The 144,179-nt window shown below is 28.9% G+C and overlaps 5 protein-coding genes across 6 annotated transcripts; 2 read left to right on the forward strand and 3 right to left on the reverse strand.

Annotated features, from left to right (window-relative positions):
• Positions 1–23,137: 23,137 nt before the first annotated feature.
• On the forward strand, positions 23,138–38,572 carry LOC129968975 (LIM/homeobox protein Lhx4-like). Its single transcript, XM_056083359.1, has 5 exons — positions 23,138–23,222; positions 24,544–24,721; positions 26,231–26,448; positions 29,602–29,747; positions 38,277–38,572. The coding sequence occupies exons 1-5, from the start codon at positions 23,165–23,167 to the stop codon at positions 38,526–38,528; spliced, it is 852 nt and encodes a 283-aa protein (XP_055939334.1). The 5' UTR covers positions 23,138–23,164; the 3' UTR covers positions 38,529–38,572.
• Positions 38,573–39,328: 756 nt separating this feature from the next.
• On the reverse strand, positions 39,329–67,247 carry LOC129969146 (membrane-associated tyrosine- and threonine-specific cdc2-inhibitory kinase-like). The gene is made up of 16 exons (XM_056083573.1): positions 66,753–67,247; positions 62,412–62,568; positions 61,082–61,176; positions 60,095–60,177; positions 58,578–58,703; positions 52,299–52,374; positions 52,088–52,210; positions 48,986–49,074; positions 48,764–48,870; positions 47,495–47,598; positions 47,365–47,406; positions 46,645–46,714; positions 45,419–45,533; positions 43,781–43,876; positions 43,301–43,421; positions 39,329–39,758 (listed from the first exon to the last, which is right to left on the reverse strand). Exons 1-16 carry the CDS (start codon positions 66,822–66,824, stop codon positions 39,732–39,734), a joined length of 1,503 nt encoding a protein of 500 aa, XP_055939548.1. The 5' UTR covers positions 66,825–67,247; the 3' UTR covers positions 39,329–39,731.
• A 286-nt stretch (positions 67,248–67,533) lies between these two features.
• On the forward strand, positions 67,534–70,051 carry LOC129968887 (translation initiation factor eIF-2B subunit gamma-like). The gene is made up of 2 exons (XM_056083218.1): positions 67,534–67,690; positions 68,676–70,051. Exon 2 carries the CDS (start codon positions 68,676–68,678, stop codon positions 69,990–69,992), a length of 1,317 nt encoding a protein of 438 aa, XP_055939193.1. The 5' UTR covers positions 67,534–67,690; the 3' UTR covers positions 69,993–70,051.
• A 2,485-nt stretch (positions 70,052–72,536) lies between these two features.
• LOC129968805 (transcription initiation factor TFIID subunit 3-like) lies at positions 72,537–100,276 on the reverse strand. Of its 2 annotated transcripts, none has more exons than XM_056083067.1 (9): positions 100,002–100,276; positions 96,915–97,157; positions 93,848–93,989; positions 91,023–92,715; positions 87,677–87,889; positions 86,833–86,900; positions 83,725–84,034; positions 80,116–80,216; positions 72,537–76,052 (listed from the first exon to the last, which is right to left on the reverse strand). In XM_056083067.1, exons 1-9 carry the CDS (start codon positions 100,168–100,170, stop codon positions 75,929–75,931), a joined length of 3,063 nt encoding a protein of 1,020 aa, XP_055939042.1. In that variant the 5' UTR covers positions 100,171–100,276; the 3' UTR covers positions 72,537–75,928. The 2 variants fall into 2 exon arrangements, with proteins under 2 accessions (XP_055939042.1, XP_055939041.1); XM_056083066.1 differs by having other exon boundaries at positions 83,725–84,076.
• A 12,289-nt stretch (positions 100,277–112,565) lies between these two features.
• On the reverse strand, positions 112,566–117,401 carry LOC129968157 (uncharacterized). Its single transcript, XM_056081977.1, has 3 exons — positions 116,186–117,401; positions 115,877–116,071; positions 112,566–115,698 (listed from the first exon to the last, which is right to left on the reverse strand). The coding sequence occupies exons 2-3, from the start codon at positions 115,903–115,905 to the stop codon at positions 114,372–114,374; spliced, it is 1,356 nt and encodes a 451-aa protein (XP_055937952.1). The 5' UTR covers positions 115,906–116,071; positions 116,186–117,401; the 3' UTR covers positions 112,566–114,371.
• Between the last annotated feature and the right edge of the window lie 26,778 nt (positions 117,402–144,179).

Below are 144,179 nucleotides of genomic sequence, written 5' to 3' on the forward strand. Positions count from 1 at the left end.
CACTCAGGAGATTCACGTGAAAAAAAATAGTAAACCAATGCATATCACGTGTCAGTCACCTTATTACAAAGACATAATACAGATTTACTTCTGTATTAAATTATTTCTGCAAAAATACATTTTACATTTGTTAAAAAAAGTTTTAAGTACCTATGCATAAATCAATGAGAAACAAATTAGCATGATATCTAGATTTTATGAGGTATAAATAACTCATTTTAGGAAAAAAATTCATTTATGACATAACTTTATGATATCCGCCTCCAAAAATCCGCCCTCAGACCTATTTTCTACCGTCGTATAAAACGTCTTCAAGCTGATAGACATTTGAGATCTGGAGCCACAAATGAAGAAACACGCCACCTTTTAAACAGAAAGACAACATAATGAATAAATATATTCAGAAGTGTACCTAAAAATAATTTCAGAGCAAATATCAAAATAGTGCCCCTTCCATTTTTAATATACATATATATTCACCTTGAAATTTTATATCATGTAGTTTTAAGAAAGAAATTGCAAATTAAGTTAAATAATAATTTATAAAATATTGGTGAACAAGAATGATCTTGACGTTTTCAGTAAGAAGCTAGTTCACCTGTAAAATTAAAATCATAATGTCAAAATCTTAATTTAGTTGCTGAACTTATTTAATTTTGGTATGCTGGAAGCATTTATTCCTACATATAAAAAATAGAATAAAATAAATATAAATAATAAATAAAATAAAAAAATAAATTTAGAAATAAGAAAAATTCATTGAACAAAAAAATTTCACTGTTTGAATTGAATTAAAGTTCTTAGACAAATTTCAAATATAACAAACTTTTGTAGCAACTGAATTTATAGATGTAACTTTATATATTTGACTATTAAATATCGTTAGGTTGAATGGCTTTCTAAAAATTACGAAGCTCATCGAAAATTATTTATCATTTTGATCAATTAGGAAATTTGTTAAAATTAAAATAATTTTGTATTATTTAACTAATAAAAAGATATGAGTTTTAACAAAGTATAACACATTACTGAATAACAAATGAATTGTTGTTTTGACACTAAGCAAGCAAAACTTCCCCTTGTGAAAAAATATTAAATATATCTAAAAAAAATGTTTAAAAAAATCCCCGTAGTCATATTATAATACAGTTAAATGAGAAAAAAAATCACCTGATGTATATAATTCCGAAACATAAATTGTCATATGCTTTTAACAAGACGCACAAAAAATAATTATGACATCCAACGGCAGATTAAGCTTTTTGAGGCCTTTGGTGTTGCGTTCTTGGAGATCCTTTGAAATCATTTTAAATTATATATATATATATATATATATATATATATATATATAGAGAGAGAGAGAGAGAGAGAGAGAGAGAGAGAGATGCCGATTTGTCAAGCATTCTGTTTTAAAATATAATTTCTAACATTTTCACACATTTTAATTAAATTTCTCTAATAATATCTGTGTTTAACGATTGCTCTATTTTTTATTTTTCATAATTAGTTTAATTCATCTGCTTGGATGATTATGATTTATTGAACTCAAAATGTTAAATAAGTGCATGTAATAAAGATTTTGAAATGTTTATATCAGTATTGCAAAATGTATTAACACACAATAATCACAATGCAGTTTACTTATAGTAAAAGAACGTGTTCGTGGCTTTTTGTTTTGTCATCTGTCTGTTAATATATATATATATATATATATATATATATATATATATATATATATATCTTTTTAATGCCTTATATGGAATGATGGGAAGATAATTACGAAACAATACTACATATAAGTTTTATAAAAGAATGTAAAAGTAATGCCGCCAAACAATTTTTAAGGAATTTTTCAAATAGAACTGCATTAGTCAAATAAAAGATATTGAAATTTAACTAAAGAGAAATTTCTTATAAATCAAATTTTAGAAAATATTTTCAATAAAACATAAAAATAATATGTTGATCTTAATTTTAAAAATGGAAATATGCGGAATTGCAGAATAAAAAAAAATCTATTTCAAGAGAATATTTCTTAAATGATGAACATTGATTTTTTAAAATCAAATTAAAGACTGTAATATTGTTAACATAAAATTTTAAATTAATTACTGATTTTGAGTTATTTCAATTTTAAAACTGTCTTTAAGATATTGAATGATGTACGTCTTCACAGAAACTGAAATGCCATCTTATTAAAGAAAATGTACTTCAAGAATTCATTACCCTTTTTCACTGAATTAAATCTACGAAAATAATTCGATATTCGATATCACAATCATTACGAAATTAAAAATTTAGAATTGAGCAGTAATATTGAATAGCAAATTAATTGAATATTTATATTAATAATAATGAAATTGAACTTAAAATATTTTTTTTAAAAATCACAAATAATATTTTGAAATTAGATTAGAATGTTTTATTCTTTTTTTTAAAAAAATAAGCTAAGAATTAGACATTAAACTTGTTTGAATATATATATATATATATATTTTTGAAGTCAGTTTTTTTTTTTCATAAACTCATAAGACATATTATTATCACATCTCAATTCATTAACAATTCAATAATATATCAGAAGAATTTAGCATTTTAGGTTAAAAAAACATTCTTAGATCGAATCAGTACTTAAAATAGAGCTATATTCTCAGGAAACCTGTATTTATAAACGAAAGAAAAAATATATAATTGTTAATTATTATATTCATAACATCAATCATCAAGATGCTATTTTATTGTTCGAATTGCTATATGCTATTACTATTTTAAGTTAAGATAGAAAATTTATCCAAGAAATTTATTCGAGGCTAGTCTTATTCAGTTTACGTTATAGCAAAAATCTTCCAAAAATAGCCTTCTGATAACATTGCCTTTTAGCTGAATTTTCAATAAAAAAAAATAATAATACTTTTTGAATGTTATATCAAGTTTGATGTCACATTGTATTCTATCCATCACAGACAAATATATAATATGGCGATATATATGAGTATATAATATGGCGATATATATGAGTATATAATGTGGCGATATATAGGAGTATATAATGTGGCGATATATATGAGTATATAATATGGCGATATATATGAGTATATAATATGGCGATATATATGAGTATATAATATGGCGATATATATGAGTATATAATATGGCGATATATAGGAGTTTTCTCATCAAACAAGAATATTGGCTAATGTTTACAAACAAATTTCCAATGTATCATAAACAAAGTTTGCTTGTAGAATCCAAATAGAGGCTAGTTTTATAATATAATCTGTATTGAGCTAACTGATTATATTATGATAATAAAAGGAGAGGAACAAGACTATTCTTTTTGGTTTATGGCGTGTACTTAATCTTTAATCCGCTCTTGTTAGTGCCCTAAAGCTATAAAATTTCTCTAAAAGTTAAATTCTTGCCGAAAAAATATATTTAATAAATAAATCATTATTTTTTAGTCATAAAATCACGTAATTCTGATAATTATTATAACAAGCACATTCATTAGCAATTAGAAATTTTATAATTAATATAACTGATACATGTATGTCACATAAATGTTGTTGTTACTTAATGGCACTTTACGAGCCAGGTGACAGATCTGTCAGCGATTTAAACCGAATGAGAGTCTCTTGTTTTTTCAATAGCGCCAATTAGGGTCAAAAGCGCTTAGCTACTTCATGCGTCACATTCGCTTGCACAATCCCTTTCTACAGGGGGGTACATTCACACACCTCACAGATAGGACACAGAAGAACAACCATGCCCAAAGCGGAACGCCCAGACCATGGGGGAGATAAGCTACCCCTATGCCAGGACGCCGGCATATCACATAAATGAATAATATAAATTAATAGTTAGAGAAACGATAACTCTTAAAATAGGAATTGTAATGAAATGTAATATCTATAGTTTTCGAAGTTCGAAAGAATTCTATGTATTGCAAGTACACTCAATTAATATTACATAACCAGTTTAATTCAAGATCATAAAGAGAAAGAAAATTTGATATTCGTCAGATGTAAAATCATTTATTATCCTTTCTTAACTCTAGAATAAAATAGAACTCTATTTTTAAAAAGCTACATGAGATTTAATGATTTTATACAACTAGTAAAAAAAATGATTTAAAGATTTGATGGAACAATGAAATAAATTTGATTTAAATTTCAATTATGAAAATTATTACTAAAAATCATATTTAAAATTATTTTTTGAAATTATTGTAAAACGGCATAATAATTAAATTTGAATCATTGAAAAGATAATTTTTGGAATTTTAAGTGGATGTAAATTGTTTTTTCTCATGAATGATTTCTCATTTCTAAATTTATTACAAAAAAAGAATTCAGAAATTTTGCTTATTATACAATTAATTAAAATTCTAATCAAACTTCCTGAAATTTGATTCAGGATGGGCAGATTACCGTACTTCAAAGTGTATCTGAATTTTATATGGCAGCTTTGAAGTCAGAAAGTCAGAACTGTTATATACTATACAACAGACATAGACATTTGCTTTATTAATATTAGTAATGATGACTTCTCAATATAAGATATATATGTTTCCTTCTTCTATAAAGCTTCATTAGGACATACAAAAATGTTTTAAAAGTAGTGTTTGTAATCGTTTTGAATTTTGTAATGAAATATTCTAAATTTTTTCAAAAAAAATTGATATACAAATAACTTAATTAACTAGATTGAAATGAAAAAAGTCACGAAAATGTACTCGAGAAAATTGCATGAAATATGTTATAGTGAGCAAAGCATGATTTTGAACAAAATAGATTTTAAAAAAAATCTTTACCACAATACAAATATTATGGTTTGAAGCTGTCAAAAAAAAAAAAAAAAATTAGGCCACACTAACAAGTACACATGAAAAATATTTAAAAAATTATGAAAAGAATCTCTCTCTATATAAAACAATCAGGAAAACAAAAGAACCAATCCCCTAGCCCCAACCACTAGTTTGATTTCACCAATTTTGTATCATGTGGAAACTCATGGCTCCTAAACACATCATCAATGAGGATCATTATTTCCACTTTCGAGATAAATTTCAGAACATTACCTTCTGTTGATTCTCAATAGGGAAAAATTAGGATAAAGTTTCCCAGCCACAATCACTATAACGATTTCGATAATTTTTATTTCATTTGAAGGTTCATGATTCCCAAATTGTCACGACTCCCTCTTTCTCGCTATACCGCCTTTAAGTTTTAGACATATAGCAAAATAAAACTTTGGCAAAGCCTCCAGCCCTCATCAATTAGATCGATTTCACTGATTTGCAGGCATTGGTATCAGTTGACTTTCATGTTCTATATGCTACCACAAAAAAATATTATTTTAAATTAAATTTGAACAATAAACATTTAACATTCTGGCTGGATACCAATGCCTGCAAATCAGTGAAATCGATCTAATTGATGAGGGCTGGAGGCTTTGCCAAAGTTTTATTTTGCTATATGTCTAAAACTTAATCCAGCCAGAATGTTAAATGTTTATTGTTCAAATTTAATTTAAAATAATATTTTTTTTGTGGTAGCATATAGAACATGAAAGTCAACTGATATAAATAAACTATTAAGTAATACCATTAATAATATTATTAATATGGTTAGAGACAGCCGGTCGCCGAAGGAGGCTAGTAATGTTTTTAACTGTAATTGATGCTTTAATTTGCTTTGATTCGGGTGTATGGCCCTTGTAAACGAAATGAAAGTGCAAAGTTAGATTGCTTGGAAATATCGCAAAAGAGAATTGCAAGGTCATAGGGGCCTTAAAAAGTTGTGGGACATCTAGATAGTTGTAATGATCGATTATTTGATAATCTGGCCCTAGAGACCAGATCACAAGCATGACCTTTGAGCTGGTGTTCCAATCTGCAAACTTTAATCCAGTGATAGGAAACTTGACTCGTGATATCAGATTTAGTCAGCAGTAAATGGGCAGATTAGGCATCTGTCTAGAGCACATTTCCGCTGAGTGGAGAGGGGGGGAGGGCGATAGCAATTCGATTTTAAAATATCACAAGCCAAATTATTAAATACATTAAAAAAAATTCAAATTCTTTGAATTATAAAATATTAGGATAATATAAATATCTTATTATATGAAGTCAATCGAGCTCTTACCTGTTTCATTAAGTTCACTTAATTATAACAGTATTTAAAAACAAAAAGATTTTGCTTGGATATGATTGCGAGCTAATATATGCACTGCACATCAGCGAATCATAATAAAATAGAATAAATAAATAAAAACATACATTATCACAAAGAAAAAAATGACTAACATAATATAAATCATTAATATACTGATTAAATTAAAAATGTCTTGATGTGGGGAATCAAATCGATAAATTTATTAAAAGAGGTACATTTCAATATATATTGTCTAGGGTCATTTAGGACCTAAATTCACCACTGCCTGTGCAAGTCTTATAGATTCGGCGAATATTTTCCACGACTGGATCTGATACCAAAAATCCATTCTCCCACTTCGAACCTGAGATTCAATTACTAGAATCTCATTATTAGTTCAGGATTATGAAACATGGACATTTGTTAGAAAGGAGTTAAGCTGAATTTTCTCAAATTAAATCGATTTGCCTTTAATTTAAATTATATATTTTCGGTATTATTCTTATTTAGATGCCAACAATAATTCTCTCTCATTTTTTATTTGTTATCATTCTTGCCTCAAAACCACCTCTCCTCTTCTTTCGTCCATTATTTTGAAATTAGATAAGATAAAGAGTATTATCGGACTAATTATCTCTTTCCAGATTAGTTTTTCTTTTTTAAAGCCCTGGATTAATGAGGTAAAAATGATAAAAAGATGATAACTACGAAACAATACATTCGAAACCGAAAACGATGCATTTTGAAAGTATGATGCTTACAGGTGTTTAGTTTTTGCAGGTAAATTTATTCAATTAAAAAAAAAAGTATACCTAAAAAGTTTATGTAGAAATTTCAAAGGTAAGTTCAACAGGTTGAAACTAAGAAATTTTGAAATAAAATGTTAGGTTGAAAATCTAAAAGGGATAGAGGAATAACAGAGACAATTTGTCAGTGTAATAAGTAAAACTTTCTCACATATCCTCTAATAAAGATGTTATCAGCCCTCCTCCCAAGTGAAATAACGCTATTGTAACGTCATTGCCAATTGCTCTAAATAGTAAAATTGTTTCTCAGCCAACTGGTCATGAACGTGAAACTTCTAATGTCTCATCCAGTGAAATGACACAGGACCTTCTTAAATTTAAAACCGTTACATATAAGAAAAAATATAAAAAAGACCATAAGCAAAATTCTGAAAATGCATCAAATTCTAAATTCTGGAAGACTTCACCTCGACAAGTCTCCCAATCTATGCCAGTAGCTAATATTAGCTCTTCGACCATTAATTCAAAATTATCAGATAAAATGGATGAAGCCAACTCTAAGCTTGAAACCATGTCCACAGATAAACCCAACCAAAACACTGATAGCGAAATAGAATCGGATAATGCAATAGAATATAATCCCCATGAAACAATTGATGAAACACCACCTGCTCCGGAACATTCTACCGATTCCACCACGATAAAACTGCTTTTAGACAAAGTCTCCAAAAATGTAGGGTTCAATGGGTTGACCCAAAAAAAATTTATAGGGAACCTTCAAGTAAACCTATTCATAAGAAATACTTGAAAAAACATCGAATAAAAAGGTTACAATGATTTTTTTCACTTGTTTCCGTAATTTATTGTACCTGTTTTTTTATTATGAGAGTTTCATTTTCACCTTTTTAAATTTCATTGATATTTTAATCTTTTGATATTTTTAGAAAAATTTCCTTTCTGGGATGTAATTTGCACTTTTAAGAACCCTGCTACCATTCATTTTTATGATAATATGGAAGACAAATAATTTTTAATTTTAAATTGTATGACTGAATTGTACTTGACATATTTTTACCATTTGTTTGGCGCAGTATAGCCATATTTGGCTCTTGCGCCACTAAATCTCAAAATACATACCTACCTACCTACCCAAGTGGAATAAAAGGGAAAGCGTTATAATGAAGAAAGATCCAAAACTGAAGCATGATACTATTAATAAAGTAGCAGCTAAATTTGAAGCAGGACAGCAAATACAGAGTATTTTTTGGAGATGGCTAGATCCTACTTGAATTAATATATAATATATTTTTTTTAATTTTATGAATATATATTGTCAATGAATTTAATCTTCTTAACTGAAATTGCAATTTCTTCTGGTACTCGGAGAAAAACAAATTTACAATGTATACCATATTTTCGGGCGGTGGAGATAATATTTTACTACATCAATTATTGAGCTAACATTGTCAAATATAGAAATAATATTTTGTAGATGATATCAAGCAATATCTCGAAGCGTATATTTTGAAATTCAGCATGTCTTTTTACCGGAAAGATGCAAATTTACTTGCCTTTCTTAAAAAAACAAATTTTAAAAAACACCTTGTGGTTTTATGCATAAGAATTATTAACATGCATAACTAAATAAAAACAAATCGAATATGAAAAAAGGAAAAAGATTCTCCAAAATTTTCTTTGATTCCTGTTTCAGCAATCAATAATAATTTATTAACAATTAGCAATACATTTACAGTTAAAGGCCTGGTCCGGTTATATATGACAATTTACAACCGGACATTCATGATCAATCAGTCCACACAAAGACTATGGTATAATGGCACTTCAGAATCTAACGTCAATACGAAAAACAAGTCGGAATTGGAAGTTAGACATCCAACTCATGCTCGCATCTTGTCGCCATTTAAATTGGGTATCAGTCAGAGAAACACGTCAGTTGGACGTTAGTCGAAAAGGCAACGATTTGGTGTGGAGACAGGTACTTTCAGTGCACTCTGGCAAGGCTTTTAGCAGATTTCAGTGAATTGTGTGGAGTGATCGTGAATGAACGGTCCACATGGATGAGCGAAAAAAAAATGTCATTGCGAAAAATGCCGTCACTCCATTGGCAGGGCTTGGAATGATCCCAAAAACTGGCCCGAAAAAAAAATGGAGTGGAGTACGACCACTTCATTTAACATAGTGTGGAGTGATCGTGGAGGACCGGCCTACATCAATGGAAAAAAAAATAGGATTGCGTGAAATATCACTACTCCAGTGGCCAGGCATAAAATGATCGTGGATGACCAATCTATAATGATGGGTGAAAAAATGGAGTTGCGTGAAATGCCATCACTTCATTGGCGTTGCTTGGAGTTATCAGAACTACTGGCGGAAAATTGAAATAGCATATGGTGTCAGAATTTCATTTGTATAGTCGGAAATGAATAACCGTCTTAATATTTATTAAGAGAAGCTGTTTAAGGATTTTACGGATGTTTGAATGAATGTCTGCTCAGGATTCAATAAAATGTTGCGTTCAAGAGATATGATTCAGGCAAGTACGTCTTAGTTAGCGATTTTCCAAAATCTTTTAGTTTCATTTGGAAAAATAATCGACCATTATCGCGGTATCCCTAATTTTAAAATCGGACTTGTCATTTCGTTTATTTTTGCTATGTTCTAATTAAGAAACATGTGCAATTCATTATTCCAATAAGGGGGAAGAACATTTGTCTTCCGAATGGAAAAAGTTTCTTTTTATTGAAGAATAGAAACACGTCGTGAAATTACGAATATTAATTATCGCAAGAATTATTGTAAGGATAGTTATAAAACATATGAAATGAAAAAAATAATTCATTATGGCATTAATATCACCATTTTTCAAAATTTTTATGTCTAGAAAACTTGGAAAATATTTTAAAAGCAGCTCTGGGGCAATTTCTAAATACTTCACTACTTCTATTAATTAAATTTAATCTATTGCTATATTTGTATTTGAACTCTTATTTTTTTTTAATACCCAAACGAATTTCATCTTCAAAAACTTTACTTAATGATATAATTTTCATTAAAATTAGATTATCTTCCAACAATCAAAAGAAAAGATTTTGCCTTTATGGATGTAGAACTTCGAAGCTCGATCAATGTAATTTCGAAGATTTAACCATCTGAAATTCTGTATATGAAACATGGTAATTCAATGGTAAAAATGTTCATCTTTTAATTAAATGCCATCGCAGTATCAAAAAAAAAAAGTAAAACTATATACAGTCACTCAAAAAAGTATTGGGACGCTTGACATAAATAACTACAAAGCTATTTATCACGTTCAAATAAAAACAAAATGAATCAAGAAATATTTTAACATTTGGTGTAGAATTTGTATAGAAAGTTTTATTGGTATTTTACAATTATAATTTGATCTAGCTGTTCAAATATAATTCAAAGACAAATAAGAGTAAAAAAAGTATTGGAACACTTTTGAAATGAGAAATTCAACAAACATGTAGTATATCATTAGAACTGAATTTTCTGCCACTTATTTAGACGATAATTTTAAACTTAAAAATTTCATCAGATAAAATTTCTTATAGAAGAAATGACGAAAACAAAGGTATATAGGTTGATGTGTGAAATCTTGTAACAAATCATTGGAAAAACGAAAAATCAGTTCACTATACAGGACATATCTTGAAATTGAGTAAGTCTACTGCTTTATACATTATTCACAGGTTCAAGAAAACAAATAGTATTGAAAACAAGCAAAGATCGGGGCGTCCAAGGACATTTAATGAGCGTGAAGAGAGGTGGATTGTGAAACAAGTATACGTTAATCCAAAAACTAGTTCAGTAAAATTAACTCTGCAATGTACAATTAAGTTCGGTAAGTCTGTAAATCCTGAAACTGTTATAAATGTTTTAAGAAAATATAAATATTATGGCAGAGTGCCTCAAAGAAAGCCTTACATCAGCGAAGCAAATCGACAAGCGAGGCTGGCATTTGGTAAAATGTAAGTAAAGCAACCAAAAGAATTTAGAGAAATGCAATTTTTGTTGATGGAAGCAAATACAACATTTTCGGATCGGACAGCAAGCAAAACGTTTGGAGGAAAGCAAATACAGCAAGGCATGTCAAAAATGTACGGCATACTATTAAATATGGAGGTAGCAATTAAATAGTCTGGGGATGTATGGTAAGCACTGGTGTCGGGATCTTGCATTTTATTAATGATACAATGAATAAATATGTCTATCTTGACATTCTCAAGCAAAATTTAAAGCAAAATGCGAGCAAGCTAGGGATCTCAAGACATTTTAAACTGTAACAAGATAATGACTCGAAACATGCTGCTGATATTTGCAAGTCATGGGTCCTCTACTACTGTCCTAGTGTAATTAAGACTCCTGCACCAAGTCCAGACTTTTATCCCATTGAGCATATGTTGGAATTTTTGCAACAGAAATTGTATAAATATCAAATTTTGAACAAGCAGGATTTAAGAAAGTATTTGGTAAAGAGTGGGCCAAAATCGATGGATCATTTTGCAAAAAATTGGTACAATCCATGCCAAATAGACTATGAGAAATCCTAATAACTAGATATTAACTTTTAAGCTTGCTTTGTTTTTCTAGTTTTATTGGGAAGTGTCCCAATACATTTTTGAGCACGTTTTTTCCACTTGATTTCTTTTATTTTTAATTATAACCATAATTACATTAATACTATGAGAGTTTTGTTTGAATTATTATGATTAATATATATCAAAATAATACTCAGTTCTTTCCTTTGGTTTCATTTGTACAATATTACGATAAAAATCTGTGAACTTGTGAGGTGTCCCAATACTTTTTTGACAGACTGTACATTGTACGAAAGATTATAAGTGAAGAATTATGATTTGCCTTGGTTCAATTGGTTGTGATTGGGTTCAAACTTTGAAAAAAAAAATCTAAAATTGTGATAAATTATGCTTTTTTTATTTATTTATTTATTGAGCTATCGAATCTATATAACTCTGCTATCTAGTTAAATGTGCAAATGCATATCCACTTGTATGCTGCCGCTCTACAGACTAGGTCATTCAACTTAGAGATTCCAAAATTGGAATAAATATATTTTGGAGTATAGAAATGTCCCCCGGAGTGATTTTTTTTATAGAAATTTTAAAGAGAATTTTAATTTATTAAATAATGCGAAAACGTTACAACGTTAAAATACGTAAATGAAAATATTACAACATTTAATTATATTAAATCCAAAAATATTACAACAAGAACTTGCGTGAAACCAGAAAATCATGTTATGCATAATAAATTTAATTGAAAGAAAACACAACGAATATTTCCATTGAATTGCTGTTGACAAATGTGGCTAGTATAACAACAGACAGACAAAATCAGTGGGGGAGAACAAATTGAAATGTTCTCGCACATTTTCTCAAAAAGATGTTATTTCCTTTCTACTTGGAAAAGAAATAATATCAGCAACAGATTGACATTCAAGATCTATAAAACTGGACTTTCAGCAAGGCCGTAAACACCCCAAATGTTCAAATTTTTATTCTTCCGTTTCAATACTTTCGGGCGGACATTTGATTCAACCGATCGAAATACAGAACCACAATTATAATGACAAGATGAGTAACTGAAATCACCGAGTTATCGTGTGTACATACATGCGAAAGTACTTACCGACAGAGGGCCAAATGCTGAAACTATGTTCCTAATTTTATTCATCAACATATTTACAATTTATTTATTGTATTCACGTATACTGGGATAGCTGGACAGACACACTTCTGAATGAATTTGGTTCGATATTTGATAGAAATCTACAAATTTGGTTTAGTTTAGTTTAGTTATATTAACGTCCCGTTGTGAAGCAACACTAGGGCTATTATGGGACGGACCTCGTAATTTTGAACCGCGGTCAGATGACGAGGACAACACCTGAGCTGGCACCCCCCTCTCCACACCAGCGGGAGGACATTTGGTCTGACGGATTTTACGTGCCCGTACACGACGGTTATTCGGTGGAATCAGGTCACGAACTTGAAACCCTATGGCTCACAAGCCGAGACCTTACCACAAGGCCACCGCCGCCCCCTACAAATTTGGTGTAAAGATCACATGCTAAATTTCATCCTTCTTGCTCAAAACTTGTTTGAGTTATCATTTTCACAAACAGGCGTCATTTTCCAAAAATATTTTTATCGAACTAAGGGAGCCCTGAAATGTGGAAATTCCCCAAATCTCAAATTCCAATTCTTTAATGATTGCAGTACTTTCTGTTTGTATGTTTCGTATATGAGAAAATAAAATCTGTCTATCCTTTGATGACTTTTGCCCCAAAACTTGTCATGTCTTACAGTTTAATGATAATATCATGTACCAAATTTAAAAGCCCGATGAGGTTTTGAATTATTATGTTCACGTGTATATGAACTAATAGGTAGGCATACTTATCCTTAAGCATTTTTTAAAATTTGAAAAGGAGAGATAATTTGTGTCCAAACTCCATCTGTCTAGCTTGTTTCGTTACTTTCAGTGAGATAAATAATCTCAAATATGATTTATTCGAATTAAAGTTCCTATCAGTTCCAAAAGATAGAGACTCATTACAATCCTGAAGTAGAGTTCTCTGACAATTTTAATGCTTTATTTTATTTGTCTTTGTTTCTGTTTCTCATAGCTAAAAGATGAAGCAAAAATCTTTGATGCAGTACGATGCATGAGTCCCGAGGTTTTAAAACACGAGTCGACAAACGCCCGGGAAACTTAAAACTCCTTCGAACTTGTTTAAAGAAAATCATCTTGTTTAATCTAATGGAACGACAGGAGCTGTCAGAGCTGGTCAAACAAGTCACCTTTGTCACATCCCAGACATTCGAAAAGGTGCCGATGTTGACTCAGCAGCTTAGCAACCGGCAATTGAATTATCCCTTCAGCTTTACTGTAGAACCAAGAAAAAGCATACTGAATAGAGGATAAAATTTTTCTCCTTCTTTTGTATCGATTTGACTTACAAAAGGGGTGTTGGGCAGGGCTGTCAGGAGGAAGTTTCTAAACAGAATCGAAAGATTATGTCTTTTCATCAGTCCTAAATCATAGTGATCAGCTATTATGGTACTGATGGAGTTTTCAAATGATAAATACATTGAATTAAATATCATACTCGAATTAGTGGCGTTTAATTAATTGGGAACGAATATTAGAAATGTTTTTATTTTCTCCGATTTAATATGATCATGTGAAATAAGAAATAGATTTATTGTTTATAAGAATGCATAATTATGTTTTGGAGAGCATCTAGCAGTGCATTGTTTTCTAAATTAATTTATTAATTAACCAGCTTCAGTGACAACAATGTTTCATAATTTCTCCAATATGTTTCGAATTACCACAGAAACAATGAGGTAATTGTGACAACAAGTTTTGCTCCTCATCACAGCAACGAGCTGATTTAAAAAGATAATATATTTGAAACGATAGGAAACTGTTGCTTTAGATTTTATTCTATCTTTCATTCTCAACCGTCCAAAAGTACTGTTTTTATATGTATTTTTTTAACAATAAAAATATTTTTATTTCATAGTATACTACATACAGACTACCATAACTATTGAATACTTTCAAATGGAAGTAATTTATAATAATTCTATTCATAGATTTCTCGGTTTAGTTTGGTTTGTATTATGTTTATTGGCGCAAAGGCCATATATGGCCATGCTGCGCCAAGCAAATTATAGGATTATTAGAAAATATGATTTAAAAAATAAATAAATAAATACATAAATAAATAAAAACAAGCAGCACTAGATAAAAACGCATAAAATATGATAATGCCAAAAGGGGAGAAAAAAAGTTTTGAAATTTCAGTTCATGAAAAATAAAATAATTCAAAAACAGGAGGATGAGAGAACAATGATGAAATATATTAAAAATTAACAAACATAAAATAATCTATATTTGAATATAGAGCTGAATAGCTTTTAAAAAGTTAAAAATATTCGGGTAGTAATTCTCACCCACCAAGTCTGCTAAAGCTAAAGACAGTGAATGGATGAAACGAATACGATGAGAATTAAAAGCAGGGCACTGGAGCAAACTGTGATATACTGTAAAATCTAGTTGACAAGTAGGACACGTTGCTGCTTTTTCGCCTAGAATTAGATGTCTGTGAATGAGACGAGTGCGTCCTATACAGAGACGAGTCACACAATTTTGTCGGGGAAAAGCGGAAATAAAACTTCTTTAAACACAGAAATGACTAAATATTATTAGAAAATACTAGGAAATATCTAAGACTTAGAAATTCATTTTAAAATGAATAAGGTCAAGTAGGTCAATTTAGCAGTAGAAGCAGAGCTTCCTCTTCAAACAGAGCGTTAGATCTCTTATTGAACTCACTTTCTCTGCCGTTTACATTCGCTGCAAAAGTCTAGGATGTGGTAGTATAGCTTTTATCTGACTCTTGGAAATCGCAAACTATGAATAACCACAAAAAATAATCGTATTGTCAATTTCAGAACATGCAATAGAATTTATTGATGAACGTGAAAATTTGTGGCAATCCATGTATTATATATCCAATATTTATAGCCTCATTCAAGTGGAAATGAACCGCATCACTCCACCGTACATCCAAGGTCATTCATCATCGACTGCCATCTGAGCAAAGTATATCGAAGTATTCTCATTATTCCAGAAAGCAATTTTTGGATGTGGGATATTTAAAACAAATAAAACTTCAGAACATTTCTTATATTCCTCACATTGCCGTATATGGCATGTCAAATTCTTGTGCACACATGCACAACTGCTGCTATGTCCTCCTGCTGCTACCTGTTCCACTACTACAGTTGTAACTTCGGCTTCCTGCTGTCAAGTGCATCCACTACTGCAGTTATAATTTATTCTGCTTCCTGCTGTTAAAATGGTTTCCGATCTCGGTGAATGTTTCGGTCTATCATGTTCGCTTGCTGCTTCCTGCTCCACTACTACAGCAGTAATTCCTTCAGCTTCCTGCTGTCAAGTTGGTACCCGTCCTCAATGAATGTTTCGGGTTACCATGCTCGTCTGTTCCTTCCTGTTCAACTACTACAGCTGTAACTTCTTTAACTTCCTGCTATCAAGTTCATTTCCGGTTTTACTGAATGTTTCGGTCTACCATGATCGTCTGCTTCTTCTTGCTCCACTACAACAGCTGTAACTTCTTCAGCTTCCTGTTATTAAGTTGGTTTCCAGTCTCAGTGACTATGTTCCAGACTCAGTGGCATACTATGTTCGTTTACTTCTTCCTGCTCCACCACTACTTCCCGTTATTAAGTTGGTTTCCAGTCTGAGTGACTATGTTTCAGACCGTGACTATGTTCCAGACTCAGTGGTATACTATGTTCGTTTACATCTTCCTGATCCACTACTATAGTTTGTAACTTCTTCAGCTTCATGCTGTTAAGTTGGTTTACGGCCTCGATGAATGTTCCAGTCTACCATGTCAGCTTGCTCTACTACAACAACTGTAACTTCAGTTTCCTGCAGTAGATTTGATTTCTGGCCACGTCTAAATTTAACTATGAATGTTCCGATCTTTTTAAAATGTAATATCCTTCTTCACAAATTTCTAGCTGCAGCAGAAGTATTGTTAACGCTTAACAATTAACGCAAGATTTAGTAAAGCCAGTTTCATGACTGGGTTTTTGGCAGCTTAAAAAAAAAAAAAAAATGCTCCGCAGCTTTATTTCCTCTCTTAGCGATCGAAATATTTTTTTTCTCTTCCTTTTAGAAATCGGAACTACATACTCAAGAGAGCATGCGTAGGAAGTTTGGGTAAAATTGACCAATTTACACTACAAAGAGGTCTGAAAAATTCTCTATGTATAACTTCTATATACAGATTTATTTATTTTATGTTTGGTTTTCCTACTTCCTTATGTAAACTCGTAAGCATAAAAGGAATATCAGTTTGGCTATGGACTCGAAGTAGAAAAGATAAGCCAAATCTAGAAATATTCGCTCGGAAATATTTCTTATTCTCATCGACGAAATATTATTTCTATATTTGGAATATATGGATATATTTTGCTTGGTTATACAAGTTAATAAGCCAACTCGTATGCATAAAGGAAAATAATATTCAAGCTATGGGCTCGAAGTATATCCTAGCACAGGGATGGCGAACCAGTGGCACGCGGTAGAATATTTTGGGCACGTCACCAATCAAAACGGTTTGCCTTTCAGTTCAAAATAACAAAGTTAACAATGAAGTATTACGAACAAACAGGAGTGATCGGTCGCGGTGCGCATGTTCCCATTCCCTGCAAGTGCAATAAAACACAAGTAAACAATTGATGTCTATGATTAAATATGTTAGCAAATATTGCCATATGAGCGAGGCCAATTACTCAGCTGCAAATGTAATTGATCGGCATAGTAAGCCTTTTCAAGAGGTCGAGTTCTTGAAGAAAGCCCGGTTAGCATACGCGTAATCACTTTTCGAGAATTTTGATAATAAAGGTGAGATAATTCAGGGCATCAAAGATATTCCTCTATCCAGAAACACAATAAAAGAAAGAATCTTAAAACTGCCCTGAAATGTAACAGATGACATTAACTGTACTCTTTTAATATCGCTGTGCCGTGACGAAAGTACTGACATCACTAAATCTGCACGTTTAGCTATTTTTGCTCGATATTTTGTAGGAAAAGTCACTAAGGAAGAATTAATTGCAATAACATCGTTACTAACAACTACAAAGGGCACAGATAATTGTAAAGCTGTTAAAAATTCGCCTGCTGAGGAAGAAATTGATTTGAAAATAATTGTTTCAGTAACAATTGATGGTGCTTCAAATATGGTGGGCCAAAAATAAAAATAAATAAATAAAAACGATTTCATTAGTTTATTTCAGACGCAGGACATTCAATTCTGGAATTCCACTGCGTTATTCACTAACAAGTCTTGTATGCTAAGAGTGGTTTAACATCTTTTGATAATGTAATGGCATTAGTCACAAAAATACTCAACTTCATATCGTCGCAGGTTTTAAATAAGCGAAAGTTTGATGCTTTGTTGGATGAAGTCAACTCGGTGTATAATGGCTTACTAATGTATAATAATGTTCGTTGATTGAGCCGTGAGAACGTACTTCAAAGGTTTGTTGACTGCTTGGAAGAAATCAGACTCTGCAAAATGAGGGAGAAATTGAACAATACCCACAGTTGTTGGATATGTGGCTTTCAAAATTGATGTTTTTTACAGACATATGACAACATTTCAATGAATTGAACGTAAAGCTTCAACGCACAAAGGAAACAATTGTCGTCATGATGGATTTCATTCACGCTTTTGTCGCTAAACGGCGTGTTTTCAGAAACGATATTAGTTACGATATTGATACAAGAAACTACAAACTTGAAAAAAAATATCACTTTCCAAACTTGAAAAAGAATATCAATATTATATATCAGATTTAAATGTACATGAGAAACCAGACAAAGAAAAAGTTATTGAAGAATTTATTTCGGTAATTGATTCTTTAATCAAGGAATTTTCAGCGAGATTTTCTCAGTTCAAAGAATTATCGGAAGTTTATTATGTACTCCGATGTGACTACATTTGATAAACTAAATTTGCCCCAGTTCGATTGGCTGGAAATTGAAGAATTTGAGATGCAACTGATTGATTTCCAGTCTAGTTCAATATGAATTTAAAGATTTATTGAAATAACAGAAAAGTTGTAATAGATTGAAACAGAAAGATTAACAAGCAATATAAGAAAAAATGCCAATAACAAAATTTTGGTAACATGGAATTCGATTCCAGACACATTTAACTGTTTGAAGAAGCTGGCTCATGCTGTTTTAACCATATTTTCATCTATCTATGCCTGCGAGTCATTATTTTCAGAGATGAATAACATTAAAGACTCGCTTAGAAACCGTTTGGCAGATGACTGCCAATTCAGCAGGCATTCTGCTAAAAGCAATACCTTACAATCCTAATATAAAATATTTGTCATCTAATCTGCAACAACAAAAGCCACGCTAATGTTACTTTATTTTGAATTACACTTATAACTAAAACATTTACTATTATACAGAGCAAAATGTATTTTTTCATAGTAAATAAAGAATTTTGAGTTGTTAGTATTAGTTTTATTATTTTCCTAAGTCAAAATTATTTAACTGCACATCTATACCTCATTGAACATTTCTTTAGAAAAAATGGCATGTTGATCCTTAAAGGTTGGCCACTCCTGTCCTAGCACCATTCCTGTAAAAATATAAGCCGAATTCAGATATATCCACTACAATATATTTCTTAATCTGATCGAAGAAATGTTATTTACATACTTCTCTGATTTGGAGTCTGTGTATAAATTTTGAATTTTATCATATTGTATAAATCCTTTCTGTTCAACCGTATTTTCGGGAATTCGAAGAAATCCATACCTTGTTATTTTTAATTAATTAAAATTATTTTTTTAAATCTCTATTATATTTACTCTCTAAATTATATTCTTGAGAAATTTAGTAGCTCTAACTCAAATGATCTGGCATGTAAAATGATAGCAGGAATACACACACACACACACACTTTTTTTTTTATTATTAACCAGTCAATTTTGTTGACTAGCTGGTGCGCCGGAATTAATGATTGCCAAAATGTTGAATTAAATATTTTATATAATTTGCTTTTGAGGGTTTTCTCTTTCGTAGCACAGTGCTTTTAAATTGAACACGCACCGTTTTAAAAGCCTTTCATCACTTCGCTCATTATTCACCGCATCTCCCTAATTTTCTGTCATCTCATTTAAAATGTGAACTTCAATTGGAAAAATGGAAATGTTTAAAATTGAGCTGACACAAAAACTTTCTAGATGAAACTATTCATTTATTTTCATTTAAAATAAAAGAACGGATAGAGAATTGCAGTTGTATATGTACAGTCCCTAACTTTCTGTCATCTCATTTAAAATGTGAACTTCAATTGGAAAAATGGAAATGTTTAAAATTGAGCTGACACAAAAACTTTCAAGATGAAACTATTCATTTATTTTCATTTAAAATAAAAGAACGGATAGAGAATTGCTCAGAATTGAAGTTGTATGTGTACAGAATGTTTTTCATAATTTGTATAATATTTTAGTGGATTATTCAATAAAATTCCTTTAATTCAACAACAACAAAAAAAATGTGTGCATTTAAAAAAAAAACTTAATTTTCAAGTAATAATAATAAGAATATATTATTACATCCAATTATATTACATTAAATCGTAACACTGTTTGAAAATGTGAGCACTTTAAAAAAAATCACCTTTGTTTACTTATGAAATTAAATCTTAATTATGTATGCAATAATTTTCAAAAAATATATTAAATGCATACTTCAAATAGAAACCTATTCGTTACAGTAAAATAAGCCGTAAATTCATACCAAAATCATCAACAAAGGAACCAGTGGGAATGGTCTCAAACCTTTCGTGCACATTCTCTAATAAAAGTGTTAAAGAACGCCCTGCATAGAATTGGCGTATAATAGCTACAAAATATTAACCTTTCTCGCGAATTTAGCATTTTTGCTAAATCTATTCTGTGATCCTCGGCTAATTTTTTTTTTTTTTTTTTTTTTTGGAAAAAGATCCTTGCCATGCGGTTAATACTACCCGAAAATCGCATTTCTGTTTTACATCTTTTGTCCTAAATGATTGCAAAAACAAACACACACAAAAAGACACAAAACTACATTTGTAGTCACAAAATCACATACTATAATTGATATTTTTAAGTCATCGCGTCTTTAAGTTATCGCTTATACATGTGTGGTGAATAGCATATAAGTCAGTTAACAAATACGCTATACGAGCATATGCTTTTGTATCTTGGTCATGTTACTGGACTGCTAACCACAAAGTCCCAGGTTCTATCCTCACTCATATCAATCCGCCACATTGGTGACCTCGGATGATGAACCTTCAACCTTTGTACAGCTGTTGTGAAGCCATCTACCCGCAACCAAAGTCGTCAGACTCACTTGACGCAGCAACCAAAGTCACCAGACTCACTTGGCGCAACAGCATCAGCAACCACTCACCCACACACGCTCGTCATAACGCTTGGCGCTTCTCAAATGGGTACAGGCGCATTAGAATCAAACAGCTAAAATATCACCACTCAACAGCCATATCGTTCGTCTCACCTCCGACTCGCTGGAGGGAGAGACTGTGGTGAATAGCATATAAGCCAGATAACAACTACGCTACCCAAGCAATTGTTTTTGTATCTTGGTCATGTTACTGGACTGTGAAACACAAGGTCTCAGGTTCTATCCTCACGCATCTCAATTCCCTAAACATGTTTCAGAAAGTAGATGGACAATCCCTTGTTGCATTTGGCTCGAAATTTGACAGGTGTCTAGACTATAGATGTTAAATCTCTGTGCTGAATTTTATATATCTAGTTATCTTGGTTATTTACTTATCATATTCTAACAGCCGCACAGACTTCTGAGCGGATTTTGTTCAAAATTTGAAAGAAATCTACAAATTTGATATAAAAACCATATACCAAATTTCACCCGTCTAGCTCAAAGCGTTTTTGAGTTATCTTCATCACAGACAGAAGAACAAAATTTTCCAAAAATGGGTTTTTCCAACTAAAACGCGGAGATTTGTCAAAATATCGAGTTTGATTTTTTTTTTTAAATTTTTTTTAATGATTACTATAGTTTCTCTATATTATGTATACAAGAAAGTAAAAAAAAAACGAGATGAAAATTAGTAACAACAATGGAAACCGTTTGAAATTCCTTTCAATAATGTAATAAATTGTCGTATAATATACTTGAAATATTTTTTTTAAAAAAACTGATTATAAATAGGAAAAAATTATTATAATGAAAAAGTAATTTGCTTTAATTTTAAGATGATGTAAAAATAATTTTTGTGCTGTAATATTTTCAGAAGTTATAACAGAAAGACACAGTTTAATTTTTAATTAATTAAAGTTATAATTAATTTTTTTAATTGATCCAAGATGCACATTCTTAGTCCTCAATACATATATATGCTTAATTCGGAGGCTCTAAATCAAATAATTTGACTTGCGGAACACCAACACACATTTATTATTAGTAGTAGTAGTAGTACTAGAGAGAGATATAGCATCAGTTCATGTTGACCTGATATATGGCAAGTGAATAGTGTATCTGGCTGAAAGAATATCATATGTGAACAACAGTAAAAAATGACATGTGCATTTATATTTGTTATGTGTTTTGATATCACATGGATTGAGTTTATTAATACTCATGATAGTCAGGTGATATACATTAAACAAGTTGGCGCAATTTAACTTTGGACCCAATTCGATTCTCTGAAGTGCTAGTCATGCATTAGTCCCAATTGGATTAAATGAATTTTTAGTCACATTCTGTCCCGGTATAGTGAACTAAAGTCACAGTCATACTTTGATTTCAGTTTGATTAATTAAAATTCTAGTCACACTTAGTTCCGGTTTGTTTATTTAAAGTTTGAGCTACACATCCGAATTAAATGTGATTAGTTATATGATCGTAACGACTACATAACACAATTGTAATTATATATCATAATTGTAATTTTCTGTAAAATGAGTCGATTGTTTGCTTTTTTTACTGAAATTTAAATTAGTTAATAAACTATAAACAAATTTATGAAGTTTGCTGTATATAAATTGATACTCTTTATTCATTCTTTAACGGTTGCACTAATTTTTGATTTATATCGCAGAACTTCTAGAAATGTTCAGAAAGCGAAATTTAAAATCACAGTTGACAATTCACTAATTTTATAAAATTAAAAATCTAAACAAACAAACAAAAAAAAACAGCGTTGATTTATTCGAAAATGCAAAACATCATCGGCAGCATCAAAAAGAATATCTTTAAAAAATTCCATATAGAATAATGTCTATAACCTAAAATTCTTGACAGAAATTTTAAAAGCTAACTCCATCTTAACTAAACAAAAACCTGAAAATTTGGTATTCATCGTCCCTCGGAAACATAAAAATCTATCATCAGAACAAAAATAAAAAAGAAAGAAAGAAATTAAAAGGAAAATAATCTCATGTGTTTGGATTTATGATTAAAATCGTTTGGGAACGGACAGAAGCCTGATTGGACAGGAGTTTTAGTGGGAGGAGCAAGAAATCGATTAAAGAAGAAAATAAGTATGAAGTTCTTTCGAGCTGAACATTTAACAAATTTTAGGACCCGATGGATGCTGCCGAGGATTTTCTTGATCTCCTAACTGAAAACCATATGCTTCATAAAGGTTGAGTAACTAATTTTGCTTCTAATATTTTAATTTTAGAATTTGTTTTAACTCACTGTGATGATTCTGATTTGAAGAATTGAATGCCTTCTCAACCTTAATGTCCGATTCTTTGGCTCTTACATAGGAAATTGCATTAAAAAAATTCAATAAACCCACTTAGTATGGAAAAAAAAAATAACTAGGAGAAATGTTAGTAGCATTAAAAGAATTTGAATTTTACTTCAAGAAATGAAATATTTTATTATAAAATATGCATTAAATATTTTTTTAATTAATTAAAAATTGAAATTAAAATATTATTGCAAAAAAATTGGTGTAATGGAAAAGATAACTTTTCGAATTTTAAGATTACGCAAAAATTATTTTTGCGCTGTCACATTTTCGAAAGTTACAGCGAAAATACGCCAAATTCTCTCTAAATTTTAATAAATAAAATGTGAAATAAACCTCTCTGAAGTGCACATTCCCTCTCTCCAAAATATATGTGTGCCAAGTTTGGTAGCTTTAAATTAAACGGTCTGAACTGTAGAGCATTAACATCCCATTAGATATCCCACTTAAACTACCTTATTATTTCGTTCTTAACCACAAGGCAATGGTCTCCCCAAAACTTTCTCGCATACTGTCTAACAAATTTGTCATACCAGAGAACGCCTTACACGGCATTGGCGTACAATAGTTCAGAAATATTAACTTTTATCCTGAATTTATCATTTTTACTAAATCTATCATGTTAATTTTGGAGGTTTTTGGCGATGAATTCCTGGCATGCCGTTTATAGTATCCGAAAATCGAATTTGTGTTTCAGATGCGTTTTTCTAACCCAATTGAAATAAAAATTTGGCACAAAACTACACTTGTAGTCACAAAATCCCACGCCAAATTTGATAAGTTTTTATTTTTGAGTTATCGCGTTTAAATTTTTCTGAAAATACAGACCAAAAGACAATCAGCCCATAGTTGGATTTACCTCAGAATTCAATAGGCGTCTGCACTACAGATGTTAAATCTATATGCCGAAACTTGTCAATCTAGCTTTCTTCGTTTTGTAGTTATCGTATGCAGTTATATATTCGAACAGCCAGGCAAACAGACTTCCTCTCAACAGATTTTACTCAAAATTCGATAGAAAGCTACGTATTTGGTGCAAAGACCATATACCAAATTTCAATCGTCTAGCTCAAATCGTTTTAGAGTTATCGTTATCATAAACGGATAGACAGACATTTTCCAAAAATGTGAACGATCTATACTACATATAAAAGAAAATAAAAAAATGAATGCAATTTCTTACTCTAAACACAATTTTTTTTTACAGGTGAATTAGTTGTACGTTGTGCGGGGTGCCAGAATCCTTTATTAGATCGGATCATGATGAAGCTCAAGGACCAACTTTGGCACGCCAACTGTTTACGTTGTTCAGTATGCGAAACGCCTCTCACAGAAAAATGCTACAGCAGGGATTCACTCAATTTCTGCCATGAACATTTTTACAGGTAAGCCATGGAATACTTCTTTTATCATAATTGATAAAAGAAAATCTTATTAATTTGAAACAAGCATTTTTTCCATATGAAATCACATCCTGTTTTCAATCACTATTCACATGCAACACTAGTGGATAAACACAAGTAATTTCAAGATAGTTGATAGATAAAAACAAAGTGAATTGTTGTTTTGATATAAAGTCATAAAAAGTAGTCTTCCAAAGTTTTGTTGTAGTTGAGATACATTTTTAGCATTGTCAAAGACAATCAGCGAGAGTAGCTGTCGTTGAAATATATAACTTGTTGGACTTTTTTTACCATATACCCATCGAACGATTTCCATAAAAATATTAAAAAACATCTAATTGTCCTTGATTAACCATAAAACAAAAAATCGAATGTTCATCCTGTAAGCATAGCAGAATTCTAGCCAATTCATTCAAAAATTAGCGGGAGTGGTTTCTTGGAAACCTTCTGGCTTCGTTTCGTTATATTAATGTCCCGTTTTAAAGCAACACCAATGCTATTTTGGGACAGAACTCGTAATTTGAACCGTGGTCAGATGATGAGAGCGACATCTGAACTGGCACCTCCCTCTCAAAATTTCCACACCACACCAGCAGAAGAACGTTTGGCTCCGGTAGATTTAACGTGCACCAGACCCGCTTACACGACGGTTCTTCGGTAGAATAGGGTCTCGAATCTGAAGCCGAGACCTTACCACAAGGCCACCACGGCCCAGAAACTTTCTCGAATATTCTTCAATAAATAAACTAGTGCGTTATTAACCGTATGCTATTATCGAAAAAAAGAAAGAGCCTATTAGACTGTGATATTTCGAGATTAATTGCTGAAATGCGGTTAATGCAGAAATACCAGAAAACTGAATGTGTATTTTGAATACCTTATTTCCAAGCGATTGAAATAAATATTCGATTGTGTCCACTAGATCACATACTGAAATTCAATTATCCAAATTGTTGCAGTTTTGAGTTATTGCTTTTACATGTATATGTAAATATAGACTGACAGACTGTCAACTCATAGATGGATTTAGTTCCAAACTTGATACGGATCTACATTTTAGATGCTGAAATTGCATTTAAAGAGAGCTAGACAAATAGAATTTGGTAACAATTCTATCTATCTAGCTCTCATTAATTTGTAGTAATCTTGTTGCCTTATATTTAAACAGTCAGACTTCTTTTGTATGGATTTCGTTCAAAATTTGATAGAAAAGTATAAATTTGGAATAGAAACCATATATACAAGTTCATTCATATAATTCAAAGTGTTTTGAGATCTCGTATTTACATATACACAGATATAATTCTAAAATGTGTTTTTTTAGATTCAGAGATATCTGAAACGTTCAGGAGATAGTCAATATTTCGACTCTAAATTTTTTGTCGATTACAATACTTTTTTTTGATATACTTCCTTTACAAGGAAGTAAAAATTAAAATAAATTATGCAAAAATGAATGATACTATCAGTCTAAATTGTTTCGCCTATTAGAAAGTACGGCACTCAGTGCAGCGGATGCAATAAAGGAATCATACCACTGGAAACAGTCCGCCGAGTCCGAAACCTCGTCTTCCACCTGCATTGCTTCACGTGTTACTTGTGCAGCAGGGAACTGGCCACGGGAGACCATTTCTTTCTCATGGAGGACAAGAAATTAATTTGTCAAGGGGACTATTACAGTGCGTCTACAACGGCTATCGTGGACAACGGTAAGTTTCTATAGTTTCGAATATCTTAACCATGATATAGGGCATACCAAAAGGGTGTGCATATATTTTAGATGTTAGTTCGTCAGTCTACGACGATCGATCTTTTACGTTTGTTGTTGTGTCTGGAAACGCAGATGTAAAATGCGGTGGAATATTTTCGAATCGACAGCTGCATAGAGTCGCTGGGCTGGGAGAAAAGTCAGCAGGTTTGTTTTAAAAATTGTAATTAATAATTACAAATTTTAAACGAAAAACGTGTTAATAAATTTATTAATAAATTCAAATAAATAATTTATGAATTATAAAATATTAGGATAAAATTAACACTTTGTAAAGTATGTTGATGTATTCTCATGATGATTAGGTGTGTGCCAAAAGTGGCATTACACTAGTTAAAATCTAATATTTAAAATTTAACAAAATAGAATTTAAATAGCTGTCAGAGAACTTGCCATTCGAAAAAAAAAATTATGCTCATGTGTGTTTGATGCAAAAGTAGCTACCAACCCAAAGAAAATAAAAAAATAAATAAATAAAGGGGCAGGAATTTACAAAAAAAAAAAAAAAAAAAAAGCCCCTATGGAGAAGGTATGAATGGTTCAAGCAGAGCTTATGTAATCTTATGTAAGCAAGAGCTTACATACGATTCTCAACAGGCTCATTTAAACATAATTAGTAAATAATAAAATACATATACCAAAAGTAGGCAATTAGCAAACAGAAAAATAAATAGAAAAAAACAAGAAGAAAATAAAAAAAAAAATTAAGGAAAAGATATATATATATACTTATATAAATAAAAAAAAAAGAAGAAAAATGAACAAAAAATAAATACATTGTCCTAGTCTAAGATATAGTCCATAGTCAGGATCAAAAGGCTCGAAAAAGGCTTACTTTTTACATTTTTTTTTGTCTAACACTCACAAGATAATATCCACTTTGAATAGAATTTGTCTTTCTCTATTCATCCTTAATAGAGAAGACTCAGGCAATGGTAGAGTCCAATTTAAAGTTTGCTTTACTGTTAAAAAAAAAAAAAAAAAACTTTCAATCTTGAAGTGCTAAGAGGAATGCAAAATTGGCATACAACATGGTATAACCAACCAAAAGTCGTTCTATCTTTGTAGTAAAATAACATATAATTCCGACAAGGGCAGAATCTAAAATAGGGGAAATTATTCCATATAGGACAAAAAGATCGATTATCATTTCTACATGGTAAGAAATCTTCAAACGAATGCCTGAAAAATTAACTTACAGCTTCAATATTTCTAATGTGAAATCGCTGTAATAAGGAAAAATTCATCGACGCAGAAATCAATTGCAAAGCTTTTAAATACATCTATAGCAAAAATAATAAACTAAGATTTGCAATTTAAAAAAAGCTAATGTTCCACCAGCTTTTGCAAGGATGTTATCAACGCAAATAAGTCTGTAGAATTCTGTATGAAGACGACTTAACAGAAAATAAATGGAAATACATCATAAGGCTTGATGAAGCAAGTATTCACCTAAATGACGCAACAAAAATAAGTTTATTTTCTATCGAAAACAAAGAGAAAAAAAATTGACAAACTTGGTTCTGTCAATGCAAAGAAAGTTCCAAAAAAGAATTTATAATAATTCCAGGGTTCTCGGACAATGCAAATAAGTTTGAAAATGGGAAATTAAAAATAAGAATGTTAAAAATCGACACAACGTTTTATTAAGAGAAATTTTACTCCAATCGAGTTTAACTACAATAAGGATCAATATAATAATAATACGCAATAATATGATAGTATAGAACTACATCACAACAAAGCCCTAAGTCATACTTCGAAACATATCACACTGTCTCTTGGGAAAAAAAATGGAAATTAATATTGGTATTGTGTATGTATATATATGCGTGTGTCTTCCTTATACATAATCTGCCTCCCGCGATGAAATAAATCATTAAGATTTCAAGCGTTTCTTCTTTTCGACAATGCATCTGCTAATATATATATATATATTTTCCCGAAGTATATTTCAACTACGGACTATTGTGCCATCGGTCTGTTGAAAATAACTCCCTTCTATTGGCAAACTCACCATGACTTATGTCAACTGAAAAGGAATGGAATCAATACTCTTGAAAATTTTACGAAATACTCTTCTTACAGATTTACAGTTCAGAAAAAAGGCTAAAACATCGAATGTTTAAAAAAGATCAACATTCAGTCAAAAATGCCATAGTAATTAGATTAGCATTGTTAGAAAGACAGGTTTTTCTTTTTTAATAGCTTAAAAATTTTATTTATGTTGTAAAATTTTCATAAGTAATGACTAAGAAACGTAAACATTTCGCTTAGCTTTTAATTAAAACTTTTAAAAAATCATTTTGAGATGCTGCCTTTAACATTTTTCTTTCACTGCTATTCAATAAGCTTTCAGAATGTCACTTTTCACACGCATTTAGGACAGCAAAATGTCATATTATTTTTTTTATTTTAATCATTTATATATATATATTCAAACTATTACCAATATTGTTTTCGCTTATTCACAGGTATACACATATCACATGTCAGGAACCCTGCACAAGGAGATTGTCTTGAACTACGGGGTGTGACCGCAAATTGGATTCTATAGAATTTAAGGACAAATGTTAAGTCTTGATTGGTCCAGCCAGACTGTATCGGCCGTTTCATACTGTGTACAACGTTTACAGAAAAAATGTCATCCTAAAAATACTGTCATATTAATAAAATCGAAAATGAAAATATTGCTTTGGAATTAAAGTCCAAAGAAAACACTTTTTTAAAATCATAACACTGGCAAAAGCACGCGTGAGCAAGATTTGCTGAAACATTAAAATTAGTTTGAATTTAATTCTAAGAATAAAAACATCGTCACACAAGTGTTTAAAATTAATTCATTAAAGAAAAAAATACTATTCGAAGATAAAACTAGTATCACTTAAAGGCTAATTCTTAAAGTCCGCAAATGTTTTTTGTACTGTCTCAATTCTTTTTTCTAAAATCAAGCGGCAAAAATGAGCGATTCCGTTTTACATTACATTTCTGCGGCTTTCATATACATTTAGTATTTCACAGTAGTGTAAATAATGAAAATAATTTCATCGCAGTTTCGTACATTATTAACGTGATGAACGTTCTTCCAGAGCAGGTTCCGGTAATAAACGTCCACGAACTACAATCTCGACAGTCCAACTAGAAGCCCTGAAATTGGCCTACCAGAGGAGTTCCAAACCCAGTCGGCATGTCCGCGAACAGCTGTCAGCTGAGACGGGTCTCGACATGAGAGTGGTGCAGGTAAGGAGTGAATAAAAGTTCTTACTTTTTTTTTTTTTTTTTTCCCTGGAAAAGCTGCGACCCTCCAGTGAACACGCAGTCAATTTGACTCCCACTTCAAAAAGGCACTCTCTGAAATTAGTTTTTAAAATTGTATTTTGGAATTTTATCTAATTTATTAACTCTTCCACTCAGAGATTTTTGACTTTACCATTCAAAGAATCCAATGATTAATATGATATGAAAAATAAATAAATTAAAACGTGAAAACAAATAAATAAACAAGCAAGAGAAACGCAGATCGGGGCTAGTCGTCCGATAACTCATGAAAGAACATTGCGTAGTCAGTTGATTGATTGTGAAGATTAAAGACAACCCGTTTCTCTCAATGAATTATCAGAGCTGCAATTCCACCAGACCCATCTTGAAAAGCGGGCAAGTGATTTGTTTTTTCTCTTTAAACCTTTTCTCCGTTACAAATTTGCTTCCGTTCTGCCATTGACTGCTTACAAATTTCAGTTTCACTTCTTGTTGCCTCGATAGAAGCATATTAGTTTATTGAATATATATATATATATTAGAGGTCTCTCTTCGTAACAAAAGGTATACAAATAATTTTCAAAAATGTTATTCAGATGAAAAAAATTTATAAACAGGGATCTATTATGAATTATTACTCGTTAAAAAAAATAAATGTCGTTTCTTCAAAATCTTCAAAGAAATCGGGTTTTCACAATTTCCCATTAAGCGAAAAATTGAGTATAAGAAATATAACTGATAAATTTATTTTGACGAAGTTTTACTCGTGAAAGTTATTGAGATAAAGAAATAAAACTTCTTTAAATATCAGACGTAAAACATTCCTTTGATAATGCGTTGAGATGATTTTAGCATTTTCTCCCACTCCCTTGTTTTTAATTTTTCCCAGGTTTGTACATTTTTTTTCAAATAACAAAGATTCTACACGAAAACATAGACAACAAAACACGTTCGAAGCGAATACAAGAAAATCACCTGAACAAGTGTACAACACTTACATAATTTATTGTTTAATCAAACGCAGGCAGCAAAGCAGTAGTAAACAGCTGTTACAGTTCAAAGCGCTCTCTAGATTCGGCTACTCCTGACTAATCAAGTAATTTAATACAGAATGACTGCTCAGCCCACCACCAAATGTTACCTGAATATTCTGTTGTTGCCAGTTCTGTTATACCGGCTTCTTATAGCTTCCGTTCGTACGCTTGGCAGATTAAGTCAGCCTCTGACAAACGTGTGTGCATTTTCCAACCGTGGCTATAAATTCCTCATGTGTTCATTCATTCGGCGAGGGAGGCGTATCATTCGACTGTCCAAAGAGGATATCATAGGGAAATCGCAATGTTCGCCCAAAAGAGCATCTCCAATGGTGTTCACCCAGTCACTTCACGGGCCTGCTCCAATATGCTAGGAGAAACAGTGACAGATGTGCATCCCAATCAGTCTGATTCCTTGAAACAAACAGTGAAAGATTTAAAATCGATCGATTTAATTTTTTGACTATATCATCGAACTTGAGATGTAATGTTGCCAGTCCAGATTTTAGTATGTGTATCCAAAAGTTCGCAGACCTTAAAAAGGAGCGAGGAATTATTTATTTATTATTATTATTTTTTTTTTTTGCCTTAATCTGAATATAATATCACGAGCAAAACACAACACAAAATACAGCTTCGAACAAGTACCTCAGCTAGAAGCGAGGCGCCAGATCGGGAATTAAAACTGCTTCTGGCGATTCGGTGAAATAGTCCATCAATACTAAAATATACCGATTATCATTTGAAATTAGCAAGAAAAGTCGTAAAAATATCCAAAGCCATTCTTTCAAATGGTGCACTGAAAGCGATCTTTAGTTCTTGTTTTGGATTCTTTTCGAATTTCGCAAGCATGGCATTCTCTGCACCATTTCTCAAAGTCGGCACGAAGTAGTTCTCAGTAAAATCGCTCTCGAATTTTATTTAACGTTTTCATGACTCAAAATGTCCCCCATTTGCGCTTTTATGAGTCTGTAGCAGAACTCTTCTGGAAAATCAGTTGCCACCGACAAGCGCTTCCATCTTTATTCTTCCACTGATGATATGAAACTCCATCCTTAAAATGTAAGGAGTCTCAAAGATCCTAATATCATTTTGTGACCAAGACTATCAGGGAAGATTTGCCAAGAAGGCCGATTTTAGTTTCTTCTCCAGAATTCTAATATTTGGATCTTCCATTAGCGCTTTTCGGAAGACCAGAGACCAACAACTGTCCTTATTAAAGCTTTCAGAGACATATCTTCTATTCCGGACTATTCTCGCCGCATTTGAGATATGTTTAATTTCTTAATATGAGGTCACTTAGAGAAAATATCAACATTTCTGACAAAGGTTCCTTTGCGACGCTGTACATAATCTGAAAGCAAAGGAATATCGTCTCCCATTCTTCTTTAGGTTTACAGCGAATATCCTTCCGAAATTTATTTCGGAAGAAAATTTAAGTCAGGAATACAGGAATTGATGATTTCGTCATTTAGATTCTATATCCAATTGAAGCATCCGTCTTTTCGGGAATTCTTGCTTTTTCACCAGTAGCAAAGGCGCTGCAGCTTCTGTCAAATTGAATACAGTCACTTTACTACAGGAATACGTTACTTCTCTGGCTATACAAGGCGCCTCCTTTAATTTAAGATTTATATTATAAAGGTAGGTTCATTTTAGTTAGATTAACATATGTTGAAGTTACATAATGGGCAAGAATTTCCGAATTTGTAAAAGATTCAATTTGAAGAGTAGGAAAGAACATTATAGGGCGATTTCTGTCATTTTTAATTAAATAAAAATTAAGCAAATTTTGGCATTTTTTCCCACTATAACTGCTAAAAATATTATATAAATTTTATACCATATGAGAATACAAAAAAATTATTTTTTTCAATGATACCAGTATATTTGCATAATTTTTATTTGTTCTTTAAAAACATATTTTAAATTTACTTTATCCCAATCTGCTATAAATGAAAATAATTAAATCGTTTTTCATTGTTGCTATAAATATTTCCAATTTTCCTTACATTGCGATAATGTAGATCTGGTTTTTTCAAGATGAATAAGAGGCTTTTAATAAAATTTTTGAAATTTCGTTGTACTTACATTTATGATTTGAATTCACAAAATAATTAATTATGACTATTCTTAAATCTCCCTGCTCTTTTCTCTTATATAGTCGGATGTATAAAACTGCAGCTCTTTCTGCCTGAATCGCTTTCTTACACATTTTTTTTTTTTTTTTTTTTGTTCAATCAGTGAATTTTTCATTGAATAACTTTTTGAAATACTAGAGTACTTAACAATACACACACTTTAAAACACAGTCTTTAAATAAGGTGAAGAACAGCAATTTTTATCTTTATTTACTACTAGTTGCTTCAAGCGGGAAGATAGTTCGGCGGGAATATTGGTTATATTTGATATTAGATAAATCGCTTCGATATAATTTCATGCAAAACAAACTATCTGACATTAAAGTCATTTTAATTCTCTTAATTTCTAATTATTGTGCACATGAAACTTTCTAACGGAGACTAATTCCATGACATCATGGTGCTATTAAAAATGTGCAATCCATCTATCTTATAAATTTCAAGGTAATGTAACTTCGCCTTTATATCTGTCTCGTAAACTACAGAAATATCAAACAGAATAATTATTCTTTGACTTTCAATAATGGGGAAAAAAAAAAAAAAATCATGTGAGCAGACAGTAGGTGAAACAATGAAAACGGTTTGAAATTCAGGGTAATAATGGATTGGGAACTAGACAAATACAAAAATAAAATAAAAAAATTGTGAAATTTAGCAAAGTTCGCACGATTATTAAACGGCATCATTAAAAAAATCGAATTTTTAAAATGATATAAAATTCATTTTTGTGCGATAGTTATTGCGAAATAATGCCAAAACGAGTTTAATTTTTAAATAATAAAAATTTTTAAAAATCACTCAGAAGTGCACATTTTCATCTTCCAAGTTTTATATGTGGCAAAGCCTATAGAGAGTCAACACACAATATTTATTGTATTATTATTAGCCTTTGGCAGCCAACTGATTCGCCAGATATAGTAGTTATATTTAGTTTCAGTGAGATCGTTTGGTTAGAACGTCACATTTATGATTCCATCAAATTACCTGAATTGTGTTATTTTAATAGCTTTGCATACTTTCTATTCCTTGTACATATAAAATTTTCCAATGGAGACCAGTTCTATGACATTCTAGCTCTATTATATTCGGTTTATCTTTAAATCTATTTAGTTGTATCGTGATTTCACCTTTTTTATTCGTCCTGGAAACTACATGATATTATACAGTATTCTTCTTTAGCTTTCAACAATGAAAAAGAATCATGCGGTCAAATATTTAATGGAATAATGAAAACGATTCCGCTTTCGTTCATAACAATAAAAAATGCTGTTGTGAAATATATTTAAAAATATGTCTAATAGTTAATTAAATCTAGACTAATGAATTTTACAGCAACTAAATTGCCATCACTGAAAAGATATATCTATTTTTTAAATTAGCATAAAAGTCATTTTTGAGAAGAAATATTTTCGGAAGCTATAGCCAATATATATATATATATGTATATATATATATAGTTTATTTTTTTAATTAAAAACTCAGTAGAAATTTTTGAAAAAGCAAGATGCACATTCTCGCCCTCCAAAATTTATCTGAACCAAATTTGGAAAACCTAAATTAAAAAGCTTGGCCTGTAGAGCACCAACATACACACACATTCATTTTTATTATAAGAGAAGATTAGTAGAGATGCGCATGTTTCGATTCAACCAGAAAATTATTGCATTACTTTAATCACTTCTTATTTCAAATTAAAGTTCAAATTTTAGGTGAAATGACCAAAAAAATTAGAAATGTGCACATCACAATGAACATAATTGATAAGGTTTCTAATACTGTACAAGATACATGTCTATAAAATTTTGAAGTTTAAAAATACTTTGAAGTCGATTATTAAAACCCAAATACAAGATTTAATTGAAATTGATTGGCAAATAATGAAATTACCCACTATTGATGAAACCGATAATTGATAATGTCAGCTAGTTATCAATTTATTATTAAAAAAAATAATAACAGTTCACAGTAATCAAAACTGCAGACTATTACATTTTAACAATTTTAAAAACAATTATTTGCAAAAATCAGTTATGAAAAACAATTTTAGTTATAACCTTTGAAAGATTATAATAAACTTAGATGTACATATTTGTTTTTGATGTTGATCTAATAACAGCATATATTTCTAAATGTCACATTGAACAAGTCCACTTTGTGCCCAGCCTTCTATATTTTTTTTATCTCTTTCTTCTATTTTATTTTTTATTAACAATAAAAAGTTTTACTGAACAATTTGTTTGAGATATTGTATAAATTATAAAAACAAAATTCTATAGAGCATATAAAATTTCAATACTGAACGATTTTATTTTTTGTACTAATATTGAAACGTGTTTGGCTACAGTAAAAATGTTTTTGTATTCATTGAACTTAATCAATTATGACTGAATTTACAGCTCAAATTTTAGGGGAGCTAACAGAAAATAAGAGAAATGCATAATAAAATGAACAAAACAGCATAGGGCTTTTAAAAATAGTATGAATTATATGTCTATCAAAATTTGAAGCTTAAAAATATTTTGACTTAACAAAGTATTTCATTCAAAGCTTTAATGATCATTAATTCTTGCAAATCAGCTGGTGCCAAAGACAATTAAAGATAAATAAATTCAGAAAACAAATATAAAATATTTTATTCAACAGATGTAAAATTGACAAATATAATTAATAAGCCAGACATTTTAAGTAAGAATACATTTAGAGAATATAACACTATTTTCTTTTGATTTTAAGCACATTGTGATATAAAAAAAAGCATAATATTTTAAATTTAAAAGAATGAAAGTGAGAAGGTTATATTCATAAATTATATCAAATACACTCACCATATTGGTAAAAAACTCCAATAAGTTTATCACGAGCTTTGATGATAATCTCACTTTTAAAATTATCTTTTACAAATGCATTTTGTTTCAGGGTTCCATCTTTTTGGGGTACTTTGACTGAAATTTGTTAAGCTTTCTTATTAAATAATTAGCAAGATTTTTTCAAAAATTATTTGCTAAGTTGTTCTTTAAAAAGGATTGCTTTGTACAGCAAACTAAGATTCGTCACTATTACAGAATTTTTCTCTGTAATTGATCTTAAATATTTCACCAAATATTCCATTTCAAAACAACAAATTATGGCACATTTTGAAACTTGAATATAAATTGCAATTTATATTCAGAGAATAAAGTTCAACTTATCTATAATTTATACAAATTTGAAATGTGGAATTTTCAAATTCATTGCTAAAATCATACATTAAAAAAAAAGTACTCAGGCTGCAACATCTAAATAAATTATTTCTTGGTGAAACATGCTTGTAAGACAGCATTTTTTTTTGTTGTTGTTGTTAATTTTTTTCCATGGATAAATTATCAAATAAAAAACACATAATTAACTCCTATTTGAAGCCCAGTAATAGAATTTAATTCTTTCTTTACACAGAAAGCTTAGTAGGGAACAGATATTATCTATTATAAATTTTTTAGAAATATCATATAGATCTTGCAACCACTGCAATGGGTATTAAATTTTAAAAAAAATTTAAAAAATCAAATCTATCTATGATATTTTCTTTGGCTTACTAAAGTTCATTATTCAAGGTTTTGTAGCTGTGAGTGTCATTCATCACTAAGAAAAGGAGTAACTTTAAGTTCTAAAAGAGTAACTGTGACTCCAAAAATTCTGGAAAACTTGCATGAGTAAAAATTTGACTTAATAATCAAGATAATACTGTGATGCATAAATATAAATGTGTATACATATTTTTAAACAATTTCATTAGCAAAGTAAAAAATATATTTAAAAAATAATGAAGATTAATCACTGTTTGATTATACAGAATTGCTTACCTTTTTAATTACTTAACCTTTAAGAAAATTTTTAAGGTTAAGTAACTAAAAAGGTACCCAACTATCTATTTTTGAAAAAAAAACTGTTTAAGTTCTGAAATCTTGTTAATATTTAGCTAATATTTTAAAGTTCTGTATCATTACTAATACATTTTTATGTAGGCAGTGGTTTTCAATTTTAAGTATTTGTTTCAAGAATGAATATTTATAATGTAGAACTACCAAAAGTAAGAGAATGGTTTATAGAATGTAAAAAATTTAGTGAGCTAGCAATTAACTCAATAAACTATCTTTCATATCTTAATCAATAAGATTTTAAGAGACACTTCATATGCCGAAAGTTTCACATACAATTTTATATAATGAGATTAAATAACATTTGAAAACATGCACAACAGTCAGTCCATTAATTATTAAAGATATGCTATTTTTTTTTTTTGATATCACATAATCAATTTTTAAATAATATATTTAAGTAAAAAAAAAAAAAAAAAAAAAAAAAAATCAACGTTTTTAGAAATTTGGAAATTTTAGATTTGAGAACATACACACTCAAAATTATGGATTTCCAGATGGCAATCCGTTGAATTTACTTTCTAAATTGCCATTATAGAAACTAAAAAACATCAATTTATAAGGACATAACTAATATAATTTCTTTAATTATGTTGTCGTTATAGACTTATTTTGATACTACCATAATTTTTTTTTAAAAAAAGATATAGTGCATACAAATTTACTCATTATTGTGCAATATTTTAATTACCAGGATATTAAATACCAGTTTATATATGTGTCACTCTTTTACCATAATTATTATCCATTTTGGTAAGTAGTTGACACTACACATTAAAAATGTATGGTAGATTCTCTATAGGAACATTATTTACTGCAATGTTTATTATGATAAACTTCAAGAAAATCATTATTTTTACTAATCAAAGTTCTTAGTATGACAAATCATTTCTCTTTTAAAAGTTTATTTATATTTGTATGATACTTATTGTACAAATACAAATTGTGTAAAATACTTTCACCATGAAGATCTATTAGTTTAAATCAGATTTGGACAAGCGAGAAAAATGTTGCAAGATGTGAAAGATTCACTCACGTTCGTAAATGTTCCAATAATCTCAAAGTAGACAAGTTTATCAGTAATTTCTTTATAACTGATAATAATAATTTGTGCCCCAACTGAATTAACAAATTTAATAGTGAATATGTGATACCTTACAAGCCAGAGGTTAAAAAGTAATTTCCATCTTCTATCTCTCACTGCTTTAAAATCTAAATTGGTGACATCTTATTGGTTAGCTCATATGAGTATTCATATTGTTAAGCTCATTCTCTTCTATCCTATTATATGAAATTTTACGAAATGGTAGGGGAGGATCATTATACATCTACGCAAAATAAATCTTAATTTCAATAAGAATTCTTTTTTTAAATTAGAACGAAGACAATTAGAATAATGAAACGATTGAAATTATTTTTTAGGTTTGGTTTCAAAACCGAAGAGCCAAAGAAAAACGCCTGAAGAAAGAAGCTAAAAAGTCATATTGGGAAAATAAATGCTATACAGATAAAGTACAACAAATAAAGTCTAGTAATCTTCAGGAAAGTCCAGAAGAAACAGAACATAAGAATGGACCTTATGATAGAAACTTAGCTGACTGGCTGTTTCAAGCTTCTGATTTTAGACTGACAGTATTTCAACAGATATTTTGCTACACAAATGGAAAAAAATAATTTCAGAATTCTTTACATTTTCAACTTAGTTCTAAAATTCAGCAAAGGGCTGTACAGAATTCCAAATCATGCAAAATAAAATTTAAAACTAAAGAAAAAGAATGTCAAACATTTACATATGATTTTGATGTATAATTTTTACATTTCAGATTAAATCGATACAGAACATTTTTGTAATTCTTTTAACATGATACAAAGGACTAAAATAACTATGACAATTTAAAAAAAAAAATTGAAAGGAAATAATTTTATATTTATCATATATTGGAATTTGCAGTCTATTCAAGGTAAATAAGTATATATATATATAAAAAATGAATTACATACCTGTTTCAAATTGAGCTTTAAAAAAGTTCTTTCAGCTGTCAAGAATATATTTTTTAAAGATATTTGTTTTTAATTGACATAGAATTCGACATCATATTTATATTGACAGCAAGTTCATGAACGTTTCTGCAAGTTTTTCACACGAAATCATACAACTGATCAAGTTGATCAGAAACAATTTCCACGTACTTGAATATAAAATGCATTAAATTTTTTTAAATAAAAATTTTCAAAAATTAAATCATTTTTACTAATCCATTTTTGACTCTTTTACAAATAGTGTTTGGAGATATAATGAGTCATTAAAAAAATTAACTATTAAATAACTAGATTTTAATTCACACTGCCTTTTCATTGTATTTATAGGTAAGAGAGATTAATACTGAGAGATAATGAATTTAATATTAATTATTAATACTAAATAATAGCTTTTTCAAATAAAAATTACCTTCTAAGTCAGAAATGAAATAGTTAAGTACCAAGATTGTATATAGCGACTAGATTTATAAAAGCTGTACAACATTAATAATACTTAGAAGTTTGTGTAAGATCTTATAAGACTTTTTTCACTACCAAACAATCATTTATGCTATAAAAATAACAAAAAATTACTTTTAATCAAGTAAAATTTATAATTTCTTTACAAGAAATAGTCATTTAAAATGCATTACATCAAGTAATGTTTTTTAATGTATGAAAAACTATACAAAGAGTTAACTTCTAATATTCAGAAAAACATTAAAAATTACACAAAAACCACAGAACTTTTTCAAACTATTAAAGACAGATTCTCACATACATTAAAATGTACAATATTTACATCTGTAATGTTCATGGAGGAAAGAAATGATGAAATTTTACAAAAACATAACGCATTTAACTCGGAGATAATGCATCAAAAACCTAAAAAGGAGAAAAATGAATAAGGTGAGTAAGAATATGATTTCATTCCATTAGTAATCATTATGTTAATGATAAATTAAAACACATACCTAAATTTTTATTTCTTCATTTGAAAGTTATTAATCAATACAACTTACATTAATATGAAAAATAAAAAATTGTTGTCTTTTATAAAATACTATAAAACAAGAATCCATACTTACTTTGGAGATATCAGAAATGGAATTTATGACAAAATGTCAAAATAGAGAATTATCAAAATATTATTGTGATATTTGTTTCCAAATTTGATATTTCTTAAAACTCAATCACATTTTTCACAAATTTTAGTTAAGACTTAAAGTATTGATAACAAAGTTTCATAAAGTTCTCATATCAGGAGCTCAGATTGCCAAAGGGATAAACAAAACTTCTTGGTTTTTACTTCTACTGTTTAGGCAATCCAGATTAGAAAGTCCCAGTTTCAAATAATCGTAATAAACATGAACAATCATTTTGATAGTAGGCAACAGGTGTGAAAATGGAAGGTTATTTTATGCTTTTTTTTTAATTCTAAAGGATAAAAAATGGCAATTAATGTTGCAAGAAGTCATGCTAAGGTCAAGGTCAAGGTCAATTTGAATATTTTTGAGTTATTATTCTCAATTGTCATTGAAATCTTCAAATCACAAATACTATTTCTAACCTTATGGGGAAAACAGCATTTACTATACATATTCAGCATCACTCATGAAATACATGACTTTAGAATTATGTGCATTCATTATTGTATAAATATTGGAAACATACTGCATGCATAGAGATAGTTACAACTAAAGACTGTCAGATTGAATAAGCTGCTTACTCCCAGAAAAGCACATAATAACAGATTTAAGGTATATAAGATGTAAATATTAAGAAAAAATTTAATTAATATATATAATGGGGAAAGTAATATTCATTGCTTTAAACACCATTGCCAAAAAAATGGTTATAGATACTTGCAGAAGACTGCTGAAGGTAGGACATTCATTATATGTAGATTACTTAAATATAATCCAGAATGAATTGGCTCTACATGATTCATTCCAGGCAGTCTCCAAAACATGAATCAGAAACTGAAATGAGGAGAGATGATGGCAAACAAAACAACTCAACTCTAATTTCCAAGGAGGTCAGATACTTCCAGCACTTTCACCTTACTTAAATCATTGACAGATAATGATTATGATGATATAGTGAACATCAAGTATATCTATTCCCATCTTTTTCATAACTGAATGAGAATTTAATGAATGTGATTTAAATTGTTAAGATTGCTTATTTTGAATTATTCTCTATCTCTATTTCAATAAATTTCCAAATTTATTCTAACTGATTGGTCATAAATAAGTTCTGATCTTGATGTATGAAGAGACTTCTTTGCTGGAGCTTTTTGTCTACTTTTGATGTTGAAATGATGCCAAAATCAATTGTTTCCACATCCAACAGGAACACCAACCAAAAGTTCCAACATTTTTTAAAGAAGAATTATCAATTGCCAAACTATTACAGAATAAAATCAATGCTTGGAAAAATCATTTTCAGTCGAAGTCAGCAGTGCTTGAACAGATTACAAAAATATAATAAATATAGGATATGATACTAAGTAAATACAACAACCATTCCAGCACTCAGCTTTCAAGCCCCAAATGCAGCTAAAATGTGACTTTGATTCAGAAGAGGTGTGAAAAAGTTCCAAAATGTAACAAAAAGTAAAAGAAAGCAAAAGGAAGTAATTTAACGAGAAAAGTTTTATATAAAACAATAATGTGAAAAATGCTTCTAGTCAGCTTGTCAAATTGTGCAATTCAATGAAGAACAGAAATTAAAGCATGACATTTTGATAGGTTCCATGGTAAGATGTTAAAAGTTCTTGCAGGGATGTTTGCTTTCATTTATGATAATGACTAGAAATTTTAAAAGAACTTTCTCTGGGGAATATAAATTCAACACAATTTATACAACTTAGACATGAACAATGAGACAAAATTATTGCACTATCCCTGAGTCAATACTTAACCCCTCCCCCCCCAAAAAAAAGGCTATATATAATGTCACAAGTACTGAATATCTCAAAATATCAATGGGCTGCAAAGAAAATGCAGTTCTCCCATTTAGTGTTACAGTTGTCAAAACAGTAGTATAGTTCCTGTTTCTGCATAAGGGAACAGGTGTATGAATGTGTGAAGCACACATGTACTCATAGATACATGCTCAGAAAATAGAAAAAAAACTAAGATATAAAAACTCCTATAAATAGCAATATTTTGTTATAATTGTGTGAATGATCGAAAGATAATTTTTTAGAATGCTTTCAAAACTAACAAAATAAGAAAAGAATTAAGGCGTAATAATTGCATTTTTCTCGATGAATGGATTGATTGCTCTCAACATAGAATCCAATCTTTCCATCACAGACAGCAAACATCCTTCATTTCTCTCCATTCATTTTTTAGTCGCTTCACTGGTATCAAACACATATAACTGACCATAACCTGGTTTGTTATGACCACTGTATAAAGGAGAAACTCTGTGGTATATCTGACCATAAATCTTATAGTAATACGGACCTGTTCTAAGAGGAGGTTTAATTTAAGCTCCCATGCAAGCAAAAGCTAAGGCAGAATTATATTCTCTTATATGCTTCTGGTAGGTAGTTTCTTCCTTCTATTGAATCGCTGATCAGCAACTCTTTCAATATTTCCGGTGGATTCAAAAAATGTTCCAAAACAATTTTTTTATCATGACAACATTTTGTGTATTTGTCACTTGAATTTACTTCTTTTTCCCAGTAACATGCATAGCAAAAAGAACAGTGTCTTGACATAGTCCCACAACTATGCTCCTGTAGTTCAGAAACTTTGCTCTATACACATAAACATTTAACCCTATTTCGTTCATTACGACTGGATCTTCTTTTGAACAATTCTTGAGCATTTTCATTCGACTTGTCATCTCTTTTTCGATGATTTCGTTTTAAGATCGATACGGCAAGACTTAAACTCATCGTAAAAAAAATTTTGTCACTTAATTTCTAGTTAAACAATTTTTTCAAACAGATGCAAGAATAGCGTTTGCTTGAAATCTTATCAAACCGCATGTTGATGTTTCTGGGCAAGATTGAAGTGTGTGTGTGGGGGGGGGGGGATTGACCAATTCGCCCTAATTTTGGGTCCACGTAAGAGTTATACATATAAAGATAGATATGTTGGATGCTGGTTTCATGCAAAAAAAAAGTAATAAAACAAAAGGAATAAAACAATTTAAATATAATTGCAACATAAACAATCAAAATATTGGAGCACAGAGTACCAAGTGTCTTAATCTATAAATATTTTGTCATATGTCAGTAACAATAGTAATATTCATAAAAAGTAAGAAAAATTTTTGATGTCAAATCAAGAATTAGACATAAGTTAGTATGCATATATTTTCTTTCACTGAAGTAATAATAATAGCTTCAACAAGCTAAAAACATTTATGATAATGATTTATGATAGAATAAAAAAACAAAAACTTACACTTAATAAATTTTTTGCTGGTTGATTTGAAGCAGGATCTTCATCATCTGAGGTGCCATTAAAAAGTTGTAAACGAGGACTTTTTGTAAACACCGGACTACTGTCACCTCTAGGAGACATCCTACCATAATATTGAACTTTTAATATAAAATGCACCAAAAGTAATTTCCAATTATTTATTCTTATTTAATTATAGACAGGGAAGTTTTTAAATATTAAATTCCTTCACCAAACAGCCAAAGTTTATGTAATTAAGCAATTTTTAAGAATTATTTAAATTACTGATTCAAAAGTTAAGTTAAAGATATATTTGTTAAAGTATGATAAATTTAATTGCTTACTCCATCTTTTACATAATCTTTATTTACTCATACTTTCATTACTTTTTAATTTAAAAAATTAATAGTTTAAAGATTATTTACTTATTACATTGCAAATAAAATTTTAAACACTATTTTTCAACAAAATTGTCAAACATACTGTTTTCTTCTGGGTCCAGATAAGCATGGTGAACCTGAGGTATGATAATCAGCCCAAAAACGATAACTGCTTGGTGTTGACATACCATAACGCGGTCTGAAATAAAAATATAATGTTTCAGGTTGATAATTTATGTAGAATGGCAACATAAACTACTTGAAGGTTTGATTAATTATATTAAATAGCACTGATATAAGGTATAATATAAATTGTTCTTATACTTCTGAATATTTTCTGTAATAAAATGAAAAATTTCTGTAATAAATTGAAAAGTTTCCGATAGGAGATATAATATAATTAGAAAACTCCATTTTTTCTTTCTCTTCAGAATTCATTGTCTTTAATTAAATAAGGAAAAAATTCATGTTTTTAAATTTGACATTAAAAAAAAATATATGGCATATTATTTAGGGTACTAAAACTTTTAGATATTTCATGATTCCGCACAAATATTTACATAAAGATAAAGAAGCAAAATAAAATATTTTAAATGAATTAAATATATTCATATTTTCACAGAAACTAACCACTCAATACTTTTATTTACTTAATTTCTTTTAAACTCTAAAAATATTGGTTATCCACTCAATCACTTCTCAGAACTAATTTCTAAACTGCTAAGGATAAGCAGATATTTCCAGCTGGAAACATGCTCTAAATAATATTTTATGTGAACTGCATTTTATTAAAAAAAAATCTCCTGTTTAAGGGAATAAATAAACTGCTTAACAAAATTAGAAATCTTTATATAGTTCCCCATATCAATCAGATTTACAAAAATATTCTTCACACATTAAAATTGAAAACAAAAAAATTTCCAGATGTCTCTATGATTAAAACTCCCTGGGTTATGAAGCTTTGCATTTCATTATTTCATGTCAAGAATCAAACTGCTGTTTCAAAGAAGAATTGGTCTATGGTTGGTGGATCTTCCTTAAGAAAGCCACAGAAATGGTTGAAGATCAATTAAATTCAATATTTACAGGTTTTAAAATTTGATCAGTTTTTTCCCTCCCCCTACACATGCTCCCACTCTTTTTAATGCCAATGTCTCAAAGTATTGTTATAAATATATTTAACGGGACTGGATGACTGCACAAAAATTTAGGTTTTGTAATATTTTCAGAAATACATTTATTCAAATCAAGCAAAATGAGATGTCATTTAAAGCACTTGAGGAATTTGTAGTAATATATTTCTTTAAGCAGTTTAGAAATTAGTATACAGTATAAGAACATCTTTAAAAGCTCTTAAAAAATAACATCTTCTATTGCACCAATTCTATATTTCATTTTATATGTTTTGTATAATGAGTTTTTTTAAAAAAATAATAACTTTGTTATTAAGGATTATCTTTACACATATTTCTTTGCATCCAAATGATTTTGTTTTAAAATGCAAATACTTTTCTATCATTTAAGGAGGAAATGAAGTTATATAAAGAATTTTCAATAATGTTAAAGCCAATTAAAAAGTTGTTTTTGTAAATTGCTATAAGATCAAACATTCTTAAGAGCATTTAAATAAAAGTTAGATAAACATTTTTTTAGATAAATTTTTGCCTTAAATTTCTTGAAATACATAAAATGAGCAAGAAATAATCTCTACGTAAAATGAGCGAGAAATAATCTCTTTTACCTTGAATTTTCGAAACTGTTGCTAAGATTTACTTGTTCATCAACTGAAAGACTTTTTTCATTGCAAAGTTTTGTTGCTGAAGCATCCATTAGTATAGGTACACTTTCAAAAACATCTAAAGAAGCATTTAAAAAAAATTTATAGCTGATATATAATATTGAGAATAAAATACAACACCTCAGATATATTAATATCCAGGCTATTAAAAAAAGTCATAAGAAGTGATATAATTATATTATTTCATAATAAAATAGAAAACAAGTACTTTGAGTATAAATAAAGGCCATAATTTCTAAAACAAATTATAAAGTTAAATAATAATTAAAATATGATTAGATAACATTAGGCAAATAATATTTCAGAATATGTAAGCTCTTAGCACGAGTAACAATATAAAATTTGGATATCTTTGCAATGGCCATACCATATGAAAAGGACAGGAATTTTTAAATAACAATATTTGTTTCATTAGAGTCACAGTACATAATCTTGTAGCTAGACAGAAAGATCATTTTGTTGAACTAGAGAAGAACATTCTTTTCTTTGGGTTCATTTCTTAAAAGAAGTTTGAAATTTTGAATACATTGAAATTATATGAATAATCGTTTTGATTACATTACAAAAACTATTTCAATTCTGCATTTAAGCCTTATGAAAACACAATGGATAGAGTAATTGCAATATCCCCAGCTGCTGGGTCTGTTTAAGATTTATAGGCAGTCATGATGATCCATCTTATTTCTTCCCCTTCCTATAAATTACATAAAAAGAAAAGATAGGTGATGGACAGCATTCTCATATTACCTTTCTATTGGTAAAATTTTCAAAGTAAACCAAACCTCCCCCCCCCCCCCAAATGCAGATTTCTACAATTTTCCAAACACCAAAACAAGAATTCAGCATTTATCCAAAATAAAATTTAAGGAATTTTCTATGATTTTTAAGGACTTTGAAATCTCTGTCATAAGACTAGGGAAGTATAAAACTTAGATTTCATAATATTTTCACTAATACATTTATTGATTAAAATATAATTTTAAAAAACTTTCTTTAAAGCATATTTTCAACTGGAAGTATATGTTTTGTCTAATTATTTAGAAATTAGATATCAGGCACAAATTAAGAGTTTGACATTTTGCCCACATTTGTATTATTTATGATATGATACAACTCGTTGATATATGAACCTACAACCTAGACAATACAAATGAAAGTAATTTAATTACCATCAGATATACTCGAGCTCCAGTCAGAAAAGAAAGATCGATCACTTCCAGATGTTTCTGTTTTCTTTTTCTATAAAGATAATTCATATTAAAATTTCTGCTCATACCAATATAAATTGATAGAATCTTATAAATTAATTTTTAAAAAAAGCAATATCAATAGCTAGTGTTTTCAATATTCAAAACACTAGCTTAATATATTCTTTAAACATAACTTCTAAACACACACATGCATGCATGCCACAACTGCAAATATATAAAATTGTACAAATGCACATTTACAAAATAAAAAATAAAATACTTAACAAATGTGAATCAAATTTATTACATTTAACTATGTGTAATAGATAGCGTCTTATTAAAATAGCCAATAATATATACTTTCACTTTTAAAAACATAATAAAAGAATTTCATGAAAGATTTATGTAAAGTAACAAGATTGTGTAACAATTTCTGCTAAATTGCAATGGATAATATAGCAGAAATGTACCATACATTTGAAAGATAAGTATTTAAATTAACTCCTAGATTCTATATTTTCACAGTAAGGCTTTTCAAACCAGCATTAATATGCTACAACAGTCAGAACAGTGCTCTAATAACCCAATTTAAAGAAATCAATGAAAAATATTAAATTAAAGGTAATGCATTAATGAACCTTTCATTTTTTATAATCAATTATTTAAACAAATATAATACTTTATGTTAATAATGCTTACTAATTCCAAAGACTGGATCATCTTTCGTCTTTTTTTAAGCATCTGGAAAATCATTAAAATATTATTTATATTGTAATTATACATTTTTAGATATTTGATTCAATTACGGATACAAACTATGTATACTCACATTTTGTATGATATCTAATTTTAGAATTTCATCAACGGAGAGTCTCTTTTCATAATTCGGTTCCATCATAATAGTAATAACCTGATTTAGTTGAAAACTTAAGCCTAGAAAAGTAATATTCATTTTTATACAAATAATTTCAATAATAAATGTTACATAGCATTATATATAAGAATATAAACAACATAATGTCATCAAAATTTCAAGTGATTGATTAAATTAGTTAATTCTATTTTAAAATTACTCCAATAACATGAGACACAGCTATCTTTAACTATCATGTATTCTCCATAATAAAGATATATAGGCAATATAACAACTGGTATACTCACTCCTTACATTTCAACAACAAATCATTGAGTTTGAGTCTTAATAGATTTGCTGAGCAATGATTACATAAGTAGTAATTAAAATCTAATAATTTCTCCAACTGGCACTGACTCCAGATCGCTGATATCTCAATTAAATGAACTAATTATAATGTTAGATCAAGATAAGCTAAACCCGAAGGAAGCAAAGGATTACAAAATCAAAGGACATGTGGGTTCTTCCATCTCTACAAATATTGTAGGAAATTTTGATTGAAATGGTCAAAATGCAGTTTGATTAAATGATTTACCCAGTACCAACTCAGTAGCTATGTTAATTTACAAAACTTGAGATACTGCTTGTTTAAAATCCTCAACAAATATTCAAATTACTGCTACAAGATGCTAAGATAGGAGTGCAGTGTGCTGTGTAAATCAATGGATCCATTTATTTCAGGTACATAGTGAAGTCAGTCTGTTATATTGCTAACATCTTCCAATCTTTTGTAGAACTTCAGACAGTTGACAATTTGTTTATTACTAACAGAATGGCACAGCAGCATATACTTAAATGGAAGCAGTGCGCTCAGTTTTTATACCTGACAATACTGTTTTGTAAAATCTATGGCCTGCACGATCACTTTATCTATATCCAAACATCAAGATTCAAAGAAAAGAATTGTAAGTTATACTGGATGTAATTTACTAGGCAATTTGCATCTTAAACATTGGGGACAAAATTTCCTGCAATACCCATTGAGATTGAGGATCTCACCGCAGAATGTTTTCTTTTCATTTAATTGTATAATACATTTCATGAGTTCTTCATTATCTTTGATTGTATTTTTAGCTCAGACATTTTCATATTAATAAGTAGAGATAAAATACACTAAACGAAAAAATTCCATCACATGAACAAAATATTTTGTCTTATATAGTCACTTAAAACTTTTTTTTTTACCTCTTAAAAAACTCAAAGGAATCTGTAAATTCCGTAATTTATGCCAAGTTTCGTCACCATTAGGAAGATCAAGATCCACAGCTACTTCTAGGATAGTGATGCCCAAGCTATTCAACATACAAAAGAATCCATTGTACATTCATAAAATAGTCAACTGAATTTCATTTCTATGAACAAAACAGATATATTGCAAATATATACAATTTTTATTAAAGATATTACCTAAAAATATCAGCTGCTTTAGTAAATTTCCCTTCCATCACTTCTGGAGCTATGTATTTTGGATCACCTTCGCAAGCATCAGAAATAGGCTAACAAATCATAAAGCACAAGATATTTATAAGAGAATGAAACATTATAATTTCACATCTTTATTTTAAATAATACAAATACCCTTTGAATAATAATAAAAAAATGTCACCAATAAAATATATTTAAAAACGTATATCAGCTGGACAAGTAATAAAAATATAAAACCATACAAAAAAAATATGGCTAGAGATTAACTGCTTTACTCATTTCAGCTAGATCCAGTATGACTATAAAAGTATTGCCTCTAAAAAAGATTATTTTATTAATCTTTAAATATATAAATATTTCGTCATCCTTCAAGGTTATTTTTTTTAAATACTCTCCCGTACTGGTTCTAGTAATGAGGATTCAAATACCTTTTAATTATATCCTTTTTATAAAAAAATTAAACAACATTCCAAACTATTTCAGTGTTGTTATGAGTTTATTTCAATAATTGCATTTACAGATCAGTAAAAATTAGATTTAATTTATTTATTCTTAAAATTTTGAGAGAGCGAATTTGAATTGAGTCAATAGAAGATTATCTTCTTTTTTTAATTAATGCAACTAAATTTCATTATTTGAATTTGGAATTAATTGTTTTATCTATAAAGCATTTTTCAAAAATTTTAATTGATTTATCATAGTCATTCATTTGAATTTTGCTGAATTTACATTCATTTGAATTACCCTGCCCCTTGCTCAAAAATAATAATTTATTAAGTTCAGAAATTTCAAAAGAAAATTACATTGTCAGTTACTTTTAGTTTCAAATTATTAATATAATGTAAGAAATAATATTAAACATTTTAAACATTTTTTTTTTTTTTTTTTTTTTACTAAATGGTTAAACAAATCAGCCTTTGCAGAGTCAAAGAGGAATAGCCCCCCCCCCCAGAATAAATATCTTTCAAAGGATTTTTTTTTTTTAATGAAGAAAGATCTATTTGTAAAAAATTAACAGAACAGGCTTAATGTGATGATTGTTTAAAAGAACATTGAAGTAAATTGTTCATATCAAGAGTCTATCAAGCAACAGCCAGTTTCAGACTCTACATAAAGTGCTATTCATTACAATAAACTTATTATCTTGATTACTTGCATCAAGACATGTCTAATTTTCCAAAATTGTAATATCACAAATTTATACTGAAACTAAATAATAATAATAATAAAAACAGACATAAATTACAGTTGAAAACAGTGATTCCTTAGAGGAATGCCCTCTTACAAAAAAATAGTTCTTCAAAGTTATACACAGCATCCAATTTTCATAATTTCTAAAATTAGAAAATACAAACAAACTCTCCTTTGCAGCTGCTTTTAACAGAGCTGATGAGAAACTCACTAAAAATTCATTGCAAACATATGAATTTATCTTTCGAATGCTGTTCTGCATGTAGATAACAGTTTCGCTAATATTTCAACAAAATAATGTTCTCATTCAATATTATTTGATCCAGAATCTATATTGTTACAACTGCAATGCTGCTTCCCAGCACGGTTAGTTCAATCACTGGAAAGACCATTTTAGAATCAGCTCTTTTGGGTACTGATCGGATGCCGCGTCAGTGGACTCAGAGCTCATCTAATGGGAACCGAGATACGCCAAACTGATCCAGAACCTCCTCTGCCTGCCTCCAAGGAACTATAAAAGGCAAGCTGAGGTGAGTTGGAGTTATAGTTGTAATCAAGTATCAAGTTGTCAAGGGGATAACGAATAAACAAAGAGCCAGCGTTGTGCGGAATCCAAGAGATTGCTGAACTGAGATGTGTGCCGAGTTCAGGTGTTTATTGTGGAAGCAGCATCGAGTCCTGTGTGGAGTAGCCAGTCATGTAGTAGTGTATCGTAGTTGGATACAACTAAAGCGAGGAAGCGGTGGAGAATTACAGCCGCATGGAGAGACCATAGAGTGAAGCTACGAAGATTCCTTCTCTTGCTGAATTCTGTCTAGCCGCTTTGTGTGCTGTAGTTGTTATTGCTACCGATTACTACTTGTGGGCTACTTTTTGTTATTGTGTGCTGTCTTGTGCTCGTCTCAGCTGTATATTTGTCGTCTCTTCGAGTGTAATAAAAGTTACACTTGTTACCATTCGTTATTGTGGCCTGCTGATTGTTTTCACACCATACACGAACTACAAATGAACCCGGTGACTTTACGGACTTGGTGGAATTGAAGTTCCATAATAATATCGAAATCACTGATGAACTTGCAAAAACATGACTGAGCATTAAAAAAATTATTTTACAATTTGAAACTAGCAAGATGCCTTATTATCAACTATATTGCTTCATAAATGTTTCCACAAGTTAGGATTTCAGTACTTTTCCAATCAAACTCATACAATAAGTAGTGATTGAAATGCTTATCAGCATTCATTTAAAATTTCTGATACATATTTTTTATACTTATGGGTGTATTTTCTTTATATGCTGTCTATGTTCAATTGGCAAAAAATTTCAATCAAACCATTTCATGTCAAAACCACTCATACTTTGAGACTCTAAAAATCAGCATAATTTTTACACTAATAACAACCTTATAATAGAAATATTATTTACTGTATAATATTACTGGATTTTAAAATTTGCAGGAAGTTAGCTACAGGTAATGATCATGAGTTTGATTTGGTTTTCATTATTACAAATTTTACTGTTATATTTTCAAAAGATAATAAAGACCCCATACATATAGTAACAATTTATGTTCCAAAACTTTCTGAAAAATAAGAGCATAATAATACTGCATATATGAGCATATAAATAAAAGCAATAATAATACTGTTCTTATAATATTTTCACTTAATTTATAAAACTATAACTTTGCAGTTAATTTTTGCATTTAAGTGATGACTCTTGGTAACCAGTTACTTTGTTAAAACAATTTGAGTGTAAACACTTTTAAGTGCAAAGGGTTAGATCGTGTTGATTTTATTTCTTTTAATGGTCAGCATATACAAACTTACTTTCACAGTCTTGATTATACAAACTGTTAGCTTTCTAGAATGTTAGAGTATTTATGAACTTACTTTTGTTATATCATGGACAAGACCAAAATCTCCTAGTTTACAGATACCATCTTCAGTTATAAAAATATTTTCTGGCTTAATGTCTAAATGGACTAGATTATGATCATGCAAATGCTTGACAGCCTGAAAATAAAATTATGGAGGTACTTAATACAGTTTAACAATAATGCAATTTATGAACAATAAAAAAACAATTCTAAAAGCTACTCACCTGCAACAAATCACATAAGAAATACCACACAACATTTTCAGTTATATTATGGTTTTCCTCAGCATACTGACTTAAACTAGAGGAAAAGAAACATCATTAAACTGTGCATATTAATTAAACTGTGCAATTTGAAGCATATTAAAACATTTTCTCCTCAGGAAATCAGTAATGTCTTCTTTTAAAAACTAATTTTTAAAATATTTGTATTATAATATTAAAATATAAGAATTTTTAGAACAGTCATTTCTATGGTTCTTTTTTTTTAAAGCTCTATTTTTAGAAAGTCCAAATTCTATTTGACACAACTAAAGCTGGCTGATAAATACAAGAAAAAAAATGAAGAATCAAAATTTGATATGGGATAGTTATAAAATAATACTGCTATTTTGAAAGGCAAGATTAGCAATCCTACACCTAACCAGGAAAAAAGATACCAATTCTTTCACTTCAAAAATAGCAACATTACAGAAATTATAAATACCATAAATCTTTATGTTCCAAGAGAAGGGGGGGGGGAGAGAAAAAAAAGAAATTATATATCTTCTCTATATATGGAAGGCAAATTAACAGGAAGCTAGATCAGAAGAGTTTTTTTTTGCTGGAGGAGAGGGGGGGGGGGCGTATTGAAAAGCCTGTTCTGACTTGCAGGCAATCCATCATTGTAATAATTTTTCACTCATGTACATTTGAACAAATAAGATTCCTCAAAAAGAAAATTATTCAAATAAAGTAGAAAATTTGATTTTACGATTCACACAGAAATCTTTAATTAAACAAATTTAATTTACATAAAATGTACCATTAAAATCATCTTTTTTTCTTATGTATGATATAAAAACATGTTTCTCTGATATTCTGATGAAAATATGAAACACACAGGTATGCTATCATTTACACTTGTGTAAAAATTAAGAGAATTTTCATGTTTGATTTACGATCTCCAGAACTACTGGACAGATTTTAATAAAATTTGGTATGAACATAGGTTGATACAATGGAAACATAATAAACATTCAACAGTTATAATAGACACACATGTTTGTGCGTAACACTCATGAAAGTCTGAAGGTCTGAAACAGCGGTTGCAGAATACACAAAAGAAATGGGTTAATAGGAGGTATGGTCCCCTCTTACAGCTATACACGCCTTGCAATGTGATGTCATACTGGAAATAAGGCAGTTTATCAGTGCATGTGGCAATTGGTCCCACTCATTCAACAACGCTGTTTTCAGTTTTTGGATCGTTCTCGGAGGGTGGTTGCGAGTTGCAATTGCCCTCCCCAGACATGCTCTAAAGGGTTAAGGTCTGGAGACCTCGAAAAATTCGTCGACCAGAAGAGCTCTATGTGGCCTCGCGTTATCGTTTATTAAGATGAACTCGGGGCCCACTGCACCCCAGAAAAGGCGAACATAGGGCTCCAAGACCTTATCCCTATACTTCACACCAGTCACAGAGCCTCTGTCAAAGACGTGGAGAGGTGTGCGGCCATCTAACATGATGCCTGCCCAGACCATTACACCACCACCGCCCTAAATGTCGATTTCGCGGACATTGGATGTTAGGTAGAAGGTCCCTGGCTTTCTCCATATGAAAGTACGGCGAGAATCGGTGTTTAGGCTAAAACGAGACTCGTCGGTGAACAGAACGATTGCCCATTGCTCCATACTCCAATCACTATGTTGCCTGCACCATGTTAATCGGACTCTCCTGTTCTTAGACGTGAGTGGGACGCAAACAGCCGGTCTTCTGGCAAACAATCCTCTCTCATTCAGTCTCTTGGAACAAGTCACCCTTGATACATGGGTTCCTGTGGCTGCATACAGGTCCAGAGAGAGCTGAGAAGCTGTGACCCCTCCATTACGCCTCGCTTAAATGTACAAATGGCGATCTTCTCTGACCGTCGTGGCTCTTTGACGACCTTGCCTAGGGTTTCTCCCGATGGTTCCAGTATCCTGGAGCTGTTTCCATAGGTTACACACGACGCTGGACGCTAAATGAAACTCTCTGCATATCTGGACCTGCGATTGGCCTGCCTCTAACCTGCCCACAATTCGCCACCTCATTTCATCATCTAAACGTTGGTGGTTACTCATTTTTACTGTTCCGATGCGAATTTCACCGATTGCTGTAAGATAACCCCAAGAAATTCGCCGATGTGTGAAAGCGAACGAAATTCGTATTACCCTCCACGCGCTTATAAAGCCTGTTTTTCTGCTGGCTCCACTTACACACACGTGTACGCTTATGTATTAGCCGTACAACATTTGCATTTTTATCTAGAAGCAGTGGTTTTTCCTTCAGTTCAGTTCTTTTCAAGCAATTCGATAAAATATGCAAATTCTCTTAATTTCTTACACCAGTGTATTACAGAAAACACAAACACAGAAAAAAAGAAAACTGCATTTTATTTTGAACAGAACTGTCAAAAAATTACTTATAGTAGTCAAAAATTAAGCATTTTTTAAAACAGTTAATATATATAAGTTGCTCTTGTAGTCATAGGCCAAACTTTAATGATAAGTGAAATAAATATAAAGTAGTATTTTTTGCACAGCAATATGGAGTAGGAAATGAAAAGTGCAGAACAAAATAACAAGAAATCTCGAGGATCGAGTATCCCACATCCAGTTTCTTAACATGAAATAAACCGTTCTCACAAAGGTGTAAATGGGAGGAAGGCATTGGGGAAGCATTCATGGAACAAGCTTAATGCTAACCTTCCATTATGAATGTCTGCTTTCTCACAGAATGTAAATTGCTCCATCACACAGAAATGCAAACTAAATAATCCTGCTCAATACTTTTCTTCCAAAAAATGCGTCTTTATTTATGTTACATCACTAAATTTGTATATTGTCTGCTCTAAAAATATGTAAATAATTAATCACAAATCCCCCCCCCCCTATTTCCTCAATATTTCTTGTTCTTTCCATCTACCTTTTTCATTTCTGATACCATATTATTATTTGGGGGGAGGGAATGCCTTTTTTATATGCATTTTACTTATCCTTAAAGTTTGTCCCACAAATTCAGGGGCACCTTTTATATATACAATACCAGTCAAATTCATATTTTCTGGCTCTAACTCACCCAAAAATGAAATCTTTCTTTCTGAAATTGTTAGACAATGTGGATATTTAGGTATTTGTTTAGAGAGGAAAAAATGAATTAGTTAATTATTTAAATGAATATATGCAAAATTTAATCCTTTGAAATCTTCTGTTTGTTGAAATCTAGTTCTTCAAAAATATAAAATAATCGAAAATAAAGACATGAAGATAAACATTTCCCTCCCCTATTTACCATTTTCATATGTATCTTGGAATGTTCTTGTATAGCCATGCTTTTTAATACCCAAATCTTTGTTGATTGTAAAAAGCTTGTATACAAATATGATAACACCTTATAATTCCCATAGAAATTTCATTTTGCACCGTAGTGTTATGTTAATAATTTGCAATTTACTAAAAGACAAATTTCATGTAGAACCATGATTTTAAATTTTAATCAGATGGGGATGCCATTTTAAAATCATTGCTCAGTCTTAAAAATGCAATTATTCAAAAATTCTTTTTGTTTTAAAAGTTTTTTTAATCTAGATAACTTACTCTAAATACTGTATTATGCTTGCTAAAATTTAAGGGTATTTTATTTATGTAAATATAAAGAAATTCAATTCCAGAGCAGTTGCTCAGATTAATTTATTAGTATCAAAAATAGAATAAAGTTCTAGCACAGAAGATTAAAATATATATGAGTAGAAAAAAAATGTTATTTCTATAATAAATTCCAAAATTACCAAAAACTTCAGAATTCAAAATGATAAAATAAGAAGCAACACATGACAAATAATATTTATTTGGGGGACAAAGAATTCTTGCTAGTTTGCTATGCTTAAATATTGTAGATATACTGCTATGGAGACCTTTAATTTCCTTTCAAATGCCTTTTACAAGCCTAAAATTGTCATCAAATATGAAATATAAATGTTAAAAATAAGAAATATAGAATTTTAATGAATATAGCAACTAAACCACGTATTTTCTAATCAATGGGAATTTTTAATAGCATTTTTTAAAAAATAATGTTGTCTGAATTAAACAGTACATTGAAGACAAACTTCAAATGATCTGTAAGATTGATTTCAATATTCATGTTTAAAAAATTCTATATATAATTAAAGACTAATTCAAGTACAGATAGATAAAAGATTGAATCCTAAAAGATAGTCTATATTGAAAAAAATATATTTTGAAAAAACAAAACACATTTTTTATTGATCCATAAAACTTAATCGAGTATAAATATTTAAGTCATTTTATTCATAATTAAGACTGTTTTAAATACTGGTAGGTAAAAGAAAGAGTTTCAAAAAATATTTTATATTGTTACACATTCAGCTCCACCCCACCCTCCAAAGTTCATTATATACTTTTTTACATAATTCCTGATATTTTGTCTTGCATTACCATAATTTCTAACATAGTAGATAACAACCTCAAAAGAATTTGAATTATCATTCATAACTGTTTAAATTTAAATGAAATTCATTAATGTTAGCAAGCAAAATCTAATTAATTTCTTATTGAATTAGCATTTTTGGATATTATGTATTTCTGCAAGAACATTCTGCGGTTAGCAAGCAGAAAGCCTAATGTAAATTAAGCACCTGTCCTCGAGCACTTAGTACAGACATCAATCCATAGTGACTGTAGGACAGGAAGCAACGATTGTCAAAATAATAATAATAATAATAAGATTGCTCCACACCATTTTATGATTCTCTTTAAAAAGGGAATAGAAATAAACACCTAGCTGTTCAACCATCCTGAATATACATCTTGTACTCAAATTGGGTGTCAAAAGATTAACAAGCTTATTGAAAATTGCTTGGAAGCAAATTCCTTAGCATCAGTAATAGCATGGTATCTACAAGACATAGAGTCAAAAAGAGTTTGGATGGTAAGAGGAAGGTGTCTTTTTCCTCTTTTTATTGACATTCCTTGCATTTTTTCCCCTATAAGATAGTGCTTCAGTTTGGAAATACCGCCTCGATAATGTTTGGGTTCCCACCATCATATGACACCATGTGTCATATGATGGTGGGAGAACCAGTTCTTAAAGCTCTTGGATTAAGGCTTTGGGTCATTATATTGTTGGAAAATGAAGTCACGACCAAGAAAACTGCAGACATTCTTGAGACACATGGTGTTCTCAAGAATATCATCATCCCCTGCATCCAACTTAGGAATGCATGCCAAAGCTAAAGATACATCTCCAAACCAGGACATTTCCACCTCCATTCTTCATTGTTGGAATCTAGTACTTGGAGACGAAACAAGACTATATCCACTATATTATATCTGTACAAAACAACATGTATATGCTTTCATCACTAAAAAAAAAAACATCACACTCTATCTTGGTCCAGTCAGTGTACATTTTAATCCATTCCACATATGCTTTGTGATTATATGTAGAGATCATCAGTTGCTTGAAGGAGTGTCTTCCATTCAGTCTAGCTGCTCAAAGTCTATGCCTGACAATGGAAATAGAGGATTTTAAGATTTGCACAAAGCTTGCATGCAATGCCTACAGCTGTCAGGAAGGCATTGACACATGAAAGATGCTTGATGTTCCTACAAAAAAATGAGAGAGGGAGAAAGAGAGAGAGAGAGGCATAGTACAACGAGGAATTCTGGCTTGGGAAACTTCGGCAGTCATCCCTAATCAACATATCTCTTCAAGAACTTTGATATTCCACTCTCTGATACATTGAATTATTTCCCAATTTAAGCATGTCTATTAAATATGTCTCCCTGTTGCTGAAAGATCAAATTGTAGATACCATGGCCCCAAAACCCATTATCAACAAGAAAGAGGAAGCTTAATTAAGCTATATGCTAATATAGAAACGTCTTAAAATCGACAGATAAAAAAGGTATCACTCCAAATGTGATGACATTTCAAATTTTTCAAAACATTGTATATTATTAGTGTAGTTAGTTGCATTTATGTTTATGATACTTCCAGAAACATGGAATAATCACTTAAATTTCACACAAAAGTTTAAAACAGTTTCTGACAACACTGGAAGAAAATACATTTAAGTTCATTAAAGCATTTCAAAAACAAATAAATGCTTAATATTTTATAAATTAATAATTAAAAACAATAAAAATGGAAATTTGCATGTATTCACATGTTTCTTCTATGAATGACTTATGGTTCCAACAATTATTCATATGATAAAATATATGCATTTATTCTTATTTTACCTGCATTTGCACAATTCTATCTGGATGTAAAGTATTTGTTTTTCTTCCCAAGCCTTATAAAATTTTACACAGTTTGGATGACTGGGTAATTGTTCATGCTTTTGTACTTCCTGTAATTTCCTCTCCCTAAAATTACAAAAATAAATTATCAGGTAGAAGATAAAAACATTTCTTAAATGAAAGAGAGAAAAAAACTTTCATAAAATATGGCAAATTACATTTAAAGGATTAATGATCAAAGGATTCAGGAGTCAGAAAGAAAAAAATAGATGTATCAAACTTATAGAAATAAAACAACAAAAAAAAGTCACTATGTGCATTATAATTACAAGTAAAAATATTAATTCAGAGTTTACATTATATAAGCAAAAAAAAAAAAGAAAAAAAGTAAACATTTTAAGTGACACCATATCATTGCTCTAACTTCCCTTTAACAATATATGTTTCACAGAAATTTCTTTTTTAGCATACTTTTCTGTTGATTTATCTTCTGGATAGATTCCTTAAATATGCTAAATAAATCAGAATTAAATAATATGAATTCAAATTTTGCATATAAGTAACTTTCTGCTAATAATTAATGTTCATTACATTTCTTGATTCTTTATGCAACAGACTTTTAAATCTAGAACTGCAAGATTTGAAATATATACAAGGAAGATTTTTGAATATTGGATTATTGATCTATACCTCAGGATGAACTGTAATCTGGCAGCAAACAATTTTAAAATCTCATCAATACTCACTAGTACTAAGAAGAAATCTATGATTAACTATTCAAGTGTTTTTTGTTATTATAGCAATAAAATTTATTTTTCTATAAAAAAAAAAAATTTGAAGAATTATATCTTTTTATTTACAATCTTCAAGAATTGTTCAAATATATATATCAACTTTTGTAGTAAATTTTAAAAAGTGAAACAACACGATCGTTGTAAGTTCAAACAACTGCTATAAAGATTATCGTATGTTAGACTAACAACAAAGCTGCAAGGCCATCTTGCTTCAGGTTTGCTTGCTAGGTCATTTAGCATTCCATTATAATTTATATTTTTTTTTATTTTTAAATTAACATATTTTATTGTTTATAGATAAAGAAAATTAAAGTTTAATAGATACTACATAAAATAGGAAACCTGCAACTAAAATTCTTTTTAAAAAATGCAAATTGTTAGATTTTAGAGTAAAAAAAAAATAAAGTAAACCAAGGTATAATAGTCTTCCACTTCTAATCTAATCCTTTCACACACACGTGTAAAAACACCCCCCCCCCCCGCAAATTATTATAACTTCTTGAAATCTTAAAAAACATACTAAACACTGATGGAATAAAACAAAGGAAAATATTATTAATTTTTTAATCGCCTTAAGTTTTATGTTTGAATTTAGCTGATCATGTCAAACTGAAATTCAAACATTATGTAAAAGAGTTTTCCCACATTCTTTCCATAATATTATAAAATTTGAAGGCACTGTAAAGCGAAAACTCGGTATTATAAACAAATAAAATATTATACCTGTCTGCTTTGCCAATAAAAGGTTCCTTAGCTTTTTTGACAGCATAAAACTTGCCATCTTCAAAACATTTTACTTTAAAAACCTAGAAACATGATTGCATGCATTTAAAACAAATTTATATTTAAAAAAATTAGATTGCATAAAGGCAATATTTTAAAATATTGCATTTTCAAATAATAGTAATAGATTTCCTATAGCAATAAATAATATATAATTCTGACACATGGTCATATATCTATTAAATGTAGTATTAACTTCTTCAAAGCTAACATCATGAATGAAAAATGCGGCATACACACTAAAATTTTAATGCAACTGCACTATAATAAATAGTATTTAAATAATGATAAATACAAAGAAATTAGGAATATTTATATATCAACAATATATTTATATATAAAATCTTGAATAAAAAGGCACCTTTTTGCTTTGTAAGAGATTTTATTTGGTATACCTTAAATAAAAACCTTATATAAAAATATAAGGCACTTATAGGAGAAATGAGAAATCTGTAGTAAGTTTTGATTTTAAAAAACTTACAGCATCATGCAGAAAAGTTAAATCAAAAGAGAAAATAAAAGTAAAAAGTTTAATATATATATATATATATATATATATATATATATATATATATATATATATATATATATATATATATATATATATATAAAGAAAATATAACTGTGATAAATGCTCACTTTCATTTAATGTCAAATGCATTGTTCAATATTATTTTAAGTGAATAAACTTTCACTGCAAATTAAATTGTTTTGGTACTACCATTAGAACAATAAGAAAAAATTGTAATTAATTTTTTTTAAATAAATTTTTTATGGGCTTTGATATGTTTATTAAATAGAATTCAAATGTTTCAGAAATTTAAGGATTAATATCAAAATTATAAACATAATATCAAGTAAAAAACAGTGAATGAGTAACTATAATTGAAAAAAAACAAACATATATGACTAAAGCTTATTACTTACATCTCCAAATGATCCAGATCCAAGTTTGCATATAACTTCAAAGCACTGGTGAAAATATAGTTGGTCACTGTTTGAATCATAATTTGATGATAAAGCTTAGAAAAGGTCAAGGAAAAAAAATTCCAGTATATATTGAGATTCTTTTATCAACACCATATAAAAGAGAGAGAGAGAGGGATAACTTACATAAACAGTTGGGGCACTTAAATCCCAGTCAAGTTGTAGCATAGATGGATGATTCATATTAATATTAATAGTTTGATCTTATTTTATGACACCAAACTCATCCTAAACTATCCCAATTGATAAAAATGTGATTCAGGCATATAACCAGAATTTGAGGGTGAAGGGAAATTTGCGACCAACTGCAGATAAAGCAAGGATGATTCTATTCTGTTTTCATGCATGAAAAATTACCTCAGGTTTTCAGGATTTGAAAATTGTCTAGCCAGGTTCAGAGAGTTAATGAGACCTGTATGTTTTTCAGTGCAGACTATTTGGGACATTAATGTGACCGGATGCAGTTTTAAAAATCAATTTTTCTCATTCTGCATATCATTCCACACACTGCAAATAATGCATTCATCATTCTGAAACTTCAGAAATTTAACTGCTCTTCGTTATTATTATTATTTTAATTCTGCTTTGAAAGGCTAAATAATTTATTACTACAAACAATATAATGTTTAGATTTCTTTTTGTCCACTGACAGTGTCCAATAAATATAGACCTTTTCTAAGACAACTTTAAAGAATTGTTAACACTATATTGAAGAAGGAAACAACTTTTAAACACTGCATTGGATATGAAAGACGAAAAAAATTACTGTCATTGGAATAGAACATTATTTTGTTTCCAGAAATAATATTAAAGAGGCATATTTAAAGAATAAAAGATTAGTATATTATACATATACATATATATTTAAATATAAAATGAATTTTCTTGCTAACTTCTCAGGATATTAAATTTGTTCACATTTCAATATTATACGGGAACTTTTATTTTCATATTATATTGGAATATTTTATTTCAAAATCAATCACAGAAATTTTTTATCACAGTGATAATGGTAAATGTATATTAATTGCATGCTATTGGCAAGTTTTAGTTTCAAAAGAGTCTATTAACAATTATCCCCCCCTAATTAATTTCTGATATGCAATTAATACACAAGATTATTTTATTAAAAGCAAGGTCTTGGAAAAGTACAAAGAAGCAAAATAGTCTAATAAATATAATATTACCATTCCAACATTAATGTTATGTTAAATGATCGAAGAAAATTATTATATTTAAGATCTATTACCAGTGCAATTTAAAAGGATACATGACTTCGAATCTAAAAAACTGATGCTCTGAGCACGATCAGAATTTATTGATTTACTATGTGATGAATGGCGATCTGAATTCACTGACCTACCAAGAGATGAATACCTAACTCGAGGTGTAGGTGGAGGCTTCACAATTGAACGAGGAAGTCTTTCCTGCAATTGAAAAACAAATCTTCAGAAATCACAAATATTTAAATAATTTTTAACGCAAAGGACTCAATGTTGTCAATACAATGTTTCATGTTGTCAAAACAATGATAACATGAAACTTTTGCATTTACATGATAGAATGTTATTTTTCTGTTAGTGCATCATTTACCAAAATATAAATAAATGCATTGGTTAAGGAAATCTTATTTAAAAGATGTATGTTTGAAAATAGATTAGTATAATTTGAAAATGTTGACAACTTTCATAAATAGAGTTAGTATGTTTGGTGAGATTTTGCTATTTTGAAGAGATTAGGAAAAACACCTAAAATCCATATTAGGCATATACAAAACTAAGTAAAATCAAAGACAATTCAAACTAATGTAATTACAAGCAGGCTACTATGTTCAGCACTACCAATAGACAAAATAAATTTTAATATAATTTTATTACATGGAATATTTAATTTTACAATTTAATTTCTGTCCAAGTATGTCCTTTATTTGAATTAAGATCATATACAATATTTAACTCAGCATATTGATGCAACTCATAGCTTTCTGCATATTATATGCATAAATCAGTAATCAAGCTAAAAGAGACTGAGAACTTTCCCATTAATTTCATAAACTCCAAGCTTGAATGTTGGCACTAATGAAATAGCAATAATCTCCATCATAAAGATTTAATAGACATTTGTCTGAGACCCCACAAATGAAAAAGTAACACTAATAAAAGAGAAAAAGAAACTGGATTTATTTTTTGTAGCTCATATTCAAGAAATAAAGTAATTTCAAAATTTTAAACTTTAACATTAGAGCAAAAACATTAAAAGGCTGTCTATCAACATAAGAAAAATTAAGGATACATTTTTATTATTCGTTTCCGTTTATAAAGCTTCCCACATTCAGTAATGAGAATTTAAAATATAAAACAGTCATTTAACCAATCAGCATCTATCCTTAATGGAAGTAGTTTTTGTAAAAAAAAAAAAAAAAAAAAAAAAGTTAGAACATCAAGCTGAAAATTTTACCAATCACCAAATTACCTGTTTTGTAAAATCTTCAGCTAAAAAATAAAATGCAATTATTAATTTTTTTATATTTTTATTTATTTATTTGCAAAAATTTATAATCTAGACATATTACAGATGATAAATTTTTTATGGGTTCTCTTTCTTTTACATTTAATATTATATTCCACAATTTTGAGTAGGAAAAATACAAGTTTGATGGCCTTACACAACTGTTACATACTGTTAAGCCTTAATCTTAAATTTTTATATTGTTTTAAGATTTTGAAGCCACAATGAGAGTTTTCCATTTCTTTAAATTTTACCAAATTATAAAAATATTTTAATATTTATCTGCAACAAGTTAAAAGAAGGCCATCCTTTCTGCTGTTTGAAGTTTCTTGACTTTCTTCAGATATATCTAATATCCTGAAAATGAATGTTGCTTTCTTTTCTTTATTTACAGCATAATATGTTCTTAACTGTATGTGAAAAACTGTTATACTCTTTCAAATATAATCAATATAAAAAGAAGTTTTATGATTAGGGGAAAAAATCATTTATTGAATTTCAAATAAACATCAATTATGCAAAATACTACCCCTTTATTACAAGTATATTAACTAATACTAAAAGATGCATGTCAATCTAGACCAACTTTTAGACAATCAGTCATATCGCAAAATTTTTTGTCAGATTTACTCTAAAAAAAAAACAGTACAAAAACATATGCACATTGGCAGATTGCTTAAAAATGAAATGGTTTGCTACTTTCCCATGGATTCTCCCCAACCTACAAATCAGAACTAAATAATAATTTTATTAACAAAAAAAAATGAAATCAGTGTATCAAACTAAAAAAAATGATACAATGATATCAAATTGCTTTATCTTTCAGTCCATCAATTACAATGAAAAAAAAAATCACCTGCTTACCAACTGAATTTTTAATCAATAATATACAAAAAAAGTGGAAAATGGTCTTTATCCTTTTTTTTAATTACATAAAAAGATTGCATGAATGAATTTTTCAAATTTTTGTGGCAATCGATACATGTCAAAATATATAAGAAAAATGTTGTCCTTCCCTCCAAAAAAATTTTTTGAGGAAATTACAAGAAGTGTGTATCTTTAATGTATTAAACAAATTAATTTCTTGCATTTAATATTACTATAAATGTATAGAGCATTTTGTCGAATGTATGGGAAATTTTAAACAGGCACAAAATAAAAAGGAAAGAAAAAACACCAAAAGAAAATATTAGCAATAATATCCATCCATATGAGGAATCTAAATATATAAAATGCTAACATATGTGGTACAGAAATTACTTGATGCCGAAAGGCACTCTTATTTCTTGATGTCGAAAAACAACAGTTAATTATAAGCAAATATGTTTTTATGGTTGCACTTATTCAACACAACGCTCATTAATGGAAATGCAAAATATTATCCATGATCAAAAATCCCTTCCACAAAAACTCCATTCAGTCAGATGAAAAATGCAAAAGAAATAGGCATCAAACATAAAGTATAATACAACACAAAAATAGGCTTAACTGTCCTCAGATAGGCAATTGCTATAATTTACATATGGAAATTAATGGTGGTTCTATCTTACAATTATTTCACACATGATTATTTATATTGCTTCTACACTATCTTGCAACTCAAAAAAACTATTTCTTTAACTATCTCTTAGTTCCATTTTTATACATGTTTCTTTATTTTTAACAAAGTTTCTAAATACAATATACAGTTTTCAACTATAATAAACTGATAAGTTGACGATAAATTTTCTTTCATTTGTTGCTTGAAAACAAGGCTTTGCCAGTGAACTTTTTAATAAAATAAAAAATCTAATTTATGGTTTATTTGCCTAGGATTACATTATTTTTAAAAAATGCCAAATGTGCAGCTCTGAAATTCAAATTCATCTATTATAACATTTAATCACATTCTTTTGCCAATGTTAAGATTATAAAAATTGTTTTCTTTAAATGATAACTTCAAAATAGAATTTTTACTTTTATCTCATATATATATATATATATATATATATATATATATATATATATATATATATATATATAATTTGCATTCACAGTAATTGGTAGCACAAAGATATGATTAAATTTATTATTATTATTATTATTTATTTTTTTTTTTTTGGATTCGTCAAATAACAAAGTGACATTCTTTAAAAAAATAAATACATTCAATGATCATGTTTTTTAACAGCTTAAAAAGCCAATAATTGTAGCAGCTAGTTTAGAAAAAGATTGATATACCTAATGTTTAAATAAGTAGGAAAAAAAAAAAGACAGAGAAAGAAATTAACAATAGCGTCTAGTACTTCATGAATTTGCAAAAAGATTTCAGAGAAGTGAAAAAAATTAATTATTGTCAAATACTTCTTTAATTACAAAAAATTGTTTTAGAATTATAATAATAGAACAATATTTTACATCCAATTTAAAATAATTTTGAATATTAATACTCAAAATTCATACGTTCATAACTAGTACTATCGACTAGATGTTCAAAGAAAGAAGAAAAAAGTATATATATATATATATCCTTTTAAATATAAGAAATCCATTAAAATTTAAAATCCTAACAATAACTGGAATTGGGCTTTAGGCTGCCTTTAAGAGATGAAACTTATTATATTATAAGTTGAAAGCTGAAGATGTTACTTAGAAATCATGTTGAAACATGCAATCTACTAAAAAGGATAATTTTAAAAATCTGTCAGCTAAAATGATTCTAAACTCATCAGCAATCTGTTAACATAAACAGAAATAAAGTCTATCTTTTATATCAGAATATGCAATCTAAATAGTAGCAATATTAAATAATCATATTCTGTTATTGAAAAACACTATAATAAGGAAATATGGTACAATATGAGATTCATGCTTCTAATAAAAGGAGTAATAAATTTATTTTTCTACAGATAAATACAAAATCATTTATGAAGACATTATCTAGATATATTTGCTGAAGTATTATTTTTCTTTTTAATTGTTACTGTACCATTAAATGAATTTTAATGCAACTAATTTGTTTTATACTTCTTATGTAAACACTTATTATTATTATGCAAAATAATAAATGTAAATCTTTATACAATACTTAATAATTTCCGTAAAAGAGTATAAGATTATTTACCTTTTTTGATGAAAATGATTTTTCCTGGTAAAACTTCGGTGTAGGAAGAGGAGATTTCATTGCTGAAAACATAGCACCAGAGTGTTCATCTCTGATGCTCAGCACCTTGTTTCTTATATCCAGAATGAATAAATCACAAGAACCATCAAACAAAATAAGTTCAAATAAAAGTAAAAAAAAAAGGTTATAGTTGGAAATAAGAACTCAGAGACAAATGATAAAAAAAGTTTGTAACATTGTTGAATTCAGGTAACAGAACATTGGATAATACGGTATCTAACTATTTCGCAAGTTCGAAGGAGAAAATGGTAATATTTAAATTTAATTTTGCGTTTTCCTTTCCAAGAAAATTTTAAAATATTGCGATTTCAGAATAAAAACTATATTGAATTTTGAAAATGTAACTTGATACTTAACACCTAATAATAACACAATATTCTAAAAGGAATAAATGACAGAATTTATTTTCATTTCATTTCTAACTTCTCAACTTTACCCGCGCGAAAACAATAAAAACACTTTCATGTTGCCACATTGAAAACTAAATTAGTTCTACCAAGTGAATAAAGTAATACTTCTTTGAATTTGTTTTTCTTTTTAGTAAAATAAAATGTAAGGACAACATATTGAGAATAAAACACAACTTCTCAATATTTTAAATTTGCTAAAATATAAGAATCTAATGGCAAAAAATAAGACAAGTGTTGTTGTGTTTTTTTTTTTGTGTGGCAGCAACATATAAAAATTGGTCCTTGTCTTCTCTAATAGAAATGAAGTGAATATAACCGTGGTTTATTAAGTCCACATGTAATTTGGTTTGGTTTATTTATTGATGTACCTTTTCAAAAAAATTGTTTATGCGTGCTTAAATAATTCAGTCTTACAAAATCTTTGAAGTGTTATCTCTTACATTCTTTGATTAATCTAGAACAATAAAGGTGATTATTGTAATTGAGATTCTATTAAATGATGCAACATTTAAAATTTAAAAAAAATATATATATTAATTATATTAGTTTTCATAATTACCTCTTGATTAACATATTAAAATTGTTTCAGAGACTCATAGAATATAAAAAGGAAATCTGTATAAGAAAATTTTGAGGAAATATACATTTTATGTACTTTTGATCCATTTAAAATAGTCTTTACAAGCAGTTATTACATTTCTAATCTTCCATATGCGTCATCATTTGTAAATTTTTATATACTACGTGTTTCCTTTGATTTACAAAAGAGGCTGAATTATTAGTGAATTAGCATAATAGAAAGTTTTTTTTATTACATTCTTTATATTTCGACTTTAAATTACTATGATAGGTACTATCAATCATATAAAGCTCACAATATTGTTATTCAATTTATATATTATTTCTGATAGTATATTAATTAAATTGAGTTATATATGTGTAAAGTAATAAAGATTTTTCTTCATTTTTTTATGTTTTGTTTTGTAATCTTTTGTTAACAATTAATCCTCAAGAAAGAGTGCAAGTTTTTAAATTTTCATATTTTTTGAGATTGTGCATGGCTAATTTAGGCTTTTTAAAAAAAAGTAAGGATAATATTGAAAACTGATTTCAACAACCAGATGAATTTGTACTGTCTAAAAAGGACCAATTGCTATTTTATGAATTGATCAGGATTACAAATTCTACTATTAAAAAGATCATCATTTAAATTTCTGATTTGGAAATAAGATGGATTTTTGTTGAAAGTAGTAATTTCTGATTCTGTCAATTCTGCTATTTAAAGATATTAATAACGATGCTAATTTTAAGAATTAAGTGATTGTACATTAATAGGAAGAATAAAAACATTACTGTCTGCTGATATTGACTATAAAAATATTACTATAGCATTACTTCATGTAATTATATATAATATCTATTTTTTATATTATTTAATATATTTTTGTTGCAGATGGAATTTCAAGCAGTTATAATGGCCGCTGGTACTGGTTCAAGAATGAGGGAAATAACTTCAGGAATTTCAAAATGCTTATTACCTGTTGGAAATGTACCTTTGATCATGTGTTCTTTAAATATTGTAAAGAAAGCTGGATTCTCTTCTGCAATAGTATTAGTACGAGAAAATGAAAAGGCTAAAATTCAAAGTGCCATTGAAGATAAGTTTGGATTGAAGTTAGATATTATTGGTATACCAAAAAATGAAGATTGGGGTACTGCTGATAGTTTGCGATATATCAAAGATAAAATAAAATCACATGTTGTTGTTTTAAGTTGCGATATAATATCAGATTTTAATCTTCAAAATATGTTGAATGCACATCGTTGTCAAGGCTCATCATTAACCATTTTGTTAGTGCCTTTCCCTAAATCACTAAAAGAAGCAGATATGCCTGGATCCAAAAAGAAATGCAAGTTTGAACGTGATATCATTGCCATGGATTCTAGTGGAAAACTAATTTTTATCAATTCAGAGGCTGATTTTGAAGAAACTGTACCTTTTAAGTTAAGTATTCTTGAAAAAAACAGTGAAGTCAAAGTCTATAGTAACTTAATGGATGCTCATGTGTATATCATAAAAAAGGATTTGGTCAATTTTATTGTAAACAGTGAGCATATTTCAACTTTAAAGGGGGAATTTTTACCAGCTGCTGTTAAAAAGCAATTTACTTCTAAAAAACAAAATAGCAAAGGTGAATGTGAAGCATCATTAAGTAGTATTCTAAATCAAGATTGGATTGATTTAAAAAAACTTGCTTTTGAGTTGAGTTCTGCATATTCTGGACGTATCTTAAAACCCGCTTTAGAAGATGAGTTTGTTTGTTTTTCTTATATCGACAGAGATTGCTTTTGTACTAGAGTTAATACTTTGGTTGCTTATGCAGATATCAACAAAAAAATAACGAAGAACTTTTCCATAATGGGGGTTGAACCATCTAAAACTCACCAATATCCAAAATCGCAAGTTGATGCAGAAAGTGTTGTTGGAGAAAATACTGAATTACTTGCCAAGGCATCTATCAAACAGACTGCATTGGGTTCTAATTGTAAATTAAGTGAAAAAGTCAAAATAACAAACTCTATTATAATGGATAATGTGACCTTTGGAAAAGAGTGCTCAATACAGAATAGTATAATTTGTTCTAATGTTATTTTGGAAGATAATTGTAGCTTCAAAAACAGTGTTATTGGACCAGATCAGACTATTAAAACTTTGACGAAATTAAACAGTGAAATTTTACATGGTTCTGAGCATCTTATGCAAATATAATTTGATACTGATATAAAAAAAACTGTACATTTTAGAAATTAAATCTTTTTTTTTTTTTCTTTTTGTAATACATATAAATTCTAAGGGTTGTCAATATTCATAGTGATGTAATTCGTATTTATGTTATTAAATTCTTTTTTGAAATTCTATCTGATACAAACTACTTATTTGTGCAATTCTTGTGACACTTAAAGATAAAATTTTTATTCAGATTTATTTATTACTGAAATAATAAATTAAAATCCATTTTAGGGGAAGTGGAGGTTTTAAGTTTGTAAAATTTTAAAATTATGCTAGGGTGAAAGCTATTTTGTTCAAATCTACTACTAATAATAATAATGATGAATGTATATGTGCTGGCACTCTTTGACAAGGTCATTTGATCTTCTACTAAATTTTACATATATATATCAGGCGATAGAGAAGTTCTCATTGTTTTGTTTTTAAATCAAAAGTCAAGCTAAATTGTGACATTTTTTCCCACAGTAACTTCTGACAACATTAAAATTCTTTTTTTATATTTATGTTATATTTCCCGATTCTTGGCATTATAAAAATTGCCTTATTTCCAACAATAAATTAAATTATTGCTTTGAAATCCAAAATTATTCATTCTTTCTTCAAACATTTAATTTCTTAATTCTTTTCTTGTTGAAAATTTAAAAAGGAAGATTAAGACAAGTAAAAAAAATGAAGTCACTGTACCATGAAATGTAGAGGATAGATTAGTCAGACACTTATGTTTGAAATAGCACCTTGTTGTCATGGGCGGATCTTGATTAGAAAGGTCCATGTATTCAATGGGCAGAGTATATATAAAGAATAAAATGATATGTAAATGATATAACTGAAATAAAATATATCTTATATCCCTAATGAACCACTTGGTTTCCAAAGGTAACTACTATCAAATATAAGAGGATTAATTAAACAAAAGTTATTTTTTGAGAACTGAATCTTTTTTTACCATATTAAATAAAAACCTCATTGCTGCTATTGTAGTTTAGTAAAAATTGAAACTTTTAATTAAATATTTTTTATAGGCATAAGAGCAATTCTTTTTAAAACTGTAAAAGATTTAAATTTTTGTAAAATATTCTTTCTTCCCCAAATTTTCCGTACTTTTTTTTATGAAGAGAAAAAATAATAAATTGATTTATGAAATTTAATATGAAACTGAAAATTGTTAATGCTACTGTATAGTTAAAAATTTCCGAAATTTGTGCCGAATTTAGCTAAATTTTTAAAAGATAAAAATTTACTAACCCTTTGAAATCATAACACCATAGATGTACCATTAAATCTGAATCTTACCTATAGTGTTTTTTGTTATTGAATGGCAAACTCATTTCTATATTTTTATACATTTTCATAAGAGAAAATGTCAGCAAAATCATATTTGTTTGATAAAGCTTTCATTCTTTATGTCATTGTGGTTTTGATTGTTCCCAACATTCTATAGAGAAAGCTGTGCAGCGTGTTGCAAAATAATGATAAACATAAAAACTAAAGATAGTCTTGGAAAAGTAGAAATTTTGGTATCTTTTTTCCCCCCTTCTAAATTTTAATTGATTAAAAATCATGCAAAATTTTGGCTTTCTTTGTTAATAACTTCTAGAAATTATTTTATTTTTTCTTTGATAATGTCATTATGGAATTTTACTTGATTTCATTGGGACAGGATAGCCTGGTTAGTAGAGCATTGGATTCGTGTCCCTTAGGTTGCGAGTTCGAACCCCGCCTGCTTGGTGGCTGACACGCATAAAAATCTGTCGTCACAAAGTCCTCCATGTCAAGTGTAATACCACTGGGGGTACTATCAAGGGTGATTGTTCTCTGATTCATATCTAAATTACGATCTGTGGATGAGTAAATGAAATGCGTGAATGAAGTCCGCCCCATAAAAAGGGTTGTGACGTGTGTGTAGCTAAATAGCTCTCTTGGCCCTAGATGGTGCTACTATAGAAATAAGAGACGCTCCCCCACCGGCTTAAAATCAGTCTTCGTAACAGCAGGCTTGTCTATGGCAAGTGCCATAAGAAACAACAACAACTTGATTTCATCAATTTTTTAAAGATTCTATTAAGATGATATTCTAAAATACCAAGTAATATGTTAAAAGATCTGTAGGTTTAGAAGATTTTAGGTTTCAATTCTACCTAAAATATAGAAAGACATGCTCATGTAATGCAAGTGAATATGTGATAATTTTACTGCTAAACTCATCAGCACTTTCAGTATGCGAAATAGAGTGAAGTTACCATGCAGTTAGATAATGCAGAAAGGTGTTATATTTGCATGCAATTGTGGTATCATTTGACTCAACTACATTAGGGAAATTCATGTTCACAATGAGTAGAAGGCTACTAGAATAGCATAACAAAAATATCAATTACAATAATGGATTTAAAAGTATTCTGTTAGGGTAATTATAAATACCAAGTTACCTGTAAGAAAATGCCTTCAAATGAAACACAACTGATAATTACAGAAACCAATTGGTTGTCAAAGGCAGCTTATTCATATATAAACAAAAATGCACAGTTATAAACTAACATGGAGTTTATTAATTTATTACATTTCGTTGCCATACAAGGACATGTGACATATACTAGTTTCTACAGAAACTTAAAAAAATTACAATGGTTCATTAAAAATCACATTTGATTTTATGAAATACAATCACATGCACAAGTTCTCTCTTAGTATACATCACAAAAGCAGTTCTCAACAGACCAGTATGTTCACATCGAGATGGTTCATTAAAATCTCGTATAAAAATTTATGTATTGCAAAAGATAATTCCACTGTTGTATCCAATTCTACAGCAGAGGGTCTCTTTCCAATGCAAAGATTTTTCAGCTATTTATAATTTTAAAAAAAGAAAAGGATGCAATTTTTATACTTTAAGACTGTTATAAATTCTTTTTTTAATATTTGTATTTTATGCATATTCAATGGATATATACAAATGACCCTATTTTTCTTTGTAATAGTGAATCTCTATTTAATAAGCCAAAATTTTTAATGTCATGTCTTTAAGGTCGTTTTTAAATAGGAATTCTAATTTTTTTTATATATAAATCAATACTATTTCTTTTTGCATTCTTTTGAAGTAAATATTTAAATCATATATAATTATTATTGTTCTTTCCATTTTTATTAATTAATCTTAACATTTTATTTTTTAGAAAATATTTATGTTACAACTAATGCATGGAACTCAAGGAATCTGGCAATTTTCTACATAATGAATAAATTTCATATTTCAATGACAAATTATCCATAACTAAATTTAAGATAATTTATTTATTTGCTTTTTACATGAAACATACCTCATACTTTGAACTAGGCAATTAACTTAAAAGTATCTGTAAGATATTCATAGCCAAAATTTATTAAAAAGACAAAATGTATTTACCAAAAAAACAGCAGAAAATACATTTAAAAAAAAGAAAGAAAGCAAATAAACCATGAATTCTCATAATACTAAATAATACAAACGATTTTCACACACATACTACTTTATTTATTAGATAAAAACTGTAATGTTTCTGAAGATACATAAGCTTTATACAAAACACGCTTCATTTGTATCCTACAGCAAATACATGAAAATGTTTATATTGCTCGTTTATTAGGATGATAAATCAATATTGCTTTGAAAACATGAATCAACATATTATCTGATTCAAAATTCACTTCAAAAAGTGTTTAATAAATAATATGCTGAAGAATGGAAAAATCTTTTTACAAATGTACATAACTGAATGATCTGTATGAAATAGGAAGAAAAGAGAAGCACCAATTGGGAAGAAACAGATTTGCATAAAGTATTAATTGAAATCAAGATAGATGAAATTCAAATTCATTTCTCTTATACATGCAAGTAAATTGAGAAAATTTATGGAAAAAGGACAAATAAAGGAAACTCAATTAGTAAAATGGTAAATATATTAAAACTAATATACAACAATACTGATACAGCATTGCAATGAAAAAAAGCATTTATGTACATGTTTAATTTCAAAAACAATACCCCAAAATGAACTTTACAAGTTAATACATTAATATTTAATTAAAACAATCATTCACTTAACTATAAAATGGCTATTATATAAGGAATGCATAAACAAAAGAAATAATTAAAATTTATATTTTAGAAATTTCTGTAAGCTGGAGCAAACATTTTTGGGCATTTTATCAGAAGTTAACAAATAAAAAAAATCAATATTTATCTTTATGGGCATGCATTAAAATATATCACTTCATATCACCATTGTTTGTGCATTCCCTTTTCATGATTTTTTTTTTATTTAAAAATAGAGGCACTAAACTATTGCATGGAACATAAAGAATTTTCACATGTAAGAATTACATTATAACCTATTATTGCACATATCTACAAAGATATTCTAGTTTACAGAAGTTTATTGCGTACTAAACAATTTTTAATATAAAGGTACAAAAAATCACTTAATAAAATAATTTTACCTTTACAAAGTCTACACAATTACAGAACCACAGAAATATTAGTTGCTGCCAAATGCTCAATCAACTTTACATATATACATGAATGAACAGTTTAGGATTATCTATTTATAGGCAAGTGTTTTAATATTGACACATGATGACATGAAAACCCTTTAAAGTTGTTATAAACATAAAATATTTTCATAATAATAATCTTCAAAGAATCAATAAGACTGAGTTCTGCCATAATGATCACAAATTGATCCGAGTGAAATATATTGAATAGTTTTTAACATAAAACTTTTTTATTTGTTGAAAGTATAAAATATATATTTTTTTAAATTGCTTCTGACAATCACAATTCTCACCATAATAATAATAATCACTATAAAAAATGTTTCAACATAATGAGAAAAAAAAAGTTTTTAATATATGCTTTCCTGGGTATTATGAATCATTGAGTTAAGAAAAAATAGTTAATCAAACATTCATCAAATTGACAAACTGCTTTGCTGAGTCAATTCCATTAGGATCATAATAAATAAATCTACTAGATAAAATATAAGACTATTATCAATAATAAGTTCTTGTGTCCTAAAGAGACAATAATAATAAGTTAATAATATTAAGGAAAAAAATTGATGATAAAGCTTTAATTTAACAAATACTTTGAAGACCATTAACTATGCCATTATTTTTTTACGTAAATGAATATATTAAAAACCTATGTTTTCTTCAAAATACAAGTAAAATACCATTAGCTTTATTTTTGGGTAGAATAAATAAAAAATATTAAAAATGGCCAATTTCACATAACAGACTTTCAGTAACTTTTCAAAGTTTTACATTTACAAAATTAAAAAATATTTGAGCATATTGAATTAATCATAAAACCAAACATCAGCTTTTTATGAAGAAATATAGATATAATCACACAATTAAATCCTAATTGCTGACTGTCAATATATAGGAATATCAACAAAAATAAAAATCAACACAAGAGAAAATATTTTTGTATATACTGTGAAAAAAAAAAATCCAAAATCTTATTTACAAATAAAAACTCTTCAAATACTTTAAAAAATCTATTCTTAGTTGAGCTTATTTAAAAATATTGTTATGATTGAGACTTGAATGACAACTCACATTTCTGAAAGTTCCATGATCACTCTTACTCCATAAAATTAGCTAAATGCAGCAGCTACAATTTTCGCCAACTCCTGATGCTCAGAAAAGAAGAAAAACTACTTTTTCTTCATATTATTTCATTATTTTATTACATGCTACTGTAAACAGAGTTTTACAATAAATCAAATGAAAGATCAGTCCATAAATGACCAAATGAAACATGGTAACCATCAAGGAACAGTACCAAAGTATGCTTCCCATATAAATTATATAAGTGATCGCAGCTAGTTTAGAGAGAAGTACATAAAGTATACAACACAAATGTGGTGAGACATTTATTTATCCTTTTTGTGCTTCTTTCTTCGCCGCTTAATTGTAGGACCTTGGCGTTTAGCAATACAACGGACACAAAACCAATTTTCTTCTTCTTTCGGAGGCACTACAATGCCAACACATACCCTAAAATAATAAAAGTAAAAAAATTAATGCCGTTTGATGATTATATATATTTTCAAATGATTTTTTAAAGCAAAACAGGTAAAATTTACATATAATTATCATACTTCATTATATCCTCTTGAAAATTTACTTACAATGATTGTTAAATTTAGCTTAATTTTATTATTAGTATGAGAATGTGCAATTCCAAATAATCAGCAAGTCATTTTAATATAGATGAAAGTTCCTTAGCATTTCAAATATTAAACTGAAAGTTTAAGTATATACATTAACAAATACTAGAAATAAAGAGCTGCAAACAAGGAATGGTTTTAGTAAAGAATATTCAAGGCCACTTAGCATTTCATTAAATTGTCTGTTCTAAAAATTAGTTGTGAAAAAAATTAACTTCTATTTAAAGGATAATTCAACTTCAAACAATATACATTTCAACAAATAATTATTTAAATTTTAATGATAAATTAATTGACTGCATGTAGGATATTCTCTTTCATTTTCCAAAGAAAAAGATCCAAATAGCCATATATTTTTTAGAAATCAGTATTACTGTTTGGATGCTAGGTTAATCACCTCAATCCTTAGCCAGAAATTATTGAATATACATGAATGTTGGTAAATCTCTATTAAATACCAAGACACAAGTTCTTTCTAGAATATCTGATGTTCTGTCATGGGAACTATAAACAGCAGTTGAGTGAAGTCTGTCTTTAGAGTATTGGTCTCCAGTGAGTTTTCTCTGAGGTCTTTGTGTAGCATTGCAGTAATAAAATAAAAATTTGCTGTTTGTGTACTGTGTAATAGCTCTTAATTTGTGTAGTGCTGTTTTTTTTTTTTTTTTTTTTTTTTTTTTTTGTATATACTTCAAATGTGTTTTGTTATTGGTGTTTTTGTCCTTTCTTGTGAATAATTATTGGGTTTGTTGGATTTGTCATTGTACCAGATGCATGCATCAAATGGACTTTCTCTCTCTCTCTCTCTCTCTCTCTCTCTATATATATATATATATATATATATAGACAGAGAGAGAGAGAGATAAGGATATTTATTAATCTAATTTAAATCTTAGTTGAGTTCTTATATTTTATCTTAAATTAACTCATATTACTTTATTTTAAAAAGTTTCATATTTCCTGATTCAGATCTCATTTTTTTTATTCAATTATTTCTAAAATGAACTCTAAAAAATTGCTGACACTAAATTTTCCTACACCCCAAACGCCAACAAAAATTCCTAATACCTATGAATTATCTTCCAAGATACCTAAGATTCCCTTTCCTGAGTCTACACAGTCAAAGAAATTGTTATTACAATCTCTTGGTAAAATCACCAAGGGGGAAAGCTCTCTTACATTGCTCTGGTGTTGTGAAGTAAACAAATGCATCTTTTTATTCTCCCAATGTACAAAATATGCCTTTCATGATGAAATAAATTGATGTTTCTTCCAAAAGTGTCACTTTTCATCCAAGCATTCACCGAAAAATTTGCATGCACACACAAAAACACCTTGTACATAGTAAATTCTATCTGTTTGCATTCCTAAAATTAAATATTTTCTGCAGATTTTGAACTCAAACATAAAAAAGCCTTTCAACTTCTCAGTTTCATAGATATCCGGCTTTCCCATATTCCCGTGAATCTAATTTCTATAGTTTTGATTGTCCCAGAAGTAAATACGATACCACTTAAAGAAAGAATGCACCTAAAAGAAATGCTAGATTTAAGAAAAATTGCTTTTTGAAGTTATCTAAATATATTTCCGTAATCTCTTATTTCCCTCCGGTTTGCTTTGTTAAGAGTGCTGCTTTAATATTAGTCAAGTATTTGACAGAAGAAAAAAATGCTTTTTGAAATCTGCTTTAAAAAATAACCGTTTGCTTAACTGTGGGGGGGGGGGATGTCATTTAAAGAACTTATTTCCCTCTCTTTTCGAGAATATATCTATATTACAAAAAGCAGAATTTTTCTTATCTTTTAAAAAGGAGTTTCTGAAAACAAAAATATATAATTATCTACAATAAGTTGCTATTCTGAGAATGAAATTGCAGAGAACATTTCTGCAAATCTTTAATAGAACATTCGAATTGATATTCAGTTATAATTTGTTTGGCTACAGAAGTTCAATACATCAGGAAAAAATTTAGAATTTGGAGGAATTAGCTAAATTTTTTATTGGAGTATTTTTTTCAATCCAATAAAACTTTAAAATAAATCTTCCAATACTAAAAAAAACTTGAAATTCCAATAAAAAATTATTACAAATTTATGAGCATGAATTTGGGAAGAAACTGGAGAGAAATCATAAGAATCTCCCAATAAAATATCAGAACTATTTTAGAAAAATCATATTCATATATTTAACAAAGAAAGTACAAAAAAAAAATCCTTCATATATCTCTAGAATAATAATCTCAAGACTTAAATAATAAGACATTAACCCCCCCCCCAAAAAAAAACGACTAAAGCAATTATCGTCCCATCAGTATACATTATTGTCCAACAATAACTGCAATGTTGGATGGAGCTTAAAAGTATTCAAATCGATACGAAATCCCAACTTCTATTTTAACATTTAGCAATCCAAACAGGTATCTTTTTTTATCTGCATGGGTAAAGTTATGAATAAAAATTAATTATGGGATCATAAATTTCATTTTTTATTAACATTTTTCGGATAGTGCATTGTAACAAAGATCAATGAACTGAAGACTGAAATTATTATTTTATAATATGCTGATTGATTTTATTCTTACTTCATGGGATAGCTGGAAATTATTTCCATTGTTTTCTTTCAATGATTGTTTTTGATTTTGCATTTGGCAATATGTATTTTTTTCCTGTTAATAGATTGCTTTTTTATCATTCTGATTTTAATTATTAATTTCAAATTAAGAATAACTCTAATAAAATTCTCAATTCAATTGGAGATTATAGCTAATATTTTCTTTCTGATCTTTAAAATTTCTAATAGCATTAAATTTTGCTCTATTAGTGGATCACAATCTATTTCAAATTTATTTTAGGAATTAGTTTTTATTTAAGTATTTATGTGTATTATAGACAGAGAAGATCCCACTGTAAGGAAACAATACTTTTAATGCTAATTTATACTTATATTTAAAGTAATTCCAAATAAGATTGTTTATTTTTAAATTTTCCTAAACATTCTGTCAACGCACATGAAATGTTCTAGAACTCTCAATAGTTGATCTATGGAAATCATATTCAAGATTCAGTGGAGCATCCTTTAATGAACATAATCCATTTCCAAATTTAATTTGTAATGCAAAACATTCATTATGTGTGCGTGTGGGGGGGGGGATCCATTCAGTAAAATTTTTTTCCATGTAAAGTAAAACAATTATTTTATTCCAAAAAATAACGAAAAATAAAAATACTCAAATTAATATATGCCTTTTTTTACAAAAAAAAAAAAAAAAAAAAAATAGTCTCAAGACATTTGTTTTTGCCTATGATCCAAACTTTGGCATGCACAGTAACTGCCTTATCAAACTGATACTTCTCACCTTACTATGCAATAATTTCTCTTACTTTCAGTACCTCCTTTACTTTAATAGAAGATTGCTCTGTTGTATGTATTATTTCTTTCTGCCCAAACTAAATCCCATGTACAGCTTTTTGCTGTGACACAGAATGTAGCTGCTTCAGTAATTCTAGCTACATTCTTCTACCTGCATATCAATGCTGTTGCTATTCTCCTTTTGCTTTATAATCCTGGACAGAGCAAAATCTCTTCAATTAAGGCTCCATAGGCTTTGCTCAGACCTGTCAATCGCAATCCAAAATTTCTTTCATATAAATATAAAATTTCTCTTCAAACAAGCACTCAACAAAATTGATACAAGCCAATCTCTCACTACTCATACTGAGAAAATCATTCATTAAATTTTTTACAATTTGTTTTGCTTATTATGTGAGGTGCTTGTCAAGTGAAAGTTTGACTATATTATTAATAGGATTATAGTCTATTTACAGCGGCATAGTTTTTTTGTTGTTGTTAACTAATAACCTAGAAAATTATAAAACAAGAAACATTTTACATACCAATGGTACCAGTCATCACATTCATCACAACCTATCATTGGACTTCCATCGTCAGCTCGAGAGCAAGCAGGGCAAATCCATATTTTATTGCCACTTTCATCCTTAAAAAATTATTTCTATATTATTAGCAGGGCATTTATTCTTTAATATTTACAAACAATTTAAAATATTTCTTACAAAAAAGAAAATTAATAAAACAATAAAGATCCTCAAAGATCTCCGTCACAGTATTAAAGCTGTTATCATTAGAAAAAAAATTTGAATACTTTGTTAGTTTCAAACTGTTCCTAAAAATATAAAACAAAAGACAGAAAATGAGTTTTAAAAGAATCAATAAAGACATTAACTAGAGTATTTCAAAACCAATATCTGCCAATTACTATGTCCTTTTCAAAGTTTCAATGCATTTTGCATCTAATTAAAAAAGTTGAAAAAGAATAAAGTCCAAAATTTATTATTAAACTTTCAAGAAAATATTTAAACATTTAGTTTTTACTAAGTTTTGATTTAGTTTTCTACTAAAAAAAAGGTAAAACTAATAGGAAAACAACATCTAAATGCTCATCCATAATTGCACAAATTTAAAAATGTTACCCAACTTTAATGAATTACACCATATCAGAGCAAACCTAAGAACTATTCTAAATTATACTTGCATAATAAGCAAAGTATTCTAAATAGTTATTAGCACTTGCAAAATGCTGAAATTAAATGGTAAATAAAATTAGTTCAGTTATTTGGGATAGGAATATTCTGAAATTCTTATTTTTCAATATTTCTCAAAATTGCAAGATGATGTGCAGGTGACTACTGATAATGTCTCTAAGGGACCATGTACTTTCATCTTTACAAATAATAAACAAGAAGATGTGTGCATTATGATTCTACAGGCTAGACTGTTTAACCTACAGCTACCAAATTTGGCACTATATGTTTTGGAGGGTAGAATATGCATCTCAGAGCAATTTTTTTAAAAAGTCAATTATAATTGAAATTAATTAAATATTAAGCTAAATTTTTTCATTTTCCTGTAATAATTTCTGAAAATATAACTGTACAAAAATAAATTTTAAACTGTTTCAAAATTTAAAAAATAGTCTTTTTAATGATATCAATTTAGTTAATTGTGTGCATTCTTTCTGAATTATGGTAACATTTTAAAAACTCTTTTAAATCTCATTTCGAACAATAGATAACATCCTTGCCAAGAATTTCAACCTGTTTTCACTGTATCATCCAATATTTAATCATTACTTTCTTCCATTGTTGAAAGGTAAAGAACAAGAATTGCATTTAATATCTGTGCATTCGCAAGATGAATAAAAAAGTGAAGTTACAATACTGCAAAATTCAAAAGATATAGGAACTGGAGATTTATAATGATGTTATGGGACTGATCTCCATTAGAATGATTCATAGGTAAATAAAAAGAACTGAAATAAGATAATTAAAACAGTATGACTTTAATGTCTGACTGGTAGAATCATGAGCATGAAGTTATATTTAAACGGTTTAAATAACATTAAATATAACCAATATCATTGGTGAATTGACAGTATGAAAAAAAAATTGAAGAAACAATAATAATCATTTAAAAATAGGAAGACTCATGTATCAATAAATAAAACAGGTGTAAGGTTTTCTTGATAGCTAAACACGATAATGAAATATTACAAGAAAAGTTGACATTGCGTTTAAAAGAATCAATCCCAACTCGGATCTACTCATTTTTTAAAAGAAATTTTATTAAACTTCTTTCATATTAATTGCACTTTGCATTCATATTAAAATTAAAAAATTAAATTACAGAGCTTTTCTGACTTTGAAAATAACATCATTCTTGCCATTTCTTTGAGTTAATAAACATGCTTTTCAAATTAACTTTTTAAACTTTTTTCAAATAGAAGAGGCGAAGTATAACTCAAAGGAAACATCAATTCAAATAAATTCCAAAGAAATCAGATGAAACATTTATAAAAAAAAATTAATCTAAGTATTTTCTTTCCTTTAAATCCAAAACTTTACAAAAGACAATTGAATGCAAATTATCTTACTTCTCAAATTTAGAGAAAGTAATTTAAAAAATTGCAAAAAATAAAATTATTCTCTTATTTTTCTTATTCTTTATGCAGTTTGGGCATAATAAAATGTTTTTCAGATTTCAATTCAATGATTCGTTATGCAAATTTGCTAACTGGTAGCAAATAGAAGGAATTTCACAGAAAGCATTTTCTTTTAAACTGAATGATCAAGAATTAGATTCTAAATTAAATATTTAAAACCATTTGAAAGACAAGTCCAGTATTTTTGTCAATTTTTATGGTGATAAAACAACTAATTTATAAATGGACCCAGAATAATAGCACTGGCAGACAAATTTTAATGGTTTGTTTGATACAGAAAGGAAATATGCCACTGCTAGCAATTTTACTATGCTGAGTTTGAAAATGATATTGAAAAACCTTGGATTACATCAGATTTATTAGATATATTAAGCATTATTAAAATAAAACAAACATATGATGCAATATAGGTTATTTGTTTACACAGGAACTGTTTAAATATTTTTGTAATTATGAAAAAAAATAATGTACTCATTAAAAACACATCAGTACAATGTAATCTGGCTAACAATAGTTGCATACATGATATTTCTTTACTACCTTCTTTTTCTGAATTTATAGATATTTTGTGCATGACATTACAGCAGTATTCCGCTAAAATTTATTTGGGTCTATTTTCTTCCATATCAGCCATGCTCTGATGACAATATTTACTATGCCCTCATTACCACACATACAGTTGCCAAAGAAAAATTCAAAGGTACAATATATATAAAAAAGTATTTTTTGATTATTAAATGTTTTTAAGCACTTCTTTTATTGCAGTTGATCATGAAGAGCTATTGCACAATAATTACAATATAAGTGATGTTCATGTGTTATCCTGATCAGCAAGTTCACTTAAACTTTGCAACACTAAAACAAGTTAATTTTAAAGTGCAGTCTCAAGCAATTTGTATGCACAATATCACTCCGTTCCCATTTATATTACAAATAAAGTGACATTTTAACTTTGTGAACAAAACCTGAATTCTTTTATTATGTTATAAAAATTATCAATCATCATTTACACACTTCCAAGACATTGTGCCCTCGTGTAGTAATAAACTAGAGGAAACAGTATGATTAAATATTTTACAAGTCTATTATATCAAATTTTGAACAGAACAAACATGACTGGTACAGAATGATGCAATATCTCACTGGCATCTAAATCTGGTAACTGCTGTTTGAATTATCAGAGATTGGAAGAAGAATTCATTTGACTGACAGAAGGACTTATGAATAAGAGCATAAAGAAGAGCAAATTAAGTGCTAGGTTTATAATAAAAATATAAATAACAAAATGGAATAAAGACTTAATTACATGTAGACTGAAAACATTTTCTGGAAATTAGAACCAAATTTCATTTTTCTGCTCAGAATTTTGTTCAACACTCTTAAATTAGTAATATTTTAGCTGCTTTGGTTTCTGAAGTTTTATGCTGTAGACCAATTTATTTCACTATTGTATACAGCTTTAAAATAATTTATCGCAAATACTTACAACAATTGTTCCAACAGTTTCAGTGATAACTGTTCTGGGTGCAGGCACAGCTGCAGCAGCTTTTTTCCCTCTACCCCGACCTCTGGAATGTTGTGTTTTAGTAACAGGTGGTGGTGGAGCTGGCATAACCGGCTCCTCCTTAACAACAGGAGGAGGTGGTGGACTTGGTGCTGGGGGAGGTGATGGTAACCGTACTGGTGGTGTAGGAGAAGGAGATGGCTCACGCAATGGTGGGGGGCTGGGAATGGGAACACCCGGAGATGGTGTTCGTATAATTTCATCTTCAGAATCATGCGATGGAGATGGGCTGCTAGATAATGATGTGGAATTTTTTGTATTAGGTTTAACGCAGCTGGAAGGAGAGAATGAAAAAAAAGATAAAAGAAAATTAACCAGGCAGGCATGCAGAAATGTTGACACATCACGCCAAGGACTATCTAATTAATAAATAAATTTATAAAACATGCTAATACAAAAATGAGAAGTACATTTTCGCATTACTATGGAAAAATAATAAAAAAATCTAAACCATAAATTGGATGCACAAACTGTATAAATACCAAATCTAAATCTAACATTTATCTAATCATGCGAATATTAAAACCATATATTTTAAAAATCATGAATTAAAAATTTGAATATCATGCACTTTAATAATATGCGAAGAATAACTATATAAAAGGAGATTAAAATCAAATTTTTCATACCACAAAATATGTTTTAGCAATTTTTCTAGTAATTAGAAAAACTACCAATAAACAAGATAAAGAAAGAAAAAAATAGACTAATAATGAAAATGTATAAACACAAATGACTTTTGAAACAACAAGGAAAGGAAGAGGAATGGAAATAATTTAAAATATCTAGTAAACATTTCTTTTCAGGCATATAATTTTCCTACAAAATGGAACTACAAAAATGCTTCAAGAATTATTGATAAATACAATAACAGTAACAAAAAAAAAAAAAAAAAAAAAATGAAAACTTTCAGTTTTCTTATTACTTAATGCATTTATAATTTGCTATGTATCTTTCATATTCTCTCAAATAATCAATACAGGAATTACGGAATATTTAAAAAAAAAAAAATCCCTTTCAAAACTAAAGTTTAAGATAATGTCCAAAAGAACAGATTCAGATGTATACTCATAATTATAGCGCTTGTTTAATAATTCTTTCTCATCTTTGTATAATATAAATAGATAAAAGAATTTTTTAAAAATTTCAACAATAAACCCTATTTACCGTAGATAAAAAAAAATATCAAATTTTACCAACTAAAGCTTTTTAAGTCGATTTGAAACAAATATATTTATCCAAACATTTTTATTTATTTATTTATTTACAAGCTATTAACTTAATGCATATGAAAGGGATAGAGAAACAGAAACATTTAGTTTCTAACATATGCAGACAATGAAAGGGGGAAAAAAAATTGATGAAAAACTATAATAAGAGTTAGGAAAGGTAATTGCTAAACAAGTCAATACTAATAATTTCCCAAATATACATTTTGTCGAGGAATAAAAAGTCAAATTTTTCTGAAAGAATTAAAACATTTCGAATTTTCTAATCTATATTTCTCAATTATCTTAAGATAAAATTATTAATTAAATATAATCATATAATTGTAGACAATCAACATTTTATGGATTTCAGATTTATGATTAAAGTATGTATATATAAATAGTCTACTAAAAAGAATACTGAACTAATTGCAAACAATTGCACAAAACGTTACTTAGAGACCAATAACTATATTCGGATGTAAGAAATAAGAATGTTCACAATATGTTTTGCAAAAGCAACTACACGTCAAAACATATATTTTATAGCTGTTTCCCTAATGCATAAATACATCTAATTATTCTTCGGTTATGCAACAGCTGTATATAATAAAAATGAAACACTGATTACTTAAGAAACAGAATTTTATACATTGTTCCTTATCACTGCATTAAAAGTTAAAATGAAATCTAAATATAATGAAAAACTTATATCTAATAAATTATAACTGCTTAACTGATACTTTAGCTTATTTGAATTTTAATTATTAACATTTAAATGCATAAATATAGGAAAATCTTTCATTTAAAAAGATTATTTTTCTTTAAAACTATGGTTCTATGTTTAATTAAATTTAACTTAGTTTCTTGCAAAATGAAATAAATTATTTGTCACTAATCTTTGTATTAAAACTATATGCATTGTATGAGAGTTAAAAGAAATACTTCAATGATTTAACAAAGAATATTTGCACATTATTCAATTCTACATTGAAATTACATTCCAGTTGCCTCTCATTTTATTTCATATTACTTTTTAAATATATAATACACAGAAAAAAAAATTAATCAATGTAACTTATTTAGAGGGGAGGGGAATGGCAAGTACATAAAAAGAAGTTGTAACAAAATATTAAATTATGTACAATATATTATAAAAATATTAAAAGAGATTTTGATATACACTAAATAAATTTTTAATATAAATTATTTCCAGATTGAATCTAATATACTATCTCAAAAAATTAATATGAATTACAAAGATAAATAGAGCAAGTACTATTTGAATTAAAAATAAATTCTGGCTTTGATGATATAGTACCAACAGATTACCTATACAAATTATTGCATTTTCACTTAGATAACATCATATCAAAATAGAAACATTTTTTTTTAAAAGACAAAAAGGAAATAGCAAAAACTAAAGATGGAATTACCTGCATATACAAATTAGATAAAAGGACAAATAAATATTTTCACACAAATAAATTTCATTTTTTAAGTTTAATTTTTTTTATTTCCACTTCTAAACAATGAAATAGTAATAATTACAAAAATATATTTGTTACCCACCAACTTTAAAATTTTACTAATACTACAGGGTATCAAGAATTATCGAAAACTAATTCAAGTACTAGGTCAGAATTTTCGGAAGATCAAAAAGTTTACCACAAAGTGACAAACAAATCTTACTTCTAAGAAAAATAATTCCTAACTTTTTCAAATATAGCATACTGTATAATAAATCTATTGCACTTCACAATAAAATCTTAAACATTTGAAATAATTTAAATAACCCAGAAGATATTTTTGACTGACATACATTTTTGCTGATCCAGAAGAACTTGTCAATTTTAAAGTCATTTTTGGCACAGTGCTATCTTCTTTTACCTATAAAAAAAACACAATTATTTTATTAATTCTGAATAAAGAAAATTATACTACATATTTCCTGATAATCTAAAGCCTATAGGAGAGGAAAAATAGACTCAAGCATTAAAATATAAGTTAAAGATATATTATAGGAAAAATATAATAGTTCAAAAATTACTTTAAAAAATAATACATCCTTTTAAAACAAATGATAATGCAGTAGTAGCAGTATACATATATTAATATACTTTAAAAAATTTTAAATAATACTGTAATAATTCAATTCGAATATTTTGAAAATCATCTCCTTATAATAGAATAAAAAAATAAATTAATTAAAATTAATTAAAGTGGCAAAAATCATGCCTGTTTTACACATCAAGAAAAATTTTAAATTCTTAAAATGAGTGGGCATTATGCACGAATTATTTACATTTTCATTAATAACAAAATATATTATTCGTGCATTAACTCCATGCTTCAACATAAATGTCATGTCAGTCTACTGAATAAATGTGCAAATGGCATATGGATGGTTAAGCCAAAAATTGGTTAATAGCTTGTGGTTAATATATAAATACCTAAAATATGTATGTATGGAAGCTCAAGATTAAGTCACTTGGAATATTTTCTTATAATTTATTTCAAAATACATTAGAAAAAGAATTATTTTACATATTAACATATGTATAAAAAATGTATTGAGGCCTTATAATATTTAACATCAAAAACGATAATTCTTTAAAATATAACTATATAAATCAGTCAAATAAAGAAACATAAAAAATATTTACTTTTTCTTCCTTTTCTTTAGTTTTCTTTTTATCTGGCTTTGATTTTTTCTTGTCAACCTTAACATTTTTCTCCGATTTTGTTTTTGGTTTTTCTTTGGGCTTTGGCTTTTCTTTTTCTTTGATCTCCTCTTTTTCTTCTTTCTTTTTAACTTTCTCAGACTCCTTTTTACCTTTCTTCTTTACTTTATCCTTTTTATGGTCCTTTGCTTTTGACTAGATTTATAAAATTAAAATATATATATAAAAATATTTTGCTAAACATTATTTCAGTAGATAAATATTATTTAAGATGCTATTTTATATGATAAAAAAAACTCAGGACATTTATTTATTTAAAAAAACATTTCTCTTAGCATTTCCCCAGACAATATTATAAGGCAGTAAAATATAAATACACATTTGCTATATAAACTCAAAATTTGAACATCATAAGTGCATATTAGAGGTCTTTATTGGGTTTAAAATGAGTTAGCTAGCATGTGTTAGTTATAAATCTGGAAGAGAAGCCTAAAAGTCTTAATCAATTTGCAATTTTTCACTATGAAGCTTGTACTACTGGAAACGGCACCTATTTTCATATTCTGCAATACTCAGCCCACAATATTTTATAAACACATTAATTAGGAATTTCATCTGCATTTGGTTTTTTATTCTTATAATGTTACAGCAAACACAATCTTTCCATTTAAATATTCCTGTGTAAAATTGGTTTGTTTTGCTATGCCAGAATAAAGCTCATCATAACTCTTTTTAATCACTTTGCATATAAGAATAAAACTTAGCATATTGTAAAAATTTATAATTTATTTGGTACAATTAAAATAGAAAAAAAAAACTAATACTAAAAACTAATTTTAAAAAATTAATACAAAGTACAAATATATTTTAAATAACTAATATTTATTTTCTCTTTATATACTAAAATTATGGCACAGTCAATGCAGTTGAATAAACTGCAAATAAAGTAGTACTTTTTAGTGGTTTCCTGAGAGGCAGGGCAAAGAAAAAAATTAAAGTATTTTTTTTTTATATATATATAAAGCTAATTCAAGTATTTGCTTATACACAGTAAAAAATAAAGTAAACATATTTCACAATTAAAACTGAAAAACTAGAAAGTATTTTTAAAAAGAATCGGAATACACAATCTTGGATTACTGTTTCTTCTTTAAATTAATAATTTAAATTTTTAGATTATTTAACCAAGTTTTGTTTTATATAATTAATAATTAAAAATACGATATTTTATTATAGCCATAGTTCTGAATACTTAACAGTTTCATGAAAAAATCCCTTATTCAAATCAGAAGTATTAATTAATATCATTTAGCTGAAAAAGTTCTAATTTTGAATATATATATACTAACATCACTATCATCAAATAGCCTGATAAAATAAAAAAATAAAATGCAGTATATATTCTAATAATATGCTGATTTCTAAAAATATTTCTTTGTGAAAGAAAGATTCCACTTTTAAATTTATGTTTATTTGTTATGTTTGTTAAGGTGCCTGATTTTTTTTTTTTTTTAAAGTCTTCCATAATCTTTTATTACAAAATAAATACTGAAAACTTGAAAATTTTGCTAATCTTCTAAAGAGCATAAAATCAATTACTTATATCAAAATAGGTAAATATTTTCCAACACATTATTTTTCCTTCGATTAAAATAGATTTTATTTTGAAGGAACAACAAATACAGATTATCTGTTTCTATTCATGAACAAATATCAAAAATTTACATTTTAAATTGTCAAAAAAATATTACTCAGAAAATAAAGACTAGCAAACAAGTTTAAAATAAATCAGAGCCAAACAAATGATAACATTCCTTTTTAATTAATTCATTTCCAACTTTCAAACATAATTCTTATGAAACCTCCATCTGCTCTTCAGTTCTTTATCTACTTGAAGCATACACACAAAAGATAAATGATTATTTTACAGTAGAGTTTTGAAAGAAATTGCTGTCTTTGATAAAATGCCACAGTTCTGTTATTGTTAGCCCAATTTTTTTTTTTTTAATTTAATGCATTTTTCAAAATTACTGCTATTAAATCATGCCATAAGCATGGGAGAGAAATGTGATACAACCTCACTGCTAAGAATATGAAATAAAAAGAGAAGGAAAGAGCCAACTTGCCACATTTTAAAAGTTCAGAAAAGACATTTCCTATTTTTGGAAAAGAAGCTGAGACCAAATTAAATAATTATTTGAAAAACAGTTTAAGCAACTTAAATTGCGACAATTAGATCCTGAGTGCAATGGAAAACCCAATCAGAATGTATTTCATAAATTTGAATTTTAGAGGACAAAAAATAATTTTATGAATACTTCAAAATGAAATTATTATGCATGTGTTTTGTTGTCTTTCATAAGCTTTCTCATTACTCAAAAATCGTTTTCATTCAATACATCTAATTAGTCGTTCAATTCATCTAATTAATTTTATTCATTAAGTCAGTTGCTTCTATTTTATGTAAATTTCATAGCTGTGATGTTATGGTCAATAAGAATTGACTATGACATCATTACCAGTCAGCATAAACCAAATGTTCTTAACAATTGTTTTAAGTAGAGTGTAAACTTTTATATATGATAGAAACTACATGAATGGAAATAATAATGTTATTTTTTTATTATGTTTACTTATTTCACATTCAAATAAACTGGTTTTCTGGCAGATGAAGTAGTCCTATTTGCAGTAATAGTGAGCTATCACTTAATCTCACATCCCAACATGGTTGTGTGCTTGGAAGACTTTACATTGTGATTTGCTGTAGTCATGTAACAATACCTATTTCTTTGGAAAGCAATAAAGTGATCTTGAATAAGGGTTCATCTATAACAGACCTAAGTCTGAGAAGGATGGGACAAAACAATAATGGGCATGACAATAAAAGATTATATATAATATGAAGAGGCATGTTTTAAAAATTACATAAAATTTCATAAACAATTAAGAAGTTCATTTCAATGAACAAAACTTATGTATTATTACCATATAATCAGCAATCTATAAATAAATATAAGAAAATAAATTATAAACTATGAAAAACTTATAGTGAATGCATCTATTTACTGAATGTGGATTTTTTTGTGCTCTTAAAATAATTTCTTTAAACCGATATAAATGCATGGGACAAATTAAAATTAATTTGAGTTATAAAAAGTAATGATAGTTCTTTTTTTAAGCAAGCATCAAGCATAATTTGTAATTATACATAATTAAAAACATCAATTATAATCACATAATTAAAAATATTTCTGTAATCTAAAAATAATATATTAACAACAAAATGGCATTTATAATAAAACCAACTTTTATAATAAAAGAAACTAACTTTATCAATGATGTTGGCAGCTTTTTTAATGATATCTGAATTTTCTGCTTTCACAGTAGAGTGTGCTACATTAGATTCAAATTTCTCTGGTGAGCTCTTCTGTGATGATGGCCCAGATTTAGCCAGATTCAAAGGCATATTTTGAAATGAGTTTCCACCTTCTGATTTGGAAGGCGTAACAAATAACGGTGGAGTTGGGAAATGGGGATTGGTATGCAATGAGCGCATTGGAGCAAATGGACTTGATGTGTAACTGGAACCCGGTACTAATGGTGGTGGAAGTGGAGGAACATGAGATAAGAGAGGAGGAGCGTGGGCATGACTCGGAGGTTGTGGTGAATGGTCAAAGAAACTATTTGACCGAGGAGATGAACTAGGAGTTGAACCTTCATCACTCAGTAAATCATCTCTAAGTAATGGAGATGGAGTCCTGTCTTCAACTTTGAGCATGAAAGATGAAGACTTTTGGCTTTTTGGAGAAGAATAAGGAGGAGATTTAACTTTTGAGTCTTTAGATGCTTTCTTTTTACTTTTGTCTTTTTTACTCCTCTTAGGACTTTCAGAAGATTTTTTAGTAGATTCAGAAGTCTTTTTCTCTTTCTTAACAGGAGCCTGTATGGGAGAATGGGGTGGCATATCACACGAAGACAATGAAGAACTATCTGATGTATCAGTAAAATCATATATGTCTTTTGGTTCCAGTTTTTTTATAACAGGACCACGAACCACAGAATTGATTGTTTCATCCATGGCTTTATTCTCTACTTCAGATTCCTCCTCTCCTCGTCGTATGACAGCCTCAATGCATTCATCAATGACTTCCAAACGAGATTCTCTTTCTTGACGAGCTTGAGTTTCAAGAGAATCATCAATGACCAATCTGGATTCAGGAGATTCTTCCCTGAAATCCAATTCCTCCTCCTCCATGGGTTCTTCAATAATTTCTTTTTCCACTTTAGGCTCCACAGGAGGAGGTTTATGTTCAATAGGAATTTCTTTAGGAAGCACCGGTACTGGAGACGGGAGAGCGGGTTCAGGTTCAACAGATTTATTTCGTTCACTCTTAATGTGTTTAATTGATTTTGCTACTCTGGCAGCCTTAAGTTTTTTTGAGCTTGAAAGTTTTGGAGACTTAATATGAGATGAGGTACCTGATCCTCCAGAATGCTTTAATTTTGCTTTCATTTTACTCAGCTTAAAGCTTTCTTTGATTTTACGAAGTTCATCCTTTTGTGCTTTTAGTTTCATTTTATCACTTTTGCTTTTCTGGCGGACAGGGTCATCTGATTTCATGCTCTTGTCCACTTTAGCTGATTTGTGAGAACTGCTGTGTTCCTTTTTTGAGCTTGATGAAATAGTCACCGATTTTTCATGCTTACTGACAGCATTTTCCTTGTTCTCTTTTTCCTTCTTAGAAGATTTCAATTTCTTCAAATCTTTTTTACTGATCTCTTTATCTTTTTTAGATTTGGATTTTTCTTTCTTAACATCTTTAACTTTCGCATCTTTCTTTGAGGACACAGGAGTGAAAGAATGTGATGGTTGTTCTGGAGTAGGAGGTGGGGAATCAACTAAGCAAGGTAATGATGTTTCAGCAACTTTTCCTTCGTGTATAGGTGAAATAAAACCAGTTGGTGTCATAAACACACTTGTCACTTCTCTCATAGGTCTACCCTCTTCTTCTGTGTAGTACCTTAAAATATTTAGAAAAATATATATTAAAATTAGTAACTCACACCAGCTAAATGTTAAGCCAAAATTTTAAAAATAAATAAAACTTTGCTTTAAACGAGAATCAAAGATTACTTTTTAAAATGAAATACTATACATAAGTTTATCTTTGAATGTTTAATTTTGAAATCTAATCTTAAAATCTTCATACCTAAAATTTAAAAGTTAAAAATAAAAGGCAAACAACAAGTTATTAATTATCAATAAAATTTTACATGAGAATAAACAAAATGAAACATCAAAAACCTTTTAATTTTTTGTAAGACAAAGCATAAATAAATAAATAATAAAATATTTCTGTCAAAAAGTTATATTTATAAATCTGCAACTTAAACTTTTTCAAAATCCATGAAGCTATTTTTAGAATCTTTTAAACATTTCCATTTGTATGCTGAACTATATCTGACATAACACTGTTCTCTCTTGCAGCTGAAATTAGAGCTTGTACTTAATTTAAATGCAGGAAGCATTATTGAATGCCTGCAACAAATTATTAAATTAGACCATTACACTTTAAAAGCCATGAATTTGCTCTACCAATAGACTGCTTGTCATTGCTTACAAGGTAAGTATATATACAATGGCAGCAAAGTATTATGAATTCGGTTATATGATATTATACCACAGTGTGCATATGCTGAGTTTCCAACCACTCCATGCAATTTTTTTTTTTTTTTACATCATTTCTCAATTTTTGAAAATGTCAACAATGATGCCAAAGCAAAACATGAACAAAAGCAATCCAAAATTAAACACTTTTAAGTTATTAAAAATGGCTTTCAGATTTATGCACTTTTTATGATACTCTGTATCTTGTCTTGTCTTGAAACTAAATCCACTGCAAGCGGCCAAATAACAGTTTTCCAATGGTATTTCCAAAGTATTGAACAAATATTAGCATGTTTAGTGTAAATAACTTGTGAAATGAAGGGAGAAGACACTTTTCTATTTGTATGTTAAAATTTTATCTTAAAAATAAAATATAAAATTTAATCACTGTACAAAAAAAAAAAAAAAAAAAAAAAAGGTTAAAGAAGAAAAAAAGCAATTTAAATTAATTTAAAAAGCAAATTAAGTTTAAAAAAAATTTATACCTGGATCTTTTGTTAGTTTCACCGGGCCTAGAACCATGTTTTGGACTGCTGAGAGGTGATGGCGAGTCACCACTAACACCAGCTTCAACTGAATTCTTCTTTACACCATCAACAGAATTATGTTGTGACGAAAATACTTCCTCTGTTAAAAGATTTTTTTTAAATGAAAATTATATTTTAAGATACATATTAACATTTCAATGAAATAATAACAGACAATTAGCAATTAATTAACAATGATCTTAAATGGATCATTAGAAACAAAATTTTATTTATGGTTAAATTCATTTTTAGCGGGGAAGGGAAAGAAAGAACAGTTGTAGCAAAATACTGTAATTATACTTCTATTTACCATTAACTTAAGTTTTATGCCAAATTTAAAAATGCCATACTGGAATATTTAGTTATTTTAATCAAGCATTTTGATGAAGATTTTCAAAGACAAATATTATAACAATTTTTGAATATATAGATGAATTATTATTAACTTTAAAAACAAAAATCATAAATCTTATCATCAAAGTTACTTAAATAAAAATACTTCCACTCTTTTGATACTAGATATTTCTCCTTTTTTGTAATGCTAAAAGGCAAAAATTTTTAATATATGATTCTATAAATAATAAAATATTTATTATTATTTCAAAATATAAATTATTCATTTTGCTTTAAAAATGATATATTGTAACAAGAAAAGTATTAATCTATAATTTTTTTTCACAAAATAAATTTTGTTATTGACTATTTCCGTTATTCTATATTCCATTTCGATATAAATAAAACTAACTGTGCTGTTTTTGTATAACTGGGCCAATTTCAATCCAAACTTTGCAACTCATTCTTTAGAACAAGAAAAAGAATAGTCCAAAATTAATTAATTATTAAACTGATAAAAATAAATTGAATTTTTCCAATTTACCACAATAACTTCAGAGTAAATTATTTTACAAAAAAAAAAAAAAAAAATGTTTTGATACCTTTTTAAATTTGAAAATTTTACCTTCTTGGTAACCCTATTTCCTTTCTGTGCAATTTTTCCTTCCATTCTTATTAATTCTTTTAAAATTTAAAGCAGATAATTTTGAAATTAACAGTAAGACTCTGATCCATTCTATTACTTTTTTTAAAAAAAATTTCATATCTTTTAAAATTTCTGTTGTTTAAAGTAGAACTAACTGATAAACCCTTTATTTTCAAGGAATTGCAAGCAGTCAATCAAGTGGTGTGTTATAATAAAAGGATTGTGTTTATTATATTTATACAAAAGTTTTACATTAAAAATATTACAATGAAAGTATTTCAATTCTAAACAGTGTCAAGCATATTAAATAGCATATATATCATATAGTATAAACATATTTTGATGAAATAGATAAACAGGACTGTTACTAAAAGTAATTCGTGCGACAAATATTTTTTGTTCAGTAAAAAAACGTCAAATGTCAAAGCCCAAGGGCAAATTGAATATGCTCAGACTGCCAATTGAAGTTTTTTTAATATTAAATTCAACAATGCATAAGTAAAGATAGGCTGTTTCTGTAAATAGTAGTTAAAACATAGTAACTTCTTAGTGATTCCTTACTACTCAATAAGAATTCAAACTTGGTCAAAATCAGCATGATTAGGGTATACAAGTTGCTAAAAACAATTTTTTTGATGTAAAACCTACAATTTAACAGAAAACATCAAACATGTCATAGTTGAACCAGCTCTCTAAATTTTCCTTTTGTAATTATTTTTATATTTATGCAAGATTAACTTAGAGCATATAGATGAAAATGGCACACAGTGTTACAGTGAATTTCATTTTAAAGTGGTGGTCCCATTCGCACCAACTTATCCGAGATCTGACCAGTCATTATGTTTTTCCAGAAGCCTATAGATTTGGGAAAAATTGGCATCATTTATATATTTCTATATATAACTCTTTATTTTTATGTGTTAAATGTAAAATTTTGTGTTTGTAGCTAAATATCTGTATTCATAATGTCTATTTAATAACTAATATTTCAGTATTAAATTTAATTTAGCTTAGATTCTGTAGAATTAAAATGGATAAAATAAAGTCATAATATGTAGCACGTGATGATAGCATAAATAAATAGTTAATTTTTCCAAAGTTTTTATAAGATATTTACAATATTTCTTTACAATATTAATAATTTTATTAATATTTGCTTACATAACAGATATTAAACATGAAAAATAAATCAAAAGATGACTTAATGACTGGAGAATATAAGGAAACTGTAATATTGCTGCTGCAGTTTATATATTTTTCGTACATTTAAAGCTATTAAAATAACATAAATTCATCAACTAAGGTATTTTATTTTAAATTTGTCTAAGGAATCATTAAATATTCAATTTATTCCAATTCAAATGATTTTTAATAAAAGCACATTCTTTAAAATAAGTTGCTGCTATTATAACGTAATACTGTACCCAACAATGTGTGTGTAATATTGTACCTTGATAGTGGGTCATAGCATTGCAATGACCATCACTCTAAAAAGATTAAATATAGAAAACTAATGTCACTCTCTTGAATGTTAATATTATGCAATACATATAAGGTCAAAGATTATCATTGCATATCTTAATACTTTAGTCAAAATTAAAATATGTAAAGCACTGTGCCCCATCTTCTACTACTTATACCACTATTATCATTTATACATAACATTCTAAATTGCCTTTTTCCCATGATCTTAAGTACAAACTTATCAAAAAATTTTGTTTAAGTTTTCTGTAAGGTGATTCAATTCAAATAATTATCTAAATTTTTTTAAAAAAAATTGAAATAATAATTACAACAAGGTGCTGTTAACAAAATTGAGTCAAATTATTTTTACACATATAAAAATATTTCAAAATATCATTAAGAGAAATACTATTTCAATACAGAAGATAGGAAGTATTTCATATGCTAATCTCGGGAATAAACAGTTAAAAACCTTCATTGCGTTTCAAATAAAAACAGGCAATAATGCAGCAAAACAATAAAAGACAAAATTTATAAAGAAAAAGATTAAAATCTTTTAAAAAATGTATTCATTTTAAATACCTTCAAGATCAGGGTGCATTAAAGGCAAATAACTAGGGATATGTTCAGGACGTGACAAAAGTTCTCTGCTATCTGGTTTAGGAATTTGCAAATTTGAAGGATGTTTTACAGGAAAAGCAGCAATTTTGTAAGGGGGTGGCACTGGTTCAACATTGTTTATGTATTCCTCAATCTCTAGGAGATTTATGCCAAAGTCCTTAAATGTTAAACCAAGGTCATCTAAATTAGGCTCTGTCCTATTATCTAAAAAAATAGGAAAATTTAGTAAACATGATTCACATATTCATTTAGAAAACACAGTCTATCCTCAATAGAATGATATCCATTCTAATCTGTGTTTTGGAATAAGCAGAATCAGATTAGTAACAGAAATATGTTGGTGATTTTTTAATTAATATAATTTGAAAGAATTGTATTTCTAAAATAGACTTTGGGAAAAAAATATATGAATTAAAACAAGTTTATAAATTTATACAATGAAATTTCAAAATTTCGATAAATTATTCTTTGAAAAATCATTTTCAATCAAATTAAATCTTTTTTAGGCAACTGTTGCTTTGAAATATTGTTGAAGTACCTCACATATCTACTAGGATAGAATAATACAAAAAATTTTAAAATGAAAAAATATAACATCCTGTTTGAGGATTGACTGCATTGCAAAACACTGTAAATCAAAACTGTCAAAAAAATAAAAAGTTCCAATGGAAAAATTATTTAGAGAAACAATACTATTAATCAGACACTCATTATTTTATATCAAAAATCCATTTTGATACATTTACCTGCAGTACAGAAAGTGGACTTTTATTCAGTCTTTTAGCATATATAAAAAAAGGAATGCACTACACGATTGACTCTATAAACAGTCACAAAGAATGTTTATCATTCAAAAACGAAAGAAAAAAGAAAAGAAAAGAAAGGAAACATACCTCACCCATCTGCAAAAATCAACACTGGGTTGAGATACACTTCCTCTTTTTCTTTCAGATCACGTGGAATTAAGATATTTAATTACAGCCTGCAATTTTAAAATCCTTCATCCACAAGAAAATCTAAATCTAATTAATAAGAATGTCTATGCATTAGACTATCAAAATAAATTATGAAAGAGAAGCATAGGTTAAGCTGGCAACATATAAAATAATTTAAACTGAAAAAGTAATATTAAAGAAAATATTTAATAAAAAAATTAAGAATTTTACTACAACCAAATCAAATTTTCTATATTATAATATATAATTTATCAATAAAAAAAATTTAGATTACAAATAATTAATAAAATTATATTATTTAAAAAGGAAGAAAACAACTTAAAAAAAGTCTAATTTTGAAATGTAAAAATGTTTTTAAAAAAGCTATTATATATCTTGCAAACCTAAATTTCTCCACCATTATTAAAGTTTTTCAAATTCAGTTAATGTTGAAGGTGCCTGCAAGTATATATTTAAGAGGTATTTGCAGGCAAATTCTATTAATTTTATAAAATTACTGTGAAACTAGAATATTCAAAAATATAATTCAAATTTAAAAATAAAAATGCAAAAAGTTCTCAAGCAAAATAATTGTAGAAGCAATAAAATTAAACAATAACTGATTCATGATCCACTGATTTAATATTCTGCACAGTGACTACCATTTTCTATTTCTTGAAAAATATAATAGAAAATGTTTAAGTATAAAGTGGCAACATATGTTTTTCAATATTCTGTGTTATTCACTGCTATCTACATATACAGCTGTGTAAATTCAAAATTAAAGAAAATATGAAATTTTAGTCACTATAAAACAAATTAAAAAGGAAAGATTCTACATTATACTTAAATAAAGCTTATAATTTATAATGAAATTTACTGTGTGTGTGTGTATATATATATATATATGCAAGCATAACTGAAATTCTAATTATTAATATAAGTTTAAAACATACATAACAAAATAAATGTAGCAATATAAACACATAATTAGAAGATATTAAAGACATGAGAAAAAATATATATTGTTTAGAAATTTAAAATTACACCAGATATTTGAAATGCTATCTAACATGTGATAGCTTGATAATCTGTAGTAAGAGATCAGAAAATGGAAATATTTACAAAAACAATGTAATTTGCTTAATCCTGTAATATAGAGACCTTCCTTCAAAAAATAAATGTAGAAATATTAAAATGAATAATTCAATTAATTATATAAACATATATGAATTCTATAAAAATGACAAAATAAAAGATTAATTCTATCATTTTTTTTTTAATTATAAACATATAAGAAAACAGTTTTTGATATTTTTGAATAAAATGAAGTTCAAAACAATCAGCTACTTATAACTATTAGTATAAAAATTGAGACTTATGTCATACCTAATGATTAAATTAATCATACAATTATTATTCTTTTAATTTTTTTTTTAATTATAAGTTTAAACAATCAATAAATGTGCAATTACTTGAGACAAGATTTTAATTATATTCTAATAAATTATTAATCTTTTTACTCTAATAAATAATTAGAGTAAAATCTTTAAATAAGTATTCACTAAGTATTTAATACAAAATGATTAAAGCTCATACTGTGCATTAATATTAAGAACAACAAAATCCAATATGAATAAAAATAAATCATGATAATTTATACAATCTTACACAAATAATAAAGTTACATGAATAAAAATATACTACGATCATGTATATAAGCTTTAAAAAATAATAAAAATTATTTCAGTTCCAAAATTTTCCAGTAAGAATGAAAAAAAAGCAGAGTATCAAATCTCATAATTGGCGCCAAATTTGGCGAGTATTCTCCTCTTCCTTCATTTATAATTTCGAAATTTAAAATATAAAATAAAAAATTTAAAACGGCAAAAAATGGCATTCAAAATACTGAATTCTATCAAGCATTTACAGCGTTTAAGAAAGCGACAGTCAAATAGAAATTTCAAATTCTTCTGCCATTAATGATCCTTACCTGCCATTTCCTTAAAAGGTTTAAATATTATAATATAAAGCAAATTAAAATGAATAAGTATACAAAAATTACAAGACTTATCATGCAACTTGCAATAAAAATCAAAAGGAATTCACTTACATTGAGTACTATATCCATGCACAGATTTGGCGATCTCTAAAACATATCGTTGCAAGACATCAACAAGAATGTCCATCGGCGAAGACTGCACGGCGTGCCATCCAATGTTTTGACATATTTGAGCAACAACAACTTTTAAAGCTTGTTTTGCAATCTCACAATCAGCCATAATTCACATAATTAACAACCAATATTAAATACATATCAAACATTGTTCACCATTATTCCGCACTACAAACACAACAGTTTCAATAAACACAACAAGAAATGTTAATCTTTGCGTTACTGATTTCGTAGGTTACAGTGAACAACCGCGGGAATAACTGTAGAATAGATGCTCAAGGACTAATACCAAACAAAATGAGGAAATAAAAACTTCTACTTTCAATAAAGTTTTTAAACTTTGCAAAGACCAAAAGTCCCGGATACAAATTAATGTTAACTTAATTCCATATATCAAAACAATATCAAAAAGAGAATAAAAAAATTAAATGACTGCATTTCATTAGCCTCTATATTTATCTGCTGATTGCATACACAGAAATAGCCTGACAAAGGGGTACGGTTTGTCCGTTGGAGGGAGGTATGTAATGATGACCCTTCCCTCTTTATTTATCTTTCAACTGAATGTCACAAGTTGTATGAGTGAGAATAAAAATATTATAATAAAAATGTACTGTTGTATTGCAATAAAAATCTGCGGATGATTTTTTTCTTACTTAACTTATTATTATGGTTATACACATTTCTAAAGGAATTATCAACACCGCCACTGAAAAAGTTAGCCTAAAACTACTCTACCTATTTCTTTAATTAGAACCACTTTAAATTAAATTCAGGTTTTTTAAAAAAAAGCACAGAAATGGTATCAGACGATCGATCCAATTACAATAGCATCTTTAACAATAGCAAGCGTTTATCTTCATATTTAAATAACTTTTTCTAAACAATGTTTTAATATTTTTATAACAATCATCACAAGAATTTTACATATAAGAATATTATAGCATGTATTATAATTATAAAAATTAGAAAAGCATTTACTTAAAATATTTATAAATTGGTAGCTTAGTTTCACGTTGATTGATTGATGGTACATTTCATGTTATGAGAAAGAACTTTCAAAGTATGATTAAAAGGAAATATATTTCAAAACAGATATAATTTTTAAAAAGTGCAAAATTAAATTTAATCAGAAAATAATTAGAAGACTTTTAGGTGGAAATATGAAATTAGAATTACTAAAAAAAATAAGAAGAAGATATGATAAACTATTTCTAAGTTATAGTAGGTCCTTATAACATTACTGAGAAGGAAATCAAATTTTTAGATATTTTTATCAGTTTTTTTCTACTATATGATGTAAATCCAATTTTCTTGAGTAGCTATGAATTCCAAAGAGTATGAGGTTTTGAAGCCTACCCTGAATCACGGAGTGCGCATATAATTTTTTAAAATTCGAAATATATTGAAACTTTTTTCGCATGCATATGTGAATATTAAATGAGTGCAGGTAATTTTTATGAATCTATATGCATTTCATAAAATGCATCAAGAATCGAAAAATATACTGTTACAATTTAAATAATGTTTTCGGTTTAGATGCATATATTACTCGCAAAAATGCAACGCATATTCTCCAGATCGATTTTTGTGTCTTGTGTTACAGTACAATTGACTTAAAGCAACGGCATCTTCTATTTTAAAAATGTTTATGATTGTAGTATCAAGATTTTATGCCTAACAACATTTACGATTCAACTATTCATGTGTACGCGATACATTTCTTAATGCCTCCGCTAAAATACAGAAAAGTTATCAATATAGAGTGCAGTTCATTTAGTTTGAAAAATCCCCCCCCCCACCATAAGATATTTTTTATACTCGAAAGAGTGTCAAGGTCTCCACTATTCCCCACTGAGGCCACCCCTGTTCATATGTAGGATAGTGAGAAAGACATGTGGTAGAAGTTAAAACTTCTTGTTTTATATTTAAACATTGCAAAGGTCATTTACTGTAATAAAAAAAATTTAGTGTAAAGCATAAAATAAATACTATGAATTTAATTTACACAAAATTTTATTGGATTTATCTCATATGAATGCCACTGGATAGGTTTCAGTAAATCAAAAGTAATCTACTGGAAGTTGGCTTCCTCAAAAATGTAGGATGCGTGTGAAAATTATTCAAAAATTATTCCTACGACACAAATGCCGCAGCAGCTAATGTTTCCTTTCAGCAAGCTGTTTGATTTTTAAAAATAGCACCAAAAAATCATTAATGAATATATTTGCAGTTTTCCTTCTGATGTTCGGATGCACCATTACATGAGTCGAGGATGCTTGTTGATCATGCTGAAGACTGTTCACAAACACTAATTCATAATATTTTTGAGTTATCGCGTTCACGTGTTTATCAAAGTACTGGCCGACAGATGGTTATCCTTCAGTTGGATATGGTTCAAAATTTAATAAGTGTCTGAACTATAGATGTCAAATCTGAGTACCGAATTTTATCCATCTAACTCTCTTCGTTTTGTAGTTATCGTATTAACTTATATTCGAACAGCTGGATTTCCTTGAATAAATTTTGTCAACAATTTGATATGAATCTACAAATCTGGTGTAAAGACAGTGTACCAAAATTCATAACAAATCCTCATGACCTAATTCAAAGCGTTTTTGAGTTATCTTTGTCACAGATAGGGATGACGAATATTTTCAGAGCGGTTATTACGTAACCAATATCAAAAAGTCACAAATACAAGTGATCAATACTTTTCAAAGAGGGGTGTGATTCAAATCCTTCATACGATCTTACTGATGATATTTCGATTACAAGTTTTGGATCACGATAGAAACTAACAATCGATACGATATCACTGAAATTTGCCGGAGCGTTGACGATACGATCTGTCCAATGGAAGCTCTCGAAAGAAATCTGTGATTGGATTGAAAAGTGAACGGACCGGTTATTAGAATTATCGTATCGTATCATTGAATTGCATATCACTGAAATTTATCGGAGCGGTGATTTCACTGGAAAGTGCGAAGTCACCGCTTCACTTTACGGGAGTGACCGATATTCGTATTTGATGATGCACTATTCCATACAGAGAACGACCCTCCCGGTAGGAAAACTATCCAGACCGGTGACGAAGTTGTCCGTGTCAATCATCCTGGAGGAGGCGTGGCTATGCTTGAGGGTTCGTATAATAAGTAAAAGTGACGAAGTTGTCCTCTTTTCTGCGCATGCGTAAGGATTGAGGGTTTGTATATATCTTTATAAAAAGTAAAAATAGGTCACTTCTTAAGTAGATAATACTTATTTTAACAAAAAAAAAAAAAAAAAAAAAAAATACCGGAGAGCGAGATGAAGCCAACAGTAGTTAAGCCAAATGGATGAGTGACATTATTGTAAATTTAATGAGGACTTTTTTTTCTTTTAAAAAAATTAATTGGAAAGTCAGAATAAATTGAAATTTTACACGCCGGGCAGAAGATTTCGATGATTTAATTCGAGATAGAAATTTTGATACTCAGTTTTTTCCAATTTAATTTATAATCATGTGATTAATTCAAACAATAAAATAACTCATAGTCAATTAATTTTAACTTTTTAATGAAACTAAAAATAAATTCCTTAAATTTATAATTTCTTTTAAAAAATTAATGAATAACACATGCAAAAAAAAAAGCATAGATCGTCAAAGAAACAATTGAATGTCGACTTTTAATCAAAAATATCTAATATTTTTAACATCTACTTTGATAAAGTTTTATCTATTAAATTATTTATAGACAAGAAACAAAGTTTTTAAAACTAAAAATTTCAGCGAACTCCATTAGTTTAGAACAATATCTCTCGATGACAATAAATTAATATTTTTGATTATACTAATAATTATATGTATTATTTCAATACTTGTTTTGTAACTGACTCTTTAAATAGAAACATCAAACATTTTCATTTATTAATTACTGATTGTTACAATATTTGTTTAAAATAACGCTGAAAATGAAAGTAAACATATGAAAATGTAATCTGCAACATATTTTAAAACTCTCCAATTAAATAAATACTTCAAAATATTCTATTTTTCCAATAATTTTTAAAAACCAAGTTTTTGCTTCCGAAATATAAAAAATGTATTTCGGAATTACCCCAAAATTAGGACATTTACATTTGTGACTTTTTTGAGGACGAGGAGGGGGGGGGGTATTTACTAAGGAAACATTACAATGTCTTTCAGATAATCGGGTAAAAAGTAATTTTAAAGTAAAGGTAAAAGTATGGAAAGTTTGTTATACAATCTGAGTATTGGACTTAAGAATACTAGTAAACTATATAGACAGGGCCCTGGGTAATAAAAAACATTCTTTTAAATTAAATCTTATTTTGAAATTAAATAAGCCAGCTGGCGTGATCTTCCCAAAACTTCATCGTTATGCTTTAATAAGGGCGTCATCTCTTTCCCTATTCCCACATAAAATTGCGGATCTTGGATAAAGGCTTGTATTTTTATTATAACATTCGCAAAGAACGGTTATGAAATATAAATCTTAGGCGTAAATTTAGTGTTTTTACTGAATCGATAGAGTGATTTTCGACGGGTTTTTAGAAGGATTACTCCATAGCATGCTGTTAACCGAAAACTAAACTTGGGTTTGAGACGAATTTTTTCCAAAATCCATTGAAAACAAAATTTTATACAAAACTACAATTGTTGCCACAAATTCATAGAGTGCTTGTGAAAATTCTATTTTTAATACATGGAACAACAGACGGTCAACCCCTTGACTGATTTGGTTTCGAATGAGATAGATATCTAAACATAAAATGTTAAATCTATGTACCAAATTTATCCATCTAGCTCTATTCCTTTTATCATGTTAATTTATATTAGCGCAGCTGGACAGATAGACTATATCTGAATGGATTTCGATCAAAATTTGGTAGAAAACAAATTTGGTGTAAATATCATGAACCAAATTTCATTTGTCCAGCTCAAAGCGCTATTGAGTTATCGCGTTCCAGGACAAACAAACAAACAGTGAAACTTTATACCAATTTTTTTTCTTTTGTACTCATTGAGGTTTAAATCGAAGACATTCGTCAAAATCTCAAGTCAAATGTTTTAAAGATTATAATACTTACTCTTTATTTCGTTAATGAGAAAAAAAATTTTAATTAAAAAATAAATAAATATTTTATTGTTGTTGTTTTAATGTTGGCTATTTGTTTATTGCTAGTGTTTAAAACCTGATTTCGTAGGATTTTGTTTATGTTTCTGATGTACAAAGAATTATATTTTAGGTACTTTAATAAAACCTTATTATCTAACTCTTAACGCTTTTTTACTTATTATGTTCACCTGTACTCAAGTAGCTTCAGTAGTAGACTTCCTAAGAATGGATTTCGTTCAAAATTTTAATGAAATCTTCAAATTTAGCATAAAATCCATGCACCAAATTTCGTACATGTAGCTCAAATCATTTTTCAATTATCATGTTCTCAAAACATGTTTTCAAACTCGGGAAGATCTGAAACAGTAATCAAAATCATGACTTTCAATTTACTTAAATTTTATTTTATTTATTTATGTATTTTTTTCGAGAATTATAAAATTTGGTGCATGGGTTTTATACTAAATTTGTAGATTTATATCAAATTTTGAACGAAATCCATGCTCAGGAAGTCTGTACGACTATTTGAGTACAGGTGAACACGATAAGTACAAAACGTATAGAAATAGATTATAAGATTTTATAGAAAGCACCTAAAATATAGTTCCACGTCATATTTTAAATAATATCTAAATGCGATAACTGAAATCAAAATAAATGAAATTTGGTAGGTAATTTTGTTGCTAAAATTGCAATCCTGTTTTTCTGTTATATTTGGGATTCGGGGTACAATCGGTAGAAGAAACCGTTCCTAAACTACATACGCAGTTTGCATAGTTGTATTAAGAAGCACAATGGTCTCATTTACGGGGCTCTGAAGATAAAAATTTGAATACTCGTGATGTATACGACCTTTATTAAGGTCCATTTTTGTGGTAGGAGGAGATAGGATGATAACATCATTATTAGAGAGTATATGAAAAAGTTTCAGGGAGTCTATTTCTGTTAACATTAAGTTTAGCTGCGTTTTTTATTTTTATTTTGAAGTTAAGATTGCAAATTAAAAAAATATTTTGATTAGTATGAATATTACAGTGAAAATAGACAAAATTCCTCGAATTACAATAAAATATCTCCATTTATATGATGTGGAAGTTTGAAGAAATCGTAATACTTGAAAACTACTGATAAGACTTTAAATTAATACTTTAAATTGACTTTCATGCAAATATTTGTCTCTTCAGAAAAAAATTTCACTTTCCATTTGACAGGTTATGAAGATAATATTTGCAAAGATGCGAATTTTAATTTTCTCATTTTTGGTTTTTAAAAATTTCAGTCGGTAAACTAGAAGACGTTGAAAAATTTTGTTTACTAAGCAATAAAGTAATAAAAAATACAGCTCTTCCGTCATTTTCCCACCAACTTTATAAAAATAGAGCTACGAAAATGAAAGAAGATGAGAGAGAATGTAAATAGTATGAATATTCTAAAGAATTGTCACAAGCAAGGCTTAGAAAATTTAAAGAATATTCATACTTCTAATTCAAAAACTGAGTGCATGACAATTTATTAAACTTGATTAGTTATTATTTTGAAAATTTTCTCCTAATTAAAATAAATAGCAATGAATATGTACGAAAATAAATGTATTTAGTATAGTCACTAAGTGCCTGAAAATAAATAAAATGACTGAAGTAATAAAAAGTATTACTATAACATTAAAATCTTGAAAAATTAAAGAATTGACTGGAAATAAAATTGATTTTACTGAAAGGTGCAGGTGAACACGATAATTCAAAACATAAAAAGCTAGATAGATGAATTGTGATAGAAAGATTCAGCACATAAAATATAGATACGTATCATATTTAGAACTGAGTCCATCAGGAAATTAACTATCTGTCTTTACTTTAACATACATATAAATGCAATAAGTTAAGTCGCAACAATTTAAATAAATTAAATTTGATAGATTATTTTATTACTAAAATTGTAATCCTTTCTTTTTTATGTTATAATTCGAATTCTGGTTTCAATCGTTAGAAGAAATTATCTCCAAAAATGCATATACGGTTTCTCATTACTTTCATATACGGGCCTCTGAAAATAAAAATCTGAGTTTTCGTGATGTTTATGACTTTTCATGTTATGTTTGGTGTCGATGAAAATTATTCAAGAAAACAGGTTTATATAGGTCGAAAAAGTAATTAATAAAGATGATTAACATAGTGTTAGTATCACGGAATTTTTCCATTACGGAAACAGATTTTTCAAAATTTTGGGCCCAATATGCCTTTATATATAAGTGAGTGTCAAATTCCATTCCGAAATTTTCAGTAGTTCTTGCGTTATAAATTAATTTTGTTTGCTTAAATTATGCAATAATTAAGTAATAGTTATTCAGTAACAGTTAATATTACTATGTGTTCCCTGTTTTAAATTCTTATATAAAGATAATTTTTAAATTAAAGTTATTTTTCTGAAATTCGTATTCTATTGTGTAGACTTTATAAATAGAAAATTTTATTTTGCATAAAAAAAGTATTTTTGCACAACCCTGTAGTTTTATCCTTTCACAACTATCTTAGTCATAACTTCAAGGTTAAATTTATTAAAATATTTGATGCGTTTAAATTATATGCTTATACTTTACAATACATATATGCACATATGATATTTTGCATTACCAGTTTTACCTACAATCTGCTTTAATCCTATGAGTCCTGACCGCTCCAGTCGATAGGCGCCTATCGAATGGGGCGATATCGGGCGGGCAGGGCTCATAGGGTGAAATATTTCTTTGGAATCAACATTCAAAAATTTTAACTTGTACATAATAAAAAACAATGAAATATGTAATTAGCTGAAATCAAATTATCGGTATCAGTTAGATGACATCAAATTATAGGTATCATCAAACCAACATTTATTTAATTAAAAGGATTCTTGATTCAAGGATTCAATAATTTATTTGAAATATACAAAATCTTGTTCCAATTGCATTGTAAAGTGATTAACTCTATCATAAATTCCATTTATTCTTTATAGCAAATATATCAAACTCATATTAAACAAGGTTTATATAGAAGACAAAAAAAATCTTTCTGGAAATGTTGGCCTATTTCAAAAATGTCATATAAAAGAAGAAAGACAAACTGATATCAATGCTTCCTTCTTTGCACGAGGAATCTTCAACTACCCTCATTCCTATTTCAGGAAATAAGTTGTGAATAGTATTAATTTCAAAATGATACAAGGTGAATATCAGTAATTCTCTATCTGACAGTGAACTTATTTCATGTCAAGTGAAAATAATTGCTCATATCTATAATTACTTCAGAAGAAGGAAATAATTTTATATTTCAAGTTTCAAATCTGTCTGCGAAATATACATTCTATGTCTATGGAAAAAATTTTAAGAAATGAATAAAACTATGATTCCAAGGATTTTAAATCCTGAAACTTGTTCCATATACAACTCTCAGCCTTAAAATGTTTTTTCCCCCTGTATAGTTCTGATACCATGTAGTTTCTACTGAACTTGATCTGTTAAAAGAGTTTAATTATGAATTTTAAAAATTACAGTAAAAATGTATTATTTACAATTTTATTATATAGTGTTATGGCTACTGGACCATTAACATATTTACTGTGGCTCAGACTGTTGTTTTGAGGAATAAGATATGTGATAGCTTAAAAATGAATAATTTTTTTCACATTTTCTTTCCTCAAATTTCTAAAATCATTCAATAATATAATTACAAACTTGTATGATAAATGTATACTTGTATATTTCTAAAAATTCTCATCAAAAATGGTATTCAAAGCAAATAAAACTATTGTAATGATTATCACTACCACTGCTTTTGCCATACACAAAAATTGTTATTACTAATAATGTTCTATATTATTTAATGGTGTTTCTCATCCTGAGTGTTGAAAGAAATTAAAAAGTAATGAACATATATATATATGTAGTCTCTTTCTTAGTGATTTTATTAAAATTTTATGTTATTAATATAAACATTTTTACAAGACAATTATTGATAGATGTGCTTATGAGAATATATTTTCTAAAATTAAGTCCCATTTCTGTTATTTGTTAGCATGTGTGCAGAAGTTTTCTCTTAATATTTCACCTTTCTTATTTCATGCCATATCATTTAGAATAGTACAGACATATAAACTTAGTTACATTATAAAAAAATAAAAGAGGAGTAATGATTTTTTGCCAATCTTCCTTGCATATTTCAGGTAGCAAAACATATACTGGTATAAATCTTTAAATAAAGTATTTTATAGATTTTAAATTTAAAAAAAAAGACACCTCTCATAATCATAAAGATACATTTCTTTCTTTTTTTTATTGGTTCTTTTATAATATATAACTAAGTATCATTTGATGTAAAGTAAACATTTTTTTTCATTTAATATATTATATATTTACATACTATTAAAATTATTTTACTGTCAGATAAGGAGGTAGCACAAGATTTATCACTTTTGATCCCTTTTTTTTAAAAAATATCTATTATAATAATAATAAAGATGAATGAATGTGTGTTAACTCTCTACAGCCCACATCATTTGACCTACAGTGTCAAATATGAGATATAATTGAAATTAAATACAACCAATATCCTGACAAATCAGCCATGTTGGCAAAGACATCAAATAAATAATAAAGTTGACAATTTTAAATTCCAACATGATTTTTTTATTAGCTAATTTATTACTAAATTTAGATGAATAAAATCACACCTTTTGGCATTTATACTTTATTTACATGTACTTGATTTTACAATGATCAAATTCTGATTATACATTAATATTTAGAGTTCTAGTACATTATCATTTCAAATCATAAAATCTCAGTTTATATATCAGTAAATATTTATATTGCAATCATAAACATTAATAGGTCAAAGAAAACTCCAAAGGCATTGAGCTGACTATAACTATCAAATTAATAAAAGATATTTTAAGTTGCAGAAATCCTTTTCTTGCATTTGTTCTTCTAAAAATTATGTTTCATATTTTATTTCATAGATACATGTTAAGAATTACATTTTCTTAGATTTAGTTTTTTTGTGAGAGTTAACCTATTAATTTCAGCTTTTGTTAACATGATAACAAAACATAGAAAGATCATTTTTTTTTCATACAAGCATAATGCATTTTTGCATGTTATATGGCTTGTATGTGTGTGTGTATGTATGTACACAAACATATTGTTGAAACACATGTTTAAAAACTGACTGAAGATTGAAAACAATTATTTTATGTTGTAGTAATATTTAAAGGTTATTGCCAAAAACAAAGACAACAACAAAAAAAAATCTAGAAATAAGATTAAGAAAGTGAATAAGGCTTTTAAGTTAGCTGTTAATTAATAAGTTTATAAATAAAAAAAAATTCAACAATTTTAATAAAAAATTATTACATTTTTAATTCCTATAGGAGGATTATTTTAGATGCAAATGAAAAACACTTTTAATTGAATTTTCATTTCCTATTACTCAAAAAAATTTACAGTACATTTCAGCTTACATTAAATAAAGCTTTGCATATTTAAAAGGTTCTTGAACATCCATGAAAATTAGTTCTCCATTCCAATTTCAATGCAGAATTGATTACTTCAGCTGAATCTAAAATATTAAAAGGAACTTTCCTAAAAGTTAAAAGCTTAAGAGAAAGCTAGAAAATATCTAGACAATCACTTAAACCTAACCATTGGGAAGGTTATTCCTTTATTAGAAGACAAAATAAATAAAATGGGATTTTTAATAATACAAGCAACAATATGAATAGTTAACAATTTTTTAAACCCTTCAAAGCACACATTTCAATATCTAGAATTCACATCATAATCTTTTAATTTATATTACAGATTTAAATTTCATATACTTACTAGGAAGTCAGGTTCTCCATTCTTACCCCAATGGAACATTGATAATTCGCATTTGATTGTTACTGAAACTGAAATAAACAAGGAATTTTCCTAAAAGTTAAGAGCTTAAATGAAAGCCAGAAAATGTCTAGACAATCACCTAAACCAAACCATTGGGAATTTTATTAATTTAAAGTTAAAGTTAATGGTGTACAGTTCAATTCCCATTTTTTAAAAATTACTTAAAGAAATGTAGTGAGCATACAATGCTGAAAATGTGTATTCAAAACAAAACTAGCATTTTAAAAATTTAAGCCTGCAGTTATTTGTACAAACATTAATGCTCTAAAAGCAACTATATCAAAATTTTCAGTCAATGATAAATTGTTTAATTTTTGATACACTTAGTAACTAATATAAACACCACAATTAAAATCATCTATTTGTTTTACATGAGGTGGAAATACAATCTGCCAGTGGCTATTTGAATTAAGCGAATTATTTAATACTGTACACCAACGGTTTATTAATGCTGAAGTATCCTTATCTGGCTTATAACAAAGTGGGTCAAAATATTCAAATATTTTATTTTTCAAATCAGCTATAATTAAAGTCCAATGGGAATTTAAATTTACAGGAATTATAAGAAAATCAAAATTTGCTATTTCTTGAATCCAAGGAAATTGAAGAATGTTTTTTTGATTAAAAATCAAAAGAGAGTGTAAAGATTCTACAGCTTTGAAATTTGTGAATCTTCTAGTTAATACAAAATTAAATGCATCAATGACTGAATCATATAGCCAACCTTTTTTGAAATTTGACGATATTGATTTAAGATATTTTTCTTCTTTGATAGTAACAAATGGATCTAAAGATTTTAACATATCAAATGAAAGATCAATATTATTAATAGTTAATATTGTAGCAGTAGGATTTGTGACATTAAACTTATTAAATATATGAAACACATCAATATTAACACATTCAGAATTTTTAACATTAAAGGATTTTAAATCTGCCTCTTGCTCAGAAAGATTATTAGGTTCATCAAGAAGTGCTTCATTTAATTTTTGCTTCTTATTGCAATTTTCACGGGCCGAACAGTTCCTTTTTTTTTTTTCTATGAGAAGTTTTAAAAAACTTAATCTGTGGATTAATTTTTTGATTAGGTGCAACATATAATTTAGGTGTAACAGAAGCCAGATTATTTTTAAGATTCAAAACCCCACGCATACCAGCTACTAAATTATTCAAACAACTAACTACATTATTTAACATGATTTTTTTAATCTGTGGAATTTCTATTAATTCTAATATTTCCGAACATAACTTTTTTCACTCTGCCTCCTTCGATCTGTACTTCTCATTAGTAGATAACATGTTGGGATTTAATTTTTCACTCAAAATATCAGAATTAATTGTAATACTATTTTCTTCATCAAATTTATAAAAATCATCAGTTGTGTACATATTAGGTTTGGCAGACATTAAATGAATTTTATGTACGTGCTTGCACAAATTGCTGCAGTCTTCACAAGAGCAATGATACAAATGACTGCACAATGCCACACAATTAATATTTGTACATTTAAAGCTGCAATGATCCAATAAAATACAAGCATCTGCAATTTTTCTTACTACATATATCTTTCCTTTTACAGATTGAGATTTAACCTCCCAATGATTGTCATATTCAATGACATCTGTATTCTGAATCTTTACAGCCCTGTCATGTTTCTCTTTAACAGTTTTAGTGAACTTGGAATGAGTAGGAATATTATTAATAACAATACAAGAATATTTTAAAAATCGATCCCTTTCCATTTCCAAAAGAGTTGAAACAAGATCATCTATTCGCCTATTATACTTACGCTCAAGATATATTGTTTTTAACTGATTGTGAAAAGATTCGTAATAATTGTTAGTATTAGTATTGCCATGTGGAAATTGTCTAAAACAGGTTGCCCATAATTCTTTTCTCCCAGAATAATTTCTAACAAAATAATCAATAAAATTTTAACATTCATTTGAATTGCTGTCGATAAACATTAAAAGTTTATTTTCAAAATTTATTTCAGACACTTCTTTCATTATTTTTAATAACTCGTCTAACATTTTTTGACGGAGAAACTTATCACATATTTTTGAAGATAACTGCCTTTTCCAAGCGCGAAAAACGTGCCATTGGCATAGTAGATGCTTTATATTTGGACCAAATACAGAATTAAATGCTTTAAAGGAATAACCATCATCATCAGTCATTACCGTATTTACATTCAGGTCAGGAATTCGACAATCTAAACTTGAAAATAAAGCAATTAAGGTATGGTAATCTAAATCATTAGTGATAAAATGTGCAACTGGATAACCTTGACCATACTCATCCTAAACATGCAGAGAAAGATAAAAGTCATAAAAATTTATGCCTTGAGTTGCATCAATACAAAGAATTTTATCTGAATGCTTAACTAACATATCTTTTTGTGCTTTAGTCTGTAAACCTAATGGAAAAGAACTTTCATAGTTTTGCAAATTATCTAAATGTGTAGGGCCCCAAATTGTTTTCGACTTCTGCAATTTAAAAATTAAAATAGGATTGTATGGCTTTCCTTAATTCCTCTACTATACAAGAAACAGACATAGCATCATTGGCTGGCTGAATTGAATTGCGTAAGCACCTTAAATAATTCTGTATAGTTTTACGAGATATGAAGGCTTCCTTTGTAGGAAAAAAATTTCTATTATCTCGACATCCTACATCGCCACGTAATAAACTTACAATTTTTGAAATGGGAAAGGAAAGTAATAAGTAAGATTTAATTAAATCACGTGATCTTTCTTTAAGGGGGTGATATTTAGTGTTCTCGTAACTGACTTGATGGTTATGAATAGAATAATATGTAACCAATATCAAATTCTTTTGTTCACATACACAGATCTTAACAGGACAACTTATATTGAAAGGAATTACCCCCTTTTTATTTTTACGTTTACCATTTCGCTCTGCCCTTGAATTAATCCTTGATTGATATGACAGATGAAAAAATTGACAAGAATAATAATAGAATGTTTTCTCACCGCATATTTTTTTCCCAGTTGATTTTTTAAAATAAGTATGAGTACCAATAGTTTCAGATTCTAACCAAATTTTAAAACTTGAAATAGAATTAAAAGAATAAGTTTTGATGTTTTTAATGTCATGCACAACATTAAGATGCTTATTTAAATTCCATACACTAACATAAGCTTTATCACATTCTGTACAAAAATACAATTCATGCTTCTTGTCACCAGTACATCTTTTTGTGTGTTCATTAAAATATTCATTACCACTATAAAATCTACCACACTCTAGACACAACTGGGAGAATTTTCACATTTATCAGTTAAATGCTGATTATCTAAAGTTGTTTTGACTGGCACTAAACATAATTTGGGCTTTTTTACAATTTCTGCTTGAGAGCTAACACTAGCCTCCAATAAATTATTACAATTGCTTTTTGGTAAAACATCACAAATCTTTGGTTTACAGCATTTTAAATGATTTGCAAAAGAGGATCTCGAGGAATAAAATTTTAAGCATACCTCACATTTTTTAGGATAAGTACTCTTAACACGTTCTACACATTTATATTTTCTTAAATGTTTTGAAAATAATGACTTGGACATGTAAGTTTTCCCACAATAATCACAAGTCTTTGAATATGAGAAATTTTGAGCACCTCCTCCAGTGATATTTATTTTTTTTAAATTTAGAGCCAAAACTATATCTGTCCTATTTTCTTCTTTACAATCATCTAGTAACACTGCAAATTTATTTGTTGTAGGAATACTGCAAATAACATTTTCATAGATATTTTTGTCACATTTTGAAAAAATATTTTTACTTATCTTAGTAATTCTTGCCTTTCCAAGTTTGTTAGAAGCACATGCTGGCCGACACTGGGCTGGGGAAATGCGAGGAGCTCCTGGTTCAGAGTGGACTGGAGATGTGCGAGCAGGTTCTGGTTCAGAGTGGACTGGAGATGTGCGAGCAGGTTCTGGTTCAGAGTGGACTGGGGATGTGCGAGCAGGTTCTGGTTCAGAGTGGACTGGGGATGTGCGAGCAGGTTCTGGTTCAGAGTGGACTGGGGATGTGCGAGCAGGTTCTGGTTCGGAGTGGACTGGGGATGTGCGAGCAGGTTCTGGTTCGGAGTGGACTGGGGATGTGCGAGCAGGTTCTGGTTCAGAGTGGACTGGGGATGTGCGAGCAGGTTCTGGTTCAGAGTGGGTTGGCAGAGTGCATGCAACAACTGACTGACTGCATGTTGGAAGAGAGGAAACAGCAGCAGGTAGAAATGGTGGAACAACAGGTACATAAAATGGAGGATAGGACACGGCAACAGAATGGAATGGCAAGAACTGAACCATAGGCATATAAGAAACAATAGGTACAAGAAATTGAACATGACCAGTAGGAGGCACAGGCGGAGAGAGTAGGCGGCACAGGCGGAGAGGGTGGAAGAGAGCAAGAAGCGGTTGAGACTGCACAAGCTGAAACAGATGGCCGTGCCAAAGGCCAAGAAGCAGGATGTTTAGACCAAGATGATAAAAATGAAGATTGCCTTGAGGAAGACAATGCAGGAAACTCAGTAGAATCCAAAATGAATTTAGGAGCAATTGATTGGCATTTTTGATCCTGTAAAAATTATATAAGAAAAATGAATAACAGATCTTTTAAAACAACTCTGGACATTAAAAATATCAATATAAATTATAAATAATCAGATAACAGATGCATTTATATATATATATATATATATATATATATATATATATATATATATATATATATATATATATATATATACACATACCTTTTGAGAAGCTGATGGAAAAGAAACATATGAAGGAACTGGGTCAACAAAAGTTGGTACCTTGCTACAAGGCACAGCAGAACCAGAATGCTGTGGCCCTGATGATAAAAATGAAGGCTGATCACAGGAAGGCAATGGAGGAAACTCCAAAGAATCCAAAATATATCCCGAGGTGATCAACTGGCAATTTTTCCTCTACAAAAGTTAAACAAAAGTCAAAATAAATACAAATATTTTTCCAACTTTCATAAGTACTTAAAAAATATATATTATTATAAATTGCATATAAACAATAATATTCATACATACCTTTCGAGATGCATTATCTGAAGAAATGCATTTCTTTAAAAACCTACAGAAATAATTGGCCAAGCAAAGATCACCACTTTTATTAGGATGTAAACCATCTTTTCCCAGGAAACCAGACCAGGATGGCTTGTTAGAACTGCAAAAGATAAAAGCATCTTCATTATGGCACAACTTTTCTAATGCTTTATTTACAGCTTCAATCTTATGGTTTAAGATTTTTATACATTCAACAGTTTTCCAGTAATCGTTTTCAAAGTAATTAAAATCTCTAGGAATGATACTGGAGAAAATAATTCTTGCCTTTGGATTGACTCGTAAAATCTCATTAGCCAGTGACCTATACTTTTGAAGTATTATTTCTACACTATCAACTGATATGTTATTGGTGCCCACATGCCCTAAATTCCAATCATAGTGTTTCTTTATTTTAGAAATTCTACTGGTTAACCTCTCAATGGTTGTTCCTCGGTAAAAAATAACATCCAAATCCTCAGATAAATGCGCTTCCAAGCGTTTAAACATCGAATCTCCAATCAAAGAATATTCATTGTGACACAGTTATATATTCTAAACTGATTTCCTTATAACAAATGACTAATAACAATAAATATCTGAATAATATGCACACAGATAAGCTAATCCAAGATCAAATAGAGCAAAGTCAATACAATACTGAGATATTTCCAAATTCTACTAGCTACCACATGAATGATACACTTTCTACTGTAAGACAATAAATAACTAGTCACTAAAAAACATTTCTATACAATGTACTCAAAAAAATTTATGAATGACAATAAATAAAATGACAAAAGCACTAGTAAAATTCCTCTCACTATTTAACCCTAATTAACACTATAATTAAACAGAAAAATATGACAAACAATCAATGAGAAATAAATATTTAAGGCTATGCAATTAAATTTAGCTACACTTATTACATGAAAAAACAAAATATCAAATAACACTAATCAAACTCCTCGTTTACTATTAACCCTAATTAGTACTATCTTAAAAACAACAGTTTTAAATAAACGAAAAAAATTATAACAAATTTTCTTAAAGAGATTAAATAAGAAAATAAATAAAAATAAGGCCTGTAAGAGTTTTCTTCAAAGTGAATCACTCGCTGACAATCGTTAATCCTTCTTTCCTCTTGAAACAAAGAACGAATACTAATGAATCGGCACACTCAGTGACAGAATGATTAACACGTTATGATAACGATAACAAACTGCGATTTCGTTTTATAACCTCGGTAGGACAACTCCGTCACTTTTGGCAGCGTGCCAATAGACTTACTACCGGGAGTAAAAACCCCATACAGATACTCGTGACATGATTGACTTTGATTACATGTACTCTGTTTACTGCTGGCGCCATCTATTGGTAGAATATAGGACTAAAGTAAACATTTTAAAGAAATGACATATATTTTTAACTCATCTTTTCCAGAAAATGGTTCACTCTAATAAATAAATTAAATAAATAGTTTTGAGAAAAAATATAAAATTTAAGAAGTAAGCCGAAACAGATAAATTAATTCAATCACACGTTAATTAAATTAGTAAATTAAATATCAATTACAATTAATAAAATTTTTATTTAATATTAAGTAATAATTTTTAATTAATAATATGATTGAAATAACAGATATTTGGAACGCATATTTAGAAATAACAATAGCAATATTATTTGTTATTCAAAAAATCGTGGATTATGCATCTCTAGTCACAGACAGGCCTCAAAATCACGAGTTCAAATTTTTAGGAGATGCCACTATCTTTTTTTTTTATATATTTCTATTCTAGAAAGAGAAAGAAAAAGAAAAAAGATACCAACAGGAATGGTCTCATTGAAGCTTTCTTTTATGCTCTCAGATAAAGGTATTAACCCTAGCCTGCAAAAAACTATGGAGTTTGAACAAAGCCATGAACACCGTGAACACTGAGATTTTTCAATTCCAGAGCCCGTGCATCAGATTTTAATGCTTCTTAGTACAGTAAAGAAAAGTGAATATGCATTTTGAGTGTCTTCTTTTTCGATTGACATCAACTAAAATTTAACAAGAACTGATACCTGTCTATATCATCATTTATCAGTTTCATTCATTTAAGTCGTTGCATTTTTAAGCTATCTCTTTTACATGTATTCGAATACACTGTGGAGGATTGGTATGAGCGAGGATAGAACCTGGGACCTTGTAGTTCACAGGCTAGTAACATGGCCACAATACAAAAGCAATTGCTCGTGAAGCGTAGCTGTTGACTGGCTTATAAGCTTTCATCACAGACTCTCCCTCCAGTGAGTCGGAGGTGAGACGAACAATATGGCTGTTGAGTGGTGATGTATTAGCTGTTGATTCCAATGCGTCTGTACCCATTTGAGTAGCGCCAAGCGTTAAGGCGAGCTTGTGTGGGTGAGTGGTTGCTGATGCTGTTGCTGCGTCAAGCGAGTCTGACGACTTTTGGTTTGATGCGTCAAGCGAATCTGACGGCTTTGGTTTTGCTGTGGGTAGATGGCGTCACAACAGCTGTACGAAGGTTGAAGGTTCATCGTCCGAGGTCACCAGTGTGGCGTATTGTGATGAGCGAGGATAGAACCTGGGACCTTGTAGTTGTAGCCCAATAACATGGCCACAATACAAAAACAATTGCTCGTGTAGCGTAGCTGTTAACTGGCTTATAAGCTTTCATCACAAAACTTACCGACACATAGACAACACTTCTATAGATTTAATTCAAAATTTGAGAAAAATCTGCATTTTTAAATACTAAAACAGTTTAACAAGTTTGTTTTGTTCTTTCATTTTTGAAATACTAGATTTACATAGGAAATTACAGACCGACAGTAGGTCAATCCAATGACGGTTTTGACTCATATTCGATATAGATAGATGATAAAACTGTGTATAAAATTTGATTCATCTGGCTCTTTACATTATTCGAATAGCAACACAGACACTTTTTTTCTCTGATTGGATTTCATCTAAATTTTGATAGAAATTTACAAATTTCATATAAAGACTACATACCGCATTTCATTGCACTAGCTCAAAGCATTTTTGAATTATTGTGCTTATAGAAAAAAGAGACAAAATTTTTAAAAATGTGTTTTCGAACTCAAGGAGGTTTGAAACCTGATAATTTGTCAAAATCTCTAGTACGATTTTTTTTTATCGATAATTATATTATTGCTGTGTATGCACCCGTATTCGAAAAAGTAAAACATGTGAATTGTTTAAACTATACAAGCCATTAAATAAAGAAGAAAAATGAAAAAAGTTTAAAAAATTTATAAATTATTACAAATAAGTAAAAATTGAGCATAGTATTTACTATAGCCTCTTATGTAAAGTTTTTGTTATATCACTGGTGGAAGTACCTGCAAACTGATTGTTGACTTGGCAACGACTAAAATAAATAAAACCAATAAAAAAATATTTTAACCTGGCAAAGAGATTTCAAAAATTTGCTTGATATTTTTACATTTTTATGAATGAATGTTTTAAAATATTCATCCTTAATAAAATTATTTTTTATTATCTAAAAATTTAAAAAAGAATTATTTGATTGTTTAAAGTCGTAAATTTTTTGAAAGCAAATAATTATTTAAATAAAATTGTAACGATTTTTGTTGTTTCCAAATAATTTCAATTTCCTCTTTCAGAGGAGGCAGTGAAGACAAATTTCTGAGAGTAAAATTTGATTCGGAGCTAAAATATTTTTCAAAAAATAAGAAATTCCATCTCTTGTTAATTTAAATGTAGTTCATTGAAGTACTTTGTGTTTTATTAGATTCTATTAATATAACAAGAAATGGTTTTTATATCTGTTCAATCCTATGTACGAAATATGCAATGAAATATTTTCCGCTAATATGTATAACAGTTTTTCACTCAATAAGCAATAATCTAGAACTTTTATGCCATTGTAACTCCATCTGATACATTCAGCTATCGTCTAAACAACGTTTGTTCTGTTTTTACTGCTGAGTTGATAGCAATATCTCACGCACTACAGGAAATTTCACTCTCTACTCAGCGTAGTGTTATCATATATACTGACAGTATGAGTGCTTTGGAAACACTTTCTCATTTCCGCAAACATATGCATCCAGTTGCTTTTGAAATTTTGTTTAACCTGCGGATACTAAAAAGCAGGGGCTTTAATATTCTTCTCTGCTGGGTTCCGAGTCACGTGGGTATTTCGGGCAATGAAAAAGCTGATGTTGCAGCTAAATCTGCATCAACATCTCTGTCTCTGGCCCTCCCATATTGTGACGTCAAAAAGTTATTTATTTATCAACTCTTTAAAACTTGGCAAAAATCATGGTATCTGCAGATCCAGAACAAACTACATTTAATAAAACCCACGATTGGTTTGTGGCCTGTTTTAACTATACGAGAGAATGATGTTAAATTGACTCGCCTCCGTATAGGACATACTCGCTATACTCATCGTCACCTCATCGTCGGTGAAAGGGTGCCAATGTGTACCACTTGTAATATTGCTTTTAGTATTAAACATATCTTAATCGAATGTCCCAATTTTAATGTTCATCGTCGTAATATTTTCTACTCGTCTTCTGTTAAATTACAGGACCTGGTGGGTGAAACACACCACCCAAATATTTTCAAGTTTCTAAAAATCATTGGCTTTTATTCTTGTATTTAGTAATTTTGACTTTTGTTCATGTTCCACCTTTTACTTTGCTTCATTGTAACACTTTCATCACATCAGTATTTTATTTAAATCATTAACATAATTGCACAGTAATTTCCTGCATTTTCATGCTGATCCCTTTCACTTTTATATTTTTTAATGTGTTTGGTTTTATTGTTGACCTTTTTTCTTACCATTTGCTTGGCGCAGCATGGCCAAACATGGCTCTTGCGCCAATAAACCGCACAAACCAACCAACCAACCTAGAACTTTTATGACCTCTTATCCTACCAAAATTTGATAAACTAAAGCCCGCACACATACACACGAGCACGTACATGCACGCACGAACACAATTTCAAATTAATTATGTTCTGAAAATAGTATTCTGTTATGGATTTACTCTTCCGTCGCGGGGGCTTTTCTCAGATTTGATGGTCTATGTAGAAATAAACAGTCCTTTAATAGAAAACAACGACGACATTTATTTAACACGAAAACACTAATACAAAGACGACAAATACACAGCTGAAAACGAACACAAGACAGCACATAGTAGCAAACAGTAGCCCACAAGTAGTAATCGACCACAGCACACAAAGCGGCTAGACAGAATTCAGCAGGAGAGGGAATCTTCAGAGCTTCGCTCTACGGTCTCTCCAAAGGGCTTAAATGGGGTCAATTCACTGTCACGTGTCATGTACCAAACAAACCGCTTCTGTTCAATTTTCAATCGTTCTGCGCATGTCATGATGTCTGTCGATAACGTTGATGAAACCATCGTTTTGTAAATATTACGCTAGCCGATCAATTATGAAAAACTTCTGATTTTTTAAAAAGAAGATATTATTTTGAATTATTTAATCCAAATTTTCGTAGTTATATAATTTTATTTTTTATATTAAAATTTTAATTAGTATTTTCAATGGAATTATTGTTTTTGCATAATTAATTACCATCGCTTTTTAATTCGTTTGGTGCCACTTTATTCTTTCCTTTCCATATCCCTTCCTTTTTTATCCAAAGGATACATTTTGACAAACGGCTATGGCAGTGTTTTTGAAAAATTACATATGTTCGTTTTTACATATTATTTAAATATTATTGAACGTTGAATCTTATGAATATAGTTCTTTTAAAAAATAATCATTACTCTTAGATAAGTTAATATTTTAAAGCTTACTAATAAAATTATTACATTTTTTTTATGTAATTATTTTTATTAATATTGAGACTTTGATGTTTTATGTTTGCTCAGAGGAAAGAACATGAAACTCAAATTAGTATATATTGAATAAATTATGTTTACAATTTCAAATTATAAAATATAAAAGGCATACATACCTTTTTTTAAATCTATGCAACTTAATGAATCAGTTATTTCATTTTAATTTGTAGAAATCATTAAAGGAAAACAAACTGAATCAAATTTTCATAATTTTTATTTACACATTACAAAAAATATATAGATAAAATATATATGATAATTATTTGGAAAAATAGGATCAAATGGATGTTTTAATGCACTCACTAATTCAAAAAAACTATTTACTATTTATCAACATCTATTTTTCTAGACACTTAGAAATAATATAAACACAGTATTACAAGAATGTCAATGTAAATAATGAAATCAGTTTTATTCAACAGAAACATCCTAGATACTAAACAACATTTTTTTTTATCACCAATAAAATCATTATGTTGAACAATATACTTTTAAAGCAGAACATTTATGAATTTTTTTAATGCTAAAGTTACATTGATAAAAATTACATTGAATGAATATCATAAAATAAAACAAAAACATATAATACAGTAAATTTAATAAACAAAAATAAGGTCATGATAAATATATATATATATAAAGAGAGAGAATTAAAATAGGATATAAAGAGTAGTTGAAAGAAACACTTTTATGCTTTTACAGAATTTTATAATTCAAGATTGATATGTTAAAGAAATAGAAAAAGAAAAAAAAAAGAGTCCAATATTTTCTGGAATGAATCTCTTTCTTTCTTACAGAATCCTGAAGTTCTTGTAGCTCATTTTGCAAATTGCTGATTCTGTCGATTATTTCAGAAAAAATAATAGTCTGGAAAGAAGCAGAGTACATTCCACTGAAATCATAATTCATATAATTTTGCTTAGTAATCAATTCTCTTGCATTTATATACTTAACTAAATGACATGTGTTTTCAAAACTTAAATATATATATATATTTCTTATATATAGCATTCAATTTATCAAATTAAGAGCACTTTTAATAAAATACATCAATTATATATATATATTATAACAGTCAATAAGAAAATTGGATTTTTAGTAGTTAGTAAAGGATTTACTTACTAAATAAATCTTTAAGAAATTTATTCACTTCCACCTAAGTTTAGCATTATAGCAGTTGTTATTTTTGCAACAGGAATTTGTTTACTTACATTAATTAAATTTAGATAAAATTTTGTAGAAAAATGCAATGTAATATTCATGTAAACATTTTAAAACCTTCTAAGCATATTCAAAATTATCAGAAATTTCATCAAATGTGAATAAAGTAAATTAGAAATGCACTCATGTTTTTGTTTGATTGTTTTTGATGGCAAATCGCTTACCGATTTCTTTTTCTTCGAATAGTTTTTCTACCAAATTACTGGAACAGCTATATTTAATAAATGGGCACACACTGAATGAATTCTTCAAAATGATCGGAGCATATCACCGACTTCGAAGGCTTGAAAAAATCTATACCAAAGCTATCAACCCAAGTCAGGATTGTTTAAAGGAAAATAAGAAAACATTTTATCATGACAGTCATTCTTGTGTTTCGCATCAAAGCATGCATCCATCAGCACAACAGTATTTCTTCTCTTAACACATAATAAGAGGAAAGAAAATGACTCAAAAATTATAACTTCAAATGTAAACAAAAAAATCCGCTTCATACTCGGCGGAGAACGTTAATGGCAGACTAATCGACGAAAGCGGTGCGGATGAAACTTAAATGCCATGCGCGAATAGGTCATGACATGTGACTTTTACGTCACATGAATTGACCCCATTGTCCACTGTCTCCTCGCTTTAACTGTATCTAATTGCCGACTCACTACTACACGATTGGTTGTTCTACACACGACACGGCGCTGCTTCTATAATAAACGCCCGGACTCGGCATCAACAGTTCAGCACTCGCTTGAGCTCCAGACAACGCTGGACTATTCCTCCGTTGTTTCGTTATCCTCTCGACGACTCGTTATTTGTCTACGACTGCGACTACGATTCATTTCGGCTTGAGACTGCCGGCCTTTTATAGTTCCCGGGAGGCGAGCCGAGAAGTTTCTGGACCAATCAGGAGTATCTCGATTTCTATTGGCTCAATTGCTAAAATTTTCCCAGTTTCTAGTAATATCTATTTTGTCGCCAAAGTCGCCAGATTCGTTGCCAAGCTCTGAGATCACTGACGTGGCACCCGATCAGCATTCAACAGGATTCACCGTAAAACAGTCTTTCCTACGATGAAACTATTCGTGCTGGGAAGCAACATTCCAGCTTTGCAACAATTCTAATCATTCAAACTCCGATTTCACTGCTACTTCAACTTCTATGTTGTGCGGGATTATTTATTTTCTCACGAATCAAAACGCTGAGTCTCTAAATTCTTTTCTGAAACTATATGAGGTCTAAATATTTTCTCACGGTTCCTTTCCCTGTTTTCTGGTTACCTATTCGATCCATTACTCTGCTCTCGTCATGGCTTGGAGATTGACAAAAACTGAAAACTTATTTCTTTTTAGTTATGAAGAATAAAAACCGTTAAAATACTTTCACGCCAGCTTTATCAAATTATTTTTATCTCACATATATACAGAGTGGTTATTTAAAAACTTCTATGTAGAAAATTCTAGTGGCCTATCCGCTCAACCAATCGAAATGAAGTGTAGATAATGTTATTTGAAGGTATGAGCTCGAGATTTTGACGATTTAAAACAATAGAGCTCTCATGCTTATTGATATAGTGTAAAAAATTACGAAATTTTCAAATGGCAACACCCCCTTTTTTTTTCTTGTAGAAATTGATCTGTGCGTTGAAAAATAATAAATGGTTTTGGAAGGATGCGTCCGTGAGCATTTCATTTTCAGAAAACTTTCTGAAGGACCAATGACAACACAGAAAGGATCCCCACTGAGGCACTTTCTGCAATTCACAAAGTTTAAAAGTAGAAACATTCATCAAAGAAAAGCCATGAACAAAGCATAGCTCCTGGAAAACCTTTAATAATCCGTGTGAGAAGATTGCTTCTTCAATCAGGTGCGTGAATTTGCCAGCAAGATGACATTTAAGCGAAGCAACGAGGTGAATTCATAAAGCTGTTTTATCACTAAAAAGAGAAAAACGGTGCCGAAGCAGCGCATGTGTACCGTAAAAACTATAAATTTATAAAGTTAAGCTTGTTTGTGTATTTGTAACATATAATTCTGCACTCCTAGACGGATTCGTACGTAATTTGGTATATGTGAATACACTTTTGGTATACACTAAGAAGAATTTACTGTTTATTAAAAAAAATTTACAATCTTCTAAAAGGGGTGAAAACAGGGGTTTTAAGTTTTTGCATTTTTCTGCTATAATTTCTGAACAAATCATTGCTCAAAAAAATTATTTTTTTCCTTTTTCTTAAAATTTAAGAAATTAACTTTTTAGTAGTGAAAGTTTTATTTATGTAGTACTATTTCATTAATTTTAAACAATTTTTCGAAAATAATTTAAATACATTTTATAACTATGTCTCTTTTTTCCATTGAAATATTCGGTCTACTTTCTGCTTAATCACAACTACCACTCGCGTTACTTCGTCAATATTAAAGTTCACTTTCTTCCAGCATTTTCACTGTTTTTTTTTTTTTTTTTTGGTTACGCATTTTTTTTAATTGAATTGAATTTGTTACGCAGTTTCTTTTGATACTTGGGTGTAGTAATTCATCTTTAAATGCAGTCTTTTAAAAGGGTTACAATTTCTTTAACTGCTTGACTAAATATTTCTCATATCATGGTATTTTAAAAATGTTATTGTGTCCAGTAATATCCATATCAAATCCAATATAATGTGTAGCCGTGCGCGTTTTCAATAATATTAAATGAAATTAAGAAATTTGGTAAAACATTCATGGCTGCCAAAATTATCGAATATCATACTTCAGGGTTTATGCAAATGATAAAAATTTAACTTAACATACTTTATTTACCTGCAAATAAGAATTATAATGGACAATACAATAATTTCGATAATTTCAAAAAAGCAATATGAAATGACAAATGAAAAAATGTTTCCGATCAACTTAACGCTGAAAATATGAGTGAAATGATTACGAAAAAGGAAAAAAATACAACCCAGAACGCTTGTTTAAGAACAAAAAAACAAACAAACAAAAAAAAAAAGTGGGCGATTTAACAAAGCAAAAAAAAAAAAAAAAAAAAACTAGGAGGCAAATTGCAGCCGTGAAGCAACTCCCCCCCCCCCCACGGATTAGCTATTGTGTGGATTATTCCTTTTAATATATAATTTCTGCTTGCAGTGAATATTATCTGAACAAATCATTGAATCAAACAGTTTCATTTGTAACGTTTACTCATACGTGTACGATAAAAGAATGATTCTTAAAAGAAGAAATTAAAGCCGAATAGAAGAAATAAAAAGGATTCTTACGGTGAAATTAATATTTTCACCTTTTTTTTTAAACCACAAAATTTCTTAATATTTATTTTTTTATCAAAAACAAGAGCTATTAATATAAGGTTTGAACCCTTTTTAAAACGAAACATTAAATACCAGCTGCAACTAAAAATATTTTTGAATTCTTAAAAAATACATTTCAAAATTTCTTTTAGAAAGAGATGTAGATGTCCGTCACCTATATGATTTTTGTGTCTATATAATTTCTCATGCAAAAATATACACGTGAAATCATTCAAACCGATGATTTCGGCATATGTCATATGTAATAATATCCTTACTTCTTTGAAAAGCAATAAAAAAAAATGACAACAAATTTAGAATTTCCAAGAAATAAGTACTTTACTAAAATAATGGACTGGTTAACTTTTAAAAACTCCATTTACAAATTAAATTATGACTTTAATGCTTCGAATTGAAAAATAAAATTCAATATTTTCACATTAAGTATTGACAAAATTAAACGTGCATACCTGAATGTGTATGCATCTGTGAATGTGTTGGCGTTTTATGGGCCAGTTTACACCCTCCTGAGGAATTTTTAAGAAAAATTTAATAGGAATTTTAATAAATTAAAAAAATTCGCTTGAATGATAATTTAGTTGTTATGTAATTTTTTTCTAACCGTTGACAAATTTTTAAAAATATTTCGTGCATTATTTTCAGTAATACATTTCATTATTGAAATGAAATTTAAATCGTTTTTATGGTTTCATCAAGTATTTAATAACGCAACATTTCTCCATTATTGAAAGATGAAGGGAAAAAAAATCTATTTGCAAATTTAGAAGAATGAAAGAATGAAATTATAACATCCCAAAAGTAACATGCAATCAGAAAATAGATTACTCAAAACATTTTTAACTATACTACTGTTATAATAATACTCGATTCCATTAGGACTTTTCATATACAATATTTCATGCGAAATAAAAAAAAAATGTGTAAGATTACTTAAATTACCTGGGTTTTTTTTTTCTGTCTCAAATTAAACACTAAAAATATTTTATCTAGAGAATCATGATCGCACAGCTATGAGTATGCATAAAAGATTGAATTGGCATTAAATACAACAAATATTCTCGATGAACAAGCTGGTCGCCAAAAGCAACTGCTTAAAAAAACATCTTAATTTTCCTAAAAAAAGCTTTAAAAAAATATCATGATTTTCCTTTAAAAAAAAGCATCATAATTTTCTTGGTGGTTTTATTTCAGAAAAAAACTTCATTTGATCTAAATTTTTAAAAAATGATATGTGAGACTTTTCCTTATTATTCTGCTTTTCAACACAAAATTGCAATTTTTTTAGTTCAGTTCTGAAAATCTAATATTGTCCTTGAACAGCAAAAAGGCAATTAACGGAAATAAAACATTTTGAAAACAGCTTTTATGAATTCTTCGCATGAGTAGTATCTGAGAAGATATATTCTCGTATAAAAAAACCCATTTAATATCTCCTGTTAATAAAAGTGATGAAAAAAAGCTTTCATCACTTGAGAAAGACTGATGAGGATTGCTTTGACACGTGTTGATTTCGGTAAGGAAATTTAAGTATCTTTAATAGAATGTTACAAAACATTAAAGTTTTTCATCAATTCACTCGGAGCGTGAGAATTTGCTGATTAAAGCATCTTTACAGAGCTCGTGTAGAATTAATTAAATAAAAAAGGTGGAATTGGATCAGAAAATAAAGAGACCATTTTAGAATGAAGTTAACATGGGTTAAATTGAGATAAAAAAAAGTAGGAAATTAATTAAATTTAAATTAGATTAAGAGATATCGTTACAATTTCCCCCTCACCGCAAGGCGTCAGGGCCCTTTGATCCAGTACCCAATGGTATCCATGTAAGAGGTTAACATTTAAAAGCGTATTAAAAGTGATACCTAAATTTCTTTTACCTTTATATTAATGCAGGAATCACTTTCCAACAAGAATATTAGAAATATAAAAAGATAAATAATATTTTTAAAAATTTTAATTAGACCTAAATATTTAACAATAATAACAATATATTAATAAATTAAATGATATTTTGCGCAGATGTATACTAGCCATTTTCTGTCGAAGGTCAGCTGATGAACTTCATTTGGTGATGACAGTCTATGGTATGCATGCCTATATTATTCTTAAATATTAGGAAATTTGACTCAACAAAATTGCTAAATTAGTAATAAAATATTAAATTATTAAATAAAATAGCAATATAATTACGATTTCATCTCAATGAAATATTCAATATAATGATTTTATATAAAGTACTAGCCGCCTTTGGCGACCAGGCGGTTCGCCAATCTTAATGCACGTTAAAATTTTAATAATTAAATATTTTATAGAACTTCCATTTTAATTGCTTCTTCATTAAAATATTTTAAAACTTCAAATTTTTATAGTCATATAATTCACTCATAATACTATAAAGGCCTTCAGCCATAACGTAATATGCATCTCTCTAATTTTCTATTAGCTCCCGTAGAATTTATGCTTTAAATTAAAGTGGAAATGATTAAACTGCAATAAATATAATAATATTTTTTTTAACTGAAACGAAACATTTTTTTTAAATATGAGTACTGAAAACAGAGTCGCTGAGTATTTAAACCTTATGAGTCCTAAAGAATATTTTTCTTAATTTATATAATATCTCAAGAAATTTTCAACAAAATTTTCTCAGATTCATCATGAAGAGATCGATTAATTAACAGTGTTTAGTTTCAAATGCATCAAACACTAAAAAATAAACAAAACAAAAAAATAACACTAAAAACATAAACAGTTTGAAATAATCTGTCGAAAACATATTAAACCTTCAAAACCAAGTCCGTATCCGTTGTCAACAAACAGAACACAATGCGCATGCGTGAATTTTCAACGCCAATTATGGTAACGCAAATGCGTGAATTTCTTACGCCAGTTGGGGTAACGCTATGGAGATTAGAAATGTTTAATTTCCTTTATTCTGTTTTATTTTAATTCAAAAGTACTTCAGAATGAATCTGAAAGATCGATTAATTAACAATGTTTAAATTTAAATGCATCAAACCTTAAGAAAATAAACAAAATCCTTTGAAATATTCTGCCGAAAATTTCTTAAGTCTATCCTCTTTAGAGTGGGGAAAAAAACAGAAGCTTTACTCATTTGGCGGTGGAGAAATTAAAAGATTTTTTTGGTTGGAAAGTTAGTTTTTAATTAATAATTAAAGAACCCCAACTCTGATTTTTAAAAAAAATTTCAAAAACCTTCCTAGGGATATACCTAATAATTTCCCAAATTTTCACGGCGATTGGATGCATGGTTTTTGAATCTATCGAGTACAGACAGACAGACACACATTCATTTATATATATATAGATTTGGATTGTAAATAAAAAACAAAATATCCAAAAATTTCAAATAAAAACTTGTAAATGAAAATGATAATTGTAAGATTGAAAGATTTCATATAAAACACTTGGAACTGAAACTAATAAACATAAATTTCAAAAATTTTATATAAATCATTTGGAAATGGCGATAAAGGCAAGATTCAAAGATTTCATATAAAACACTTGTAAATGAATGTAATAAACACACGATTCAAAATACTCTTAATATACACATCTGTTATTAAATAAATAGTATAAAAATATTTGGGTAATTAAAAAAAACATTTGTATTTGGAAACTTGGGAGTATTTTGACACAAGTGATAACAGAAGATAGCTTAATTACAGTCAGAGGTATAAAGAAATTCCCCCTGTGGTATTTACTACCTTATTCTGATTGTCAAATGTCATTAAGAAGTATTAGAATCTTGGATTATTATTTTTCTTCATCTGCCAGGTTTGTATACATACTAAAATGTATTCTGAACTATACAGTAAGTATACTGAAGTATACTTTTCAGTATACTGAAAGTATTCTGACACAATAGATAACCGAGGATTGTTTTAATTACAATCAGAGGCGTAGAAAATTTTTCTCTGAGGTATTTACAAATTTTTCTGATTAATATGTGTTATTACTTTTATTTATTTATTTAGTTTTAACTTAACCTTGAGATTAGATAAATCTAATTTATTTGGGTAAATCATTTTTCTTGATTATAATAGAATTCAAAAAAATGCAACACATTTTAATATTGTGCATAAATTTTGTTGTGACTTATGGCTCTTTACAACCCCACCGACAGTTATCTGTCAGCAATTTAAGCCGAGTGAGCGTCTCTTGTTTTTTTCTGTAGCGCCGTCTAGGGCCAAGAGTACAACTTAGTTACTTCATGCGTCGCATTCTCTTGCACAACCCCTTTTTACAGGAGGGCACATTCACACACCTCACAGATAGAATACAGAAGAAGAAAAACCATTCCTGACCAGGGCACCCAGATCACGTGGGAGACACTCTACCCCTATGCCAGGTTGCCTGCGCGTAAACTTTATATAACAGATTAGAAGGGAAAAAAATGTAAAAATTCACAATGTTTTAAATAGTACTATAAAAAGATATTTTGCAATTGTAATATATTTTAAATGTGCAATTCGAAATAAAAATAAAAAAATGCATAATATAAATCTTGAATTTCTGTAAGGAATGAAAATAATATTGGTAAATTTACTTATAATCTTTCATTTGTTAAGTCAAGAATTTGTGATAGAAATTTTTTAACACTTTTAATCACTTCTTGATGAATCACAGGAACGTAAAATTGTGAGCACTGGAATGTAGAGCAACACGTTTAAACTTTAGCATAGAGGAAGGTGATTGTTATTATTATGATGAGAAAAGAACACAAATATCAATATCTGGATGTGTCGCTTGGCACAGGCAAGATTCTTGAGAGTGAATCAAACTTCTTTAAGGTATGATGAGGTGCACACACAAGGATTGAAGGCAGGAAGGAAGCATGTAAATGGGCTAGCAAATACGATCAGAACGCTAAAATATGGAGTGATAGCGAGTCCAGCTTAAAAGCGATCAGCTCATCTTCCACCTCAAGCCCAATTGTTCAGGAAATTCAAGCCATTCTGCTCCCCCAACCTTCTATTAAGTTAGGAGGGGTTAAAGCACATGTGGGACACAACGGAAACGAGGTTGCAGATTCCCTAGCCAAACAGGCCGTTTCTGCAGGTACGCCCGTTCAATACCCAGCTCCTAGAAGCCATCTGAAAAGTATTGTAAATGAATTGAGCCTACAGCGATGTCAAGAAGAATGGGACAATGGTTCAACTGGCAGAAACATCCATCAAATCATCTCGAAAGTGTCCTTTAACCCATCATTTTGGAATAGGCTTGACATTATCTTTGCAACTGGCCATGGCCCTTTCCCTTCATATTTCAAAAGATTCCATATTAAAGGATCTGATCAATGTGGTTGCGGCGAAGTAGGCGATCCCCTTCATTATGCCACTAGTTGCCCTCTCACTACATCTTTTCATCTCAAAAAACCCATCCACGACCTAGAAAATATCTGGTGGACCAACGTTATGAGAAACAAGATGTCCAAGGTTAAAATTAGAAATCTTGTGCGGTTCCTACAAGAGAACGAGGAATTGATTTCTCCAGACCCAAGCCTAGTATAAATTTTCGTTTCATTTCTCAACCAATCTCTTCTACGAAATATATTACCTTCAATAGATTTCATCTACTCATACTCCCCATCGAACACCTCCTTCATCATTATAATATTGTATATAGTTACTTTTTATGTGTATTGATGATGTTTTATGTCTTTTTATGTGTATGTTGATATTTTATGTCTTTTTATGTGTATTTCTTTTATCTTAATAAATACTCCCACGTATATCCTTTCAACCGACAGGGAATCCTAGAGATTCCAAGTTCGGGGATATTCTGTGGCGAAAGAAAGAAAGGCAAAGCAAAGGGCATACAATCAGAGAACTGGGCACTTGAGCTCCGGATGGAAGAAAGTACTTCATCGGTGATGTGGTTCGGATCCGTAGACGGCTAAGAACTTAAGCCTCGGGCACGAGCAGCATGTCCATCGAGACGAGACGAAGCCAGCAGCCGAGCCAAGTCTAATGAATCCTTGGCGAGCCACGGAAACCCACAGCAACGTTGAATTGCCACTCCCGCGGATTTAATTCTTTAACAATCCGAAATTTTAACACAAGTAACTATCCTGCCTGCTGATTAAATGTAAGTATATTTTTTAAGCAATCGCGTCGGAATAGGGAGAGGAAACTTTTTAATATTTTAAACATCGATTTATTCCCTCCCGGGAGGCATAATTTATGCATAAAAATAAGGGGTAAGAAATACGTCAATTCACAGCGCGACAAAAGAGCAAAAAAGACCGAAATTTTTTTCCTCAGTGATTTTATACTATGAGATTCTGACAGGGACTTTTTTTACACGTGTCAATTTAGGTAAGGGAATTTAAATATCTTTAAAAGAATGTTACAATGCATTAAGGATTTTCATCAATTCACTCGGAGCGTGGGAACTTGCTGATTAAAGCAGTTTTACAGAGCTCGTGTAGGATTAATTAAATAAAAAAGGTGGAATTTGAACAGGATATATATATATATATATATATATATATATATATATATATATATATATAAAAGTAATAAAATCAAGTTAATAGGAAAATCAAATTAAACCAAATAAAAAAAAATCCGGCCTGAAGACTTTTTCAAGGGTCACCCTCAGGCAGGGATTAAAAAAAGGGATTTTTTTCTCTGAAGGAATGCAGACTAGACAGTCTAATAATAATTCCTCGTGACCCGAAAATCCCCTGAAATTAGACCCAAGAGATATACCATTTTAACAGAAAGGAAAATACAAAACAATAAATTAGAAGAAAATATCCACTAATAAGCAAAAATACAATAACAAAAATGCCATATAATAACACTCAAACCAGTAATGCAAACAAAAAGGAAAGTACATACCAGCAACAGGCAAAGAAATTTTAAACTATCGATTGTGATTCCCGCTTTTTAACACCTCCAAGCTAACTTGTTTAAGGTAAAAAACAATTATAGGGTCCCAGCGCCATCTATTGAGTGATCTAATATGCAAGGAAAGTTCTATTTTTATTTTAGATAAAGGATTAATTCCAAACCATACCTTGTTTAATCAAAAAGTTGATATTACAGTAATTCTGGGAAATTCTGGTATATACATTTTCGAAATCATAAGTATTAAGTTTATTAATGTTAAGTTGATCATAAGTATTATGTTTATTTAATTTTTATTTGGTGTAATTTGATTTTCCTATTAACTTGATTTTATTACTTTTGTCTCAATTCATCTGTGTTTTAGAAGTAGCAGCATTTGCGCTCTCTAAATACTATGATGTTTTTCCTGTTCCTTTATAATTTTTAGTTGCGATTCCGAAACTATTTCGTTTCGTTTTCAAAATATTTCTTACTTTAGATTGGTTACTATATATATATATATATATATATAATATTACGAAATTCGTCTGCAGGTTGTCAGTGAAAATTTCATCAAATTGAGTTAAAGATAATGACGCTTTATTCTAAACGAATACACAGTTGTAAAATACAAAAGGAAGCTTACATATGAATAGCACTTGTAGTAAACAGCAGGAAATTGCTAATAAACTATCAAAGCAGCACAAAGCGCTGAGAACTAGCTAGAGATTCAGCTTTACTATTCGCTTATGCTCAACTCAATCAATTTTTCCTACACGCGATTGACTTCTGACTGCTCAGCTGTGTCTCTCGGCTTTTTATAATTTCCATCACCGGGCAAAGAAGCTTCTAAAACATTCGAATCTTGATATTGGCATAGTCATAATTCTCGAATTTTCTGGTTCCTTCAAATTTGTCGCCAAATTTTCACCAATTTTGTAGCCAAGACAGAAGGTCATTAATTTGTATCCATTCAGCATCTACTAGAGCTATCTATAAAACTATCATCCTGGTTCAGAGACTTATTGCACAATATCACAAATATATATATATTATATATTACAAATTATTATTACAATATTACAAATTCGTTACAATATTTTTATTAACATGACAGTACAACTGATAAAATTGGTTTCAGATTAAAACAAACCAACAGGTTAATTAGTCAAAAATTTGAAATCATGACACTGAACATTTATTAGCCACATTCGCCTACGGCAATCAGCTATTTACCCCAAATATTAATCAAGTCAAACACTTTAAGGAATTATATCATATTGTCATGTAGATACTGTTGTGTGGAATGCAATGACACACACAAGAAGTAGAGCTAAACCAATTTATTAACTCAACTCTGAACTGAGAACACAGTGACTGGAGCGGGATTTGAGCGATTATGGAGCACCCGCCCGGCGTAGCCGGGCTATCTCCTTCCTAGCAGCATGATGACTTGACTTCGAATGTGCCCTGAACTGTAGAGAACACAGTGACTGACAAATCTTCTGCTTTTATACTAGCAGGGAAAGTTCCAGAATACTTTTCTGGAGACAGTAAGAAAAGTCCAGAACACTTGTCTGGTAAACTAAAGAAATGTCCGGAATCTTCTGGAACATGAAATAAAGGAAAACATAAAATCAAGGAATTAAAAATTTACAAAAACTGTGAATCGCATTGTCTCTAGCGGGATTCGAACTTACAACCTCTTGATTATGAGATCAATGCTATGACCATTAGGCCATGGAGAGACAATTGCCTCTTTTCAATGCGGCAATATTTAACAAAAGTAAATCTTATTTTAAATTATTCTTACACATCAAATTAATAGCATTCTGATTGATAAGTTATGCTTCCAAATGTGGCGAATAAAATTAGAGAAATCATTCTTGTTGTTACGGTATCTCTAGAAACTTGAAGAAGGTGAGGGGTAGAAATTTTAATTTTTCGAGCAATGCCCAAGTAGGTCTTTCTCTAATTAAATCAGTGTACAGAAACATGATACCAAAGATCTCGACGAGTTACAAAGCTAAGTTTCCAACAACGGGTATCTTGAGATTAGCAAATAGATAAGATCATTAACTCAACAGAATTCGCGGAAAACTGGTGATATAATTGATCATTTCTCTATAAAAAACAATCATTAGCCTGTGGCGGATTGGTATGATCGAGGATAGAACCTGGGACCTTGTGGTTCACAGCCCAGTAACATGACCACGATACAAAAGCAATTGCTCGGGTAGCGTAGCTGTTAACTGGCTTATAAGCTTTCACCACAAACTCTCCCTCCAGTGAGTCGGAGATGAGACGAACGATATGGCTGTTGAGTGGTGATGTATTTTAATAGCAATTGATTCTATTGCACCTCTACCCATTTATGAGTAGTGCCAAGCGTTATGGGTGAGTGGTTGCTCTTGCTGATGCTGCGTCAAGTGAGTCTGACGACTTTGGGTCGCTGCGTCAAGTGAGTCTGAAGACTTTGGTTTCGGGTAGATGGCGCCACAACAGCTGTACGAAGGTTGAAGGTTCATCGTCCGAGGTCACCAATGTGGCGGATTGGAATGAGCGAAGATAGAACCAGGGACCTTGTGGTTCGCAGCCCAGTAACATGACCATAATACAAAAGCAATTGCTCGGGTAGCGTAGCTGTTAACTGGCTTATAAGCTTTCACCACAAGCCCCTGGTTTCCTTTATTTATTTAAGATCAGCGAGAGTGGTCTCTTCAAAACTTTCTCAAACACTTTCAGCAAATAGATTATCTCCACCACCACCAGTAAAATTCGTGAATCTCGAATGAGGCACTGAATACCATAAATTTTGATCAACTGGCACCAAAATTTGACACAGAATTAAAAATTTAATAGCAATGTCACTCACTGAATTTCATTCATATAAAATTTGGCTTTTCGTAATTCTCGCCTTTCCGTTCATTACAGAATGTGAGACAGGAGACCAACACTTTGAGGGATGTGGTTTTAAAACTGATACGGATTTATACGTTAGATGCTTAATCTGTGTACCAAGTGTTAGTTGTCTAGTTCTTTACGTCTTGTAGATTACGTTTTCACCTGCATTTGGACAAACAGACAGACAAACTTCCTATAAATGGATTTCGTTCAAAATTTGATAAGAATTCTATAAATTCATTAGAAAGACATTATACCAAATTTCATTCGTCTAGCTCAACGCGCTTTGGAATTATCGAGTTCTCAAAAAGATAGACGAAATTCCTGTCTGTTTTTTTTTGGGGGGGGGGGAGGGGACAGGCTAGAATTATGTCTGCAGACTCTGTATTAATATGGATTTGGAAAAACAACTTTGCAAATTTTGCGTAAAGATATTATTTTTCTCAATTTTGGATATTAATAACGTTATTGCTTCTTTACGCAAGCATTATTTTTTCTTTGCGAATGACCTTCGAAATTCGAATCACTGACAGGAATAGTATTCGGAACAATGTATAGCAAAAAGTAATATTTTTCTCGCTTTATAACTCAAGGGCATTTTTTTTTCATACAATAATTAAAATTTTAGACATCACCTTATGAGAAACAATAAATTCAATGAAGATTATTGTGCAATATAAAATAGCAGAGCAAAATTTTTTTTTAATTTTGCATTGATTATTTTTATGAATATTAAATAACGTGTAAGAGATTTAATTCATAATGAATCAACCAATATTAATGATTTAAAAAAATTACTTTCATAGAACACTTATTCAACGCAGATTTTCCACCTTTGATTTGATTGACATGGCATTGTACAAATTATTATGCTCATGATACAGCGCCTGATGGAATGAAGCCATTCAAAGACAAGTAAACTCAAAATAATGTAATGTAGTGATGTTTCGTATTTTAAAAATTATTTTTTTAAATTAATCTACAAATTCAAAGAAGTTTTTTTAAAATTAACCACTTTTTTTTACTTCTTTTTAAACAGACTTCTATTGAAACTACAAGCGGAAGATGTTCTTCCATCGTTCAAATTTGTAAATAAATATTTTCCCAACAAAAAAATCGCCTGCTGAAGGAAAAAAAAAAAAAAAAAAAAAAAAAAAAAAACGATTTCACTGAATAATGCTGTTATTGAAACAAAGAATGAAATATTCTTTAAGGTCAAAACATTTTTCTTTCAGAATCAGTCTCCCTCAATTAAAAATGAATAGCTATAAAGGAGTTACGTAAATAAAAGATTTCGTATCAGACAGTGGTCCAGAATGGCTCAGAATAAATCAGCAGATTTGTAAATAATTTCTGAAATTACAAAGAATACAATCTGATTTTTCTCAGATTCTAATGTGCATCATCAGCTTTTATTTAAACTAGTTCCATTTATTTATTAATTAGCCGCCTTTGGCGACCAGCCGGTTCGCCAATCTTAATGTTCGTCTAAATTTTAATAATTAATATTTTATGCAATTCCTACTTTAATAGATTCTTCATCCAAATATTTTAAAACTTGAAATTTTGATAGTCATTTAATTCACTTATAATATTATAAAGGCCTTCAGTCATAACGTGATATGGATCTCTCTCATTTTCTGTTAGCTCTCGTAGAATTTAGGCTTTAAATTAAAGTGGGAAGAATTAATCTGCAATTAATATAATAATATTTTTTACTGAAACAAAGCATTTTTTTAATAATATGATTACTGATAACAGAGTCACTGAGCGTTTAAACTTTATGGGCACTAAAGAATATCTTTCTTAATTTATGTAATATCTCAAGAATTTGTCAACAAAATTTTTTCGGATTCATCATGAGCAGATCGATTAGTTAATAATTTTTAATTTTAAATGCATCAAACACTAGGAAAATAAACAGAATAGTTTAAAATAACAATTTAAAAAAAAACCTACATAAAAAATGGCGTACTTAAAACTATAAGCATATACAAAAAATATATAACTAACATAAATACAATTTAATTACAAAAGCATGCAACTAACCTAAAAATAATTTTAACCAAGTCCGCATCCGTTGATAATAATTGTCAACAAGCAGAACATAATGCGCTTGCGTGAATTTTCAACGCCAGTTATGGTAACGCAAATGCGTGAATTTTTCTACGCCAGTTGGGGTAACGCAATGAAGATTAGAAATTTTTAATTTCCTTTATTATGTTTTATTTTAATTCGAAAGTACTTCAGAATGAACCTGAAAGATCGATTCCTTAACAATGTTTAATTTTAAATGCATAAAACATTAAAAAAAATAAACAGAATCGTTTGAAATAATCGGCCGAAAAATATTAACCCTAGCCTCATTACTGTTGGGAAAAAAACTGAAGCCTTACTCATTTGGCGTTGGGGAAAATGAAGACCTTTTTTTGGCGGGAAAGTTAGTTTTTAATTAATAATTAAAATTCTAATTAAAAATTTAAAAAAAGGGAACCCAGGTGCACATTCCCGACCTCTAAGGTATGCATGTACCAAATTTGGTAGCTATTAGTCAAATGGTCTTTTCTGTAGAGCGCCAACACGCACACACACATTGAGCTTTATATATAAGTATAGAAGAAAGATGATATTTTGCAAGAGTAATATACATACCAAAAAATATTAATTAGATGCAAAAATTATAGGTTCGTTTCCTCTGAAAAATTAAAAAGAAAATTTTCTTAATCATATTAAGAGTTAGAACAACTTTTTTGATCCTTGAATTGCAATAACTTTTTTAATTCGTGATGCAACTTACTTTTCTTATATTATAAAATCAACAGAAAATGAAGAACGTATATTGATGTTTAATTGCATGTCAAAACTCATTTAATGTGTATTGTACAATAAAAAAAATATATATATTTTTAAGATTTTAAGAATAGTTGAGAATGAGGGCGAAATAAATTACGAACAAAAAAAATTTATTTGTTTTCACAGTGAATTATTAATTATTTATTCACAAAATCATAATAATTAGAATATTGGATTTTTAATGAGAATTAAATACTTAATCATCCTACATGATGTTCTGTTTATTTTGTCTATTTATATAGTTTACATTTAAGCTTTAGGAATAAACAATTTTTTAAATAATGATGTAATCTAAAAATTTTCTGGGATGTGTAAAATTAAAAAACAACTTAATTTTTTTTAAATTTACTGAAAAATTTTAAAGCAGACTTTTTGTTGGAAATATTAAAGCATAATAATTTTTTTTAAGTTTGATTCGCCGACCTCTTTTTTTTAAATTAGTTCTTGATTATATTACAGGGATAAAGTTCAACACACGCGATCGCGCACACAATGCAGTTATTTCAGCCACAATACGCGTGAATGTAAATCCAGTAACTACAGTTATTAAATTTATTGATCTAAAATATACTTAAAAAGTATTAAAATTTGAAAAAAATGCACTAAATAAATCTGATATTGTTGAAAATACTTTTTTTTTCATTTTAAAGCGGTTAAAAAAATGTTTTTGAAATAATATAGTCTGAATTATTGAAAAAAAAACAACCTTGCTATTTTTATCAATATTTAATTTTTAAAATATGTAATAAAATGTTAAAAACTTTTACTCAGTGAACATCTAACTCCAAAATTTACGATTTTTAGATCCAGTGTTCTATTCTATAGATTATTTTGCACTATTTTGTATCAAACATGTCACAATTTAGCTATAGTATCCAGCTTGTAATTGTCATCCAAAAGTGATTGAGCATTGATAAATTTCGTCAAAATAAGGTTTTATCTGTTAATCGATTTTAATAATTAAACATTCTAAATTTTTTAACTTTATAATCTTTCTATTATATTCAAAATTACACAAAGTATTTTGCATATAAAGTAAAACTTATTTCTTAGAGATTCTATAGTCAAAACTATGATAGAAAATTTCCTTAACAAAACGCTTTAATAAAAATGTTATAAATCAATAAATACAGTAAGATTTTTGTAATTTCAGTATTTAGTTGAATGTCCTTTATCATTCACACATTTTTAAAACTCCAGGATAAAAAATTAATTCTAAGGTTTAAATTCCCTTTTTTTTTTTTTTTTTTTTTTTTTTCTTTCTCGTATATATAGTATATAGAAAATACAGTAGTCATAAAGAAAATTCGATCTCGAGATTTTGGAGAAATCTCTTCGTTTTAAACGTGCCTGAGATCGGAAAACACATGTTTGTAAAATGTCCGTCTGTCCATCTGGGACAAGGATAACTCAAAAACGCTTTAATAGAGACGGTTGAAATTTAATATACAGTCCTTAAACCAAATTTGAAAATTTCTATTAAATTTTGCGTAAAATCTGTTGAGAGGAAGTCAATCTATCTAACTGTTAGATTATAAGTTAACACGACAATTAAAAAACGAAGAGAGCTAGATAGATAAGATTTAGATACATAATGATTTTTCAAATTTAACATGTATTGTGTAGGAACCTGACAAATTTTGAGCCAAATCCAACAAAGGTTTGATCGTCTGTCGGTCTGTACTTTCAGAAACATGTAAACGTGATAATTCAAAAATGCAGTGACATGAATATATCAAATTTGGTACGTGATTTTGTGACTACAAGTGCAGTTTTTTGTCGAACTTTTATTTCAATCGATTAGGTAGAACGTGTCTGAAATCCAAATTCGATTTTTTAATATTTTTGACCGCATGCCAGAGTTTAATCGCCAAAACATTCGCCAAGGATCGCAAGATAAATTCAGTAAAAATGCTAAAATCGGGCCAGAATTTAATATTTCGTAACTAGTATACCCCAATGCCATGTCAGGCATTCTCTCGCATGATAAATTTATTAGAAAATATACGAGAAAATTTTGGAGACACTATTCCCTTTGGTTTTTCTGTTCTCATCATCTTACGGGTTTTTTTTTAAACCAAAAATGTTACATTTGCTCTCATTAGCAAACTGGACATTAGTCCAATAAGTTATTGGCTTATTCATAGCTGATTTCTGAAAGAAAAATATGATCGTGCTGTTTTTCACACTCGTAATAAACTTTATACCAACTGGCTTCAACAATCGTCCTAATATCCAATGAAATGAAAAGTAAAAAACTTTTATCACCATCAAGTGTAAATTTTTACAGCATTCAACCATGGGATTTTTACGCAATTTAATTCGGAATACATTTCTAATTAAGTCACATTAATTTTGCAGAGCGGTCACTTGTGTTGCTTCTGATTCGATGTTCATTTTCAAATTGTTTTACAGCAAAAATAACATTTAAATGGATTAAATATACTTACTTAGCAATATTTCTAACGAATTTACCATTTTTATGGTGAAAAGTAGGCAATCAGATAGGCTTGTGAGTCATTTTTAAATAAATAGATTTTTTAACACAAGATTATTATACAAATGCATGTCATTGTGGCTTTGTATGTATATGATTCATATTTCCTCCTTAACAATTGGGTCCGATTTAACCAAACTTTGCGCGTTAGTTAGTTAAGAATAGAAGGAATGTTGCCAACTTTTCAAAGTGCAATGCTAATTAAATATTCCATTAATTAAAATTAACGAAAAATTTGCCATTTTCTCGCTAATATAACTCCGGAGCAAATTATATGAAAGGAATATTTTTATTCTATTTTAAAATTCAAAATGTCATCTTTTCAATTACACCATTTTCATTGCCATGCAAATATTTTTTTAATGTTTGTTCATATTTCAAAATTTAAGAAATTGAGAAGTAAAATATTCTGAAACAAGAAAATTTACAAGCGAGCATCGCGAAGGGTGAGTCATTGAAACTACTTTTATTTTTTTAAGTCTCTGCTTTATTTTATTTTATTTATTTATTTCAAGTACCTTCTAGCAATATTTTTTATTCCCGTCCTATTTGTTTCTCTCATTTTGATGAAATTTTCAAAATTAATTTTTTAACAATTAACAATTTATTTCAAGAACAATTAATAATTTGTTTATTTTCATATTTTTTAACAAAAGAAAAATTGGTTTTTAATTAACTGTCACATAAGTTTTATTAATTTTTTTAAAATTCTTTATTATTCCTAAACAAAATTTAAACTTCTTATTAAATATTAAAAACTAACGGAGAAAATTAACAATAAATTTTAACAATTAATTTATTTCAAAAAAAATTATTAATTTGTTTATTTTCATATTTTTTTAACAAAAGAAAAATTAGTTTTTAAGTAACTGTCTCAGAATGTTTATTAAAACCTGTTTCCATTCTTTAATATTCATAAACAAAATTTGAAATACTTATTAAAAAGTAACGGAGAAAATTGATTATCGGCTTTTTAAAAAAATAGTCTAATTCTAATAAAATTCCCATTTTAATTAAAAAAACATTCCAGCCTATAAAAGAATGTGGTATATTATAATATTTTATACAAAAGTAGTTTTTGCATTACAAATATTAACACAGAAATATATTTTAATCCTGAGAAATTAGACAAATGTAAGAACCAAACTATATTTAAACTGTCATTACTACATAAAAAAATAAAAAAGGAAATGAAGAAAAAATTTTTGATGAATATATCTAAAAATTTATTGGCATCCAATCATTTGGGAGCTTTGTTTTCCTTGTCTGTTTGAGTTTCCAGTAAAAAAAAAAAAAAAAAAACTTTCTACATTTTAAATTAAAGAAATTATATCAGATTTCATTCAGAATTAAATAAAGATGATATAAAAATTAATGAACAAGTTTTTTTTTTTCTAAATCAATACTAGTTGCAAGAATTTTTGAAAACAATTTCTGAAGTGTCCTATCATTTTTGAGAGTCACTACAAGAACATATTCATATTTAAGAAATTTTCTATCGTTAGTTATCATTTTAAAAATATTAGATTTCGTTTACTAATTGTTTACATTTTCAAAATCAACATATTATAACTGAATAATAAAATCATCCCTTCTTTCTATTTCTGTGATAAATGTAAGTATGTATTTCAAGCATTTTTAATAATTTATTTCATCAACAAACTTTTCCAAAACGAAATTTTCATTTGAACTCATTAAATTGGCATTATTCCAATCTAAAGCGGACATAGTACAAGTAACACGAGTGACTGGTTAAAAAACAATATCTAAAGCGCATCCGGAGGAATGACAGTTCTATTTTGATAATGAATGCTACATTGTATACATGTTAAGTTCTTAAAAAATCTCATAGATGGCGCCATAGATCTTAGAAAAATGAAGTTTCCTACAGCTGGCCTACGTGCAACGATGGGCAGCAGGTGAGAGGAAGGGCAGGGAAACTGAATGTGGTTCCGGTGCCTCATCTACACCTGGTCTTGCATTGAGCCCGGCCAAGGTGAACCACAGGCTACAATTTTCAAGTGTCAAATAACCCATGGAAGATTTCCACACATCTTTCAGTACGCAACACCACAGCAATAACAACTCCTCTGGAAAAGAATTCGATTTATCTCCCTGGAAAAACTTTAATTCATTCATGATTAATATTCCATCTTTCTTTCCATTTCTGAAAGAGAACAAAGTAATTAGTTGTCGTTTGAATATAATACAAATGCAAAAGATTTAATTCTGCATTCATAATGGGTTCAAGGTTATATTCTAAAAAGGAAAGCGATAACAACATGGAAGTTAAAGCGTGCTTCAATTAAAGTTAATGCGTTTTAAATCATAAACAATCCGATGAATGAAAAACGGTTTGTACTTGTGAGCGTGAAACTCATTTAAATTCATCTGCCTCAAAGAACTCACTAACAAGCTGATCGTTTCCTGCTTTTCATTTTAGTGCTTACTAAATAAGAGAATTTG

Source organism: Argiope bruennichi, chromosome 5 (genome assembly GCF_947563725.1).
Source record: "Argiope bruennichi chromosome 5, qqArgBrue1.1, whole genome shotgun sequence".
NCBI lineage: Eukaryota > Metazoa > Arthropoda > Arachnida > Araneae > Araneidae > Argiope > Argiope bruennichi.

Excerpts from the sequence above, each read along its gene's own strand:
- LOC129968975 (XM_056083359.1), top strand. The coding sequence starts at position 23,165 with ATGGATGCTGCCGAGGATTTTCTTGATCTCCTAACTGAAAACCATATG. Across the intron at positions 23,223-24,543 it reads AAACCATATGCTTCATAAAG|GTGAATTAGTTGTACGTTGT; the intron begins GTTGAGTAACTA and ends TTTTTTTTACAG. Across the intron at positions 24,722-26,230 it reads TGCCATGAACATTTTTACAG|AAAGTACGGCACTCAGTGCA; the intron begins GTAAGCCATGGA and ends TTCGCCTATTAG.
- LOC129969146 (XM_056083573.1), bottom strand. The coding sequence starts at position 66,824 with ATGTTTTCAGCAATGAAATCTCCTCTTCCTACACCGAAGTTTTACCAG. Across the intron at positions 61,177-62,411 it reads TTTTTTAGATTCGAAGTCAT|CTTTATCATCAAATTATGAT; the intron begins GTATCCTTTTAA and ends ACCTTTTCTAAG. Across the intron at positions 47,599-48,763 it reads TCCTTTGAGTTTTTTAAGAG|GCTTAAGTTTTCAACTAAAT; the intron begins GTAAAAAAAAAA and ends TTACTTTTCTAG.
- LOC129968887 (XM_056083218.1), top strand. The coding sequence starts at position 68,676 with ATGGAATTTCAAGCAGTTATAATGGCCGCTGGTACTGGTTCAAGAATG.
- LOC129968805 (XM_056083066.1), bottom strand. The coding sequence starts at position 100,170 with ATGGCTGATTGTGAGATTGCAAAACAAGCTTTAAAAGTTGTTGTTGCT. Across the intron at positions 93,990-96,914 it reads AATGCACCCTGATCTTGAAG|AGGAAGTATTTTCGTCACAA; the intron begins GTATTTAAAATG and ends ATCTTTTAACAG. Across the intron at positions 80,217-83,724 it reads AAACTGTTGGAACAATTGTT|GATGAAAGTGGCAATAAAAT; the intron begins GTAAGTATTTGC and ends TAATTTTTTAAG.
- LOC129968157 (XM_056081977.1), bottom strand. The coding sequence starts at position 115,905 with ATGTTTCTTTTCCATCAGCTTCTCAAAAG. Across the intron at positions 115,699-115,876 it reads TTCCATCAGCTTCTCAAAAG|GATCAAAAATGCCAATCAAT; the intron begins GTATGTGTATAT and ends TAATTTTTACAG.